The sequence below is a fragment of the Cricetulus griseus genome (assembly GCF_003668045.3).
Source record: "Cricetulus griseus strain 17A/GY chromosome 1 unlocalized genomic scaffold, alternate assembly CriGri-PICRH-1.0 chr1_1, whole genome shotgun sequence".
Lineage (NCBI taxonomy): Eukaryota > Metazoa > Chordata > Mammalia > Rodentia > Cricetidae > Cricetulus > Cricetulus griseus.
The window spans coordinates 29,542,656-29,686,834 of NW_023276807.1; the positions used below are offsets into that span (position 1 = coordinate 29,542,656).

The 144,179-nt window shown below is 44.1% G+C and overlaps 2 protein-coding genes, 1 long non-coding RNA gene and 1 other non-coding gene across 15 annotated transcripts in view; 2 read left to right on the forward strand and 2 right to left on the reverse strand.

Annotated features, from left to right (window-relative positions):
* The first annotated feature begins 46,003 nt into the window (after nucleotides 1–46,003).
* Adgrf1 (adhesion G protein-coupled receptor F1) lies at nucleotides 46,004–99,931 on the forward strand. 12 transcript variants are annotated; one of them, XM_035452838.1, is made up of 17 exons: nucleotides 46,005–46,581; nucleotides 52,196–53,597; nucleotides 57,861–58,045; nucleotides 67,210–67,350; nucleotides 69,813–69,873; nucleotides 71,678–71,821; nucleotides 73,356–73,529; nucleotides 74,750–74,850; nucleotides 76,554–76,612; nucleotides 81,419–81,570; nucleotides 83,916–84,079; nucleotides 85,707–85,895; nucleotides 87,996–89,369; nucleotides 91,542–91,583; nucleotides 92,965–93,024; nucleotides 97,718–97,784; nucleotides 99,795–99,931. In XM_035452838.1, the coding sequence occupies exons 4-17, from the start codon at nucleotides 67,282–67,284 to the stop codon at nucleotides 99,866–99,868; spliced, it is 2,730 nt and encodes a 909-aa protein (XP_035308729.1). In that variant the 5' UTR covers nucleotides 46,005–46,581; nucleotides 52,196–53,597; nucleotides 57,861–58,045; nucleotides 67,210–67,281; the 3' UTR covers nucleotides 99,869–99,931. The 12 variants fall into 12 exon arrangements, with proteins under 12 accessions (XP_035308727.1, XP_035308728.1, XP_035308733.1 ...); XM_035452839.1 differs by lacking the exon at nucleotides 57,861–58,045; XM_027387464.2 differs by lacking the exon at nucleotides 52,196–53,597.
* LOC107979030 lies at nucleotides 92,576–99,909 on the reverse strand. Its single transcript, XR_003479545.2, has 3 exons — nucleotides 99,772–99,909; nucleotides 99,039–99,151; nucleotides 92,576–93,005 (listed from the first exon to the last, which is right to left on the reverse strand). It is a non-coding gene; the product is annotated as an uncharacterized LOC107979030 (long non-coding RNA).
* Nucleotides 99,932–140,801: 40,870 nt separating the features above from the next.
* LOC113832334 lies at nucleotides 140,802–140,928 on the reverse strand. The gene has a single exon (XR_003479555.1). It is a non-coding gene; the product is annotated as a small nucleolar RNA SNORD22 (small nucleolar RNA).
* A 2,198-nt stretch (nucleotides 140,929–143,126) lies between these two features.
* Nucleotides 143,127–144,179, forward strand: part of Adgrf5 (adhesion G protein-coupled receptor F5) — a 95,009-nt gene continuing 93,956 nt past the window's right edge. The window contains exon 1 of the mRNA XM_027387457.2: nucleotides 143,127–143,330. The gene's annotated coding sequence lies outside the window, so the exon portion shown is untranslated. The remainder of the gene's footprint in view (nucleotides 143,331–144,179) is intronic.

Here is a 144,179-nt window from a genome sequence, read left to right on the forward strand (position 1 = left end):
GAAATAGAAGAGAAAGCAAACAAAAAATTAAATGAATTGGAGGAAAAGACAAACCAAAAAATTCAAGAAATAAATAAATCTCTTAAAGAATCTAAAGAAAGCCAAGAAAAAACATCCAAGCAAGTGAAGGAAGCTCTTGAAATAGTTCAAAACATGAAAGCTGAAATACACACAATAAAGAAAACACAGAATGAGACCATGTTGGAAATGGAAAGGTTGGATAAACGATCAGGAACTAAAGATGTAAGTGTATCCAACAGGATTCAAGAGATGGAAGAGAGAATCTCAGCCACTGAAGACTCGCTAGAGGATATACATTCATCCACCAAAGAGAACCTCAAGTCCAACAAAACCCTAACACAAAATATCCAGGAAATATGGGACACCGTAAAAAGGCCAAACCTAAGAATAATAGGTGTAGAAGAAGGTGAAGAAATACTGCTCAAAGGTACAGAAAACATATTCAACAAAATCATAGAAGAAAACTTCCCCAACCTACAGAAGGATATGCCTATGAAAGTACAAGAAGCTTACAGGACACCAAACAGACTGGACCACAAAAAGAAGTCGCCCCGACACATAATAATCAAAACACCAAATCTACAGAATAAAGAGAAAATATTAAGAGCAGCAAAGGAAAAAGGCCAAGTAACATATAAAGGCAAACCAATCAGAATCACACCCGACTTCTCAATGGAAACTCTGAAAGCCAGAAGGTCTTGGATAGATACCCTACAAGCACTAAGGGAGCATGGATGTCAACCCAGACTACTGTACCCAGCAAAACTTTCAATCACTATAGATGGAGAAAACAAGATATTCCATGACAAAAACAGATTTAAACAATACATATCAACAAATCCAGCACTACAGAAGGCTCTGGAAGGAAAACTCCAACCCAACGAACATAACTACACTCACAAAAACACTGGCAGTAGTTAATCGAATTTCACCAAACACAAAAAGAAACAGAAGGGCAAAATCCACACGCAATGATACCACCAACAATAAATCCAAAACTAAGAAGAACCAATGAACAATGGACGTTAATATCCCTGAATGTCAATGGTCTTAACTTACCCATAAAAAGATATAGGCTAACAGAATGGATACGAAGACAGAATCCATCCTTCTGCTGTTTACAAGAAACACACCTCAAATTCAAAGACAGGCGATACCTCAGAGTAAAAGGATGGGAAAAGATTTTCCAATCAAATGGGCTCAAGAAACAAGCTGGGGTAGCAATACTAATATCTAACAAATTAGACTTTAAACTGAAAGCAATCAAAAGAGATAAAGAAGGGCATTTCATACTCATCACAGGAAAAGTCCATCAAGATGAAGTCTCAATCCTGAACATCTATGCCCCTAATACAAAAGCATCCACTTTTGTAAAAGAAACATTACTAAAGCTCAAACCACACATAAAACCACACACACTTATAGTAGGAGACTTTAACACCCCCCTTATACCACTGGACAGAACTACTAGACAGAAACTTAACAAAGAAACAAAGGATCTGAAAGAAGTTATGACACAACTGGGTTTAACAGATATCTATAGAACATTCCATCCAAACACAAAAGAATATACCTTCTTCTCAGCGCCACATGGAACCTTCTCAAAAATTGACCACATAGTTGGCAGCAAAGCAAACCTCCACAGGTACAAAAGTATTGAAATAACCCCCTGTATCTTATCAGACCACCATGCATTAAAGCTAGAATTCAACAGCAATACGAATTGCAGAAAACCTACATTTACGTGGAAAATGAATAACTCCCAATTGCACCATTCCTGGGTTGAGGAAGAAATAAAAAAAGAAATCAAAGACTTTCTAGAATTTAATGAGAATGTAGACACAACATACCCGAACTTATGGGACACCCTGAAAGCAGTGCTAAGAGGGAAGTTCATAGCACTAAGTGCTCACATGAAGAAACTGGAGGAAAGTCACATTAGAGAATTGACAGAACAACTGAAAGCTTTAGAGCAAGAGGAAGCAAACACACCAAGGAGGAGTAGACGCCAGGAAATAATCAACCTGAGAGCCGAAATCAACAAAGTAGAAACTAGGAAAACAGTACAAAGAATCAATGAAACAAAGAGTTGGTTCTTTGAGAAGATCAACAAGATAGACAAGCCTCTAGCCAAACTAACCAAAAGGCAGAGAGAGAGCATGCTAATTAACAAAATCAGAAATGAAAAGGGAGACATAACAACGGACACTGAGGAAATCCAGAGAATCTTTAGGTCATACTTTGAAAACCTGTATTCCACAAAATTGGAAAACCTAAAGGAAATGGACAACTTTCTGGATAAATATCACTTACCAAAATTAAATCAAGATCAGATAGACAGTTTAAATCGAACTATAACCCCTAATGAGATAGAAGCAGTAATCAAAAGCCTCCCAACCAAAAAAAGCCCAGGGCCAGATGGCTTCACTGCAGAATTCTACCAGAAATTCAAACAAGAGCTAATTCCAGTACTCCTCAAACTGTTCCACACAATAGAAGCAGATGGGATATTGCCAAACTCTTTCTATGAGGCTACAATCACTTTGATACCCAAGCCTCACAAAGATATGACTAAGAAAGAGAACTACAGACCGATATCCCTCATGAACATCGATGCTAAAATACTCAATAAAATATTGGCCAACCGAATACAAGAACATATCAGAAAAATCATCCACCATGATCAAGTAGGCTTTATCCCAGGGATGCAAGGATGGTTCAACATACGAAAATCCATCAATGTAATCCACTATATAAACAAACTGAAAAAGAAAAACCACATGATCATCTCACTAGATGCTGAAAAAGCCTTTGACAAAATCCAACATCCCTTCATGATAAAGATCTTGGAGAGAACAGGAATAACAGGAACATATCTAAACATGATCAAGGCAATATATACCAAACCAATAGCCAACATCAAAGTAAATGGAGAGAAACTCAAAGCGTTTCCTCTAAAATCAGGAACAAGACAAGGCTGTCCACTCTCTCCATATCTCTTCAATATTGTACTTGAAGTTCTGGCTATAGCAATAAGACAAGAAAAGGGGATCAAAGGGATACAAATTGGAAAGGATGAAGTAAAACTTTCACTATTTGCAGATGACATGATAGTCTACATTAGTGACCCGAAAAACTCTACCAGGGAACTCCTACGGCTGATAAACACCTTCAGCAAGGTAGCAGGATACAAAATTAACTCAAAAAAATCAGTAGCCCTACTATATACAGATGATAAATCCAATGAGAAAGAAATCAGGGAAACATCACCTTTCACAATATCCACAAGCAACATAAAATATCTTGGGGTAACACTAACCAAAAAAGTAAAAGATCTGTACAATAAGAACTTTGAGACTTTAAAAAAAGAAATTAAAGAAGATACCAGAAAATGGAAAGATCTCCCATGCTCATGGATAGGTAGAATTAACATAGTAAAAATGGCAATCCTGCCAAAAGCAATCTACAGATTCAATGCAATCCCCATCAAAATCCCAACACAGTTTTTCACAGACATTGAAAGAACAATACTCAACTTTATATGGAAAAATAAAAAGCCCAGGATAGCCAAAACAACTCTTTACAATAAAGGATCTTCTGGAGGCATCACCATCCCTGACTTCAAGCTCTACTATAGAGCCATAGTTCTGAAAACAGCTTGGTATTGGCACAAAAATAGACTGATAGACCAATGGAATCGAATTGAAAACCCTGATATCGACCCACACACCTATGGATACCTTATTTTTGACAAAGGTGCTAAATCTATACAATGGAAAAAAGACAGCATCTTCAACAAATGGTGCTGGTACAATTGGATTCGGACATGCAGAAAATTACAGATAGATCCATACCTGTCACCATGCACAAAACTTAAGTGCAAATGGATCAAAGATCTCAGCATAAATCCAGTCACACTGAATCTTCTAGAAGAGAAAGTGGGAACTACCCTTGAACAAATTGGCACAGGAGACCACTTCCTGAACATTACGCCAGAAGCACAGACATTGAGGTCTGCAATTAATAAATGGGACCTCCTGAAACTGAGAAGCTTCTGCAAGGCAAAGGAAACAGTCAGTAGGATAAAACGACCACCCACAGAATGGGAAAAGATCTTCACCGATCCCACATCTGACAGAGGACTGATTTCCAAAATATATAAGGAGCTCAAGAAGCTAGCCACCAAAACACCAAACAACGAAATTAAAAAGTGGGGTGCAGAACTAAATAGGGAATTCTCAACAGAGGAATCTGAAATGGCTGAAAGACACTTTAAAAAGTGCTCAAAATCATTGGCCATCAGAGAAATGCAACTCAAAACAACTCTGAGATACCATCTCACGCCTGTCAGAATGGCTAAAATAAAAAACACCAATGACAATCTATGCTGGAGAGGATGTGGAGAAAAAGGAACACTCCTCCATTGCTGGTGGGAGTGCGATCTTGTAAGACCACTCTGGAAATCAGTATGGCGGTTGCTCAGAAAAATGGGAATCAGTGTACCTCAAGATCCAGCCATTCCTCTCTTGGGTATATACCCAAATAGGGCATGTACTTACAACAAGGACATATGTTCAACCATGTTCATAGCAGCATTGTTTGTAATAGCCAGAACCTGGAAACAACCTAGATGCCCCTCTATTGAAGAATGGATTGAGAAAATGTGGTACATTTATACAATGGAGTACTACTCAGCAGAAAAAAGCAATGGAATCTTGAAATTCGCAGGCAAATGGATGGAACTAGAGGAAACCATCCTGAGTGAGGTAACCCAGTCACAAAAAGACAAGCAAGGTATGTACTCACTGATATATGAATTTTAGACATAGAACAAAAGACTACCAGTATATAATGCTCTTCACCAAAGAAACTAGGAAACATGAAGGACTCTAAGGGTTAAATGGTCCCCAGGAATGGAAGTGGCATGAACTCCTGAACTAATTGGGGGCATGAGGGTGGGGGGGGAAGGAGCTGCTACAATAAGAGCAAGAGAAGAGGAGAAGAGGAGAGGAAATGGAGGGGCAGAAACATTGAGTTGGGGGAAGAATAGAGGAAAGAGAGCAAGATGAGAGATACGATATCAGAGGGAGCCACTGTAGGCCCGAGAAGGGATCAGGAACCAGGGAGATCTCCAGAGACCTACAAGGATGACACGATCTGACAATCCAGGCAATGGTGGAGAGGATAACCTAAAAACCCTCCCCCTAAAATGAGATTGATGACTTCTCTTTATGCCATCCTAGAGCCCTCACCCAGTGGCTGATGGAAACAGAGACAGACATCCACAGATATACAATGAGCCGAAATCGGGAATTTAGTTGAAGAGAGGGAGGAATGAAGAACGAAGGGGTCTGTACTAGGATGGAGAAACCCACAGGAACTGTTGGCCTGAACAAGGGAGAGCACATCGACCCCAGATGCTGTCCAGGAGGCCTGTACAAGACTGATCCAGACCCCAGAACATGGATGTCAATAAGGAGGCCTCTGCACTCCAGGGAGCCTCTGGTAGTGGATTAGTATTTTTCCCTGGTGCAAGAAGGGACTTTGAGAGCCCATCCCATATGAAGGGTTACACTCTGGCCCTGGACACATGGGGAAGGGCCCAGGATCAGCATAGGAAGACTTGGTGGACTTTGCTGAGCTCCCGTTGAGGGCCCTACCCTGCCTGGGGAGTAGTGGGTGGATGGGGTTGGGGGGGTGGGCTGGGGGTGGGGGAGAAAGTTTGGGGGTGAGGGGAGGGAGAGGGAGAAGGGACTTGAAATAAGCTTGTTCCCTAACTAGAACTAATAAAATAAAATAAAATTAAAAAAAAGAAAGCCTTTAATAAGAAAGAGTTAAAATAGTTCAATATTTCAAAAACTCACAAGAACTAGCTAATGGATGTTAAACAATAACTGACCATAAAAACTTATTAATTTAAGAAATATGTGGTTAGCTAAGGACAATTTTGTGTTTTGATTAACCCTGGATGATTCTATGTTTTGGATTTCTGCATTTCTGTGCCAAGTCACAATAATGTCATATGTTTGGGTTTGCTTAACAAAAACATCCCCTGAGAAAATATCTCTATAAAAAAGCCTTGCTTGAGAACTGCAAAATACATTTAGATTCAAACTGCCTCTGTGTTCGTTTCTGTTTGTCCCTGCCGAATCCTTACCCATCAAGTCTTCAAGGGTCCTCATCCCAGGGACTCCCATACCTGACTGGGGTAGTCCGTGTCACAGATGCTCTCATTGGTCAGTGGCTTGCTGATTTTACTAGCCTGGCTCTCAATAAAGCCCCAGAGAATCTCCTGTTTCTCCCTCTCTTGCTTGTGAGCACACGTGTGCACCACCACATGCCTGGCTTTGTTATCTATTCTTTAAAGATGGGTTTGGGGGATTAAACTTGCAGGAGCAACTGCTTAAGTACTATGCAGTCTCCCTCACTCCCTACACCTGTTTCTTCATGTTCAGAATAAGTTAGACCAATATGACTTTCCCCAAAGCACCCAATTCTCTTGTGTTTTGAGTCCTAACTAAACTTCGCACTAGGAACATTTAATGTTCATGCCACCAAAGCTAGCATGCACTAGTCTTAAGCTGGTGTATTGGCTGCAATAGAAGACTGAGTTGGCCCCTTTTATTCTCTCTCCCCTCCATAGCCCTGCAGCCAGGGTTCCTTCCTGCTGTCTTTTGCCACCTGATGTTTGCACAGGGAACAATAATCCATAGAAATTGCTAAATGCAAGCAGTTTCCACAAGCTTGGCTTCACAGCAATGAAAGTGAACAGCTTCTCTAAGGATGTTTGCCCATTCTCAGCCACTGTGGCATCAAAGGCAAACTTCCCCCACGTCAGTGGGTCCTGTTTGCCAATCTGTGCAGGTAGCCAGCTGTCTTTTTCCTTGGCAGTTTTATTGTTATTGCTGTTTTGAGAAAGAGGCTCATGTTACAGAGGCTGGCCTTGAACTCCTAATCTTCCTGCCTCCACAGGTATGCACCACCACACCCAGCTTATGCTCTTTGAACAAGAGCATTTTGAGTCATTTGTTTGATGACCCCTCCTGTGGAAGCAAGTGGGACGATGACTAAATTCAGAAAGGACCTCACAGGGCCAACCAGCTCTCCTGTTAGTCCTGAGAAAATAAAAACAGTTGTTTCTTCAGTAGCAATTACCTTGTTTGACCAATGCTAATGTAACCAAGGAGTATGCACTCCATGTTTCACTGCTAGAAACATAGACTCAGAGCAAAATAGTTCCACCTTTTATAGAGAGAAGCACAGCAGTGAGAGATCAAACAATGTACTCAGAATGTCTTAAGGTGGGCCAGGGAGCAAGCTCAACTTGCCTGGGAGGACACTTGAGGTTGCCCTTTGCTTTAGAGGCACACATGTGTATGTACACACACACACACACACACACACACACACACACACACACACACACACACCAGATCTTTCTTTGGACAGCTAGCTCCCGAATAAAGACATGGAGACTTTTTATTAATTATGAAAGCTTAGCCTTAGCTTAGGTTTGTTCCCAACTAGCTCTTAAAACTGAAATTAATCTACATTCTGCTACATAGCTCATTACCTCTCCTCAGCATTGTATGTCCAACGTCCTCTGTATCTGGCTAACAAATCTCCTGAACCTCAAATTCTTTCTCAGAGTTCCTATCTCTTCCTGGAAGTCGGGCCTATTCTCTTCTGTCTATTTGTCTATTGGTCATTCAGCTCTTTATTAAACCAATCAGAAGGTGCCTTAGGCAGGTGAGGTTAAACAGATACATCTTCATACAGTATACAAAAAGATTACACACACACACACACACACACACACACACACACGAAAGAATATTAGCCTAGCCCCTACCACCTTAGGTCTGCAGAGTCCTGGGTATCCCAGACAGAGAGTAATAACTATCTCTGCTGCAACCTCAGCCCCTACCACCTGAGAACAACCTTCAGGGCTGAAGATCCCCTTGGGCTGACACTGGGGCTCTGCAGTGGGAGCCTACTGTCTCTGTGTAGCATACATTCCTGCTTCACCTGGCTACTGAGCTTCTGATACCTCATTCCCACATCCACACCCTGTGGTCCCAAGACTGGACTTCAAGCACACTCAGATAATGCAAAGCTGACATATTGGGGTAACAGCAGGGATCCAAAAATCCATTCAACAAAGGTGGGACAGACCTCCATAGCAAAAGACACTATGAAAAAGATTGTCTTAGAGTTCTCCTTTGAGTGTAAATTGGAACCTCGGGGCTCCAAGCTCCACCTGGGATGCTTCCGTGCAGATCCATGCACTTGCGATCTTGCAGAAGAGTCTGGGTATTCTAAACCTTACTTTTCAGCTTGTTGTCCTCCTTGTGTCTCATACTTCTTTGCTGAATATGGCAAAGGAGAGTCTCAGGTGCCGCTAAGAGACCGGATCAGCTGGGCAGTGGTGTCACATGCCTTTAATTCCAGAACTCTGGAGGCAGAGGCAGGCAGATGTCTATGAGTTCAAGACCAGCCTGGTCTATAGAGTAAGTTCCAGGACAGGCTCCAAAAGTTACACCGAGAAACCCTGTCTTGAAAAACCTAGAGACAGACAGAGAGAGAGAGAGAGAGAGAGAGAGAGAGAGAGAGAGAGAGAGAGAGAGGAGGGGCCCATACCCCAGGAAACCAGCCAGAGTGTTTTGGGGTACACTTGCTCCCAGAGGCCCCGACTCACAAAGCTTTTCAAAAACACTGAAGTCTCTTCTCATATCTCTGCTTTTCTTTTAGAGGGTAGGCAATTTCATTGCTCCACAACACTCCAAAATGAACAAAGCTTTGCAAGAGACCACACCTAACGGTGAGCCAGTGGGCACTACATACTTGGCTGCTTAAGAAGATAAGAGGAGGGGTGAGGAGAACATGATGGGGCAGGGAGGTTGATTTAGGGGAAGAACAGAAAAGAGAAAGGTAAGAGATATTATAATAGAAGGAGGCATTACAGGTTTAAAGAGAAATCAGGCACTAGGGAAATGTCTGGAGAGCTACGAAGATGACACCAATGAACAATCTAAGCAACAGAGGAGAGGCTACCTTAAATAACCTCCCCTGATAATGAGATTCATGACTAACTTATTCGCCATCCTATAGCCTTCATCCAGCAGCTGGTGGAAGTAGAAGCAGACTTGCATAGCTAAATCTTGAACCGAACTGAAATCCAGTTGCAGAGAAGGAGGACTGGTGAGCAAAGGGTTCCAGACCAGGCTGGTGAAACCCACAGAAACAGATGACCTGAACAAGGGAGAGCTCTTGGTTCCCAGACTGATAGCTGGGAAACCAGCATGGGACTGATCCAGAGCCCCTGAATGTGAGTGTCAGTGAAGAGGCCTCGGAAATCTATGGGGCCCTTTATAGTGGATCAGTACTTATCCCTGGCATAGGAATGGACTCTGGGAGCCTATCCCACATGGAGGGATACTCCCTGAGCCTAGACACAAGGGGGCTGGACTAGGCCCTATCCCAAAGAATATGACAGACTTTAAAGACCCCCCTACAGAAGGCCTCACCCTCCCTGGGGAGCAGATATGGTATGGGATAGGTAAGGTATTAGCTGGGGGCGGGGAGCAGGGGAGGAGGGGAGGGAGTGGGATTTGGGATTAACATGTAAAATAATCTTCTTTCTAATTAAAATAAAAAATTTAAAAAAGAAGCAGAGTTAGGCATTAGGAGAGACAGGAGAGACAGTGTCTCTGGACCCTGAAACGAGTAGGAAACTCGAGAAGCATCATGGTCATCTCCCTTTCCTGGAGCAGGAGTGCAAATACATTTAGTCAGTCAGGCTAATTTTAGAGATTGCAAGATCGGGCGATTTTGTGATTCCCTCGGAAGGGCACTGCAAGCCACCTTTGCAAATCTTTCTTCACTTCTACTCCAGGTGCCCTTTGTTGGGAGCTGTAGAGTTCCAATCAGTCCTCAGATTTATTTTCTGAGTTGACTAGCACATACTTCTTAATGTTTTCTTCAAATCTTTGAAAACATTTTCCAGACATCTGACAGACTATTAGTTTATTGCTGACTCCTAGAATTTTCTTATTCCGTGCCATTTCTACAGTTGAGAAGAGCCCTTTCACACAAGCTCCTCCACCTCAATATTTTATACCTGGAGCTCACAGGCACATGCTTGTGACCCCAGTACTTGAGGGGCAAATGTGGGAGGTTGGGAATTTGAGGCCATTTTGAGTTACATAGAAAGAGTCTTGTTTCAAAACAAGCAGCCCCCACCCCAACTAAGAGCTATGCAGGGGGGTCAGCAGTTAAGAATGCTTGCTACACAATTAGGACCAGAGTTACTTTCCCAGCACCCACAAAGCAAGCTAGGTGTCTCACATACTCCTGTAACCCCAGTCCCCTGTGGAACAGAGAAAGGAGGGTCACTGGGGCTTGCTAGCTCTGAACCTTAACAAGATGACACAAGCCCTAGGGTCAGTGAGAGAACCTGCCACAAAATAGATGGAAGGTGACAGACAGGAAACTCTGACATTCTCTCTGGCCTCTGTGTACCTACTTACCTACACACACACACACACACACACACACACACACACACACACACACACACACTGATCTCTGTCTCTCTCTCTCACATACATACCCCATAAACATATGTTTTCAAAACAAAAGGTATGTATATACATTTTTCCTAGACAAAATGACTCTTCACCTATCCAGAGAACTCTTCATTTTCCATCTTCATAGGGAGTAATCTTGCTGTGCAGACCGAAGAACCAGGCTGGGGCAGTCCCAGGAGGAGAAAGCCATACTAACTACCTCATTGGCCTTTAGGCAATCAATAGGTTTAAAACACCACAAGTCAATCATTGATTTTTATAATGACAGCCATAAGTCATACAGAAAATTCATCATTGACAAAGGTTTGCCTGAACAATTTGTTGAAACAGCTGGACAACTGTGTTTCTGTCTCTAGAATGCTTTCCAGATAGATGAATCCAAGTCAATTTAGTCTTGGCTTGAGAAGAGGTCAGTCAGACATTTTACTGATTATATTGTCAAGAAAAGGTGAGCCAAGGGCTTCTTTCGTTAACAGGGTCCTTTTACAGACAAGGGAAATACAGAGAAGAAAAAGCCTCCTCAGGCAATTAGGGATACCTGAGGACTAGGGAGGGGTGGCCTGACCATGGACTTTTATTTTAATTTCCACAGAAATTCCACTTAACTTGAAAATGTGCAAGAAGCCTTGAGCTAAAAATAGTGTAATATGTACTCAAGCTGTGTACCTGCTAGTTACCAGAGACAAGTGAAAACTCAAACTTCTGTTTTATTTTGTTTTGTTCTGTTTTAAGTTGCCTTCTAGGGGCTGGAGAGTTGGCTCAGTGGTCAAGAGCATGTACTGCTCTTGCAGACAACCTGAGTTTGCTTCCTAGCAGCTACATTAGGTGGCTCACAATCTCCTGTAACTCTAGCTCTAGGGGAGCACGCACACACACACACACACACACACACACACACACACACACACACACACACACACACACACACACACACGTGTGCTCGCTCACACATGCATGCGCACACATGCTTAAAGAAATAAAAATAAAAATTAAAAGAACCAAAAATTTCCTGACAATTGTCAGACTGACATTTACAACAGCATCCTGACTTTTAGCACAGACTGTCCCTTTTGTGCCCTTTGCAGCAGGCTTTGAAGGACCCAGAGCAGATACATTCAGAATCTCTAGGCCAAATTGTGCAAGAGCTCACCTTTGGTGAGTTCACAGTCCTCATTAATCAGTGTCTTCTGCTTGCATCTGATCAAATATTGAGCTTAGCCATTCCTCCTGGAGGTCACACACCTGATCCCATCTAAGCCCTGCACACTACCATAACCACTCTTAAGATCCATTCAGTATTCTCTTCAGAAATGCCTACGGAGTGCCAACAGCACACCAGGCAATATTTTAGAGCTGAAGAAATAACCTGTGGAGGTTGCCTTTCTGAGAACATACACAGTGTTTGTGTAGGCTGAATTGATTTCTTTCTTTTTTTTTTTTTTTGTTTTAGTTTCAAAATGAAACCAAGGCCAGTGAAAATGGAAGCAAGAACCAAAAACCAAGCTGAGGGAGGAGGGCCTCAGCAGGGAGCACTTCCCAGAATGCACTGCTGAGTATCAGCAGGAGGCGCTGTTAGCTACAGGTGTCTAAGCCTCCTGAGTCCCATTCCAGCCAGCTGCCTCTGTATTTCTCAACTGTTCCCTTCGTGGTTCTGATGTGGCCTGCCCAGAGCCGGTTCCTAGACGCTTGTCCTGGGACAACTGAGCCAGAAGTTGGCAAGCAACTCTGCCCTCTGATCCATATTGTCAGCCCTTCAGTTTGTTTTTTCAGACGGGGTCATTCATTGAACTTGAAGCTCACTGATTTCAGCCAGATTAGCTGCTAAGCAGGCATTGGGGATCCTCTTGCCTCTGTCTCCCCAACACTGAGACTATAGGTGCAAGTCACTGTACCTGGTTTTTACATGGGTGCTAAGGATCTGACCTTGGCTCTGCATGCCTGCCTGGCAAACCCTTTTCCAACTCTCAGCACTCTGAAATATAGAGCACCTCAAAGTAGGTATTATTGTTTTACAGCAAAGGAAATTAATTTACAGACTATGCAACTCACTTGAGTCACACAGCAATATAAAATAAGCAACAGGTCATGGCTGGAAGCCAGGTATCTTCTAGGATAGCCCATGTTATCAGCCGTGAACATTTTCCCAGACAAACATCCATTCCAGTCACTTTGGGTTAGTCAATGTGTGTGGAAGGTAGGTTTATTTCCTTGTGCGACATTTTTGCTTTCATTCATCAAGGATGTTGGTGTTTATTAAATTTAAACGTTTTCTATTCATATCCAGGAAGCAGCTTGGGCTTAGGATCTGGTTAGGGTTACTCTCATGGTATCATAAAGCATAATTCCTTGTTCTTCCTGATGACATTCTGAAGTCCATGATAAGATGGGGCCCAGGAGCTCAAAGATGGTTTGGCCCAGAGAAGTCAGCTTGGCAGCTAAAGATGATGAGTGACGAAGGATGCAGGCTGTTGCAACAAAGCCCAGATCCCCGTCTCCTTTGACTTGAGTCCTAAGCATGTGACACTTGTCTCAACACACATGGTGTTGATTTCACTGTGTTGCAACTGCTTGTTTATTGTTTGTTTCCCTTGCTAGACAGAAAGCTCACTGAGGACGAGCATGCAGTGCTCTTGGGGTTAGAGCTGTCCCCTTTCCATGCTCCTAGCTCAGTGACTGTTGGAAGCATCGCAGGCTATATAAAAGAACTTTTTCTCTAAGTTTGTGTTTGAGCTTTCTCCATTTAAAACAAATTATGGCATTTGAAGCCAACAGGTACTCAAGTGGGCATGGGCATGGGGGAAGGATGGCTCCTCACACTACAGTAGGGCTTCCTGCTAAGCAATTTCCAACCTTACCTGTCCCTGGGGCTCTCCTGACACCCCACCCCTCCACTCCTAGATCTGCCTTCTTGATTATCTTGCTTCTGGATCTCATATAACCTTAATTCCTCCTTTTTGTTTGGCAGGATGCCAGACAAATAAAAAACAAAAGGTTAGGTTTTTAGTGAAGAAGTTATTTTATTCAAATAAATGATGACACTGGTGCAGGAGAGCACCCAACAGTTGGTGTCAACACGTATGTCATGAGAAGGTGATGAGAAGGACTGTGGACCATAGCTAACTTTATAAAGCATTCCTGTTATGCAAAGGGAAGTGTAGAATGTTGTGTGTCCGAATGCATTTGTTCCATGGCTAGATAAGGTTAACAATCATTTCCAGGCATAGGTAAGACTGAGGCATGGTTGTGACATGTACCCAAGGTCTGGATAGGAGGCAAGATCTCCGGAACTCTAAGACTGGTGTCCTTTGCTATCGTGTAGTCCCAAAGCCTCACAGCCTGCAAAAGTCTGGCTCGCAGTGCCTGGAGACAGTGGCTGGGAGGAAAGAAGAAATGACAAGCAGCATAAACTATGGCTAGGGGCTTCTTTCTACCACCGGGGGAGAAGATACCACATTTATGAGTGCTATTAAAGCCTGTGGTTAGATTTCACCAGTATAAATTATTCACGGAGAATGCCAAGGGTTCTCCCTCCCTGCAGGGTGAACAGCTGGCATGCTTACTGCTGGATAGTCTGGTGGGGTTTTTTGCAGACCAGCGCCCTCTGGGGGTTGAAGTCAGAAAGAAAAAAGGAGGAAGAATTTTCTGCCTTTGCTTTCTTATGACAAAATCTGAGGGGGCTAGAGGGAAATACTTTCCTAGTGTTACCTGAACATGAAGTGTCACAGGACCACTATCCCTTGGAAAGAGGTTTCTATCTGGAGAAGCAGACTACTTTCTGGACTTTATGTACAAAGGTATGAGGTACATAAAGGAGACTCAGGACTAAACTGGGTGTGGTGGTGTGGCTGAAACAGCTACCACTTGGAAGGCTGAGGTTGAAAGATCGCTGGGAATTAGAGGCAGGCCTGAGCTGCACAGTGGATCCTAGGACGGTCTAGGCTTCAAACTGAGATCCTGCCTCAAAATGAAGGATTTAAAACTTGTCATGAAGACAGAGTGGGCCATGATGGTATATGCCTTTAATCCCAAACACTTGGGAGGTATAGGCAGGAGGATCTCTCTGAGTTGATGCTAGCTGGATCTACATATCAAGTCCCAGACCAGCCAGGGCTACATAGTGAAACCCTGTCTCAAAGGAGGAGGAGGAGGAAGAGGGGGAGGAGGAGAGAGGAAGACAAAGAGGAAGAAGCCGTATGCCATGCTGGCTAAATGGCTGTGAGCTAAAGGCTGATGAGCTTGGTAAGCAAGTGGCCTAGCAATTGTTAACCCACCACTCCATACAAGAGTCAAATTTGCCTCACTGATTTCCTTCAGAAGAGGAGTTCTGTTCCCTTGGGAGAACTTACCAGTGAATTATCAGTGTGTCACTTGGTCTGTCATGGAAAAGGCCTCTTTGGGAAGAGCCGGCAGGGAGGAGATGAGGTGACTGGTTGCACAGCAGTGACAGTGGAAGCCTGAGAAAGCTCTTGCCTGTGGCTACTGCTGAAGCTCCACAGGGATGCCAAGGTCCACATCCCCTTTTAATTTCCCCTAAAAAAGAATTGGGAAGTTCAGATGCACCATGCGTCTAAGAGGTCTTTGCTGAGTCTTGGCATCTCTCTACCACCTGTTTGGAGAGCTGGAACTGGATGTTGTTCCTGCATCCCAGGGACCATGTTGTATTCACAATTTCAAGGACTAGCCCTTTGCCCTCTTCCTGCAGCTTAGATCTTGACCTGGATACCAAGGCAGACAGCAGCGGGCAGACAACTGGATTCTCTCAAGCCATACTATTGCCAGCCAAGCCTGTTGGTTCAGCTTCTAGCTGGCAGCATGGGTGTATGTTTGCTGGCTTCCTTTGGAGGCACAAATCCTCTAGGGTCCTGGGCACTGTGCAGATGGCAGCACTCTTAGGCAGCCATCCACCAATGGCTTGTATTTAAATCCATGACACCAGCTACATACAGACTGTAAGGACAACATCAGGTTGGGGCATTATGAGGCCGCGCTAAAGGCAAGGTTTTAAGACTTTTTCCTTAGAATGCTCTTGAATTTCATAAAGGCAAAACTGGACCTCAACAAGCCAATGCTAATTATATGAAATATTCTCCAAAAATTCTTGCCATGGCCTTGGGCAATGTGATCTAACATTCATTGTATAAACTTGGTCTCAAGAGATTCAAAATTCTTGGGTTCAGGAGACTCCTACTAGATCCTGGCACCTCAGAAGAGGTTTTGTAATTACCTCTCTCTTGTGGGATCACAATCTAGTGTACCAGATTTAGTACACTGAGTCACCATCATCTCTCACAATGACTCTGGGCCAGAAATTTGGGGACTTCTCTGAGTGGGAGCTCAGAGTCCCATCAGGTTGTCATGTGCTGGTCATTGGACAGCTTGGCTGAGGAATGGCCTCCTGGCTTGCTCCATTACTTGCCTGTGCTAGGACAGATGTCACAGTGACACTCTTCGTGTCCCTGTGGCCTGGCAGCCTGCTCCCTTGAGGGCAAGCAACCTAAGGAACCCAGTCAGAAGCTACAATACTTTTCTGACCTGAGCTCAGATACCAGACTCTGTACTGGGTCCCATGGCCACACACATGTCAGTCCTGATTCATCACGAGGATACCATGTGAGGTGTGGACACCACAACTCGAATGAGGATCATCAGAGATCATCTTTCAGACTGGGTGTGATGGGAGTCAATGAACATTCCATAAGAGGTTTGGGGTGGGAGGCTCCCAGATGGTTTGCTGAGTAGAAGTGCTTGTCATGTGAGCTTGATGACTTCAATTCAGTCTCCAGAACAAGAGACCCCCACCTCAAAGAGAACTGACACTTTAAAGCTGTCCTCAGGTAATATACACAGGTAAAATACACAGGTAAACATCCATGTGTGTGTGCAAATCCACACAAGAGCAAATATAAAATAGGGGGCAAAGAGGTTTTAGGAACAAACTATAAAGAACAACAGAACGTTAAAATTTTACTGGAAAGAGCTCTTGACTCTCATGCCAGAAATATTCAATATTAATTTCTTATTGTCTAATTCCCCATGGTGCCATTTACCCCAGCAGGCAGTGACCTATACCTGTTAGGTCACATATTTTACAGCCTGCAGTAAAGCTGTACTCCGATAGAAATCCCTCAGAAACAAGTCCAGCGATTTGCAATTGCAAAAAACACTTTTGTCCTTCAGGAGAGATGCTGAACTTTCAGACGCTGGCTTTCTTTTAAAAGAGTTGGGCCAGAGCTTGGTCAGAGCGTTGCTGCAGGCAGGTGTTTGCTAGGGCAGGATGTGGCTGCACAGTGGCGCTCTTTGTCATGCCCTGGGCAGAGGGATTGCGCCTGCCTGACGGCTTCACGGCTTGCTTCCTGGACAGGAAGGTCCTACCACTTGGTGGACCAGTCTGTCCAAAACAAATACACTTCTTGTACCCTGAGCCCCTATCCCTGTGCTGCACCCCAAAAGCTGTGGAACAAAGGTGACCCAGATATTACTGCTCCCCTGGAGTGTTTACGTTCATTACAATTTGGCCAGCAAAGCCAAAAATCCCCTTGCAGAAATGAATCATAAGCAGAAAAACGGGGGGGGTGCAGCACTGAACAAAAGCAGAAAGAAAAAAAAAAAGCCGGAATGGCAGAGCTTTAGCAAGCAGCTGTGGGCATGGCCCAGGGTCTCCAATATTATCTTGCAGGAAGAAAGTGTTTCTTTACCTTTACTCTTTCCTTTTCATTTCCTCCCTCCCTCTCCTCCTCTTCCTTTTCCAGCCTTTCTTTCTTGTTATTTGGAAACAAGCATCTGAACAACAATACGACGTTCTATTTCTTCAGTGGGTAATAGGTTAAAATGTTGTCTATTACCTCTGAACTGTCTTGAAATAGCTCTCTGGAGTTGACACTCCGTGTCTCTGCCTCTCTGCTAAAGCATCAAGGCACACTCGCCCTCTTCTCCCCTTTTACATAACAGCTCTTCAAGGATCATCTACTCCTTGGTGTTGTGTCTATTTCCATGTGCTGCCCTGTTTGATTATTGATGGTTTGCCCACCTGAACAGGAAGTTCCCTTTGGCTTGTGGGTTCATACCCATAATCCTGGACCTGGGAGGCTGAGGGAACGGAGTTTTGTCAAGTTTGAGGCCAACACTGGCTACACGGTGAGTTCCAGGCCAACCTAGGTTACAACATGAAATTCTGTCTCAAAGAAACAAATCAAAAATAACCAAATGAATAAATAGTAAAGTCTATTAGAACATGCATTTTGGGTACTTTGCTGTTTTTTTACAACCCTCTAAGCCTAGAAAATAAATGACATTGTGTTTACTCGATAATGATTGTAAAAGGTACTTGTGCAGCAAGAAAGCTGTAGTAGGATGTTAAATCACTTCCCAAGTCTTTTGAGTCCAGATTTAATACACGCTTCATTGTGCCGTCCTGACTCCCTGTATTCTACACCAAAAAATTATGTTATTCAGGAGGTTGAGGCAGGAGAGTCATGAGTTCAATTCCAGCCTGTGCTGTAGTGTTAGTTCAAACCCAGCCCATGGCACTTAGCAAGACACTGTCTCAAAAATCAAAAGTAAGCACAGAACTAGGGCTAAGTCTCAGTGGTGGAGCACTTGGCTAGCATGCATAAGACTCTAGGTTCAATTCTCAGTAGAGCAAAGGAGACAAGGAGCCAGAAGCTCAGAACGCAGGAAAATGAGGCTACCAGCTGCACAGTAGGATGATGAAAGAGCTCAGATGAGAGCTCGAGACCTCTGATACTTCCTTATTCGGCTTGGGTTTTGCTGTCACTGCCAAGCTAAATGTTTTGCTCCAGCATAAGTTAATGCTGAGGTTAGCAACTGCTCTTTCATCCTCATGTGTGGCTGTTTGGCCTCTCAGTTAATGGGTGTGGGAGTGTACTGTGTGTGTGTCTCAGTATGGTGCAACCCTCCCACCCATGTCTGTTCTACCTCTGTTAGCAACATGGTCACAGAAGCAATATCTCAGAAACAGTTACACATGACTACCAAGACTGCTTAGGATTCATCTGGGTTTCTGCCAGCAAAGATCTAATGTCTAAAGCTCTAAGCAGGACACCTGAATCAGCAAAGGGAGAGAGTCCTGGGATGGCAGCAAAGATCTCTGCTGCTGCCTGTATTTGTTGCTCCTGAGAATTGAAAGTAGTTGCCCAGGAGCCAGTAAACCCAGCATGTGTCCAGGGCCTTCAGTTTGGGAAGCAGTAGCAACCACACCCTTAGAATCATTTGCTTCTCTAGCCCAGAACAATCCAAATATATCCTCAGGAAGTCGATCCTTACAAGCCAACAGATTGGTCCAGATAATGGTCTTGAGGCAGCTTGGGAGAAGGGTCCTGGTGTGACTAAGGAACACAGGTTAATCTGCAAATAACTTGTGATTGTGTTCCTCCTGAGGACCGTGGGGAGCCCATGTATGCTTGGTGCCCATAGGTGGGTTTACTATCCAGCTTAAGAACTGGCCTTCCAGGTCTGTCTCTGCTTTGGTACCAGAGAGTAGACCAAATGGAGCCACCTACTAAGCTGCTTGCAAACTCCATCAATCAATTTGATTCCAATGGTCAACCTGTCTATTTTTGTGCCAATACCAAGCTGTTTTCAGGACTATGGCTCTATAATAGAGCTTGAAGTCAGGGATGGTGATGCCTCTTTAAGTTCCTTTATTGTACAGGGTTGTTTTGGCTATCCTAGGTTTTTTGTTTTTCCATATGAAGTTGAATACTGTTCTTTCAAGGTCTGTGAAGAATTGTGTTGGGATTTTGATGGGAATTGCATTGAATCTGTAGATTGTTTTTGGCAAGATTGTCATTTTTACTATGTTGATCCTATCTATCCAAGAGCATGGGAGATCTTTCCATTTTCCGGTATATTCTTTAATTTCTTTAAAGACTCAAAGTTCTCACTATACAGGTCTTTCTCGTTTTTTTTTTGGTTAGTGTTACCCCAAGATATTTTATGTTGTTAGTTGCTATTCTAAAGGGTGGTGTTTCTCTGACTTCTTTCTCAGTGCATTTATCATCTGTATTTAGCAAGGCTACTGATTTTTTTGAATTAATCTTGTATCTTGCCACTTTGCTGAAGGTATTTATTGGCTGTAGTAGTTCCCTGGTAGAGTTTTTCTGGTCACTTATGTAAACTATCATATCATCTGCAAATAGTGAAAGTTTGAATTCTTCCTTTCCAAATTGTATCCTCTTGATCTCCTTTCGTTGTCTTATTGCTCTAGCTAGAACTTTGCTTTTATCATGTTTAGGTATGTTCCTGTTAGTCCTGATCGCTCCAAGACCTTTATCATGAAGGGATGTTGGATTACAACCACTTTGGAAATCAGTATGGCGGTTTCTCAGGAAAATGGGAATCAGTCTACCTCAAGATCCAACAATTCCTGTCTTGGGCATATACCCAAAGAATTCACATTCATACAACAAGGACATACGTTCAACTATGTTCATAGCAGCATTATTTGTAATAGCCAGAACCTAGATGCCCCTCAACTGAAGAATGGATAGAGAAAATGTGGTACATTTACACAATCCACACTGCCAGAGGAGCTAGGAAACAAAGAGGACCCCAAGAAAAGATTACGTAGTCCCTTGAAGAAGGGGAGGGGGACAAGAACCCTTGAACAAAGTGGGAGCATGGGGCAGGGGTGGGGAGGAAGGAAGTGGGAGGGGAAGAAGGGGAGAGGGAGAAGAAAAAGAGGCCTGAGACAGGGGAGGAATAGAGGAGGGCAGGAAAGGAGATGCCTTGATAGAGGGAGACAGTACAGGTTTGGAGAGAGGTCTGGCGCAGGGGAAATGTTAGGGGATTCACAGGGATGACCCCAACTAAGAATCCAAGCAGTGGTGGCAAAAATGCCATTGATGCCCTTCCCCTATAATGAGATTGGTGTCTACCTTGGTTACCATTCTTAGAGCCTTCATCCAGTAGCTGTTCCAAACAGAGACAGGCACCCACAGCTAAGCACTGAACCACACTACTGGAATCCAGTTGTGGAGAGGGAGGAGGGATGAGCAAAGGAGCCAAGACAGTGCTGCAGAAACCCGCAGAAACAGTTGACCTGACTTAGTGAGAGCATGGAGACCCTAGTCATAAAGCTGGGGAAACAGCATTGGACCCAACCAAGCCCTCTGAATGAGGGTGACAGGTAGGAGGCCAAGACAGTCTATGGGACCTCTAACAGTGGAGCCAGTCTTTATCCCTAGAGCACAAATGGACTTTGGGAGCCCATTCCCTATGGAGGGATACTATTGCAAACCAGATACAGCAAGGAGGGCCTAGGCCCTCCCCCAAATGATATGATAGACTTTGAAGGTCCCTGGTGGAGGACCTCACTATCCCTGGGGAGGAGTTGGGGGATGGGTTGGAGGGGGTTGGTGGGGAACATGGGAGGATTGGAGGATCAGTGAATGGGGGGATGGATATGTAAATATGAGTAGTAATTAAAGAATTTAAATAAAAATAAAATAAAAAACAAAATAAACCAAACCCCATCAATTAGGTAGAACAGAAACCCAAGCCTTTTGCTTCCTGACTAAGTTGAATCAAATGACTACACAGAGGAAGTGTCGCAGTCATTTTTGTGCTCACACCTTATTTTGTCCTTTGGGGACAGAGCATAAAGATTTCTATGGAATCAATGGAAAGAACACAGATCCTAAAATGCAAGTTCAAATCCCACATCTGATGTTTATGGACCGTCAGGCCTTGAATAAATTTGTGAACTGGTCCAAACAGCCTTTGCAGTTTTCATCTGTAAATCAAGCACCATGGCAGCCATCTTTCAGAAGGGGCCAGACACAACTAGGGACTTCTGATTTGACAGCGAATGATACTGCCACTCATGGCATTAAGTGACTGCCCCGTGGGTCAGCTTCCCGGCAGCCACAGCTCACTGGAATGTGATGGAGAGGAAGCTAGGAAGCATCTCTGTCCCAGTGAGTGGCAGGGTCATAACTTCGCTGAACATGATACTTTTGTTCACACAGTGTTGGCTAAGTGGGATGTCACATTGAAACTTAATAAATCCTGACTTTATGAATAACTTTATAAAGTGTTGAGTATGTTTTTTATTTTCATTTTTAAATTATGTTTATGGATGTGTCTATGTGGATATGTACATTGGAGTGCAGAGGCCTGCAAAGACCAGTAAATGGTTTGCAATTCCCTGAAACTAGAGTCACAGGTGATGTGGGAGCTGGGACCAAACTCAGGTCTTCTGGAAGAACAAACAGCTAGAGCTCCGAGCCTCTGAACCATCTCCTTAGCCCCATTGTTATGTTTTAAACATATTAGAATCCAAGGAAAATAGGAATTACTCTGGGACACTGTGGGGCTGAAAAATCTATTAGGGACCTTGTGATTCTTTTGTACTTCTCTTCCTAAAATAGACACAATGTTCTGGTTAACATAAAAACAACATAACAAATTTAATGAGTATTTCATTTGGAGTAGCAGGAAAGAGAACAGAGGGAGACCCTAGAGTGTTGGGCAGATCAAATGAAATAATGACTATCAAAGGAAACTGCAAAACACAAGCCACAGTTTGGATGCGAGGCTTAGATGCAAGGCTCTCTTGGTGTTATTTTGGGATTTTGTCGTTAGCAGATACCACTGCTGCACTGAAGGCAAGAGGGCTTTGGGAGACAAGACTAATAGGCATTCCTAACAGGAGACAGGCTTGAAAAGTGCAAAGTAGGGTCTGGGAAAATGGCTCAAGTAGTAAAGAGCTTGCTGAGCAGGCATGGGGACATGAGTTCAGACCCCAGCTCCCTCGTGAAATTCCAGGCATGTGACTTACATCTGTAACCTCAATGCTCACTATGGCTCTACCCATTCTCATTGATGGTGCAGATGAGTTTCCTGCTTTCTCTTCCAGGCTAAAGGTGACAGGGGGAAGGTTGGAAGAAAGGGAAGATTTCATTGTCCCTTTGGGCCCAGTGAAAGGCATGTCTGGACTGACAGGCTTAATCTTTGTGTTCGTGGTAGGTGTCGCAGTGCCTAGAACTTAGAAAGAATGCTAAAATATTGACTATGCTAGAAACGTGGCTAAGTTGTCAATATGCCTTCAACTTTGCCCACCTATTTTTCTGTTAGGGGAGACGCTTGACCAATAGTATTTTTGAGAATTTTAATCCTCATCTATCAAGTAGCTCCTAGATTCCTACTCTCATAGAGATGGGTACTTTTAAAAAAATGCTGTGGACAAAAATGATTTTGTTTTGTTCGTTTGTGTTTTAGAGATGGGGTGCCATTCTGATGCCCAGCTGGCCTGGAATTCACTATGTAGTCATCATTCTGGCCTTGAACTTGTGACAATTCCCCCCTTTTAGTCTCCTGAGGGCTGGGATAAATTTAAAAACAAACAAACAATTACTGGGTCCGGAGAGCTGGCTTCACAGCTACAGACACTTGCTGCTCTTGCAGAGTGCCGTCTTCATTCAGTTCTCAGTACCCATCCGGGCACCTCCCAGCTACCTCTGGTTCCAGCTCCAGCTAATTCCGTGTCTTTTCCTGACTTCTCAGAGTACTTTTACACCTGTGGCAGTCCCCTAAGTGTGGCAGACACACACACACAAACACTCACACAAGCATGCACACAAGCGCGCATGGTTGCACGCGGACAGGCACACTGAATTCTTAAAAAAGGAAAAGAACAGTCAAGAGCAAATGAGAACATCCCAAAAGTCTCCCTAAAGGCGTAACCCTGCCACTCTTCATGAGAACAAGAAGGGGAAACAAAGTAGAATTCATGAGGGACAGCCCAGATTTAGAGACATGGACAAGACTAGGGATATGTAAACAAACCAACAAAGGCAGGGTTGCTGGGACAGAAGCATCAGCAATGAGTTAGGGACTAGTGTGTTGGGCTGCCTCCTGCGGGCAGTGCCCTGAATCTCAGAGAAGATCCCATAAGGCTGAGGGAGGGAAGTGCCAGACACAGCAGTGCCCAGCAGTGTCCAAGCAGTGGTCAGCAGTGCCATGAGATAATTCAGGTAACGCACTGGCTAACAGTGTTGCTAAGCACACTGCTGAGAAGGAAGGAATACACAGAAGGAATATTCCTACACAGAAGGAATAGGGCAGAGAATTTCTGCACTCCCCCTTCCAGCCCGGTTTTTCTGAGCCTGAATGCTGTGGTAGGAGGAAGCCCAAGTTGTTTGATGGGGCAACTGTCAGTCTATCTGTCCCATTTCCCAGTTGGTGCTATGTATTTCAAAATCAATCATTCCGAAGGCACAGGTGCCTGAGAAATCAGCTCTAGGCAAACCACAAAATTTTGTTTAGACAAGGAATTACAAAAACTGAGGAGGTTTTAAGGGCACAAATGTTACTGGAACACCAAATCATTTGTAGGCATATTGGAAACCCCTTCACAGAGCTTTCTGGAATTTCCATAGCTGACTCAGTTCTCAAGGTAACAGAGTCTTGCCCTGTTCTGATTCCATACCCATAAAAGCTTAACTCTTACTAAAAGAGATTATAATTTGAAAAAGAAATTCTTATTTGGAGCTCCTTCGGGATATAAGAATGAAATGTAGAAAAAAAAAAACCTAACAATTAGGCTTTCTCATGTTTACTTTTGGTTTTTGTTTGAGAATGGGTTTTAGGTATCTCAGTCTGGCCTTGAATTCCTTAGGTAGTTGAGCATGACCTTGAATATTTTCCAACCTGCCTCCACCTCCAGAGTGCTGAGGTTACAGCTATGTACTGCCATGCCCAGTTTGTTTGGTGCTGGGGGTGGAACCCAGGACTTGTACATGGTAGGCGAGTACTCTCCCCGCTGAGGCAGGCTCCAGCCCTTGCTAACTGTAGAGGGTGAAGAGGTGTGGATCCTGAGGGTTCAGGAAAGAACCTAGAGCTTCCTCACCCTTTGCTGATGTACCATCCACAAGGTACCTCCAAGTATTCAACTATCTGGATGATTCTTGAGCTGTCTGGGTGTGTTTATAGATACTCTATTGCATATACACCTTGATTACATGCTTGGACATTAAGGATCAATTAACCTTCAGCTAGGGGACACATAAGAGATAAAAGACTGGATGGTTATATAGATTCTCATGTTTCAGAGGAAGACAGGTCTATAAATCAGGTATAAAATTTAAAGGTATACCAAGAATAGCAGGGAATCAAAATAGTTCCATGTAGTATTTTGATTTTAAAAGTCATAAAATGTACTATGAACAAAATACCAAAAATTTACATAAATATGGGCCATTGCCACTTGTTTATGACCATATGACAAGGACAGTTGCTTCCGGTTACCTTGTTTCTGTGCTGACCCTGTGTCTCCCTGTGTGTGAGGGTGCCCTGTGAGAACGGATGATGGCAAGCTGAGGAGCAACAAACTGGCTCACATGGGGCTTTGGATAGAGGCAAATTTTGTTGTCATTTTGTATTGGTTTTGGCTTTTTGTTTTAATTGTAGATGTTTCCCTAGTATTTTCACTTGCTCAATACTATGGGAGGTTAAGCCAGGCGTGGTGGCACATGCTAGTAAATCCACATCTGGGAAGTTGAGTCAGGAGATTCAGAGTTTGAGATCAGCCTGGTCTATACAGCAAGAACTGGACTCAAAAACAGTCAAGGGACTTCCCACCAAGTGCATCTGGGACACACACTTTCTCCCTCTGTCTCAGCTTCCAAAAGGGCTCAAGTAATTTGCACCAAGCAGGTTAATGAGGTCATGGCAGACCAAAGATTGTCCAGAACAACCCGTACTGAAAGCTTGGCTTCCCAGAATGGCTTTGGAGAAACAGGATGAGTTGATTTCCCAGCTGAGGGTTTGAGAAGGGTGAGGACTAGGGACAAGGAAGATAAGAAAGACCTTGGTGATGGAGTTTAAGGAGTAGAGGGAGCTTCCACAGAAGCGTCAGCTTACTGGTTCTGCTCCTATGCCTAGCTGTCCCTAAGACCTGTTCCTGCTCCCACACCTGACTGTCCCTAGGATCTGTTTCTGCTCCAGTGCCTGGCTGTCCCTGGAACCTGGCCACAGCACCTTTCTGAGCCTCGGGGAAATGACATGCTCATCAGATTTCTTTGAGCTGGAATCATGGAATCACTTCCAGAGTACATCTGTAGAAGTCACAGCAGCCAGGCTAAGCTATTTGAACTGAAGGTGTTCTGTGTTCTGAGGTTTGGAGTTCTCAGAAATTCATGTATTGAAATCCTACCAGCCCCAGATGGGATTTTGATGATGGGTTTTTTGAGAGATTATGGGGCCCTCATGGAGGCGATTAGTGTTCTTCTAAAAGTGGCCCTTTCTCCTTCTATCATGTGAGGATACAGAAGGAAAGGGCCATGAGCTATCTTCATTAGATGCTGCTTTGATCCTGGACTCCTCAGATTCTGGAGCTATGGGAAATTGGTTGCTGTTTATAAATTACCTCACTCATGAAACTTCATCATGGCAGCCCAAATGGTCCAGGGGTGTGAAAGCAAGACCTTCACCTGTCCACCTTCTGCAGACCCACCAACAGAAGCTCTGGGAGAAATCCCTCTACCATCTCAGGGCTCCTTAGTGCACAAAGGGGAAAACACTGAATTAGCAAGGACTGATGGCCACCCCAATCCTGACAGCCTGTGCAGGGGACCATGCTGCCTGTGCTGTATGTTGAAAACTTGACAATGAAACGTTTACCCTTGTCAAGGAAAACCAGAGAGGTCTCCAGCCTTTAGACTGAAGACTTTTGGGTGTGCCTGGTCCTGTTTCTGAGCCCTTTCGGCCTGCAGAGCCCCTGGAATCAGTAGACACATCAACAGGATTTAGTTAGCCTTGCTGCGGCCAGGGCAATTATACAGTGGAGTGAGGCACTCTGCCAGGATCTTAACATGAAGCAGGCACCCTGAGGAACATTGACAAATAACTGGGGGCTGTCTGTACATGGCTGGCAGCCAATGGCAGCCAGCTGGGCTCTTCTTCCTGATTCGTGTGACAGTTCCAGACTTATGAAACACTTTAGGACTGGGGCAAATGAACTCTAGTGGTATTCCAAACAACAGAGTCTCCAGCCTCATCCAAATTATGGCTCCTATTACTCAACTATCATGGGTCTTCAAGGACAGAACAGCCCATTCTTTAAAAATGTAGATGGTGGGGGCACAACTGGAGTTGTAAGGTCAGCAGGGGCCTTGGGTCTGACAGCTCTAGCTGGAACCCCAAGTCTGTCTCTCACTAGCCACGTGATCACGGTCCAGGTTTCCAACCCATCAGAACTTCAAGCTCCTCAGCTATGCAATGGAACTGGGGTGCAGGATGAAGGAGGGCTGGGGTGCGGGATGGAGGAGGACTGGGGTGTGGGGTGGAGGAGGACTGGGGTGTGGGGTGGAGGAGGACTGGGGTGTGGGGTGGAGGAGGACTGGGGTGTGGGGTGGAGGAGGACTGGGGTGTGGGGTGAAGGAGTTAGGATTATAAATGCGAATGTGTGGGTCAAATACATGTAGTAGGTGCTTGGAAAAGAGTCCCTTCCTCTCTTTCTTGTTTCTGAAACTCCCATCTCCCTAAAGACGGTCAAGGGAAGTTTTCTGTTTTAACCAACTTTGAGGTTGTGTGTGTGTGTGTGTGTGTGTGTGTGTGTGTGTGTGTGTGTGTGTGTGTGAAGTTCTTATTTTTCTCTCTCTATTTCACAAGTTTCACAAGCGAGCATTGTATCAGGGTGTGTAGGTTTGCTCTTTTTTATGCTTTTAAAAATGCTATTGCATACAGCATGTTTAAGTATATTTACTTCTCCCCAGCTCTTCCCGGATCCACTCGCTTCCTTACTCATCCAGCTTTGTGCCCTCTTTTCTCTCTTAAACTCAGCAAGTCCAGTCATGCTGTTCATCCACTCTCGGATGTGTGGCCTTCCACTGGAGAGTGGTCAGCCTCCCAGGAGCCACGCCCTAATGAAATGACCCTCCTCCAGCAACTATTAGTTGTGTGTGCTGTGCTTACATGTAAGTGTATTTACATGTATGTGGGCACATGTCTGTGCAGGTGCAGATACTTGTGTGCATGTGTGCATGTAGAAGCCAGAGACTGACGCCACATGTCTTCCTTAATTGCTGTCTGCACTGTTTATTGAGGCAGGCTATCTTACAAGCCCAGAGCTTACCAGTTCAGGACTGTGAAGCTAGCCAGATTGCCCCAGGGATCCTCTGTTTCTGCTTCTTAAGTGTTGGGTTACAGGTGGCTGCCATATGTGCCTAGTTTCTTCGTGGGTTCTGGGGATCTGAATTGTGGTCCTCAGTCTTGCAGAGCAAGTGCTTCATCCATGGAGTCAGCTCCCTATCCCAATATCAGGATATTTTAAATATGTTGATTCTTAAATAGCATTGAGGTTCACAAAACCAGTGAGATAACATATCCCCAACCAAAAGCTAATTTCTCTAAAGCAGAAAAGGATGCTGTGTGTGTGTGTGTGTGTGTGTGTGTGTGTGTGTGTGTGTGTGTGTGTGTACTTTATAGATAGAACTATAACATATCTACACATGTATATAAACTCCAGTTCTGGGGTTGGACCTAGATAGAACCTTGCCTTTAAAGAAATCAGGTATGGGGGTACAGCTCACAGACAGCACTTGCCTAGTGCCCTATAGTTTGCAAAGCTGTAGATTTCTAGTGCTCCATAACCACCAAAAGAGATTTCTTTTTAGTTTTTGGTTTGTTTGTTTTTGCAGAGACCAACAATAAACAGAAAAAGAAGATAAAGGAAAAGAGTAGACAGTTCTTGAAATAGAAAAGACAAATTATTTTTTTTTTGTTTTTGTGTTTGTTTTGTTTTGTGTTAGGACAGGATCTCTTTATGTAGCTCTGGCTAGCTTAGAACTTGCTGTGTAGACCATGCTGGCCCTACACTCACAGAGATCCTCCTGTTTCTGCTTCCCAAGTGCTGGGATTGCAGGTGTGATGTGCCTGTAACATATCCAGAATAATGGATTGCTTTATATAATACATATGTCTATAAAATGGTCATATTATTATTTAAAATAATAGAGCAGTCAGAACTCTATGGTCTAAGGGAGGCCTCTATTCTCTCTACTAACCCAGAGCTTTTTATGACTCAAAGTAGCACTTACCTCTTCAAAAAGATAGATACATTTCTGCTGTGTGGGGGTGGTGTACACCGTTAATTCCAGCACTCAGGAGGCAGAGGCAGGCGGATCTCTGTGAGTTTGAGGCCAGACTGGTCTACAAAGTGAGTGCTAGGACAGGCTTCAAAGCTACACAGAGAAAGTCTATCTAAAAAAAAAAAGAAGAAAAGATAGATAGATATATTCCCAAATCAAGTACCAAGATGTAATAACTGCCTGGATGTCCATCAGTAGACAAATGGGTGTCAAAATGTGCACTTGTGTACCATGGACTATTATTCTACTTAAGAAAAGAGACCACACAATGTATGAACACATGGATGAACTGGGAAGTAAACATGCCCTAAGTGGGAAAAGCTATGCCCACATGATTTCATTTATCCAAGTATCCAGTGGTCAAGTTCAAGAAAACTGTAAGATAGTTATGGTTGGCAAGGGGTTTCATGACATAGCTGTGGCTATGTTTCAGTTATACAGGTGAGTAAATTCTATAAACCTGCAGTTTGACGTGCCGCCTATCAATAATAATACTTCATTGTACAATTAAAAACGTTGTGAGGAGCAGACAAGATGGATTGATGGGTATAAGCAGCTGAGATCCAGATCTAGTTGCTTTCACTGTTGTTTGTTTGTTTTCTTTTGCCTCTGACTTTGTCTAGCAAGTGCTGGATTCATGGTAGAAATAGCCATAGCACTGGGGGCTGGGAAGACAGCTCAATGGGTAAGAATGTTTGTTGTGCAAGCTTAGAGGGTCTGAGTTAGAATCCCAAGCATCCATATAAGAAATGGGGTGGGGTCTCATGCATGTCTATAACCTCAGTGCTTTGAGGGGAACGGGATAGATTTGGGGCTTGCTGGCTAGCAGCTGTGCTCCAGGCTCAGTGAGAGATGTCCTCCTATGGCCTCTGCACAGGCATGCATCCACCTATGTATGAATATGTCACATACATAGGACACACACACAAATGCAGAACTGAATCTGAAGCTGTCTACCTTGGGGGATTGGAGAGGCTTTGTTCTTTTTCTGGGAAAAAGACAGCTCTGTTAAAAGGAAAAAATCCTGTGTGAAAACCTACATGGAGTTAGCCCATCTTGTACATTTTTTGAGCTTGCTGCAGGGTCAGCCCTGTGTGTATTGTTGCGTGTGACCAAATGTCCTTGACTTGACCTTGTGGGAATATGTAAACCACGGGGCTCCAGGAGGGATGTCTGTGGGAGGATCATGTGGTGTGGAGCAAACTCTAATGCAATTCCCTGACTTGGAGTGATTTCTGGGAAGAGGCGGGAGGTGACTCCACAAAGAGCCCCAGGCCCTGCAGTCAGGACTCTTTTAGGTGGCAGGAAGTGGGGAGCAAGGGCTCTGACTTCAGGTTCTGATCAGCATGGGCGTTTCCTGTGCTGCATTTTCCAGCATGAAACTGCTTCAGGAGAGGAAGACAAGCTAAGGGCATACCAATCTGCCCCCTTGTGCTGGAACACCAAACCTGCATGAGGCTGTGAATAAAAGCTGATTTTAAAAAATGTATCAAGAAGCTGACTGTGGTGCCTCAGGCCTATTATACCAGCACCTGGGAGACTTGGGGAGGAAGAGTGGAGAGAGTTTGAAGTTAACCTGGATTTCATAGTGAGTTCTAGGCTACCATAGACTTCAGAGTGAGGACCATGTCTCAGCAAACAAACAAATTATAATACATTAAATCAAATACATCTAGAAATGCTGAGTGGGTAAAAATGATGTAAATACAGCATGAAACTCACAAATAAAACAGAGCCCAGCCTATGTAAATAAAAGGAAGAAAAAAAAGAAGGAAGAGAGATTTAGAGATAGAGATGGATGGATGGATGGATGGATGGATGGATGGGTAGATAGATAGATAGATGATAGATGATAGCTAGCTAGATAGGTAGGTAGGTAGATAAATAACACAGACAGAAGCTGAGACTGACTGCTCATGCCTGTAATCCTAGCAACAGGAAGCTGAGGCAGGATGATTGCTTTTAGTTTGAGAGCAGCCTAGGCTGAAAGGTTTGTGCTTATAGCAAAAATCTGTGTATAAAATCAAACCAAACTGAAACTAAATAATAATAGCAATGATAACAATAATAATAAACCACATTGGGGAACTAGCTCTGCAGAATGTCACAGCTACCACTCTCATAACAAGGAAGATCTGATCCCCCTCAACTTCATATTTGCAAATATACATATTACATATTGGTGCTTATCCAAAGACATGTATGTTTTTATTTTTAAAAATCAAAAAAGAAAGAGAAATTGAAAGGGGTTGGGTATAAGGTCCAATTCTACTGGGACAGTCCTTAGGTTTGGGGAAAAATCTATCCTTGCTGACAGTGGAGGTTGCCCCTCCTCTTTAGGTTGGACCTCAAGGGTGCTGTGTGTGTGTGTGTGTGTGTGTGTGTGTGTGTGTGTGTGTGTGTGTGTGTGTGATTTTAGCTCAAAAGAGAAGAGGGCGCCTCCGGGCTGGGGTCAGGGTTGGAACGGGAGATATTTGGGGCACCCACAGCTGTAGGAAGTGCATGCTCTCTCTTAATTTTGTTTACTTAAGAAGAGAAAAAGAAACCCACATGTCTCTTTGAAGCCCCGTGGGACTGTTTGCTCTGAGATTCCACAGAGAAAGCCCAAGCCTGTTGCCGGAATGCCGGAATGTCGGTCTCACCATTTACTGTCCTTGGATTTAATGCTTGCTTCACACTTGGAATAAAGATTCATTCATTCCTGTGCCAAGAAATACAGAATCCTATTGTTTTCCTGCCCAAATTGTTCCAAGACCATCCTTTTCTTTCTCCTTTTCCTTTGCCCAGAGGCTGTCAGGCCAGATAAGCATCTCTATTGGCCCCAGGATCTGGTCTCCTCAGGGACAGTATCTCTTCCTTGCCAGAGTGCCTCGGACAGAACACCCTGTTGCTCAGAGCAGATCTGCTGCCCTCGGTTTAGAAACCTCACCCCTTTCACAGAGAACCTTATTAAACGTTCTGGGTTGCCAAGCCAGATTTACTGTAATTCCCCATCCTGGGGACAGTTGTGTCACTTTAATAGGCATGGTGACAGTGAGCCTTCGCTCAGTGGCAGCCAGCGGGTCCACAGAGGGGGATGGATGAGTGAAGTTGTTCCACATGCTAAGACATGTTTCACCCCAGAACATTCCCCGTTTAAGCCTCAGAATAAAGGTTGACTTAATTAAGTTGAACTCAGAAGTGTGAAAAAATAATAGGCAGAAGGGATTCCAAGAAACCTGGTTAATTCTTCCAAGTAAAACCACATCCCGAGCTACAGCCTAAAAAATTCCTCACAGAATCTTCTCTTTCACTTAGAGGATTGGTTTCCAACAGTGAAAATGGCCATGTTGGCTCTTTCACACCCTCCCTCCCCCACCTCCCTGGGTGGGTGGAGGAAGACCTCCCCAGGGGTCTTCCATAGATCCACAGCCCTCCAGCTTCACAAGGTGCCACACCCCATACCTCTTTCCCCCAGTTTCTGACAGACATCCTGGAACTCCTCTGGAATGCCTCAGCCAAAGGTCTCCTCCAGGAATAGCTTCCAAGTTATTTAGGCTCTGTCCTTTCCTTTGTCAAAGCTAAACAAAACAAACAACAAAAATCCCGCCCTTTCTGAACCCAAGTCTTTCTCTACCTACCAATACCCCTTCCCTTCCCTCCCCTTCCCACCTTCTCCCCTCTCCACCCTCTTCCCTCCCCACCCTCCCCTCCCCAGGCCCTGTCTTTACCACACTGCTTTGGTCTTTAATGACAACATCATATTTATTTAGCATGTGCATGTGCATGCTAGCGTGTGTGTGTGTGTGTGTGTGTGTGTGTGTGTGTGTGTGTGTGTGTGTGCATGTGCACATGAGTGCATGCCTAGCATGTGAGTGAAGGTCAGAGGACACTTTGTGGGAATCAGTTCTCTCTTCCCACTGTGAGAGTCCTAGGAATCGAGCACTGGTCATCCGGCTTTCTGGCAAGCATATTTCCTCCCTGAGGCAACTTGCTGGGGGGGGGGGCACTGCTTATTTTTGGTTCAGCATTCATTAGTGTGAGGACTGAATACAAATTTTTCCAAATGAAAGAACAGACTCACCATTCTCAGTCTTGCAGGTGTAACTTATAAAGCTGCATGGCTTTACAAGTTACATCTGGGTTCCCTGCCTTCGCTCTCTGCTGGAGACTGAACCTAAGGCCATGCTAGGCAGATGGTCTACCAAGGATCCCTTAGATTGTTAATAACTGAGGACTCAGATTTCCTCATGCTTACAGTTACAGAGTGCCTACTGTGTGTTGGGTAGGGTGAGAACATTTTGTCATGTCATCAGATATTTAAGACTCAGTTAAGTGCTGTTGAGATGACCCAGGGGGCAAAGACATTTGCCACCAAGCCTAATGACCTGAGTTTGAGGCCCTGAACCCCCATGGTAAGAGAGAACCATCCCCTGAGAGTTGGTCTCTGACTTCTACATATGTGATGCCGCCTGTGTGCCCAATAGAATAAATAAATGAAACAAACAAACAAACAAACCAACCCTCTCCTTAATGCTCTTATTGCTCTTTGCTATTTTGAGCTGAAGTAGTAGGTTTTAATTAGAAAACACCAGTGCTTTAAGTTTATAAAAATTCCAGAATGGTTTGTATCTGACTCTTCTATGTCAGTGATCTGATTACATTTATAGTTTATACTTTACTTACTTATTTTGCAAGCCTAGACTTCACTCTTGGGTAACATATCCTTAGACACAACCTTGTAGGATATTGGCCAAGTGGCGGAGGAAAGAAATCCTGCTGGTACTGCTCATGGAGTGTTGGCTCTTCCTTCACAGTTTTCCCTTTGATGCTTGCACTAGCTGTGGCTCAGAGGGCTTCTTCTTCCATGTGAATCCATTCAGTAACCTCTGCTCAGCCGCCTCTGGAGCTGCCCATACTTCTGTGATGTCTCTGTGTGGAAGGAGCGGGAGGCATTTGTGATGCCTCACTGATCACCTCCTTCTGCACTTGCTGCTTATTCTGGTCATGTTGCCCTGAGGTCCTCATTCTTCTAGCCAGCCAGCATAAAGACCAGGGTGTGGCATTCTCCCATGGTTCTTTCAAGACAGGATTTTATGGACTGGAGCTGGCTGAGTAGCTGGGCTGGCTTCAAACTGTCAATGCTGTGTTAACAGGCCATGCATTAATTACTACACCTGCCTCTGCCCTGGTTCCCAGCACCTCTCTTCCCCTTGCTTACATTTGAAATTCAACTGGAGGTTTTGTTTTAAGATGAAATCAGCTAATCCCCTAACCTTATCTATGTCAGCGGCAATGATGAGACAGATGGTGACAAAATATCTGTCTTCACCATTTACATGAAACATTCATCTTCCAGGACTTTCCGGATGCTCTGCCATTCAGTGCCAGGGTATGCCTTAGGGTGAAGTGTAAAGCACCAAACAGGAGTGGGTCACGTGGCAACTGGCAGGAAGACATGCTATTTTAAGGAAGGTGTGAGGTGTTGAAGTTGGGAAAGTCTCCAATTGGCTAGAACAGTGCTGTTCCATAGAAAGAAACCAAACCACATAGACACATTCCCCTTTTTAAGTTTTCCAGAAGCAAAAGCAAAAAAAAAAAAAAAAAAGAAAAGAAAAGAAAAAAGAAAAAGAAACAGGTGAATTTTATTTTACTAATATGCTTTATTTAGCCTAAGTGATTCAAAATAGCATCGTTCACTCCATACACAATCTAAAATATTTATGGTTTTTAAATTGTTCTAGCAATAGATTTTTGAAATACAATATGTATTTGGCACAGTGAATTTGTTATATTGTCAGTGTTTAGTAGCCACATGTAGGTAGTGGCTGCCAGGATGGTCAGTGTCATCTCTGAAACCTTGCTGTATGCAACACCTCAGAAGTGATTAGATCTCACAGGACTCAGAGATCTTGGAACCCCCGTAGAGTGTCTAACTAAGCTAGGTGCTCCTTCTGCCAATGGGTGCTCATAGCTGTTAACCCAAAAGCTGAGGCAGGAAAATTATGGTGAATTCCAGGCAAGTGTGGGCAACAGAGAAGGACCTGTGCCAAGAAACAAAATAAGGAAAAGAGAGGAAAGAGAAGGAAGACTTGAAGCCTCCCCTAGATGCAAGCACAGGCATTAGAGGATAGAAAGAGATAGATAGAGGGGAGGGATTAAGAAAGAGACAAAATCATAAGCCCTTGAGTGTGTCAGGCTTCTGGAGAGCTGCATGGAAGTGTCTCAGTAATTGATGTCTTTTGGAGTTTCATTGTTCAAAGGATTTAAAAGATTAAGCTACTCTGATAAAGTCACCTGAAGAAGTTTTCTAGTAAGTGAGGTGATCATGTAGCTTGAGGTACACTTTAGAGGGCCACAAGAAAAATAAAGAAACAAAAAACAGGATTAAAAGGTCAAAGCCACCTGTAGATGGAAATTTCTGTCTGGACCAATCCCCCAGCCATTTAGTCCCAAATAAATACTCAGAGGCTTGTATTAATTATAAACTGTTTGGCTGATGGATCAGGCTCTCTCATTAACCCATTTGTATTAATCTGTGTATTTCCATGTGGTCTTGGCTTATCCATGATGTCCAGATCTCTTGCTTCCTCGGCAGCTATATGGCATCTTTCCCGAGACTCACTCTGAGTTCCTCTTTCCAGAGTTCTCCTAGTCTGGTAGCCGTGCCTATACTTCCTGCCTTGCTATACCTGCCTGTCTATTGGTCAAAACAGCTTTATTCATCAACCAATAAGAAAAACGTATATTCACAGCATATAACACGCCCTGGGTGGCAAGGAAGGTGGGAGAAATTTTGACTGTGATTCTGGCTCTTGGTCTCATGACACTGTCTGAATTCTCATCCAGCAGGTACCAGGGAGACCTTTTCATCTCATGGCCCCCATAATGGGTTTGTCTTAAATTTTTTTTTATCTTATGTGGGTGAGTACTTTGCCTGCATATATATATAATATATATATATATATATATATATATATATATATATGTGTGTGTGTGTGTGTGTGTGTGTGTGTGTGTGTGTGTGTGCATTGTCTGAGAAGAGGAATTGCAGATGCTTGTGAGCTGCAGTGTGGGCACTGGGGACAAAGCTGGGGTCCTCTGTAAATGCTGCAAGTCTTCTTAACAGTGAGCCATCTTGTCAACCTCCTTTGTAACATGAAAAATAAAAGACCCAGAGACCAACATTAGGGTTTAAGCTTCGAGCTGAAGATCAGAGAAGCAAAACAGCCAGCCACTAGCCCTTACTCTACCTCAGCTAAAAGGGCTGATTCTGGCTCCAGGAGCTCTCACCAAGCCTCAGACTGCTGCCTTTTCTCAGTGTGGCTGGAGAATCTAGGCCTCCCTATCTTCAATGTGACTGGAGAACAAAAACCAGCTCTGAGACCTGTTCCTGTCTTAAATACCTCTCAAAAGTCCTGGGATTAAAGGTATGTGCCAACACTGTCTAGTTTCTGTAGCTAACTAGTATGGCTGGCTTTGCAAACTGATCTCTAGTGGCTTTATTAGATCATAAACAATATAGCACCATATCCCTTGACTTCTTATCTTCCTCAATTTCCTCTGATACTTTGATCCAGAAATCTTCAGGATTAATGACAGCCAGTTTCATTTTCCAAACTTCTTCACACTGAATAGAGGTATAGATCCTATCTACCCAGAGACTGAGAGTCTCCACTTGCCTGATCTAAGGGGACAATGAGATCTCACAGCTCAGTGATCACACAGGATCACCCTCTGATAGGGATCTGGAAGATCTCATTGCCCCACACATTATGGCACAGAAACAATAAAGCACACAGAAGATTTCTGTCCCGAACTCCAAGATGAGCACCCACAACAGAAGGGGGTTTCCTACCACTCACTATGGATACACAAACCACAATACTAGTGAATCATCAAAACCCAAGGCAGGGCTGGCTATGGCAGCTCAGTCTTCTAAGCCCAGTGCTCTAGAGGCTTCAGCAAAAGATTGCCTTATGCCCAGCCTGGACTACAGAGTGAGTGTGAGGCTAGCCAGGGATACTGTTCAAAAATCAGTTTCAAAACCAGTCAACCAAATAAGCAAATTTAAAAATCCAAACGAGCAAAAGCAAACTTAAAGACAAATCTGACACAGGTGTGTGTACACAGCATCCCACACCACTTTGGCAATGGCACGGATGGCTTCTGCTGGCTTCTGACAGAATGTCAAGGGCCATCTGCTTCTGCAGAATGACTGAAATCACCCTCTTCCCTTTTGTGTTGAAGAGTGAGACCCTTTAGCTGTAAAAACAAAACAGGTGCTGATGGATAAATACTATGAATATGACAGAACACCAAGAAAGAATCCAGTGGTTGAAGAGACTAAAAGGAAAATGGGTTACAACCACAGTCACTGAGTACACGTGACTACACTAACAGCTCTTAAAACACAGCAGAACAGCAATTCAAACCATAAAGGAAGGCTGCATCTGCTGACGTATTTACACATTTATCTTTGCATTTGAGAAGTTAAGACCTCTTTTTTTCTTATATAAAGAGACCTGCTTTGTTTGTTTTTTTTTTTTTTTGAGACACAAGGTCTTGTTTCATAGTCCTGGCTGTTCTAAAACCATATATAAAGCAGGTGTTCTCGAATTTTCAGCACCCCTCCTATCGCCGTCTCTTGAGAGCTGGAATCACAGGTAGGAGCCACCACAAGCAGCTGAGGAGAAGTCTGAAGTCTTCCAACAGATCATGGATTGAGTGGCCATGTTCCCGAGGCAGCAAGTTCAGTGTTCCTCCCCACACAGGTGACAAGGAAGGGCAGGATTGCCGGGGACTGCAGTTCAGTGCCTGAGCAGTTGGTCTCAGCCAGGATTCCCGTCTTATGTTACAGAAATGAAATTCAGGATGAGCTAGTCTGAAGCTGAGTTTGTTGCCGGAAGGTTCTGACACAGAGAGTAGGAAGGATGGGTGTTAAGAGGCAGGGACAGTGGGATAGCTAATCTCAACCCCCAACTGCCTGAGATCTAGAAGCACTTGGGAGATGGGTCTCTGGGCATGTCTGTGAAGGTTTATGTTGGTTAGTGAGTGAAATTGGAAGACTGCCTGCTGTGGATGGCACAATTCCCTAGGATTGGGACTTAATACTGCATAGAAAGGAGAAAGCAAGCTCAACACAAGCTTCATTCTTCTCAGCTTCATGACTGTGGAAGTAAGGTGGCCAGCTGCCTCAGGCTCCTGTGGCTGTGTTTCCCCAAACATCACAGACTATAACCTTGAGCTATGAACCGAAATAAACCATTTCTTCCTCAAGTGGCTTCTGCCAGAGTATCTTGTCACAGTCACAGGAATGGTAACTAAGATAGACAGGACAACCTGCCCTAGAGTGAGAGGGGTGGCTCATCAGGACAGAGTTGCTTGAACTCAGAGTGATGCTCACATCTCACCACTGGCGTGTTAGTTCAGGATGATGCTTTGCTAGTTCGCTTCTCCCATAGATACTTCATGATTTTGTGTCTGGCATTAAAGTTGAGATTCCTAGTGTCATCCTCCCAAGTATCTGGGATGACAGGCCTGAGTCACCAACCAGGTCCAGCTCAGTTTCTTTGTTTTGAGACACTAGGGATTGAAACTATGGTCGCGAACATGCCAGGCAAGTATCCTCTACCATTGAGCTATATTCCCAGCACTCTCTCTCTCTCTCTCTCTCTCTCTCTCTCTCTCTCTCTCTCTCTCTCTCTCTCTCTCTCTCTCTGTGTGTGTGTGTGTGTGTGTGTGTGTGTGTGTGTGTGTGAAAGACTCTAAGTTGTCCTTTGGTCTTAAACTCATCCTGTTGCTCAAGCAGGGCTTGCATTTTCAATTTCTTTCCCTCAGCCTTCTGAGTTGCTGGGATTACAGACATGTGCTCCCAGCTCAGTTGCATCATTAGGTTCTAAGGTAAGGGGAATCTTTGGGGTTGGGTGTGACAGCACTATGACTACTTCAGGGAGCATCTAAAAAGAGAATCAGAGCATAGGTCTACCAGTTTTCAGAACTATGCCTGTGAATTTCTGTAAACTGGAGGTAAGTCACCTCTTCAAACTTCTCAGACAGAGATGCCCTCCACGTCTTTTTGCTGACATGTCCTGGGATAACTAGCTGTGAATTCTCAAGTTACATTTTAGAAAGAAGGATAACTTCAGAAGGACCAAGACATTCACCTTCGAAGCTTCCTCCAGTTGGTGCCCATCCCACAGGAGTGGTAAGGGACCAATTAGCCTTCTGGTATTTGGATAGAAATGTCCTCGCTAGGCTCATGGGTTTGAACACTGGGCTTCAACTAGTGGTGCCTTTTGGGAACCTTTAGGAGGTGGGGCTTTCCTGGAGGAAGTGATTCACTGAGGGTGGGCCCTGAGGTTTGAATGCGTAGCCCTACTTCCTGTGCCTCCTTCGCTCCATACCCCTCACACCAAGGTTTCCTTACTGTATCCCCTTGAATACTGTAAGCCAAAACAACCCCTCCTAACTTGAAAAGGCTTCTTATCAGTCATCTGTCACAGTAACAACAAAAGTAATGTGGTAATGGGTCACAGGGCAGGAGAAGGAAGGGAAAGAGTGAAAGGAGCAAGAAGGTTGAGGAGGGAAGGAAAAGAAGAAGGAAGTGGGAATGAGGGAAGAGAAGGAAAGGGAAGGGGAATAAATAAGTCACGGTACCAGGGAGTGAGAACACTGGAAAGCAGTTGGCTGGAGTGATGCTACTGATCTACCCAGCATGCCCTTCTGCAGCATAGTAGAGAGCAGACACGGGAAGTTTTGTGAGAAGTGGGAAACGTGCCTTCTTGGGGAAGATGCTGCACCTGGTGTTATAGGCTTGGTTTCAGATGGAACCTGTGTTCTATACGCAATGGTCCTACAGATGCTTCCGTGGACAGCTATCTTCCTGCTGGTGTTGGATGCAGTGGCAGATGCATTACTCGTCTTTCATTCTAGGACCTTCTACAGTGTCTAGAGGAGGACCTGGCTATTGATAGGGTTTTGCCTGGTTACAGATTAGATTTGGGGCTTTTTGATCAAAATCTATTTTGATTCAGCCAAGAGAAGTCTCTAGTCCCTTCTGTCTGTTTCCCAATCTTCCCTGGGATTAGTTAATGGACCAGTGTTGAAGGATATAGGGAGACTGGCTATGTCTGCCATCACCCTCCCCTGTGACAGGAAGTGGAAACAGCAGGGCAGTCCAGGCCTCACTAGCTCTTTCCTTTGAGACAGTGGCCAGAAGGAGGGGTGGGAGACAAAGCAGGAAGGGCGATCAGCTAATGTTGTTTAAGACTGCTTGGCGCAGTGGGTAAAAGCCTCCAGGCCTCTGGCCGAAGATAGCACAGAAAGGGACAGACAGAGCCAAGCTTCAATCACTTCTCATCAGTGTTTACATCAGCAAGGCCTGGGCAGTGCCTGCTTGGCAGCCTGGGTGCTGGTAGCATTTGGCCTATGGCCCATTTGGAGAGAGGTTCCAGATTTTGGAGGGGTAGAGGAAAGCAAGAACAATACGTCCTTTTCATTCAGAGGGTATGGAGGCCTCTGCTGTGACCAAGTGTGCAGGTCACCTGGTTTCGGGGTGATACGCCTGCCCACACCAGGCCACAGGTGCCAGTGGGGTTCTAAGGCTGCAGCTGGAAGAGCTCTTCCACGGGGATCTGGTGTAGCTTTTCATCCCAACTAGGGAAACAGCAACCACCCACGCTACAGAAAACTGTCCTCCAAGCCTAGCAGACATTGCTACGGGCACCAGAAAGCTATGATTAATCGCAAAAGCTCCTCAAGACAGGGCCTGGCCACACTCCCTCATAGAAGCAGGTGTGGATTCTCATTTGCCCGCACCTGAGATTCCGGCCCCAGCTCCCTCCTGGTCTTGTGGTCCTGGGAGGTAATGGAGTCTATGGAATGTGAGGTTATTTGAAAGGGATGACTCCATTTATACAGCTGTGGGTAAGTCATCACTCCCGCTTGAGCAAGACTTTACAGGGATGTGACTGCACCGGTGTCACCCACATGCCTATAAGTAACCCCCTCATGCACCCTCTGTAATTAAGCCCAGGAATTCATTGGCTTGCCAAGCTGGACTTCGGGGGGGATATTTTGTTGTTGTTGGTACCCTTATCTGGGGTGAGTAGATGTTTATCGGAAGTCCCCAGGAAACACATCACTTTATAGATAAAACAACCAAGGCCTGACCTCACCTCAGGTTGTGTAGTTAGAAACTAAGACACTGGGGAGAGAAGAGGAGGAGATGGATGTACAGTATGGGTTCCTCTGTGGGGGCACTTTGGCAACCATGTCAGTCTAGGCCAGCCTGAACAGTCATGCTGTTTCTCTCCTCAAACCCTGAGCCCACACCCACCGACACCGTCAGGTGTTGCTGGAGTCTGTCCAGTAGGAGTGTATAGCCAAAGTCAAAGTGTTCGGTGTTCCCAGGAGCTGGAGTCATTAGGCAAAGTTCACTGAGGAAGAAAGCTCACTCAGGCTTTAAGTCTTTGCTTTAATATCTGAGAACTGGAAGAAATGGACAGAGAGTGTTTGACATTCTAGGAGATGGCTGTTTTATGTTGTAAATGTTTATTTTATTTATGTGTGCTTATGCGTTTGTGCATGGTGTGTACACCTGTGCATGTGCGGATGGAGGTCAGAAGAGGCTGTCATATCCCTCAGAGTAAGGGGTGACTGAAAGTCTTGAGATATGGGTGCTAGGAAGTGAACTCTGGTTCTTCATGATTCAGTAGCAAGCCATCTTCACCACTGAGCCATCACTCCAGCCCCAGAAACAAGGATTTATTATATGCTAGTTGGTGACAAAGTACCGTCCATATGGTGTCATCTAATCGTGTGTGTGTGTGTGTGTGTGTGTGTGTGTGTGTGTGTGTGTGACAACTGCATGCTGGGTGGCTTCCTCAACCACTCTCCACCCTATCCTTTTGGGCTCTGAGCCTGGAGCTCTGCATTTTCACTAGACTGCCTACACAGCAGGCCCATGGGACCCTCCATCTCACCTTCCCAGCACTGTGTGACAGACTTTTTCCATGGGACCTGAGGGTCCTAACTTAGGTCTCCATGCTGTGCCATCTCCTCATCACCCACCCATTCCTCTTGACAGTGACTCAGCTTCATGGGGATGGAACGCCATGCTTAGCAGCACCAGCTGGTGGGTGGGATGGAATTCAAACCTAGCAGCTGTCCCTGGTCTCAGTTCTGTGTGACAGGTCCCCAAACCTTAGCATGACTGGTATCACATTAGAGTCACTAAAGCACCATCCTGACCTAAGAGCCCAGAATGTAGACCTGAGCACCTGCTGAAACAAGAATAAAGGCCTAACCCATCCATAGTTCTGGGAAAGTCCCTAAATGTACTAATATTGCTTTTTGGCTTCCATGGTTCTGCATTCTGGCTAACTGTTCTTGCTAACTTAGGTGTGTCAACCCAGGGTGTGGTTTTCGGGCTTAAAAGCTCATCGTAAGAAAATCTCAGGACGGCACTTGGACTCCAAACACCCAATTTTAGTTACTGGCCAGCTAATAATGACTTTTCTATTGGCTTGAACCCATGTCTGAGCGGTCTCTAGTGGATACCTCACAGTACCTGCCGGCCATTGCTTCTCATGGTAGCACAGGAGAGAAAAGAAAGTGCACTGAGGAGAAATGGAGAGTGGAGTTGGATTGGCTGAATGGGTCTAATTTATAGGACTTTCCTGTGGAGAGGTGTCCAGTATTCCTTGGGCATCTGCTGGTCTGTCACCTAGCCACTCCATGCTATAGAAAATGAAGCTGAAATACTATAATGGGATCTCTCCCTGTGGTTTCATAGGATCCACTGTTAGAGCACTGGTGGGCTAATGAAAAGGCCTGCACAGGTGTGCTTTTCAAGACAAATCCCTGTGACAGTAGGAAAGGCTGCTACACCAGTACTGTTTACTTGCCTGCGCCTTTCATTAACCTGCATGCTCTTGATAATAAGAATCACCTTCATTAAGCTTAGTCTAGCTGAAATTTCTCCAGTTCCACCCCCTTTCTCCACCAGCTGTCAAGTGAAATGAATTCAATTAAATACCATCTATTTTCAGCTATATGATTTTTAAAAGTAAGGTTACAAAGAAATTAGACTTGAGAACTTCATTACCTCCTTCTCAAAAAGTTGAATTATCTTCCTTTAAAAGTATATATTTATTTTTTATGTGTTGGAATTCTTTGTCTGCATTTATGCATGTGCACCATGTATGTGCAGTACCTGTGGAGGCCAGAAGAAGGCATCAAATCCCAGGGAACTGGTTCGGCAGGAGGTTGTTTGTGCTGGGAATGGAACCCAGGTCCTCTGCAAGAGCAACAAGTACTCTTTTTTTTTTTTTGTTATGATCTACCACACCCAGATTAAGACCTTTTTTTAGTTTTTTTTTATTTTTTATATATTTGAATGACAAACAAGATTGCATTACATGACAATCCCAGTTCTCTTCTCCTTCCCTTCCTCCCCTACCACCCCCCCAATTAAAATCCTACCTATCATATGTCCTTTCTTCTAATCTACACCTGACTCAACCTTTCTGCTCCCTCATGACCTCTGCATCCTTCCTCTTCTTCCCTTCTCATTCTCCTAGCTCCCTCCCCCTCTTCCCATGTTCTCAATTTGCTCAAGGGATGGTGACCCTTTCCCCTTCTCTAGGGGACAAAGTTTGTCTCTTTTAGGGTCTTCCTTGTTTACTAGTTTCTCTGGCAGTGTGGATTGTAGGCTGATAATCCCTTACTCTATGTCTAAAATCCACATATGAGTGATTACATATCATGTTTGTCTTTTTGGGATTGGGTTACCTCGCTCAGAATGGTTTCTTCGAGTTCCATCCATTTTCCTGCAAATTTCAAGATTCCATTGTTTTTTCTGCTAAGCAGTACTCCATTGTGTAAATGTTACCACATTTTCTCTATCCATTCTTTGGTTGAGGGGCATCTAGGCTGATTCCAGTTTCTGGCTCTTACAGATAGTGCTGCTATGAATGTCATTGAACAGATGTCCTTGTTATATGAATGTGCTTCTTTTGGGTATATGCCTAGGAGTGGAATTGCTGGATCTTATGGTAGACTCATTCCCATTTTCTTGAGGAGTCGCCATACTGATTTCCAAAGTGGCTGTACAAGTTGGCACTCCCACCAGCAGTGGAGGAGTGTTCCTCTTTCTCCAATCCTCTCCAGCATAAACTGTCATTGGTGTTTTTTATTTTGGCCATTCTGACAGGAGTAAAATGGTATCTCAGAGTTGTTTTGATTTGCATTTCCCTGATGGCTAAGGATGTTGAACACGTTCTTATGTGTCTTTCAGCCATTTTAGATTCCTTTATTGAGAATTGTCTATTTAGTTCTGTACCCCATTTTTTAATTGGATTGTTTAGTGTTTTGGAGACTAGCTTCTTGAGTTCTTTGTATATTTTGGAGATCAGCCCTCTGTCAGATGTAGGGTTGGTGAATATCTTTTCCCAGTCTGTGGGCTGCCGTTTTGTTTTGCTGACAGTGTCCATTGCCTTACAGAAGCTTCTCAGTTTCAGGAGGTCCCATTTATTAATTGTTGATCTCAGTGTCTGTGCTACAGGTATAATGTTCAGGAAGCGGTCTCCTATACCAATTAATTCAAGGGTATTTCCCACTTTATCTTCTAAGAGGTTCAGTATGGCTTGGTTTATGTTGAGGTCTTTGATCCATTTGGACTTATGTTTTGTGCAGGGTGAAAGGCTTGGGTCTATCTGTAGTCTTCTACAGATAGATGTTTGCATCCAGTTTTGCCAGCACTATTTGTTGAAGATGTTCTCTTTGTTCCAGCATATATATTTGGATTGTTTGTCGAAAATCAGGTGTTTGTAGGTGCGTGGGTTAATATCAGGGTTTTCAACTCTATTTCATTGGTCTACCTGTCTATTTTTGTGCCAATACCAAGCTGTTTTCAGGACTATAGCTCTGTAACAGAGCTTGAAGTCAGGGATGGTGATGCCTCCAGAAGTTCCTCTATTGTACAGGGTTGTTTTGGCTATCCTGGGTCTTTTGTTTCTCCATATAAAGTTGAGAATTGTTCTTTCAAGGTCAGTGAAGAATTGTGTTGGGATTTTGATGGGGATTGCATTGAATCTGTAGATTGCTTTTGGCAAGATTGCCATTTTTACTATGTTGATCCTGCCTATCCATGAGCATGGGAGATCTTTCCATTTTCTGGTATCTTTTTTAATTTCTTTCTTTAGAAACTCAAAATTCTTACGGTACAGGTCTTTCACTTTTTTGGTTAGTGTTACTCCAAGGTATTTTATATTGTTTGTGGCAATTGTAAAGGGTAATGCGTCTCTGATTTCTTTCTCCACCAGTGTGTCATCCTTATAAAGTAGGGCTACAGATTTTTTTTGAGTTAATCTTGTATCCTGCCACTTTGCTGAAGGTGTTTATCAGCTGTTGGAGTTCCCTGGTACAGTTTTTCGGGTTACTTATGTAGACTATCATATCATTTGCAAATAGTGAGAGTTTGACTTCTTCCTTTCCGATTTGTATCCCTTGATCTCCTTTTGTTGTCTTATTGCTCTAGCTAGAACTTCAAGGACAATATTGAAGAGGTATGGAGAGAGTGGACAGCCTTGTCTTGTTCCTGATTTTAGAGGAATGCAACAAGTACTCTTAACTTCAGAGCCATCCAGCATCCTGAACTCATATGAAGAAGCTGAAATAAAAAAGTTTATTTCTTGAGACCCCAACCCCCAACAAAAACTATGTAGGGGTATTTCTTTGGTCAGTAGACCCAGAGATACTATTTTTATGGTGTTGTGTGGATGGTGAACTGCCATCTTTTGAAATGTCCTAAGAGTTACTGTAAATTTTGCTTTATGTACACCCATGACTTGCAGTTTCTAAATTTAAACATACACATCACACCGTGATTTGAGGATAAATGAGTTCAGGAGCCCAAGCGGACAGATTTTCCATTCACCATGGGTGAATGAGTCGGCCAACATTCCCAAGCTTTATTCTCATCATTTATAAAGTGGAAGTGAAAATAGAACCCACCACAGGTGTTTTCTTGTGAGATTTAATGAAGGCTATACATGCAAAGTTCCTGGCATTGGTGAATGTTCCCTGAATGTTAAGTTGGGAGGTGAAATAAATTAGTAGATTGGCCTTAGTTATTTCAAAGGCTATTTGTGTCTCCGCAGAAGGAGTGGTTAGCAAAGACGGATGGGAGGCGTTTGTTGTGGGAGAGCAGCTGAAAGCTGCTCAGAAGGTTCCATGAGTCAGACCCTGGGGTGGGGTGGGGTGGGGTGGGGTTGGGTGGGGCATGAGCAGGCATTTTTACACATGGAGAGAATTGAACCCCTTCATACCACAGAGAAAGGGGACCTCCAGAAATGTCACATTTTCTACAAAAGGCAGTTTTCCTTTTTTTTATTTAGAATAGAATTCTGTTTTTTAAATGATTATATTCTTTCTCAAAGACCATTTAAAATACATAAAAGTAAAATGTTTATACAAAAATAAGATGTTTATATAAACATAGATGATTAATTCCCTTGAATTTGTGTTTTTTTTGATAGTTTCTTTTTTCATTCCATTCCTCCCTTACTTCCATTTATTTATAATACACACACACACACACACACACACACACACACACACACACTCACATACACACGCACACACACACACACCATTTGTGCACAGAGAAGGACATTGAACGTCCTGCTCTTTCACACTGAAACATTCCCTTGAGACAGGATTTCTCACTGAAATTGAAGCTCACCATTTTGCCTAGGTTAGCTGACCAGTGAGCTCCTAGGATCTACTTGCTTCTGCTCTCCAAACCTGAAGCTACAGCATATGAAACTATGCCTTGCTTTTACATGGATTTGAACTCAGGTCTCCATAATTGCACAGTAAGTACTCTTACTCACTGAGTCCTCTCTCCAGCCTTTATCCTTTCTTTTAGAGACTGGCTTTTTCTATGTAGATTGGCCTGGACCAGAACTCTCTAAGTAGCCTCGGCTAGCTTCCAATTTCAATCCTCTTGCCTCTGTCACTCAACTTCTGGGATTATAGGCTTATGCCACCACACCCAATTACGCTTAATCATTGCAGTGTCTCAAGGACAAGAAGACATTAGTAACTCTCAGAGTACTCCTGTGGTGGTTTGAAAAAAAAAAAATGGCCCCTGAAGGGAGTGGCACTATTAGTAGGTGTGGCCTTGTTGGAGTAGGTGTGGTCTTGTTGGAGGAAGTGTGTCACTGTGGAGGCACGCTTTGAGGTCTCATATATGCTCAAGCCAAGTGTTCTCAGACCACTTCCTGTTGCCTGTGGGTTAAGATGTAACAATGCCCAGTTCCTTCTCCAGCACCATGTCTGTCTGCATGCTACCAGTTGGCACCATGGTCATAATTGACTAACCCTCTGAAATATGTACCCCAATTAAATGTTTTTCTTTATAAGATTTGCCATGGCCATTTGTCTCTTCACTGCAATTGAAACCCTAGCTTAGACAACTCACTATTTTAAGTGGTTAAACTAAAAGGAGGCTGTGGAGACCTCAGGACTCACAGTAAACAAGTGATGATGTGTGTTGATTGAGCCTGAAGGATCTGATGATGGTGACTGCTTTAGCTAGTCATAATTGTTGAAGACAAAAGGACTTAGATTTGGATCTTCATGTCTTGAGTAAATCACCTGGCACCTGACAAGGTCATGGGAGACATAAGGGCTATGAAGAGCTGAAGTGATTAAAGACCATTGACAAAGAGCAGTAGACTCATGGCCCATTGGTGATCTCTGTGAGGTGCCTAATTCTTATTTGATTTTCTTCTGTTTCTGGATGGCTAAATTAGTGAGTTTCCACAAACCAGTACAATATTACCATTTATTGACATGTAATTTCATAAGAGCTGAATGACAAATCTAGAACCTCAGACTGCATACCCTTGAGCTGGCTGATTGGTGGATACTTAGCTTGGTGTAATGGTTAATTCTATGTATGATGTAACTGTGTCATGAGCATCTAGATCTTCATCTGACCATTATTCATGATATCTCTGGGAAGAGCTTTTGAATGACATTTCAATGATGAGACTGGCATTTGAATTGGGAGACTGAGTAAACTATACTTTGATCTTGTAAACAGGTCTACATCTGGCTCATCTAATCAGTTGGCCTTGATAGGCTAGAAAGTCCAGCCTTGTCTCAAAGAAAATCTCAGCCATCTGATGCTCGAACAGAGACACTATTTTGTTTCAGTCTAAAGCATTGGCTTTCCTTGGCAACTCTTGGAGTCACAATGACTTTATTAGCTACCTTGAGCTCTCAGACCTTGTGACTTGGACTGGAATGACATATAACTAGTTATCTTGGGTCTCCAGTGTGCGGACTGTAGGCCATGAAACTTCTTAACTTCTTAAGTGCTCAAGCTGACTCTTTATAATAAATAAATATAAATAAATGTGCTTGCAAAATTAGACAAGCTTTTATCTGGCCAAGCTAGCATGCCTAAGCATTTGATGGGCCAATGTAGTCCTCTTTTCCCACAGTTAGTTACAAGCACCCTCTTCCCTGGCCTGGAGCCTAATGGTGAGCAGGTGTGCAAGGGCAACAAGAAAGAGAATGTTGATTCCTTAAAGATAAAATTATGCCTTGTGGTGTTTATTGCTTGTGATTTCTTGTCCTGCCAGGTCCCGCTGCCCTTCTCAGGCCCAAATAAACACACCAGAGACTTATATGAATTATAAACTGTTGGCTGATGGCTAGGGTTTCTTATTGGTTAGTTCTGTCTTAATTATTAACCCGTAGCTACTAATCTATGTAATTCTACATAGCTTGATCCTGCTAGAGAATGCCTGGAGTGTCCTGTCTTCCCGGGCTCTACATGGCATTCTAGCTGCACCTCTCTGCCTACCATTCCCAGAATTCTCCTCGTTTCGTAGCCCAGCCTATCTTCCTGCCTCTACTGGCTATTGGCCAAACAGTGTTTTATTCATCAATAAGAGAAACGTATATACAGAAGAGCATCCCCATCATCGACTCCACAAAATATTTCCAACTTTTTCGGGTTTTTAGTTTAAAGGTTTGTTAAAGATCTTGATCCATGACAAACTTCAGCTAGATCTTTAGTTCACCAGTACAGGTGTGAGAGTATGTGTGACCAAGCCTCAACAATGAGAGTTTTAAAAATATGTAAACAAAGCATGGAGATTGAGCAGAGTCTACACCAGAGTCTGCTCTGAAGGGTGAAACTTAATGTGAAGTCAAATTAAAAAAATGTGCTTAAAGAGAAATTAGATTAACTTACATGGGACACTACGGTAAGCTGAAGGCAATGCATGTCTATTTATACTCCAACAAGGACACACTCCTAAAGTCCACTCCCTATGGACCTATGGAGGCCGTTTCCATTCAAGCCACCCCAGCTTGAGTACTTGAACTCTTGCTTCCCCATTGGTGGTGCTGTTTGGGCAGGTCTGAGTGGTATCCTTGCTGGGAGAAGTAGACCACTGGGGTTGGGCTTTGGCAATGTATAGTCTGGCCCTGCTTGGATGGCTGTCTCTGCTTCAAGCTTGCCTTTGAAGATTTGATCTCTCAGCTTCCTGTTCCCCCACTATGTCTGTCTCTTGCTGCCACACCTCCCACCATGACAGACTCTTATCCCTGTGAAAGCAGAAGTCAAATAAACCTTCTTCTCTAAGTTGATTTTGGTCATGGTGTTTGATTACAGCAACAGAAAGGTAACTGATACAATTTGTTAGGTGATGTGGGATAAAACTGAGGAACTACAAGCTTAGTTGGCATCTTTAGTCAATAGGGACCAAAGTAAGTGGTGAGTGTTGGAGATTTTAGGGGAATCCAGGCTGGAATCAGGGGGCTATAACCCTGTGCATTTACACAGCATTGTTTTTCCACATGACATGATTCCCCATAGGCCCAAGCGTCTTGCTAAGGAATCAATGGCTTCCCGGGTAACATTCCATTGTGTCTCTCTGTCTAAATTTGTTTATTCCTTGGCCTGCTCTCTTAGTTTCATTTTCATTGTTGTGAGAAAACACTCTGACAAAAGCAACTGAAGAGAGAAGGATTATTCAGGTCCACAGGGCAAGGGTACAGTCCATCCTGGTTAGGAAGTCAAGGCCCAGCTCAAGTGGTCTCAGAAAGGAACAATATTAGCAGCTGGTCTAAAGGCTTTTCATGCTCTTTTTTGGCTAAGTATTGGCGGCCTTCTGCCCATGCCCTGAGAAACTGCATGCAGAAAAACTAAAATGTAATGGACGTCATGACTACATAATGTTGACTCCACAGAACAGTATGTGTGCACGGGTCTACAGTAAAAAGAAGCAAGTGGGCAGAAAGAAGTATAAAATGTGCCATTTGGGGAAGAAAAAAGGAGCACTAGGAAGCATCATGTGGCCAAGGTGGGCGCTGCTAGAGAGGCTGTAGTTGTTAGAGGGGTTGCCCCATTAAGGAAAAGCCACCAGCTCTCCACTGTGAGAAAGGGAAGGGTGTCCCAGGGGTAAGACCCCACCCAGCTAAGTTTCCAACTTGGGGAAGAACTTTAAGTGTTTTCTGCTCTTAGAAAGCATCTGGATAAGATCACTGTGCTGATGTACCTCAAGGAGGGAAGGTGTGTCTCCAGCTGGCAGCTGAACCTGGCAGTCTCATTCAGGTAGAGCTAGCTTTAAAGGCACGCAGGCTGGGAAGAATTCAAGCTTCCTGGGTTCTTCCCCGGTTTCAGAGAGCTGTTAAAGCCAGGCTCTGTGTGTCAGGGCGATCCCTGCATGAAAGCCCTTTGAAGGCAGAAGGCCTTGGTAGGCCATTGTATGAACTTGTGGAAGTGAAGCCTGGATTTCAGTAGAGACCCCAAGATGTTTGTGATGCCAGAGCAATGAGCTATCTTCCAAGGAGACCTGCACACAGAGAGTAGAACGAGCCAACCTAAGAGACAAATGTGTGCTGTCGGCAATAAACCTGGCGCAGCCATCTAAGCCTGAACACAGAGCTACAGAATTTGGAGTTTGCTCTTCTGAGTCCTGTGTTTCTTCTCTACGCCTCCAGTTTTCTCTTTGGGAGTGAGACTGTATATTCCATGTCATTATATCTGTTAGAAGTATGTCAATTACTTTTTGATTTTACTAGGGGTTGTCATTGAGATTGCCCTTCATCTCAGAAGACACTTTGGCTCTGAAACAGTGTTGAGACTGTGAGAGACTTTGGAGACTTTGGAAAATGGGCTAAATTCATTTGGCATTATGATAGGGATACGGGTGGGGGGTGGCAGGGAGTGGAATGTGGTGGTTTGAATGAGAATTGGCCCCCACAGGTCAGGCGTTTTAACACCAGGTTCCTGCTGGTGGTGCTGTTTGGAGATGGAGGGATTACGTCACTGGTTCAGGCTTTGGGAGTTTAAAGCCTCAGCCACATTTTGTTCTCGCTGCCCGTGTTTGTGTTTGGGTATTGTGACCTCTCAGTTTCCTGCTCCTGCCCTCCTGCCTGCCACTTGCTGCTATGCCTTCCTTCCATGACGGCTTTATCCCCCCTGGAAGCTCAAGCCCAAATAAATTCCCTTCTGACATTTTTGAGGGGGGGCCATGTCAGGGTGTTGTTTATCACAACAGCAGCAAAGTAACTAAAACATCCACACTCTATATTTTGTGTTTAAAATTTGAATCTAGAGGGAATCAATGTTGATGCACATTGTGACGGAGGAATGAACGTTTGTACCCTACTCTCCTGACAAAGAAGACGCTTTCATGGGTTGAGACATGGCAGGCTGTGAAATTGTGATTTTGAGTTTTGTGCCTCACTTAGACAAAGCACCCCACAATTCACTGGGCTAAGTGAAATCATTGGCCATTGTGAAACAGCCTCAGGAAGCTCACGTCTCACAGCTTAGCTGAGCATCGCCCTGTGGGAATATGGAACTAGAACGACTGGATCTTTCAGTTTTCTAAAAGAATGGGAAATCTGGGTTTTCATGTGAAATCCAGTGACGTGTAAGCATAGGCAACTAATTCTAAGTTATAAAAACACTTCATGGTCCAAACAAAACACATCTGGGGGCCAGATGATGCCCTTGGGGTGCCAGCTTGTGGTCTGTGGTTTGGACATTTCTTCCTCTTTCCCTCTAGGATTCATTTAGTTGCCTCTTCTATGGACTTCCCGGTGTAAGGAGGTCAGCCCTCATCACCGGCGACTTTAACTGACTGTTGCTAGACCAATTTTCCACCATGCTGTAAGTTCCTTGAAGATTAGGTGATTGAAGGTTTTTGTGTGATATTAGTCTAGAGCCTCATGTATTGTGTCTTGTACCTAGTAACGTTTAACATGAATGTGTGTTGGAGAAATAAAGAAATAAAAAGAAAATAAATAAAGAAATAAACTGTGCTGCAGACAGACTACCCTCCCTGAAGACTAGACGGGGGCAACTATGACTCTGGGTTCCCTGGTGGACTGCTGGCTGCCTCCATCCCTCCCCGCCCTCATTAGGCAGTCTGACTGCTGTTCTCTGACTTTTTACAGGTGGTGTCTTCTGCCGCAGTGTGAGTCCTCGCCACTAGATGGCTCTCCTAGCTTAACCTCAGACATTGGCAAGTTCTGCCGTCACACTGAGGCTTGCAGAAAGAAACCAGAGAGATGTGAAAACCCACGTTTTAATCTTGACCACATCTCCTCCAGATGTTTGTCCTCCTTGGGAGAAGCAAAGCCACGATGCCAGAGAAAGGCTCCCACAGGTGCATCAGGCTTGTTTTGTTCAAGGAGACTCTAGGGAATGGCTCCTTTATTCCCTGTGTTAATCTCTAATTCAGCAAATTTTCGAAGTCTTGTTTATTTGACTTTGCTGTGTCGTGTTGGAGGTGGGGGCGTCGGGTGGAGGATGTGTCTTCCTGAGAAGGGCCCAGTGCCTCTAGAGTGTTCATGCTTCAAGTGGGTTTCTCGTAAGCTGCAGCAGGATGAAGTTGACACAACAGCAGTTTAAACCTTATGCTCACAGTGAGGTCACGGGAACTCTGTGCCGACACGCGGAGTGTGCTATTGTGTGACCTCTGGAGGACATTCTGAGCTTGCAGAGCCTGTCTGTTGGGGGTTGTGTGATTCCCAATCTAAAGACAGACAGGAGGACGGGGAAGGTGGTCCAGTTGGTAAAGTGCTTGTTGGACAGCGTTGAGGACCTGTTCGGATCCCCAGCATCTGCATCAGAAGCCAATACCCCTCTGTAACTCCAGTGTTCAGGAGGCAGACACAGAAGGAGTCCCAGAGCCCAGTGGCCATCCAGTGAGCTCTAGGCTCAAGGAGAGACCTGATATAAACAAACAAGGTGGAGAGCAAATGATGAAGTCACCCAATATTTGACCTCTGACCTTCACATCCATGCACACATGAGATCATATGCATATCATATACACAAATGTACTCTCGCACATGCAGGCACACACACACACACACACACACAGAACGAGGGAGGAAATGATTCATTTACTCTAGTTCCCAACTCTCTTCCCAGAACTAACTGCAGCACACGAACCCTGACTAATTCTGAATGGAGCGGTAGATGGACAGCTTGCCTAGCTCTGCCAAATGTACCCAGGACTCTGGATTTGCTGAATGAGATGACAAATGGATTCCATCAACTGTGCATGGCTCTCCAGCTTGGTACAGAAGGCTCAGAAGCACCTGTGTTTACCCTTGCCTTTGCCTTTGTTGTTCAGCATGGGCCGGATGTTTCTGCTTGCCTTCCTTGTCTTTGGGAAACAGCCATGTGCGGGTTAACAGAGTGGACTTTAGGGTCAGGCTGTGATGGCTTCCTGGTTTCTCATTTACTCAACCACTCTATACCTCAACTTCCTCATCTGTAAAATGGGAGTAGCAGAGGGAACTGGCAGCATGGAAGCGGCTCAGAACAATATTTGGTGTACAGCATATAGTAAGTTCTCAGTAAGTCACGATGGGTGGTGAAGTGCATGACACTTGACTTCTCTCTACATTGCTCTTCCGGATCAACTCCCATGACTGTGACTGGTGTGCTTGTCTCTGGTATGGCAGAGGTTCCCGTAGTTTTATGACCTTGTCCTCTAGTTATATAATTTTTTTCATGATCCTCTTGCCCCTACCTCCCAAATGCTGGGATCATAAGTGTATACCACCACACTAGTCCTGAATATCCATGGTCTTACATTCAATAGCGATACTGTTGTGTGGTCCCACCCAACCCCTGGAAAAGTGTGTACTATAACTCACTCTGACCAAGGCTTATGGCAGTGGTTCTCAACCTTCCTAATGCTGTGACCCTTTGATACAGTTCCCCTTGCTGTGGTGACGCTCCAGCCATACAGCTCCAGCCATACAATTATTTAGTTGCTACTTAGTAACTGTAATTTTGGTACTGTTATGAATCACAATGCAAATATCTGATAAACAGAATATCTGATATGTGATCCCTATGGGGGTCATGACCCACAGATTGAGAACCACTGGCTTAAGGCTTGTCCTGAAGTCCTCCAGTTATCCCCACATAGCTAACCGTGAATTCAGCAGTGAGTGGTAAAATTCTTCCCATACTAGTCAGCAAAGCCTTCTCACGGAATTCCTGGGTTGTTTTGTTTTATGTTCTTAGGTACTGAAGTCCTGAGCTAGTCACTTTTCTCATTGTTTTGACAAAATACCCAAAGAAACGCAACTGCAGAGAGAAAGCAGGGCCTGGAGAGATGCCCGTCACTTAAGAGCACTGGCTACTCTTGCAAAGAGTCTGGGTTTAGTTCCTAGTATCCACAGAGGGGCCACAGCCTCCTGTATCTCCAGCTCCAAGGGATCTGACACTCTCTTCTGGCCTCCTCCAGCACTGCACACACAGCATACTTACATACATGCAGGCAAACAGTCATATACTGAAAATTAAGATAAATAGTTAAAAACTACACATGAGAATATAACACCTAAATATAACAATGTAAAAAAACTGTGTAATTTTATTTAGTTATTTACTTTTGTGACAGGATCTCATGGATTCCAGGCAGGTTATCAAATTCACTACTGTAGTATAGACGACGTTCTAAGAGCTGAAATCACCCCGGTGCATCACCACACCCTGCTTAGCCCCAGTCTTTTATGGGAGACCAAGCAAAAGCAATCAGACCCAGAATACCAATCAGCAGATGAAGTCAGTGGGGCTCGAAGCTTTTCCCTGTCTTGGGTCTTTCTTTTGATTCTCCTTTGGAATTTGTGGAATTGGAAACTCTGAGGTGTCAAACGTGAATGCATGTCTAGCTTACTTTTTGAATGCAGGTGAACAATTAGCTCCTGTTCAGGTCAGGTGTGTTATTTTGGAGGCAATGAAGCATTCTAATCAAATTAGAGGGCACAGCTCCTCAGCTCTGCCTCTGTAGGTTAGCCCAGCGCTGGACAAACAACCACAAGACCTAGGGCAGTCATGACCAAACCCTCACCACTTCCTTCTGGTCCATCCTTTGTGCCATCTATGTTATGCCCCATGGCCCAACCAGGAAGTATTGAAAAATCCAGCTTCACATGATCACTGGCTTTTATGAGGAAACCAGGAGGAATAAATAAATGGCTTATGAGTGAGTCATCAGTTTAAAAACATGCAACTTATTTCTGAAATTACCTAAACACTGGGCACAGCTTGACCCCCTTTTTTAGATCTGGGTTTTAAAAAAAAAAAAAAAAAAAGTCAAGTATGTTTAGTGGTTCAGACTCCTAACCTCCTGTTCCCAAACCAATGTAGTCACAAGATTTTCCCAGAAGTCACTGCTTGTCTCACTTTCTGGAACCCTATAAGCTGCTTTTGGTCTAATAAGGAGTGATAGAGCTCCCACTGGGGCTGAAAGCCTTGTCCCTAAGAAGTGGCTGAGATCAACAAAGCAAAGGTGAGTGAGGGACCTACCTCAGAGCGTCTAGCTTAGTCATATCCACCTCTTTGTCAACCAATCGCTCTGTTTGTCCTTCTATTGCTTCCTCATTCCCGCCACCACTAATGTCCTACTTCCCAGCCACTGTCCTGCCCAAATAACCCATAGGCTGTTAACCCCATTTTAGTGACTTCTGTATGGACATTCTTATTTTAGGGGGGTCTTCAAAGGTAATCCTGGCCAACTGACCTCAAAGGTATGCGACCCTCCTACCTCAGCCTCCTGAGTGCTGAGGCTACAGTGTGCTTCACCACAGCTGGCTAGCCCCATTTTGTGAGCATCTTGCCTTGAAGGCGTCAGTGAGTTAGGCGCTTCTACAAGTCATGCATTTTAATCTATACAATAGCAAAAGAGCGCCATCTATAATCCTAGACTACTGGGTGTTAGAGGAGTGGCATGGCAAGATATATTTCTAGACGTCCTCAGCCATTTTACTGAGTGGAAATTTGGTGCCAATCACAACAGGTTGGTTTGGAAACAGACAGAATTCTGCAGGAAGAGCACACTAAGAGGGCACAGTGCACGGTGCCCTCAAACAGCGGGGGTTCTCAGATAGGCTCCACTCTTCTGCTAAGTTTCCTGTTGGGACGGATCTAGACTGAGTGGCAACGGGTTCTGATATGGATGGAGCGGCCATCTGTGTAGAAAATGAGAGCCATGCTGAGAACATACCTCCTCATGATGGTCTCTAATATGAAATTAAGTAGATGCTAATGTTGGAAATATGGCCTACCCTCAGAGATATTTCCACTGAAATTCACTGTACGGCCTACCCTCAGCGATATTTCCATGGAAATTCATTGCTCCTAGACTAGTTTTCTACTTCTAAGGCGGAGGCTTCCTCTAATGCAAAGGAGAGTAGTGTACCTCAGTAGATGGCGCCTACAAACCATTCTCTTCTGTTCACAGATCTTAGAAGTTTTGTCCCTAAGGTAAAGTAATGAATTTATAAAACGTAAATAGTCACTCTTATTAACATTTGCATGATTTTGATATTGTCTCTTTAATTTTTATGTATTCAGCCATTTGTTTATTTATTTTTTGAGGTTGGATCTTACTCTGTAGCCAGGCTAGCCTAGAACTTAACCATATACCCAGTGTTGACATTGATCTTCTGATCCTCTTGCCTCGACCTCCCAAGTTCAAAGAATACAGATGTGTGCCATAATGGCTTATATGGTACTGGGAGCTCTGTGTGTGTGTGTATATATATATATATATATATATATATATATATATATATATATGTATTGAGAGTGGGGCTCTCACTCTGTAGCCCAGACTGGCTTGGAACTTAATACATAGCCTTGAACTCATAGTAATCCTCTTGCCTCAGCATCACACATACTGAGACCATAGGCATTACCTATTACATCTGGCTGAACTTTGCCTTTTATATAGTTCATATACTGATCTATAACTTTCCCACTTTGTGGTTCTTTATTTTTACCCAACACTACATTGTTATTCTGCTTGTACTGGAATCCACCTCAAGTGCTTTGTTGATTGTGCATACTTAAAAGAAGCAAAATAGCATGAGTAAGTTCACTGAATTCAGGGACATATTTTCCTCTTTTCTGTTGACATTTTTGAGAAGTACCATATTTTTGTCCCCAAACTGTTACCTGAGTAATTTTGATGTGGCTGTTTGCATCTGTAGTTACTTTAATCACAAAGCAATACTCTCATCGACGCATGAGAGCAGACCAATCCCAGTTTTTCAATTGGATGAATCATTAGATAGGAAACCAATCCTTTTTAAATGTCACCCACCTTCAGCATGTTCCTGCCATCCTGTCTTGCTGGTGCCCAGTCCATGCTTTTCCACAAGGAGGTCTAAGGTCCTTCATCTGGGAAACAGTATGCTGATTCTTCAGGCTTGGGTGAGAAGGTTGAAAGAGAAAACACCTTACCTCCCACAGAATTCACCTGCTTCCCCTCCGTGAACTTCCGTGGGAAGGGCTGCATTCCTTCAGCTCTATGGGGTGTGACCCTGAGTGTCCTGAGGCTGGATAGGAGCACCCGAGGGAGTGGTATTTTGTAGGGTCCTGATCTGCATGAGCACATTGGTTTCCTTTGTAGCTAATGATCTCAGCTTCCCGTCTCTGGTGGCAGAAGCAGTAAGTCTTGGGTCTCTGAACTGGCTTACCAGCTCTGAGAAGAGGAGCGAGAGTGAGAGAGAGAGAGAGAGAGAGAGAGAGAGAGAGAGAGAGAGAGAGAGAGAGAGAGAGAGGAAAAAGTATCTTTGCTTTCCTCTGCAGGGGGTGTGTCCTGGTGTTTGCAGGCAGAGGCAGTAACCTGGCCTGAGCTGCTGAGACATCAGAGGACCTGAGACTACCAGGACTGCCCCTGGTGCCATCAGTGCTCACTGCCACCCCTCAACAGTGCCAGTGGTTGGGGAGCACAGGGGAAAGGCTCAGCTGTGCTGGGAAGACAGGAGGCCCAGGTAAGCTAATGACCCTTTGATTCCTTAGGGTCTCAGCTCTGTCGGTTAAGCTGTGTTTCACTCTGTGGGGGAATATTGTGATTTCAACATCTCATTTCCTGAAAGGATAAACAAGGAAGAGCATCCTTGAAGCAACTATTAGAAACAATAGGGCTCTGTCTCTTCCTCACTGTGTAACTTGAGACAATTTTTCTCAGTCTCCAATGTGGTTTTCCAGCTGAAAGCCAAGACTTGTATCGAGGACAGGGCATGCCCAGGGCCATCTACCCGGAAAGTTCAGCTGACTAGCATATATGAGCATCATCAAAAAAAACCTGGTAAAAATACCTGTTGTTTGGCTATGTCTAACTAGCAGTGGCGTGGACTCTCTTAAAATCTAATCATGCTTGAGAAGGTTAAGTTGGATTTCATTTATTGGGTTTGTTTGTTAAGGCAGGATCTCATGTAGTTCAGGCTGGCCCCAAATTCACTATGTAGCCCAGGCTGGCTTTGAACTTCTTGTCCTCCTGCCTCCTTCCAAGTGCTCAGGTCAGAAGTGACTGCTGCTACCATAAGAGGCTGAAGCAATTAGTTTATTTCCACTGTACGATGACTCTGTTGAAACCTGGCCCAAACCAGGACAAACCTGAAAGTTATCTCCCAATTGAACTTGCTCAGTGACCAACAGAAAAACAACCAATTTTTTTTTTACAACTGTTTCCCCTTGTTTCTTCCTCAAGCAAATACTAAATAATATACCACACTTTACCCCAAAGCCCTTAAAAATTCATGACTTTTATTTTCTATAAAAATTTCCACTTAGAACTGAGCATGGTGGCACAAGTCTGTGATCCCAGCACTTGGGAGGTAGTGGTCATTCTTGGCTTCACATGAGAGTTTGAAGCCAGTCTGAGCTACCTATCTTAACCAACTGGAAGGGTTTCACTTATACGAACCTGATATTTCGTGCCATCACTCATGTCAGAGACATGTATGCACAGTAGGCCAAGAGCTGGCCATATGGCTCAGCAGATGAATGGGATGGCTCAGATACATGGTGAGAGTTGGATTCCTGGAGATCAAATAAAGGTGGCACACACCAGTAATTCCAGCACCGACAAGGGTTTGTGATTTAGAGACATTGTCTCAAAGTAAAGAAAGTGTCTCAGTCAGGAGGGATTTGCAGCAGCTTGAATCAACAGGCAAAGAGCCGGCAGGCACAACAGCTCTTCAGCTCCTTCCCAGAAGGCCCAGCTTTCTGTCCTTGTCCTTGTACATAGAGTCTCTTCCCACAATCAAGACACTCACATTTCCTGGGATGATTACTGAGAAACACATATGCTTCCTTTTCCTGAACAAGGGAAGTTGTTTGTAAGGTATGCAGATGGGGATCAAATTACAGTCCTGAGTATTAAAATCATGCTTCAATAAATGAAATCTGACTGACTCATAGTCTAAGGGAAAGAGGATTTAAGGAAATAGTGATACATTCTTTGAAGTAGGTTAGGTCTACCCTTTTCATTTTCCATAAATGCAAATTGAAACAGTTCTTTGTAATTTACAAGGTTACCAAAAATCAGTATATATGGAAAGCATTTTGTAAATTGGAGTTTTGCTCTGTGTATACATGTGTGGGTGTGTGTATGTGAGTGTGTGTGCGTGTGCATGTGTGTTTGTGTGTGAGTACAGGTCTGTACATGCCATAACATAGGTAAGGGCATTCAAAACAACCTTGGGTGTCAGTCTTTACTCTCTGTCCTGTTTGAGACAGGGCCCTTTGTTTTCTGTCATGTGCACCAGGGTAGCTGTGCTGTGAGAGGCCTGGAACTCCTTCTGTCTTTGGTCTATCTCCACATAGTGGTCCCAGGATCACAGATGCTGTGCTATGCATCCAGTTTTTGTCTGGGGATCTGAGGATTTGAACTCAGGTCCTCATACTTGTGCAGCAAGCACTTTTACCCACTGAGACATCTCCCCAGCCCAGCTGGGGTTACTCTTATTTCAGTTACTCTGATTTCTCCTCTCAGAGTGCCATTCAGCAGAGTTTTCTTTAAAGCAGACCTAGGGCTGGCGTGTGGGTTCCAGGAAGGCTGAAGACTTGGATGAAGAAGTAACTTGGCCACAAGATTATTAATCTCCCCATAAGCGCTCGGGGGAACTCACTTTGTACAAGTTACTAGAGAAAAATCTTCAGGCACAAGTGGTTGACAGAGTTCCAAGCTACCAGGCTTGCAGTCATAACTGAACTGGGTGTGTTTTCCTGGGAAATGAACCCTAGTAGGGGTCCAGTTGGAACTCGGGGTGATGAGATCTCGATCAGGGAGGCATCCTCAAAGATGCTCTTCTAAGACAAAGCACAGACAGGTGTTAGAAAAGCACTAGCCTTGCTGGGAAGGGACAGGTGGTCTGTTGGGTTGGAATCACCACTTTCCAGCTGAAAATCTTAGGAAGGGCAAAGGACATGCAGGCTGCTAGAAAACCAGCTTTGGACCAGCTCAGTTTGGGACTAGAAGGGACTCAGCCTTAGTAGGCCCTCACACTGGCCTCTGAAGGTGCAGCCATCCAGTGTAACACAGGAAAGCATAATCAACAAGGGTCCTGGAACAGAGATTTTCCAGTCCCATCCCCCAGGGATTTGAAAAAGTGGGTATCACCATAGCTGCTGGGGTTTTTACTTTTTCTCTGCCCTCCTGCTCTGTGTATGTTGAATACCTGTGCATATGAGTTTTGTGGGTGCGCTTGCCCTATGCGCAGGTATGGAGGCCAGAAGTTGACTTCTGATGTCTTCCTCTGTTAATTTGTTTAGTTTGAAAAACAATAGGTCTCTAACTATCTAGAGCTCACTGATTGACTAGATTGGCCAGCGAGCTCCAGGGATCCTCCTGTCTCTGCCCTCTGGTGCTGGGGGTTATAAGCACACGTGGCCTTGCCTGACTTTTTACATAGGTGCTAGAGATTCGAACTCAGGTCTCCACAGTAACATAGCAAGCACTTCCCCCCTCAGGCATCTTCTCAACCTCCCAGAGTCTCTCTTAATGCTTGGGGCTATAATCATGGTAGTCCATACAGTTATACTGTTAGTATCCAATGCATTTCACCATCCTTGGGAAATTGACAACCCTCTTTTCACAGTGGTTGAAAATAAATCAAAGTTTGGTAGTGCAATTGGTAGACTATCCATGGAGAAGAGGCAACTGAGCTAAATAATACTTCGGGCCTTTCAAGCCTAAGAATTAAGAAAAATTCCTTCTCTGTTCCCAACCAAGGCATTAGTTTTCAGTTACATTCTCAGTTCATCTCAGAGATGCTCAGGGATTAATGACCAATGGGAGGAGAAAACCAGCCCCATTGACCATCTTCAGTCCTGTCAGACTTGGTGACTATTGTGAATGAATGGGAGAGCAATTAGATAAGGAAACAGTGTGCACACAGACACTGAATCTGAGTGGATATGAATGGACCTGGTGTTATCCCTCGTGGTAAAGGTGGAGGCTGACTCAGAGAGCTCATGGCATTCATAAAACCTTATATTTAAGAAGGTTCTTCTTACTATAAGATACTTCTGACTCATCCTGGCCTCTCCTACCACAGCGCACACACAGGAATGTTAAAGCATAAAGTATGGGTTTAAAATTTTACTCTGCAGGGCTGGGGGGTTGGGGGCTGGGGACTGGGTGGCTTGGGGCTGGAGATGTAGCTCATTTGGGAGAGTGAGGTCCAGGGTTCAATCCTGACCCATGATTTAAATGGATTGGGTTCTGCATGTCTGTGATCACAGCATGTGGGTGGCACCGGCAGGGGATTTAGGATTTCAAGGCTTAGCTGCATAGTGAACAGGGGGCTAGCCTAGGCTACAGGAGATCCTGTCTCAAAGCAACTCTTTTTTGTTGTGTCTACACATAACTGGACAACCACTGAAATTTTAGATAATTTTAAGTTATTGGGTTTTTTTTTTTTTCAGAGAAAATTTAGCTCTTAAATTTGGTCAACTTTCCAAACACTTTGTGCCTTTTCTGTGCACTCCTCGCCCTCCCCCCACTATTCTCTATTCTCTCTATTACATCTACCCACTCCAGGATAAACAAGGAAACCTATCAGAAAGGCAAGCAGCCCTGGAGGTTCCTATACAAAGATATCTCCCACAAAAGTGCTACTCCAAACCCACAGAATGAGAATTGAAATAAAGCTGAGTTTGTGTACATCCTCTGCCTAGCCCTGGTTGAACTGTGATTCCGAATCCTCTGTGGAGCCCTGCTCCGTCATCCCCATGTGTGCACCCCTGCTCTGTCATCCCCATGTGTGCACCCCTGCTCTGTCAGCCCCATGTGTGTACCCTTGTTCTGTCATCCCCATGTGTGTACCCCTACTCTGTCATCCCCATGTGTGTGTACCTGTTCATCTGTGCACACCCATGGGTTTATCATTTTAAGGCAGAGAGGAGGGGGACCAATCTATGGGGACTGCTTCTGTTTATAGAGGAAAAGGCAAAAGTTCATAAATACTGAAGGTAGAAAAGCCCGAGTTCAGTGGTACCCAATATTAGATTGTTGCTTAAAATGCTGGAGCGTGTCTGTGTGAGCAGATTTAGGGCTACATGGGGTGGATAAGGAGACCGCTGTTGACACTGTTGACATAAATAAATGGTATTCAGAGTCCAGAAACAGATACTAAAAGAACGTGGAGACAATGTGCCTCTGTCCCCAGAGGCACAACAGCAAGTTTTAATGATTGTGGTTACGTAAAGGACAGGGATTATCAGAAATGAATTCACTTGAATGAATTCAAGGAAGTGGGGCGGGGGGGGGGGCCGCTATGGTTAAGCCTTTCCACAGATGGCAATGCCAACACAGCTGTCAGCCAGACATTAACTGCCCCCAGAGTGAAGTGTGATGTAAACACCCATGTTCTAGTGACAAGAACAACTCATTTGTGAAGTTATGCAAAGATTTGAGCTTTTTTTTTTTTTTTTATGAGTTGCTGGGATCCTTCTGGCTTGGAAGGAAATGGACGAAAATGCTGTGAGGTTTATGTCTAAGAATGCAGTTAAGCAGAATGTGTGTGGTTACCACACACACACACACACACACACACACACACACACACACTTTACTTTCTTTGTGTTGAGGGTCCTCCTTCAAGCAAGGTCATTCAGCTCCTGGAAAAAAACTCACTCTGGTTGTTCCCGGAAGGCTTAGAGGCCTCTATCTCCATGGTGGGGGCCAACAAATCGACAGCATCACTTGCATCAAGTTAATTTGACTCAGAATTGAAGTTAAATTCTGACACAATCCATCAAGGAGCTTCACAAGCTGGCAATAAGGTGGAAATAGTAAGGGCAATGATATTGCTGCTCTGTGTTTGTGACAGTGGCTACTATTTGGGTGACAGTGTTTGGGTGACAGTGGTTACCGTTTGGGCCATTCTATATATGGCAACACATTGGACTCTCCCAAGAACCTGTGAATTAGATGCTGATTCCCTTATGTTAAAGATGAATATGAAAAGGCACAGAAAGCCTAAGAGTATCTATTATACGTATTCATTTGTAACCGTCAACACTGGAAGGAAGCAGTCTAGCTGCCGAGCCTGCTTCAATCTGTTTTACCTTGAGATGCTATTTCTTTCCTTTTGACTTGTCCAATAGAGGATGCCCAGTTAACCTTGAATTCCAGATACATTCATATTGTCTGACAATGGAGAATGTCTCCAAGTACACAGAGAGCAAAATTATCCTGAAATGTTATTCATTACTTATTTGAAGTTCAGAAATACCTACCTTGGGGTCTCTTGTTTTCATTCAATGAATTACCCAGCCCTAGAACACAGGAAACTACACATTAAGAAACCAGAGAGTGGAAAGTGATTAGTTCAAGCCTTGGAGCTGTGATAATTTTGACATGAATCTGAAAAGAAACAAAACTCTGATGTCTATGAGGGGCTTCTAGATTAGGTTAAATGAGGGGAAGACCCTTGAATGTCGGTAACACTGTTCTATGGACTGGCATACGAGACTGGAAAAAACAGAGACAAGGAGCTGACTACCAGCATGAGACTGCCTAACTGTGGCTACAATGTGACCAGAAACCTTAGTCCCCACTACCATGCCCTCCTTGCTTGGTGAGCTATACCTTCAAGCCATGAGCCAAAATGAGTAGTGCCTTACTTAAGTTGCTTTTGTCTGATATTTTGCCACAACAAAACATTATGGCAATAGGACGTTGACTAATACAGGTACCAAAACCTGGACCAGAGTAAGTGTATAGATCTTTTACCTAGTCTAGAAATCATCTAGAAGTACATCAATCTGCACACAGACATTGCTGAATACATTTAATAATATCCACAGCTAGGATGGACCTGTTGAAGATTTAACAGGCTTTAAGGAAAATATGGATGTCTATGTTTTCTAAAGAGTACCAAAATGCTCCTCTTTTATTCCCGATCCTTCCCTTCTGTTTCTCCTTTGCTGCTTCTTCATTTTCTTTCTTTCTTTCTTTAAGCATTTAAAAACGATTTATTTGTTTATTTTTATTTTATATGCACTGGTGTTTTTCCCGCATGTATGCTTGTGCAAGGGTGTCAGATTCCATGGAGCTGGAGTTGCAGACAGTTGGGAGCTGCCATGTGGCTGCTGGAACTGAACCTGGGTTCTCTGGAGCAGTCAGTGTTTTTACTCACAGAACCATCTCTCCAGGCCTTCCCTTCTTTCTTTATGGTGCATCTATTCATGATCAGCTCGTGAACTGACACAAACCTCCACTGGGCATCACTGATAACCATTTCTGGAAAATTCCAAGAGGCAGTCCAGAGGAAGAAGCAGGGGAATGAGGAGGTGGGAGAGAAGACATCCTGACGATGCCCAGAGCTCTCACCCAGGCTTTCTGAGCTGGGTTTGCAACCTCATGCTGCACATGGAGAAAGAGTTCTTAGCAGGAGAGAGCAGCGAGTTGTGGGGAGTCATGTGAGGCCCAGCGTTTCGTTTAGTAACAGCCATCGGCACACAGACAGGGGACGGGGGACACACATGCACATGTCAGCTCCAGGTTACAAGTCACAAGCAAAAGAATACCTAGCAATTCAAATTAAAAGAGCCTTCCTGGGAGTGGAGAAAAAGAGGGGAGGAGGCAGCCCCTCCCCCACTTGCTGTGTGGCTGTACTGCCTGGAGTATTAACTTAGTCATGCTTGACAACTTCACAATGAGCCCGAAATAAAATAAAACTAAGGAAAATATCCAAGGTTTGGCTATATCCAAACCAACGGTGTGGTTATGCATACCCATAATCTCGGACGTTCAGATGCAGAGGCAGGAAGATTGGATGTTCATACTCCCCCATTGCTGCCCAGTCAGTTTGCTACAGGCTTGTGCTATGTGAGACCTTGACTAAAAAAAAATCATCATGCGGTTAGTTTAAACTGTCACCCTAATATAACTTAGAGTCACCTGGGTGGAGAGGCTCACTTGAGGAACTGTCTCAATTGCGTTGGCAAGTAGTGGAGTCTGCTGAAGATGGTCTTGACTGTTAAGTGAGGAGGCGGAACTCACCCTGAATATAGGCTTTCTCCCTCCGTTGCTTCTTGTCAGGGCACTTTATCATAGTAACACGCAGACATACGCATATACAGAGACACACAGACACACACATATGCAGAGATACACACATGCGTATACACACACACACACACACACACAGAGAGAGAGAGAGAGAGAGAGAGAGAGAGAGAGAGAGAGAGAGAATATCCAAAGTACAACATACTCAGGGAAAGAATTCAGTTATACTGTGTGTGTTATGTACGTACCCACACATGCGCGCACACACACACACGCATACATATATTAAAATGCCCATTAATTCAGTCAATGTGATAAGTAATGTGTGTCTTCCGTGAACGCATGCAGACATTTTTCTTGCCATAATTTCCTAAGCAATATGTCCAGGTGATGTAGAGATGACTTGGATTCTCTGGGAAGGTATGTCAGATACTGGTTCTCACCCTTCCCAATGCTGTGACCCTTTAGCACAGTTCCTTGTGTTATGATGACCACCAACCATAAAATTATTTTCATCGCTACTTCGTAACTGTAGTTTTGGTAGTACTGTGGATTGTGTTGTAAATATCTGATATGCAGGATATCTGATATCCAGCCCTTGTGAAATGGTTATTCAATCCCCAAAGGGGTCATGAAACACAGGTTGAGAACCACTGCTCTATCATTCTATATGAGGGATTTGTGCAGCCATTTGTATGTGCAGTGGCTCTGGACCAATCCTGAAATGCTGACACAGAAGGGTGTGTGTGTGTGTGTGTGTGTGTGTGTGTGTGTGTGTGTGTGATGTTGTGTGTGTGTGATGTTGTGTTACTATAGGCTGAACTCAAGCATGCTAGGCAAGTGCTTTATCAGATGAAGCTATAGCCTTCATCTGAGAAACCGAATTTTAAATACAGTTTTTATTATGATAAACAATGTAGAGGCCCCACATGCCTGGTAGCTAAGTATTAGACAGGATAGTTGTAAATTAGCATGATTTTTCTTTGACACCAAATAACCTGGATACAAAAGATTCATTTTGTGAGCATGTCTGTAGAAGTTATTTTTCTGTTCCTATGACACCATGACCAATGGCAACTAAAGGAAGAAAGAATGCATTTTAGCTGACTGTCCGGAGGGGCAGTTTGTATCGGTGAGGGAGGCCTGGCAGCAGGAAGCTGAGAGATCGTATTCAGCTGCAAACACAAATCAGAGATGTTGAGCTGGAAGTGGATGAGCCTGTAAACTCCCCAAGCCCGCCCCCACAATGTGCTTTCTCCAGCAAGCCTTTGCCTCCTAAAACTTCCCCAAACAGTGCCACCAACTGGGGACCAAATGTTCAAACACCAGAGCCTGTGAGGGACACTTTTCTTTTAAATCACCACGATGTTTATGTGTTGAATCTTGTCCAAATTATTTAATACAAATAGAAACTTAAGAACCATTTGTTGCTGGCCCCATCAGCTAAGAAGAAGGGAACTTTCTGGACTGGCTGGTTGTTATCTTGAAGTTTAAGCACTCCAAATCTATCTTTAATGTTTGTGCTTCTTAGAGCCCTTGGGTATTTTAATGAGACAAAGAAAGTCTCAATAAAACTCAAGGGGCCGGAAGCTGAACGCACCTGCTTACAGTCTTGGCTCGTAATATTTGTTTCAGTACACAGCTTCCTGGGTGGCTAGACACAGGGTGTCTATATTCAATCCAAAGGGCAAGAAGCATCTACTGGAGATGAGAGTTGGATTGCTGTGGTTCATCCCTCTTTTCGCTCTAACCGAGGGCACCAACGGCTTCCTGCAGGTGAGTTGGTGCATGTCTTGTTTCTCTTGGCAGCCATATCTCCTCTCCACCTTCCTGCTACCTTCAAAATCTATCTTTCTCCAGGCAACCAAGCTACAGAGGCTGGTGGAATTCAGAAGTTCCAAGTTCTTGTCTCAGTGTTTCTAGCATTCACTGTGAGCTCTTCAATGAGTTATTTCATCTCTTTGGAGTCAGGTGACTGGATTGCAAATGAAGTTCTCCATGAAAATGTAACCATCTTGGAGATCTTGTCTAATTCAACAGAGTCTCTGCTATGGCCTCTTGGGCACAGAAGGCCATAGGGGTGGACACTAACTACCTGTGGGCCTTCTCTGTCTTTTCCACTTCCCACTTTTCCTTTTGACATTGTTGCTTAGGGTCTCATGTAACTCAAGCTGGTCTCGGACTCACTATGTAGCTGAGCCTGGCTTTGAACTTCTGATCTTCCTGCCTCTGCATCCTATGTTTGGGGATTATAGATGTGTGCCACCATGCTTCCCTTGTTTTATGCTTTTGGAGATAGGTTGTTGTGGCTGGCATGGAATTCTTTGTGCAGACTGGGTTAGCCTCGAACTTGTAGTGACCTTCCTGCCTCTATCTCTGGAGTGCCAGTGTACTCATTTTTCTATTTGTGTGTAGTTGTTGCAAATTTGTGAGTGTGCATGTTTGCATGTGTGTGGGCACATGTGTGTGAGAGTGTGTATACACACAGAAGCCAGAGGCTGATATTAGAAATCCATCCCAATTGTTTTCCACTGTATTGAGCAGGATCTCTCAAGCTCAGAGGTCAGTGATGTGGTGATTCTCGCTAGCCAGCTTGTTCTGTGTGTCCATCTTCCAGGGCTGGAGCTAGAGGCAGGCCACCTTGCCTACTCAGCACATATATAGGTTCTGGGGACCCAAACTCTAGTTGGTCCTTACTCTTGTACATCCAGTGCTTTAACAACTGAGCCATCACCCAGCCATTACTCACTTTCTTGATGTTTTCATTCTAGAATCAGGGCTTGAATTTTTTCAATGCACTGATGATTCCCGAACATATATTTTCATCTGAATGCTTCATCCTGAACCCTTCACTGATGTAGCTACCATCCGTTTGGGCACTAGTGTTCCTCAAGTTCACATGTCCCAAGCTGAACCCCAAAGTTTTCTCACTAAACCTACTCTTCTTTTCCTATGACACCACTCTCTTTCTACCTGGGTAGAAATGGTGCCAGACTTGAATGTTGTAATGTTGCAAATGTGAACCAGTTATTTTTTGAGGGGAGGGGCGTTTCGAGACAGGGTTTCTCTGTGGCTTTGGAGGCTGTCCTGGAACTAGCTTTTGTAGACCAAGCTGGTCTTGAACTCACAGAGATCCACCTGCCTCTGCCTCCCGAGTGTTGGGATTAAAGGCATGCACCACCACCACCCAGCTGTGAACCAGTTTTAAAATTTAAATATCTCCAGAAGTCAGAAATCTCCAACTTCTGCTGTGGCCTCCACCTACAGCTTTATTATCTTGCTCCTGTAGCCCCAGAAATGCTTTCATTGCCTCTCTGCTTGGCCACTCTTAACATGACATCAGGATTAAGACTTCTATAAAGTAAATCAGAGTGAATCTTTTTGTATTCCCCTGTTCAAACTCTGCATGACTCATTGGGTAAAATCTAAAACCAGGACTGCAGAACCGACTCAGTGGAGAAGAGCTCTTGTTCTGCAAGCATGAAGACACAACTTCGAATCCCCAGGATTCACTTAAAAAATGGGGCATGGCTGTAACCCCAGTACAGGAGGGTGGAGACAGGCAGGCCCTGAGTCAGGCAGTCTAGCCAGAACATTGACCAGATTCCCGGCAGTGAGAAGCCCTATCTGCCAGGGATAGACTAAAGAGTGATAGAGAAAGACATTCAGTAGCTTCCTCTGGTCTTCTCATGTGCACATGGGTGCACTCACTAATATACTCATGTATGTACAATGCATGCGCACGCGCGCGCGCATTTGCACACACACACTCACTCTCACACACACACACACACACACACACACACACACACACACACACACACACCACTTCTCTTCCCACAAAAAAATTAAAAGCTTCTTCCTGAGATCTGATAGATAGACATGACTTGCCTTTGTCTGCATGACCTGCCTGTGTGAACCCTGGGTCCCACCTCTTACTCTTCTCTGTTCGCCCTTCTTCATTCTCTTCAACTCCTTACTTTATCATCACAGATTGGCACATTCATAGCACTGTCCTGCACACATGCTGTTCCCGCCTCCTGCAAAGCTCTTCTGGCAGACTCCTTCACTTCCTGCAGGTTTTTGCTCAAAACAGCCTCAGCAAGGCCCTTCTTGGCCACCTGCTACCACTCTCAACTTGGATGGGCGATTTCAATTCATCCAGGAAAATCAACAGGCCTTACAGTGTGCAGCTCTCAAAGCTTCATCATACTCATCTTCTTTCCTTTTTTTTAAAGCAGAAAAATGATGACAACAAAACCAAAGGAGCTATCAGTGTGGTTGAGAAAAGGCATCCAGGTAAGACCCTGCTAGGTGTCCTGGTACTTTGGACGCTGATGCCAAGGAAACAGGGTTCCGGCCTCAGCAATTGCCAGGTGGTCTTAGGCACAGAATGAAATTATTCCAATTTGGTGAGTGAGAACAATGGTGATTCTTAAGGATTTTTAAGGATTTTAAGCATTTTTAAGGATTAAGTAAAGACCCAGTGTAATAGTTGTTATACTTGCTGCTGTGTCTTACAGACATCTTACCAAAGCTCTGCAGTGAAGGACCGGATTATTTGGGCTCATGATGTATGATGTAAGAGGCCATTCAGTCAGCCCATCATGCCAGGAACAAATGGCAACTGGAGCCTGAGGCAGCTGGTCACACTGGGCCCACATCCAGGAAGCTTGGGGATGGACACTGATGCTCAACCTGCTTTCTCTCCCTTTCCTTTTATGCAGCCCATGGAATGGTGCCATCCACATCCAGGATGGGCTTTTCCTTCTCAGTTAAACCTCTCTGGAAACTACTTCTAATACCTATCCAGAGGTGTGTCCCCTAGGTGACTACAAATCCAGGCACACTGACAAGTAAGATGAGCATCATGTGCCCTGTCTGACAGGAGCCTGTCCTTTGTTCCTTTGTGTCCCCCTCCTATGAATGTAATTAATGGGCAGAGCTCTCACCTTGGGGATGGGTCCCGTGGAGGATCTTAACACACAGGCCTGATGTCTGAAGCCCTGAATGTATTTCCTTGTGAAAACATTGAATGCTAGGTTCTAGAGCAGTCCCCGGAAGGTTTTCTGGTGTGCAATGCATTTAAGTGCACATGCCATGTATTAGACACAGCATGAAACATGTTCCCAATGCAAAACTATAGTTCCTCAGGGAAATGAAACAGAAACTTTAACATGGAATGCCACAAACAAGATCTCCTCAACAGTAACAATGACAATAAAAACATAGGAAGCATTTATTTACTGGGCTATCACTATGCCAGACTGTGTGTGTTTAGTTCTACTAGATGAACTAGACCATCACACTCACACTTTGACTACTCATGGCATCTTTATTGGAAGATGGCGAAACTAGGGCCCTAAGCTAGAGGCTATAAGACAGGATTTAACCCAACCTATCTGACTTCAGTACCACTAACTCCCGGGAAAGTAATCAGGGTCACATTTACCCTGTTCCCCATCATTTAGGGTTACTCCTAAGGAACTGTAGACAAGATTCGAACCCAGTCAGTCTGGCTGTAGAGTTAGCACATGCAAAGGCCCAAGGTAAGATTGGACTTGGCATGTGGAAGCTAAAGACACCAGAGCCCCAAGTACATATAGAAGGCTCCTCTTTGGGGAAAGAAAGGAAAATGATTTATTTTCAGAAATAAATAGCTGGAGGCAAATGTGCACAGACACAAGCTCAAGTCTACTTGTGTTTTGCTTTTGTATTTCAAGCCAATCCCTAACTCCCACTAATTAGTGGGACCTTTTAAAAGGTTGAAGTTGGGTTTTTGTGTTGGAGATAGTTCAAGAAAACCAAAGCTAGGGTAGGACAGAAGGGTGGGTAGGATGTCCCTGTTTCCCCTTGAGTCTCTGGGGCAGGGTAGAGAGCATAGGAACTATTGGCCTCGCAGAAGTGGAGGAGAGATTCGTATGAGGCATGGGTAAGGCAGGTCTGCTTGCACACATGTGAGGTCAATATCTGGATGTGTAGAATGTAGTAACAAGGGCCAGCGACAGTCTAGGAGCCCTAAACAGGATGTGGTGACTGCTAAGTGATGCTCTCTCCCTTCCCCCGCCCCCGACAGCTTCTGATAGCCTCTCTCTCCCTCCAGTCCAGAAGTATGAGGTGCTGCTTCAGATGACATACAGGGATCCTGAGGAGAAGAAAGAACTGAAAAGATTTCTGAAGCATTTGAAATCTCCATCACCATGCTTACACGGGCCCAGCAAGATCATCAGAGTGAAGGCCACCACATGTAAATTAGCTTCCCAGGGACTGGGAGTGTAACTGGGGAGAGGGGCAGGCCAGTCAGGGTAGGTGGGCTGTGCTGTGAAAAATGACCATTCCACACAAGCTCTGTGGCATCAAGAACCAATGTTTCTTCTTAATGGGGCATGCCCATTGCATGTTGGCAAGGGGACTGTGTTTGTGGCTATCTTTGGAGGCTCTCAGGCAGGCAATGACATTCTTTGGCTTAGAATGGAAGACACTAATTTTGTTGCCATTTTATTGGCTAGAATCTATGCTATGACTCCATCCAGCCTCACGAGGCCAGGATATAAAATCCCAGTGTGTATCTAGAAGATAGCAAGAAATCCTTGGTAACTCAAACCACAAAAGTGGTTCCCAGAGAAGTTTAATGACTTGGCTAAAGCTGTGAGTCCCAAAGTGTTCAGATCACCACCACCATCAAGATTAGGCAACTGAATAGAAATAGAAATGCAAACTCTTTAGTCCATTTCAGACTGGTTGAATCGGAAACTCTGGGATAAAACACTCCAGAGGCCCCCGAAGTGTGGTAAAGTTTGACAAGCACTCACTACATGCTTCTCAAACATAGCCTGAGTTATCCCCACTCCTTCCCCCCTGCCCACCCCTTATCCTTTAACTTTCTGTTAAGATGAAAAACTTTTGATGGGCGTCTTGGGTCCAATAGAAAATAATGAATGCACAGCATTGACTGGTAGGCATTTTCATCATTACCCCACCTCCAAATCATTCTGCCTTTCTAAAGTTTTAAAACATTGAAAATTGTTATGTGTATGAGTGGGTTTTTTTCACCCCAAGAAAGGGTTTCTTTCTGTAGCCTTGGTTGTCCTGGAATTTGTTCTGTAGACCAGACTGGCCTTGAACTCATAGAGATCCATCTGCCTCTGTCTCCCAAGTGCTGGGATTAAAGGCATGGACCACCATGCTCAGCATGCATGAGTATTTTGCCTGCATGTATATAAGTGCACTACATGCATGCTTGGTGCCCGAGGAGACCAGAAGGCTTCAGACCCCTTGGAATTGGAGTTCTAGATGCCTGGGAATTACCATGTGGATGCTAGGAACCAATCTCAGGTCTCCTGCAGAATAGCAAGAGCTCTTAAACACTGAAGCATGTCTTCAGCCCTGCCATGTGGCTTTTAAGGACTCTCTTGAAGTGCTGATAGGTGGACTTAAATGAGATAGCAGTCAAATTCCCTTTATACATTTTCAATAACTCTATGTCATGATGACGCTCTTGTGCCTTTCTCTTCCATTATAGTGGGTACCAGTGGGATCTGTAGCCTTGTTTTCGGTGCTAAACCAATCCATTTGGGTTTTTATTTTTGGTAGGAGTTTTGCACCAGTCTTAGAATTTATGGAGTTGGACATTTCCCTGTCTTAAATACATTGTCATCCCTCCAGCTTCTTCTGAGAAATCCTTGCTTGAGATTGCAAGTCAGAGCCCAGAACTGAGCGGAAGTTGATTCACAAAGCAGTCACAGTGGGATTGTGTTCTATTTCCTTTTATATATGTGTAGACTGCGGAAACCTGAAGGGGCTCCTGGAGTGTGCCTGTGAAGACAGCTATATGTGGTTTCCTCCCTCCTGCCTGGATCCCCAGAATTGCTACTTTCACACAACTGGGCACCTCCCAAGCTGTAATTGCCCTCTCAAAGACCTCAGCCAGAGTGTTAATTTCTGTGAGAGAGCAAGTAAGTATCCCTTGGCTGCTTACTCTCATTCCAGGACACAACAGAGACAGTACTGTAGCTCTTTGCCTAGATGAGGGCAGTTGATGCAGAGGGCAGCGATGAGGTAGGGGCACCCTGTTAGACTTGTCTAGACCCAGTGAAAGCTCCACCATGCAGCAGGTTTGGAACCACGAGATGATATTTGCATGTCATTTCAATCTCTAGATGCGTGCAGCTCAACTCTATGATTGCAGGATTCTATTGAGATTTAGAAAGATTCTCTATAATCTAAGTAGACAACTGCCTGAGTCAGAACATATTCCTTCTCCCTTTTCTCTTTATCAGCATCAATTCTAGATGTGTGAATGCAGGAAGAACACTTGGTGATTACATTGAAAGGTCTGCTCTGGATTGCAGTAAATGTATTCCAAGTTACACACACACACACACACACACACACACACACACACACACACACACACCATAGCCCAAGACCAGGGAAGCCACTGTTAACAAGTTTCTGTTTCATGAAGAGTGAGATGAGTCTGACATGGCCTTCAGGCCTTAATGAACTTTAAGAAAATTCCCTGAGTGTGGGAGCTCATGCCTTTAATCCTGGCACCCAGGAGACAAAGGCAAGAGGGTTGCCCCCAGTTTGAGGCCAGCTTAGCCTACATACTGAGTTCTAGGACAGGAGGAAGAGGAAGGGCTTCCCAAAAGAGTGCTCCAGTCATCTTGAAGCTGTGGATTTTAGGTATGAGGAAATACTGAGCGAGGAACCAGAAACAGTGCAGCTTAACTAGGCATGCCTAGTTCCCCTTCTCAAGACCACGCCAATTCATGCTATGGCATCATGTGTCTATTAAGGACCATGTTTATATCCAGTTCCAGAGTAAACCCTTGGAGAGGCCACAAAGCATTTGGCTTGCTAGTCAGGCTAGTGGGGGAGACTGGGTTGAAATATAAGAAAAAAAAGAAGGCAAGTGTCTTCACCAAATGCCAATGAAAGCTCACATTTTGATCACTAGCATTTTCTCATGACTGTTAGAAACTAAACCACCAAGATTCTGGTTTTCTTTCTTTCCTTTATTATTTCAGATGAATATATTTTGTGAAAATAAGTAGAAATACCTCCCATGGGTTCTGAAAGTACCATTGTACTTTCATAATTTTATACTGCTGATACAATCAAGATATTAAATTATAGTATCTAAAGTCTTTTGTTTCATTATTTCTCATAGAGGTTTGGGGCACTTTTGAAATTAATGAAAAATTTACCAAAGACCTTTGGAATTCATCTTCTGTTGTATACACCAACTACACAACTGAAATTGAAAATCAAGTAAGCACTATTTATTACATAAGCATTTTCTTTCTAACTATAAGCTAAGATGCTTTTCAATTCAGAACATGCATTTAATCCATGTTTTTTAAAAGATTTATTTATTTATTTATTTTGTACACAGTGTTCTGCCTGCATGTATGCCTGAATGCCAGAAGAGGGCATCAGATCTCATTACAGAAGGTTGTGAGCCACCATATGGTTGCTGGGAATTGAACTCAGGACCTCTAGAAGAGCAGTCTGCTCTTAACCTCTGAGCCATCTCTCCAGCCACCTTAATCCATATTTTATATGTGTGCATATTTGTATATAGGGGTTACCCATGTGGGGGACAGAGGAAAAAACAGCCTCAAATATATTTTCTTCCATTTCTTTCTCCTCTTACCCTTTTATTCCTCTTTTAGACAGGGATTTCTTTGGCCTGGGGCTCACCAATTCAGCTAGGCTGGCTCATAAGTCTGTGTGATCTGCTTGTCTCTGCCTTCTCAGTGCTGGAATGATAAGCATGTACCATCACATCTGGACTTTTTTTTTTAAATGTGGGTCCTAGGGCTCAAAATTCAGGTATTCATACAAGACAAGTGCTTTACTGGCTGAACTATCACCCTAACCCTTTAATAACATATTTTTAAAATTGTGTGTGTGTGTGTGTGTGTGTGTGTGTGTGTGTGTGTGTGTTTGATTAGCGCATGTGCTTGCAGAGTCCAGAAGAGGGCGTAAGATCCCTGGAGTTAGACTTATGGGTGGATGTTGGGACCAGAGGATGTCAGGTCCTCTGCATGCTCCTAACTAACTGATGAGCCAGCTCTTTGGTTCCTTAGTACATATTTAGTTACTTGTATTTGATGAGTTCTTACAGGGCCACTGTTCACTCTACCCACAGTTGACATACCCTAAACATTTTCCTGAGACTTTATCAGTTGACTTGATTTTGGTTTTTCTTACTGATTTGAATACTATACTAAAGATTCTTGACTACTTTATAGTTTTTAATTACAATCTGTAAATTACAATTTAATTACAATTACCCAATTGTCAGCATTTTAATTTGTTCCATAAAAAAGCATCTCTCAGAAGCTGGAGGGAGTTGCTGAACAAAAGTCACGTAAGGAGTAGACCAGTCAGTGTGTGCTCCTGTCCGGAACATAGATCTGGGCACATTTACCATAATATTTACTACCCGATTCCCCTTATTCTATCACCACCAGTCTCTGTGTGCACGTGTGGAGGCCAGAGGTAGATGTCAATTGCCTTCTGGTTAAAGGTGTCTACCCATTATCATTGTTATTATTTTGAGACAAGCTCTCCCACTGGATTCACCAATTGGCTAGATTGGTTGACCAACCAGCTCCAGGATCTGCTTTTCTCTACTTCATAGGACTAAGTTTGCAGACGTATGTGGCTATCTACCCCACGTACATGAGTGCTAGGAGTCAGAACTCAGGTCCTCATGACTGTGGTAATCACTTTACAGCAGACCCATCTCACCAATCTCTGATCATTCACACTTTCTTAGCATCCTCAAAGATAAATTGTGTGTTCTCAATTGTTATTTTAACTGTATTTGTGACTACATATAACTTCTTCCAATGGCTCATCTGCTAATGGCTTATCCATTGTTTCCATCTGTATTTTGCTTCAATTTTGTTTCTTTGATGTATGAGGGCAAACACTGAAACATTGTCTTTTGTTTTCTTTCTAAGCTTAAAGAAGCATACAGAGGAATCCATGGTTTTGAGTCAGTTCAGGTCATCCAGTTTCGGTAAGTCTCATCTGGCCTCAGAGGACTGCTCTAGAATTCCGCACTGGTCATGAGACTGTCCAATGATATTTCTGCTGGTCTTGACAGAATTGTAAAGTCAATGCTAGGGAGAGAGCTTAGTCAGTAAGTGTATACCTTGCAAGCCTGAAGTCTGAAATCTGACCCAAACCCACATAACGATGCCTGGTATGTCAGTGCACACATGTAATCCCAGTGCTGGGGATGTAGAGACAGGGATCTCTGGGGTTCACTGGCCAGCTAGACTCACTTAATTAATGAGATCCAGTCCAGTGAGAGGTCCTGTCTCAAAAGAAGTAGATAGCATTCCTAATGACAACGTGTGGTTGTCCTCTGGTCCCTACTTGCAAGTACACACATGCTTGTTCATGTGAGGACACATATACACTCGTGCATAGAAGAACAAGCACACTTTTTAAAAAAGAATTGTAAGCATATGGGCATAAGATAGGAACTTGAGAGGAAGGGGGGAGTCATGGTATATGGGTTCGAGAACTATGAGGGGTGGCTTGAGGGATGTGCCTGCAGAGAGATGAGCATTTGCCTACCACAGACGACACGATGCTGTATAATTTGGAGTCATGATGGAAGTCTTGGATAAAATGTCCTTCCTGTGCAGGTATCAAGTATAGGCTGTGATTCAAAGTGCAGAAGTCGTTATCTACAGCAAATAAAGAGATATTTAGTAAATTAGCCATTTGTTTATGATTCAATTCTAAGTTATTTGGAGTTGAGCCTGTGTGCGTCGATTGCCAGCTACTTGTAGTCACTTGCTAGAGGAAGTAGCTTAGAGGTCAAATAACTTGACTCATTATTTTTTCCATGGTTAACTTCAAACCAGTCATGGGAAATTTTCAACAACACTTGCTATAAATATATTCTTATTCCATAAAGTCATTTAGAAAGTCCCACAGGAATAATTTTCTTTAAAATCCAACACAGAGAAGAACACAACTTCCCTTTTCTTATATTGAATCTGTATAATGGATCATCTTCTTTCTTTCTCTCTCTCTCTCTCTCTCTTTCTCTCTCTCTCTCTCTTCCTTCCTTCTTTCCTTTCTTTCTTTCTTTTTGCCTTTGCTGTCAGTGAACTCCTAGATGAAAACCAGCCAGGCCTGGAGGTACTTGGTTGTAATCTAGTGCTCGCGAGGTGGAGGCAGGAGGATTGCCTTTATTTCATAACTGAGCAGAGTACAGAGTGAATCCAAGGTTAGCCTGGCTTACACAGGGAGACCCTATTTCAAGATAAAACAAAACAAACAATGCGTAGGAAAACACTTGGCAAGCAGTACAGAGTGGGCCATAGGAAGGCAAAAGCATCAAGAGTTTGTATTTTGAGGCTTAAGAAGTTCTTGTCAATTTGCAGTTTTCTAACCTGGTTTCTCTTTGTGTCTTCATCCTTTTCTCTTCAAAGTTTGGGTAGCTGGGGGCCTGAAGAGATGACTCAGCAGTACAGAATACATAGTGGTCTTCTAGAGGACTTGAGTTTGTTTCCCAGAGCCTATGGCAGGTGGTACACAACCACTCAGCCTCCAGTGCTATCTCAGATCGTCTTCTACCTTCCCTGGAACCCGCATTCATGTGTACATAACCCGCTCCTCCACATACACATAATAAAAAATAAATACATATTTTAAAATTTGTATTTTTAAACTTAACTATAAAAGCATTTTAAAAATAAATATCTTCTTAAAGTTAGAAAATAGAACCTAGAAACAGAAGTAGCAGGGCATGGTGGCTCACACCTGTAATCTCAGCACTTAGGAAACTACAGCAGGAGGATTGCTGTGAGTTCCAAGTCAGCCTGGGTTCCATAGTGAATTCCAGGCCTGTTCTATGGAGTGAGACCTCGTCTCAAAGCACTAAACAAAAGAATGAAGGTAACACAGTGTTGATCTCATGGACTAACCATATGTGTGCTCTAGTGTGCCTTTGGAGTTTCAGACAACATCTGTGTACTTGCAGTTTCCAGCTTTGTCACCTGTCTCTCCTCTGAACTCTGAATATCAGTCACCAACTTGATGTTTCTGATTGTTCTTCCAGTGGGCATGTCAAACACATGTCTACCCCTGCTCCCTCAGGCCACCCCCTCCTGTCCAGCCACCTTCTCCACCGTCTTCTCACCTGTCCTTCCAGTTGCTAGACTCAAACCCTGAGCCGTACTCTGCTCTCGGTTCCTTTCTGAAGTGCAATGAACACATCGTGCTGTACACAGATCGTCACTACAGTTCACTGGGTCTCACCTACTGCACACAGCCTGTCCCACCGGGACAGACCTCCAGTTCCTTCCTAGCCAATCTCCATGGCTACTGACACTCTCCATCAAAAGCAGCCACTGGGTTGGATTTCTGCTTCCCTGGATTAGTTTAACTTGCTCTAGAATGTGATGTAAATGGAAGGTGAGTTTTTTTTTTTTCTTTTAAAAACCTGGCTTCTGTCATTCAGTATGAAGTCCTTGCAGTCTGTTCCTGTTTTACTCAGTAGCTGCGAGGCCTGCCTCCTTATTGCCTAGTAGTATTCCACCGTATAACTTTGGTCCCATTCCGTAAAATTACTCTCCTTTTTGTCTTTACTTATTTTTGTTTTAACATCCTGGCCACAGTTTTCCCTCCTTCCTCTCTTCCCAGCCCCACCCCTCCATTACCCCTCATCCTCCCCATTCACTCCTACTCCCTATTCATGGGCAGGCCTCGCATGGATAGCAATCTGCCATGGCCTATCAAGTTGCAGTGAGACTGGGCACCTCCTCTCCTATTAAGTCTGGATGAAGCAACCTGGTAGGAGGAAAGGGTCCCAAAGCAGACAATTGAGTCCAGACAGTCCCTGCTCCCACTGTGAGGAGTCCCCCAAGAAGAACAAGCTACACAACTGTACCATACATGCCGAGGGCCTACGTCAGTCCCATGTAGGCTCCCTGGTTGGTGGCTCAGTCTTTGTGAGCCCCTATGAGCCCTGGACGGTTGGTTCAGTGGGTGTTCGTGTGGTGTCCTTGACTCTCTCTGTCCTGTGAAGTTATTCTTAACTGCTTTCTTTCTTGTGCACCCCACATCTGCTTTCCTGCAATCTAAATGTGTCCACATAAATGGCTACCCAACTAGTTCAAGCCAAACCATCGCTTTCTCAGCTCATCCTCCGTTAGTGCCTTCCTTCAGCTAGTTTTCCTGTATTTCCTACCTTTCTCTCTCACTTACTGGACTAGTCACTCTAGTCTTGAAGTTTATCAAACTCTGCCCATCCCAGAACTTTTACAGATACCCCATGGTATCCAGTATGATTCTCATCACTTGTCTTCTTCTTTCATCTAGGCTGGCTAGTTCTCTGCCAAATTGACACCAGCTAGAGACAAATTTAGGAAGAGGGACTTTTAATTTTTGTGGTTTATTTTTTGTTAATTTTTTATTTGAATTAGAAACAAGATTGTTTTACATGACAATCCCAGTTCCCTTGTCCCTCCCGTCTTCCCCTATCTCCCCTCACACACAACTAAAACCTATCACATATCCTTTCTGCTCCCCCTGGATGGTGAGGCCTTCCATAGGGTGTCATCAGAGTCCATTGCATGCTTTGGGATAGGGTCTAGGCCCACCCCTGTGTGTCTTGGCTCAAAGAGTATTCCTCTATGTGGAATGGGCTCCCAAAGTCCACACCTATGCTAGGGATAAGTATTGAACTACTACAGCAGGTCCTGTAGATTTCCAAGGTTTCCTCACTGAAACCCATGTTCCTGGGGTCTGGATCAGTCCCATGCTGGTATTCCGGCTATCACTCTGGGGAGCAAGAGTTCCCTGATGTTCAGGTCAGCTGTTTCTGTGGGTTTCACCAGCCTGGTCTGGACTCCTTTGCTCTTCACTCCTCCTTCTCTGCATCTGGATTTCAGTTCAGTTCAGTGATTAGTTGTGGGTGTCTGCTTCTACTTCCACCAGCTGTTGTATGAGGGCTATCGGGTGGCATATAAGTCAGTCATCAATCTCATTATCAGGGGAGGGCATTTAAGGTAGCCTCTCCTAAGAAGAGGGACTTTTAATTGAGAAAATGTCTCCATACTATTTGCCTGTACATAGCCTAAGGTGTGTTTTCTTAATTGCTGACTGATACAGAATCCAGTCCATTGTGGGTGGTGCCATCCCTGGGGTGGGGTTCCTAGGTGTTATAAGGAAGGAGTCTGAGCAAGCCATGGGGAACAAGCTAGAAAGCGCCATTCTTCAATGGCTTCTGTTTCAGTTCCTGTCTCCAGATTCCTGCTCTGATTTCCCTCAGTGATGACTGTCATCTGGAAGAGTAAGCAAAGGAAACTCTTGCCTCCCCAAGTTGCTTTTGGTCACGGTGTTCCATCATAGCAATAGTCACCCTAAGACATCATCTTAAAGGCCTGTTTCAAAAGCCAGGGATGTTTTCCACAGAGAAACCTTCTCCACCCAGCCTGTACATAGTGTGAGCATTTACTTCTACCTTCTATGCTTGTCCCTGTCTACCTGTCTCTCATAACATTTACCATTTAGAAATGCTTTGGGCATATGTATGCACACTTGTGCCAGGACGCAGATGGAGATGCATGAGCATGCAAATGAAATGTACATATTCATGCATGGATAGAAATGTATGTGTGCATATATTTGTGTATGCATACAAGTGTGTGTGTGGAAGCCATTGTTTATTTCTCAGCTCCGTGAAGGCGCATAGCAAATCTGCTTGCTGCATTCCTGTGGACTCCATGCCATGCATTTACAGATTTAGAGACTAAATGCAGAGACAGTGAATCTCCGCTTTCTTCCCATCTCCTCACTGTAGACAAGGAAGCATCATTGTTGGCTATGAAGTGATCGGCTCCAGTGACACAGCTGAGCTCCTGTTTCACATTGAACAGGTGACTGAAAAGGCACTGGTGCTCCTGAAAAGGCGGTTCTCAGTTAAAGAAGGCTCTCTTCGAGTGTTCGGGAAAGGTAATGCTAGGCTTCCATCTTTGATTCAGTCTTCCATTAGTCATGAATGGTGTCCTCACATTGCAGATGCCTATTTCCAAGAGGACTGTTCTAAAACCCACTTTCAGTAGACACTGGCAGCCTTGGCCACCCCCATGCAACTCAATGCCAGCTGACTCTGATAATTACTAATTGGATATCTGAGCATCTCAGATAAACATCCTGGAACACTGACCCCACTACAAGCTTATGCTTTGCTGGTACACACATTGGAAAAGCCTTGGAGCTGAGAGTAGTTTTAAATCATCATCCAAAGACCCAAGGGGAAAATGTACACACCCAACTCTCTCTATATTTTAAAAAGTACCGGCTTAGTTCATTTCCTGTTGGTGAGGTAAAATAGCTTGATAAAAACAACTTGGGGGAAGACAGGGTTTATTTGCCCCAAATTCCCAGGTTTTAGTACATTTTTTTTGTGGGTAAGTCGAGGTAGCAGGACCTGAAACAGCGAGTCACAGGCAGTTACATCAAAGTCCAAGATCCAGCCTGTGAAATGGTGACTCTCACATTTAGAGTGGGCCCTCCTACCTCAGCTAACCCAGCTAAGAAAATCCATCGCAGACCTACCCACACGCCATCCCAATCTAGACAAGCTTGCATTGAGAGTCCTTCCCAGGTAATTCTACATTGTGTTAAGTTGATGCTGGTGATTAAAACAAAGCATCACACATTTTTCTCTTTTCCTTCCCTTTCCTTTCTTTTCTATTTCTTGAGAGAGAGTCTCTCTCTGTAGCCCAGACTGGCTTCCAATTCCCAAGTCCCCACCCCCAGCTTTCTGAGTCCTGGGATTATGGGTGTGCACCAGTATGCCTAATATTTAAAAATTGTAACTAGACACACAATAATCATTCACGTTTATGGGATGCTAATGTGCTATTTTGAGAGCTGCTGACATTATACAGTGATGTTATTAGCCCATCTATCACCTCAAATATTTATGATTTCCTTGCAATTCAACCAGTTAACAAATGCTTTCCAGCTATTTTGACATGCAGTACTCATCAGCCCCTGAAAAGGATGATTCTTGTTACTGTGGCACAGTGGGTGAGTCTAGAGGACACTGTGTTAAGTGAAATAAGCCTGACACAGAAAGACCAATCCTGTATGACCTCACTCATGCATGGAGGCTAAAGAATCTGTTGATCTCCCAGAAGCTAAGAAATGGCATGTGATACCTGATGGTTGTAGAGAGTAGGCAGAGGGGTGAGTAATGAAAGGGCGGGTCTACAAGAAACATCAGATGCAGACCAGGAGGTCTGCAGTTAGCAAATAAATGGTGTGTATTCACTTTACTTTTTACACTGAGCCTTAGGCATCCCCAGTCATTCTGTCAGTGTCTGCCAACAACAATCCCTCAGCAAATACTTACTATCTGATATGTCCATACACAGAACAGAACGAGGAAGAAATTAAAATTCCAGGCCTTGAGGACCTAGCTTCCAATAATGCCATCTCCTAGTTCCAGTCATAGAAGAATATATTATTAAGGGTCACTGGTGACAGCAGTAAAGGCAGCTTTGAAACAAGTACATGGCAGGAAGGATCACGTCCCAGGGACAATCACCCATCTTCCAGGCACATTATCATTCTTTGTTCTATAGCGTCTTCAAGATTATCAAGTATTTTCTCCCTCCCATACATATGTTTGTGTGGATGGCATGTGTATGTATATTTGCATGTTTGCATGTGTATGGACACGGGAATGCATGGGTGCATGTGTGTGCATGTGAAGGCCCAAGGTTGATGCTGGGTGTCTTTCTCAGTTGCTTTTTACCTTATATATCCCGGCAGGCCATCTCATTGAATGTGGAGCTCATGGTTTCCTGCTAGTTTGGCTAGTCAGACTATCTGGGAATTCCCTGCTAGTGTCTCTTGAATGTTGGTAGGATGATCACATGTGGCTGCTGTGACTTTCATGTGAGCTCTGAGGCTCCGAACTCTGATGCATGCTTGCAGGGCAGGCACTCAACTCATGGAGCCATTCCCCTGCTTTCTAGGATTTTCTTAAGGGATTGCATCTTGCCTTGTTTTCACCTAATACTAACCAGTTGATAGCCCATTGAGGACAATGTTTCTGGCATTGCTCAGATACCTGGAAGGAGGAACATCCTTGAGCAAGAGGCATGACAAAAGGGGAATTAGGATGGACATCAGCAATGCCTCTGTACTTCCAAATTTTGCCTGGCTTTTAAATCTGTACATATAACTCCCAAATCTCGGAAGCACTGCAGTTTTGTTGTTGTTGTTGATGTAGAGTGCTAGACTGTTGTGAAGTGTTTTTTTCCCCTGTATCTGTTATTCTCCAGCCCAGTGTAACAGCATCTCCTTTGGATTCGGGTCTGAGAATGATGAATATACACTACCCTGTAGCAGTGGCTTCACTGGAAACATCACCGTCAGGTGCCAGCACTCTGGATGGCAGATCACCAAGGAGTCCTGTGTGCTCTCTCAGCTGGCAGAACTGAATAAGGTAACACATTTTTAGGAACTTGGCAGCTTGAATTTCACAGTGGGCATCACCCAGAGAGTGTGGCTTGGTAGCGGGTCAAATGTGACTGTATCTTTAGACAGTGCAAAAATATGAGGGCTCTTTTGGGCCTTGGTTAACCAGGGCTTGTGAGGATGCCAGGCAGAGTCAGAAAGTGTCTGAGTTGATGATTCTGTCTTAGCAGGGTGAAGTTGCCCAATGCTTACAGATATGATAGATGCTAAAACAGCATCTAGCTAGACTTGGAAATTCAAGAGGCCTTGGAATTGAAGAAGATTAAGGGGAAGTATCCGTAGGGCAATATACTTAATATAAGTGAGAACATACAAAGATCTTCTATTGGAATAGTGAGTAGGCTAGATGGAAGCGTGACCCATGCAATAGACCTTGTATATAAATAAATATATAAATATAAATGTTCAGGAAACAAAAGACCAAGCAGCCAGCCAGCCATCTGGTAACAATAATAGTGATCTGGAAACAGGGTCACATGGTTGCTATCCCAGTGCTGTGACTTCTATTATAGCTTTATATTAAAAAAAGAAAGAAAAAGAAAGGAAAAGGAAAGGTAAATGGCCAGGAACAGGAAAATTGAAACCACAGGGGGAAAAGTCCTCCAGACTGGCTCTGACATTGCTCTTGTAGCAGACCTCTAATTGAGTAGAGCTTCCATCCCAACCAGAGGCCTTCCTCTTCTGATAGAGAGTATCAGAGGGCTACCTGTCAAAGCATCATGGGACAGTTACCAGTCCCTTTCTGCCCTCTGTGTCCTCATTTATCTCAAAAACAAAATGAATACATAAATAAATAAATAAATAAATAAATAAATAGGAGCAGGTGGCCACTGGATTCTGGTCTTTCTCTCTCCTTCCTTGACCCAGTTCTGAATGGCAATCGTTGGAACTTGTTGATCCCGGATGTAGGGGCCAGCAGAGAGCAGTACAGGCCGTTGAGAGAGCAAGGAGGTTGGGTGGGATCTGGGGTTGTTGATGAAATAAACCCCTCCCCCTCGATGAAGGAAGCCAATGCTCTTGCCCACTACTGTCTGTTATCCTAGCACAGCAGAAGGAGATGGGGCCCAGCAGTCATATTGGCACATGTGCCCATCTACCTTCTCACTCTGTACAGGAAGTCCAGGATTAGTACTGGCAGAGCTCAGTACTGGCAGTACCACTTTTGGCTGATTACTCCTTGTGAAGTCACCAAATCGCAGGCCTTCTCCATTTTCCTATAACTGAGATTGGAATGTATTTGAAAATGTCTTTCAGAGAATTCTTTCGTGATCCAGTTCCCTTAGCACTAAAATATCAATCATAACACTGCTTCCTTCAAAGAGTGTTTAAGACGCTCAATTAACAAATTCCTAGTAAGCATTATTAAGTATTTAGCACAGGGCCTAGAATTCAAGAATCACTGAACCACAGCTATTGTTGTTGCCACTACTGTATAGTTAGTTACCTGCCGACACACTGCACTGTTTGCTTTTGTAGCCAAGACATCTGATTTAAGTCTGATGATGTGCAAGCATTTCTAGATTTCCCCCCTGGACCTTAATCCTTTTTTTTTTTTTTTTTTTTTTTTTTTTTTTTTTTTTTTTTTTTTTTTTAAGAATCTCAGTATGATTGCAGGCAACATCACAGAGGATGATGTGTCATCTTTGGTTCACAATCTTTCGACCATCATTCAGCAAAGCTCGTCCACCACGGTTGGGACACTGGCTTCAGTGGTGTCACTTCTGAGCAACATTGCATCCCTGTCACTGGCAAATGCTTTGACGGTGTCTAATTTGACACTGGAGGTATGACCTTTCTATGTTAGAAGGGATCACTTGATTTATTTATAGTCTAGCAGGTTTTGAGACGGAATCTCATAGTGTAGCTCTGGCTGGCCTGGCATGCAATACATAGGTCAGGCTAGCCCTGAATTCCCAGAAACCATTCTGGCTTAACCTTCTGAGTGCTGGGATTACAGGCCTGTACCACTACACCCAGGTTGAAGGTCTCACTTCAAATGCTACATCTAGTAGCAGATGTGGTAAGAGCCTGGGTGATGGGGAGACTGGAGAAACACAGAGAAGCCGTGTAACAGTCCCTGTGCGAGCTTCTTTGGCATTTCGACAGTATACAATGAACTCTTAGGGTCAACATACTAGATTCCGATCTACCCATGAACAGGCTGCTTTGAAGCATCAGGTTCAGAGGACTGGGTAAGCTTTTGCACTAGTGAGCATGGACATTTCTTCTCTCCCTAGATCCCATAGTGAGAATTGAACCTGGGACCCGATGCTCGTTCCCCCCACACCCCCAGTCCTTGATGTTTGCAATCTATAATTTTCCCCTGTGCTTGCAAATTCTGACCTCAGCAATGTACAAATTAAGAACTTCTTTCTCTTGGCTGGTTTAGTTTACCTATTTAACATCTGACTTACATTGACATGATAATATTTGGTCACCATAAGAACAGCAGTGAAACTAATTTGTTTTGTCAATAGAGTCTCATTGGGGATACAAGCCGCACTTAAGGGCAAGCCCCATGTCCTTACAGGTCCTTTGAGTATGTATTGCATTTCCCTGTTTTGTGTGTTTATGGGATTTCTGTGTGTGCACCTGCGTTTTTCTGTGTTTCTTGTGTTTTTTTCTTCAGGTCTTTTTTTTTTTTCTGTTTGTTCATTTTGTCCTATTCTGGTTTGTTTGTGTTTATTTCACCTTACTTTAGTTTCTTCTCATTATTTAGATGCCTGTTTGTTTTCTCATGATAGAGAGAAAGGAAGGGTATGAATTTGGGTGGGAGTGGACATGGAGGGACCTGGGAGGGGAAACTAATCAGAATACATTTTATGAAAAAAATGATTTTCAACAAAAAAGATAGAAAAGTTAAAAAGAGTGGCAGTGCAAGGCCTTGTGGCCCAGGCTGGTGACCCTGGCCTTTGAGAGGCTGAAGCAGGAAGACTGTAGAGCAGTAAGTGCTCTTGGGGTCTGAGTGTCTCCCCAGCCAACAATTCAAACTACACTGTTTTTTTAAGAATCGCTCGCTGATGGGTATTTGTATGCAGTAAACGACAACAAAAACCCAAAAATTAAAATTTGAGCATCCATGACATGAACCTACAAGCCTCCCCCCGTTGTTTTGAAAATTGAAAACAGATGTTTTTCATACCCTGTATCTTAATTACAGCCCTGCCTACCTCCTCTTCTTCCACCAGTTCTTCCCACCTCTTCTCCCATCCGGATCCATCCCTGTTTGGTCTCTCATTAGAAAAAAAACAGGCTTTTAAGAGGTTATAATAAAATAAAACATAATGTAATAAAAACAAATTCTAATGTTAGCTAGAGAAATGGGGAAGCTGTGGAATGTCATGCTCAGTCTTCACGCTGTAGCGCGTTCACTAGCGTGGTCATCTCCCCTCATCCCAGGGATAAAGGAATGCACACCTGTGTGTTGTAGGATGCTTATTCCTCCATGCTGAAGACAAGCCTTACTCTAATGGCAGATTACTTGGGGTGACCACTCTGGATCCAACTTTAAAAAAAAAATTGGTGTGTGTGTGTGTGTGTGTGTGTGTGTGTGTGCATACACCATAGTATGTGTATAGAGACCAGAGGACAACCTGTGGAAGTTGGTGCTCTCCTTCAGTCATGTGGGTCTGGGAATTGAACTCATGCCACCAGGATTGACAACAGGCACTTTACTCATTGGGGTATCTTGCTATCTTGACCCAAGTTTCTTTACATAAAACATCTTTTTACTTTATTAAGTAACAGAACTGATATAATTCCTGAGTTTTACTGAGATCTTCAACTCGCCAATTCTATGGCCATTGTCCCTTGATAAGAGCGACCTTCCACTGTCAGCTTTCCAGTCTCAGAAGACCTAAATGACTCTGATTCTTGTGTTTCAGAATGTCATCAACATAGCTGATCATATTCTGAACTCATCCTCCATAACTAACTGGACAATTTTATTACAAGAAGAAAATAATACCAGCTCTCAGCTGCTAGAGACTTTGGAAAATATCAGCACTCTAATACCTTCCACTGTTCTGCCTCTTAATTTTTCTCGAAAATTCATTGACTGGAGAGGGATTCCAGTGACCCAAATCCAAAGCACACAGGGTTACAACTATCAGATTGAAATGACACAAGAAAATGCCTCTCAGCCCATCCGAGGCCATGTGCTTATTGAACCAGATCAATTCCAGAAATCCCATCCAAAGACTGTTATCAGCATGGCCTCACTGACCTTTGGGAACATTCTACCCATCACCCACAGAGGAAAGGCACGCATCAATGGGCCTGTGATATCCACACTTATCCAAAACCATTCCATCGATGAAATTTTCCTGAACTTTTCCAAGATAAAGGGAAACTTGAGCCAGCCTCATTGTGTGTTCTGGGATTTCAATCACCTGCAATGGAGCAATGCAGGCTGCCAACTAGTTAATGAAACTCCAGACACAGTACTGTGCCGGTGTACTCACCTGACCTCTTTCTCCATGCTCATGTCCCCCTTTGTTCCCTCTTCAATTGTCCCTGTGGTGAAATGGATTACATACATAGGACTGGGCATCTCCATTGCAAGTCTAATCTTATGCCTGATCATTGAGTTTCTGTTTTGGAAGCAAACCAAGAAAAACCAAACCTCATACACACGCCATGTTTGCCTGGTGAACATCGCCCTGTCTCTCTTAATTGCTGATGTGTGGTTTATCATTGCTGCCACTGTGGACACCACTGTCAGCCCTTCCGGAGTCTGTGTAGCTGCAGTGTTCTTCACCCACTTCTTCTACCTTGCTTTGTTCTTCTGGATGCTTGTGCTTGGCATCCTCCTGGCTTATCGAATCGTCCTCGTGTTCCATCACATGGCTGTGCCTACCATGATGGCTACTGGGTTCTGCCTGGGCTACGGCTGCCCTCTCCTTATATCCGTCATCACCATTGCAGTCACCCAACCTAACAACAGCTACAAAAGGAACAACGTGTGTTGGCTTAACTGGTCTGATGAGAGCAAACCTCTCTTGGCATTTGTTGTTCCTGCATTGACTATTGTGGCTGTGAACTTGGCTGTGGTGCTGCTGGTCCTTAGGAAGCTCTGGAGGCCAGCAGTTGGCGACAGGCTGAGTCGGGATGACAAGGCCACTGCCATCCGTATGGGAAAGAGCCTCCTCATTCTGACCCCACTGCTGGGGCTCACCTGGGGCTTCGGCATAGGAACAATGGTGGACAGCCAGAATCTGGCTTGGCACGTTCTTTTTGCTTTACTCAATGCTTTCCAGGTAAGAACAGTAAGAGTGATATGGCATGTCCTCCTGTCTAATAGGTTTTATGTAGCCAGGCAATAGGTTTCTCTGCTGATGCAGTAAGCCAGATCAAGCTGATTCGAGAAAGGAAAAGAACAGGTTTATTTGAGCAAAGCAACTCCCAGGTGAGTTCTCCGATTCCAGAGAATGAAGCCAGAGAAGTCATACTCCTTAACTTAAAGCAGGGGCGTTATATATCCTATAGGCGAGGGGTGATGATGTGTCCACCACAAGCTGGGTTTGTGCCCCATGGTCAAAACCTGAACACTTTAGGCAGGGACTTGGGCCGTTGGCAGCTTTAGGAGGGGAGGCACCACAGCCACCAAGAACGGGGAACTGGGCTTTTGGGCACCTTTTCTTTTTGGAGATTCTCTAAGAGGGCAGGATTTGAGAGGCTTCTCAGGCAGTACAGGAGCTGGAGGATCCAACCCAACGCTGTCATTGGAATATGTATAGAGAACTAGGGTTGGTGGGTAAAGATGATCTCATCACTTTGGCTCCAATAAGTCTATAACAAAAAGTGCATCGAAACATCGAGAAGACAAACCCATCCACTTTCCCGAGCAGTTCATGTCATAACCAAAGCAGAATTCTGGACTTTTCCAGTAACCTACCACAGAGCTTAAATCTATTAGAGTTCACATAACTAACATTTATCTCTTTTGTGGTTGATTCAATCCTCATTCTCTGGTATAAATAAATCTCTGACAAAGCAGAGAAAGAGAAATAACTCAAAAACACTTGTTGACCTTGACTTATACAAAGCAAGTCCCTGGAAATAAATAAACAGAGGCCAGCAACCCAACAGCCAGATTTTGTAAATAACATTTTCTTGGAACACAACAGTGTCCATTAGTGTGCCTAGGGCCTATGGCTCTTTTCTGACCACCAGCAGCGGAACTGAAACAGATGTTACGTATATGGTTCAAAGCCCTAAAGACTTACAATATAGTCTTTACCCCAAAAGCTTCCTGATCCTTTTATATTCCACAGTCAGGGAGTGTTCCGAATAAATGGAAAAAAATAATCCCCAGGTTTTGATGTATCTGGGATAAAGTCTTCAACCATGGTTTATTGCAGCTAAGGCCGGACTGCCTGGGGCAATGACTCAGGGACATGGGAGGAACTTTTGGGTTCTGTAGTCAAGTGTGTTTTTTCTCAAATACCAACTGTGTGCTTAATCTCTCCATCATTAGTTCTCTGAGCTGATGAGCAGGGACCACAATAATACAGAACAGTTTGGAGGATTAAGAGTGAGAATTCAGCACCTGACCAGTGCCCATATTCAGTAAATATTTAGAGAGCGTCCTAGAGGCAGTGCACCAGTCAACACAGCTGTTAATACACAGGTGGTAATATAGACTCAGTCACAGAGACCATGCATACAATGGAGACAAGTCTTGAGAGCTCTAGGATGGGCAGGCTTGTGAGCAGTGTGCTATTTGACAAGCACAAAGGAAAGGTTTTCTGACTGGGAGGAAGAAAGCCTTTGCCAAGATTTTCTAAGAGCCATACTTGAAGAGAAGGTTAGTCACAGACACCACCTTCCCCTCCTGGCTATAGGGATGGTGAAGCTCACCTGCTGCCATCACACGGACATGATAAACACTTATTAAATGATTGGTCTAAAGAAAGACTAAGATCCCTCAGTCATTAGGAGGTAGCTGGGGCTTTGAGTAACGCCATAGTCAGGGATAGAGTTCCACGTGAATTTACAACTTCATTAATTCGGTCATTTGCTCACTAACACATTCATGAAAAACCATCTGTGAGCACTATGTGATATGCCCAGGCACTGTAGAACTCACACTAGTCTTGCTTTCTAGAAGCTCATACTCCAGCAGGGGGGCAGACAAGAAAACAAATTCAAGTTAACCATATAGTACATGGCTGTCACCCCAGCACTCAAGGGGTAGAAGCAGAAGCATCACAACTTTGAGGCCAGCCTGGCCTAAATAGCGAGTAGGAGGCTAGCTTGCGTTACAGAATGTGGCCTCACCTCTTCAAGGAGGAAAAAATTCAACATTAGAATATAAGGTGTCATTGCAGGATGATAGAATTGTGTCATATAATATATAGATTATTTATTGTCTGGAAAAGAAAACATAATATAATACATATGATTTACTCTTTTTTTGGTTGTTAAAGGGATTTTTCATCTTCTGTTTTGGAATTCTCTTGGATAATAAGGTATGTGTATATTCATTTTTCCCTCCATTCCTTAATGCAGGCATATTTAAAAATTCCCCCCTCAGTTCCAAGGCCTTTAATGGGTACTTAGATAATAAATTCTATAATTTTACAAAAGGCAGAGTCATCCAGGAGACGAAGGACCTAAGCCATCCTTGCTGGTGATTCAATAGCAACTAAAGCGAACATTGCAGCAGAGAGAGAGAGAGAGAGAGAGAGAGAGAGAGAGAGAGAGAGAGAGAGAGAGAGAGAGAGGAGAGAGAGACAGAGACTGAGAGAGAGTAGCTTTTTACATTTAATCTTTCTAAGCCTGGTATGGTGGTATATATCTATAATCCTAGAACTCAGAAAGCTGAGGCAGAAGGATTACAAATTCCAGGCCAGCTTGTGGTACCCAGAGGGTCCCAGACAGCTAGAGCAGTGAGATTCTGCCTCAAAAGCAAGCAGGAAAATCTCTTTCTAACTTAAATTATGCTCTGGCAATGGCTCCAGAGTCAAATTGCTTTTTTGGGGGGGGGGGCAGATTAACTGTATTTTGTTCCTTGAATTCCTTTGCCCATTTATTTAAAATATTCATAAAGGATACAACTTCCACATTTCCAGGCTATCGAATGCCAAGTAGTTTCTCATAGTAAACAAAATTCCCAACAAAGAACTATTAGTTTTAGTGAAAAATAAATAGAAAAAAATTGTAAAGAACCATGTCCCTCCATTTCTCCTCCCAAGCAGCAAGCAATTATGTTGAGAAGCAAAGGCAGTAATTGATCTTTTGGTAAGAGGACAAGAAGATTTTATTATTGGGGCTGGAGTCACTCTTGCAGTGGACCCAGGTTTGGTTCCCAACACCCGAATGATGTCTCACAACTGCCCATGACTCCCATTTCAGGGAACCCAATACCTCTTCTGGCCTCCACTGGGCACTGGGCACACACATGGTGTACAGACATACATGCAGGCCAAAATACTCATACACATCAATAAATAAGTAATACTAACGATAGAAAGGATTTTATTGTAAACTCATTTGCCATATATTACCACCCATTTACAGACAGGCAGTTTTCTAATGATTGCTACATTCCTACCAGACACATGGTTAGGACACCCTTCCCTCCCAGATAAACTTCACCCCAGCCATTATTGCCAGACACTCATGCCCTCCTCCATTAGATATTATTGTTCCATGTTTGATTCTAGTTTTGCTTCTAGGCAGTGAGGTTGTTGAGAGCCGTCTACTCTATATTTGTGCTAATGGTCTAAAAGTGTTGCTTAGAAGGGATGCTGCTAGTTAGCAGTTTCAAAGCCTGCTCTTTTTCTTAGCATGCTGAGGCCTGATCATTTGTCTCTTTCCACCATTTTTCTCTTCATGATGTCCTGACAGCTGCGGCAACTTCTTTGCAACAAGTTGACTCCGTTGAGCTCCTGGAAGCAAACAGCAAAGGTAATGGCCTTCAGTTTCAAGGCATGATGTACCAGCTTTGTGATTTTTCCCTCTGTGTCATCTGTGGCTAGCCCTTGTTTTTCCTGCATGGTGATTTGGCATGGTGCCCAGTCAGGGCTGATGGGTAGATAAAGAGCTACAGAGTAAGGAGGACCTGGGCAAATGCATAGGAAGGCTTGAAACCCACAAGACCTATGGTGCGGGGGCGGGGCTGCTGGCGATGTAGGTGTGTGCTGCCACTGGCCACTGGTGGCGGCCAGAGTGTTCAGAGACTGTGTGAGTCCCACATTAGTGTGGTATTCTCTACAGAGAGTGCTGAAAAGAATCTCAAGGTGGGTCAATGTGGAGCACAGTTAGGGTTTATTAAGAATACATATTAATGGAGATTTAAGCATGGGAGAGCTGGAACAGGAGAGTGGCACACAGTACAACAGCTCCTCAACACAGTCGCATTGTAGTCTTAGCTATAGCCATCTAGACAATCTTGGTGACTTTGGAGTTACATAGTTCAAAAGCTTTTAAATATTAGGCAAAAATAACATTCTTGTATACTTATTTTTAGCTAAGCATTTTTTTTAACAAACAAGATGGTAAGATGTTTTTTGAGGTGTGCTATAAAGGTGAGTTAAAAACAGGTTAAGAGCTTGGCGGTGGTGGTGGCCCCTGCCTTTAATCCCAGCACTCTGGAGGCAGAGACAGGAGGATCTCTGTGAGTTCAAGGCCAGCCTGGTCTACAGAGTGAGTGCAAGGACAGGCTCCAAAGCTACACAGAGAAACCCTGTCTCAAAAAACCAAAACCAAACAAACAAAATCCTCAAAAACTAGAGGTTTAAAAAAATTTAAAGGAGCTCAGTGGTAGTGGCACACACCTTTAATCTCAGCACTCAGGAGGCAGAGGCAGGCAGATCTCTGAGTCAAGGACAACCTGGCCTACAAAGTAAGTTCCAGGACAGTCAGGTCTACACAGTGAAACCCTGTCTTGAAAAAACAAAACACAAAATGAAACAAACAAATAAAAATATTAAAGGAATCCTTAGTATGCATTGGGCACTGTAAAGTGACACTTTGCCTATAAATGTCATTTATAACATTATTCGTAAGATGCTTTGATTCCCAGCCAGTAGGGGTGATTTCCATTTCATAGTGGAGAGAACAGCTATGGATGTAAGCAGCAGTAGCCCACCTTGGTCACTGTGCTTTGACTTGTACCTCATTGGCTGTAAGTCTGAGGAAAGTTCTATAGAGGCTATTATGTCTTGAACTCAAGTCGCTGGGACCAGAAGGTGTGGAACCTATGTTCTTATATGCAAAGCAGGAAGTTACAGAAAAGAAGACACATCGGTGAATAAAATGAGGTGGGCATTCCCTACCCTGCAGAGCAGGAAGCCAGTGTTTTCCTCATTGAGAACCAAAGACAGAAAATAAAACAGAAAGGAAAGCTCAGATGCCTGGCATCGTTCCTCCCTGTTTCTGACATGTCATGTTAGGTGGTCACTAGACAGGGATGGTCAATGAGGGAGGGCCTGTTACTCCTGGGTGCATGGCCCCTCCCTATTTTGATTCAAGCTAGGTGGTTAAAAATTGGATTTGTTTGTTTGTTTTGGTTGTCTGGTTAAATGATTGTCCTTGCTTCACTTCCTGTTTCCTGTGATAAAATATCAGGAAAAAAAGCAACTTAGAGAAGAAAGGACTTGTTTAGCTCACACTTCCAAGTTATTTGTTACAGTGAAATCAAGGTGACAGGAGTCCACAGTCAGGAAAAGAGAGGGGTGAGGAGGATGACAGAGTGGAGAGAGAGAAAAAGGGGGGGGGAAGATCCAAAGTACAACACTCAGGAAAGAATTCAGTTTTACCCAGGTTAATCTGGGTGTGTCAAGCCAATCAAAACTAACCTGTACAATGGTTGTCTCTGTCTCTGTCTGAGGGAATTTGAATGAAAAAAAAAAAAAACCCAAGTACCCAGATTATGGATTATTACAAAGTAAATAAGAGATAGGAGCTGGAAAAAATGGCTCAGTGGTTAAGATCTCATAAAGTTCTGGCAGAGAACTCAAGTTCTGTTCAAGTCTCCCATGCTGGTGGTTCACAAAAGTCCCCAACTCCAAGGAGCTCGGTGACATCTGCTGGCCTCTGTGAGCATTGCACTCTTGTTCACATACACAGAGCCATAAACATGTCTACCTAATCACAAACAATAAGAAATAAGACCAATGTTACTATCCAGGAACTTGTGAGTGAGAAGAACATGGGGAAGGAAGGGGACTCAGCATAAACACAGGATTAAAAGCAGTGGGCTTGTTAAAATGGTGGGATTTAGAAAGCAAGTGAGTGAAGATAATGGAAGCAAAAGGATTCCCCGGGAGACAGAGTCAGAAGCAAAATAAAGATGGCGAGAGTGTCCTCTTTTCTCGACACAAGGCCTGTCTGACTGAGGGAACTTGAGCAGATACAGGTTGGAGTCATGATGCTGAGAGTTCACTGGAGGAGGGCAAAGAGGTGATGAGGTGGGAATCTACAGAAGGACATTGAAGATATAAACTACGGCAGAAGGGATGGAAGAGGAAGCCAGCAATGTTCTCAGCGAGGACCATCCACTCTGTTGCAGAGGTTGCTTGGGATATGGTCATTGCTGCATCTGTGTCTTCCTTCTTGGTTTAGCTGCCATGTCATATGGAATGAAAACGGGAATGGAAATTATTTCTTCCAGGATTCCTAATGCCCGAAACAGTGTGTAGCCAACAAAAGCTCTCAAAAAGAGAGAGTGCATAAATAAATATTAACAAATGGAAAAGGGTGTTGAGTATCTGGACACTATCATACTTCCTAATGTGTGCTGGCTCTTTGCTTAAAACATTTTATTTCAGCCTAATGGCTCAGTTTTAATTTTTAGAAAGTATTTATTTTACTGTATGCATATGACTGTTTTGTCTACATATATGTAAGAATGTATTCTGTGTGCATGCTTGGTGCTCTCAAAGGCCATGCATACCCTGGAACTTAGAGATCCTTGTAAGTCACATTGTGGGTGCCGGCAACTGAATGCAGTTCTCTCAGCTGCTGCACCTCTCTCCAGTCTCATGATTCAGTTTCTAAATCATTGCAGCCTCCAGAGTCTTTCTACCAACACGCAGTGCACTACTCACACAACTGAATGCTAAGTTATACAAGAGTAAGGCGAAGCTGTACCAGGGGCTATGTTTACAATGGACATTTGTCTTTTCAGTTCTTCTAGTGGCAAATAAATGCACAGATCAATGAAGTATAAGCATGGATATGAAAAGGGGTAATGTTTCCTTCAATGCCACTTTCTGGCTGGTTCCCGGAGATGTAAAGATGCAGAAACACAGTATTCATTTGGCAATGAAGTCAGGCATTTCTAATACTTTAAAAGACTGATGAAGGAATAAATGAGTGACTATTCTATATTCTTAAAAATAGAATCATAGCCTATGTACATGGAATAAAAGGCTGTTAGTGACACCAAGAGTCACGAGATGAAATGTTGAAGACAGGCAGAGTTCATTAAGGAATAATACAAGGCACTCTCAAGCATGGGCATGGAGAATGCCAAGACAGATCATGGTGGAGGGCCACACTCTTATGGGGTGAGAGTGGGCAACAGTCAGAGAGACCATTGTTGAAAACAATGCTCACAGGGTAAGAATGGACAATGGCCAGAGAGACCATTAGGAAGGGCTTAACAAGTTGAGATCTAAGTGTGTACAGCAGCCAAAAGGACCACTGTGCCAGGCTTAATACTCTTACATAAAGTTGCTGAGACTGATAGCTTTCTGGCTGGGCATTTTGCTATGCAAGGATTGAAAAGGGAAAGAAGAAAAACTCTGAAGTAACTGGCAAACCTGATTTAATTAACCCTTTGGGAGCAATGAATGGTATGTCCATGGTATTTTTTGCAACCAGGCTTCCTGCTTGATAGTAACTATAAGATATTCTGGTTTTCCATGAAGCCATGCTTTCACCCATAGTCCAGACAAAATTCAAATTCCACTCTTTGATCAGGTAGCAACTGGATGTGGCAGTACATGTCTTTAGTCTAATGCCACCATACAAGAGGCAGAGGCAGGCTGATCTCCATTAGTTAGAGTTACACAGAGAAACCCTGTCCTCCAAACCAAAACCAATCAACCAACCAACCAGCCAACCAAACAAACAAACAAAAACAACTCAAAAACAAAAACAAGAGGCATTAAGGTTGAGATAAGTCTATAAAAACTTATATTTTCCCAAGGGGAAGTATCTTCCCTTGCTGAGCCATAATAAAGCCACCTCCACCTTTTCCTTGTTTAGTCTGTAGCAATCTTTAAAAAAAAATTTTTTTTGAGACAAGGTTTCTCTGTGTAACAATCTCTGGCTGTCCTGGAACTCACTCTGTAGACCAGGCTGGCTTTGAACTCACAGAGATCCACCTGCCTCTGCCTCCCAAGTGCTGGGATTAAAGGTGTGCACCATCACACCTGGTTATATTTAAAATTGTAATGCTCCTTTTCTTCTTAAATGTGATCCCCGAATTTACTGTGTTAACAGAAACATAGGACATGGGTTCCCAAACTGTATTATAAAGGATTATAATTAACCAGGGCTATGCAGGAGGAACCAAACCTCAATGACCTTCAAGTCTGCTGATTTCCAACTAGCTACCTGACGTAAATTATTTTGTTGTTCTTTTGTGCAGCAAAACTCCTCAAATATAGTTACCAAGCCTAAAGGCTTAAAGCCTTTCAACGTACTACAACACAAAGGTGAGTTACAATACAGCCAGAGGATATAAATGGTAAGAAGACAGGTTTTGTCTATGAAGAGAATCTGATAGTAACTATTAAAAGATGGCAGTATCAGCTGGCCATGCACCTGAGTTCCTCCAGCTTGTGGTCAGGGATGATAAAGCAATACTGGGGATTTGTATTCATAGGCATGTACACACACACACACACACACACACACACACACACACACACACACACACGTAAACACACACACACACAGACACACACACCTGCAGCACTGATCACCAAGGCTCTAGGAATGAGGAGTATGGTTAGACCAGACTACTTACTGGAGAGTCATCCCTCTTACGCCAGCCACTGAGCAGAAGACATGATGTGTGCTCACGTTCAGGGATGGACACATATTATTTTCTAAACTGACCCGGGGGAGGGAGGCAAAACACCTCAGGAGGCTAAGAAAGTATTGTTCCTGCCTGAATTCATATACTGATGACTTCTGGAAATTTAAGTGCTGTGAAGTCACAGTACTGTTGGAGAAAGGGCAGAACATGGAGGAAAAGTAGAAGAGATATATGGTATTTAAAGTTAGGTGTAGCCATACTTAAAAGCTTCAGTCCCATTTTACATCCAATTATGACAACATCATTAATTAAATACATTTTAGAGCCTCATCAAAACTACATTCTAGCCGTGGAGTGCTTAGTTCTAACTGGGACATCTATATTATACCTTCTCCTCTAAAAGCTCAGGGATCTTCACGGGATAGGGAAGAGAAAGACTGTAAGAATCAGATATAGTAGGTATTGATCCCAATCAGTATTTGTTGAACATAGTGGGGTCATTGCGCATATAAATTCATAGCGACTGTGACTGCATACACAAGACTTTCTTGAAATCAATAAATCCAAACTTTCAGCATAGCTGGAGAAAGGGTATATGGGAATCCCTAGCTGAAGAGTCAGTTTTTTCCTAAAGGTGTGGTCCTTGAAAGGTTGCCTCTATTAGCTACTTTTCTATTTCTGTGACAAAATATCATGACCAAGGAAAATTAAAGAAGAAAGAGTTTGTTTGGGCATATGGGTCTGGAGTGTTAGAGACTACGATGGTAGAAAGGAGTGGCAGATGGCAGGATCTGATGCTGAAAGCAGAAGCTCACATCTTGAACCACAACCAGGAAGCAGAGAGTGAACTAGAAATGTCATGAATCTTTAAATTCTCAAAGCCTACCTCCAGTGACACACTTCTTCCAATAAGGCCACACCTCCTTACCCTTCCCAAACAGCACCACCAACTGGGAACCAAGTGTTCAAACGCCAGAGTTGATGGGAGACATTCTCATTCAAATCACCAACCACGCATGTCCAGTAGATGGTCCTACACCCCTGCACATATAGAGAGTACCTAATGAGTTCAGTAGATTTTAAAACAGAGCACATGAAATTGGTAGGGAAAATTGGAGGACAAGGTACAAATTGGAGGATGGGAATAGAGAGGATTTGCTCACAATATATTATTTGTAGGAATGAATTTCTCAAAATAGTAAAATGGTTTAACAAAGAAAAAAAAAAACCTCAAAATCCAGATACAGTTCAAGTGTTGAAAAAAAGTGTCTACCTAGCCCATTACTTCCTGTTTTCACTGCCTCCAGACAGACAGAGTGCTTTGAACTCTCCCTTTCCAGACATGTGTTCCTCATGGGGCAGGGGGAAAGACAGACAACTTCCAGGGCTCTTCCTGCAAACTATGCATTGAGTTGAAGTCTACGTTGTTATCTCAATTCCAGCAGTAACTGAAAAACATAGTATTTTTCATGTGTAGGGGATGATAGCTGACAAACACAAGCTTCTATGGTGTCAGTAAAGGGCTGTCCCTCTCAACCAACCGAGCATGTCCTGCATTTTTCCTTAGCTCCATCCTAGATTTAGCCTCAGTTTAAAGACAGTCAACAGGCTTATTTTCATTTTGTCTTATACTGGAATCAAGAATAACAGCAATGACTTACCTCATCCTCTTTTCTTTCTTCAGGCATGTATGCACTCTCTCATACTGGAGATTCGTCCAATGAGATCACATTAACCCAGTTTTTGTCAACGGAATAGAGCCATGAATCATAATCAAGGACACATTTTCTTTGAGCATGTCCTCAGGGCCACATGGCAGAGAAGACGTGCACAGCATCAGATGAGACTTTGTGACTTAGGAGTCTGGTCACTGTGAAGCTGGAATGGTTCAGTGGTTAAGAGTACTTGTTGCTCCTGCAGAGGACCTGGGCTCAGTTCCAGCACCCTCCTCCCCAAGTCTTGGAAGTAGATTATGTGGATATGTTAGAAAAGATGGGCCACCAGGACCAAGAGATAGCAGAAGTAACTAAGGGAAATCTTATCATCCTGCAAAGAAAGGGCCTCGAAGAGAAGCAAGTCTCACATTTTCCAGGCAAGAGTCCAGAAAAACATCTCTAAATATCTAATTCTATCTGGAGAAAACAAAAAGACCAAAGACCAAAGACACTGACTTTGACCGGGTGCTGAAGACCATTTATCCAGATCACTCCAGAAGCAGGAGTTATCCAACTCCACCCCAGGCACAGGATGCCCAGTCAGGGTTCTGTATTCTGTCCCTGGTATAAACGGTCAAAGATCTGAAACACCAGATGTTTCAGAAAAGCCACGTTCCTAAACCAGGACCATTTTATAGCTTCCTTCTAGATAAGTGTAGCTCTCACCCCTCATCAAAGAACCTTCCTTTTGTAGAAGACAGAAAGCATCATAGAAACCCACAACCGGTCAAAATCTAGGAAACAACAAGACTCCCAGGTGCTTGTCGCCAACCAATTTACAACACAGCTCCTACACCCAAGGCCAAGGAACATTGCAGAAGAGGGATGGAAAGAGTGTAGGAGCCAGAGGACCAGGGCGCTATCTGCTGTGAGACTGTATCTTAGGAAGAGGAGGAGGAGGAGGAGGAGAAAAGAAAAGAGGAAATGCAGTGTGAAGTGTGGGGGGGTAGGGAGGGGGGGTGACCCGGGAGGAGCTGTGTGGAGGAGTGGGGAGTGACTATGATCAAAATATATTGTATGGAACTCTCAAAGAATTAATACAAATTCTATGGTATTTTTTTAAAAAATGTAAAGTCCAGACACAAATTCCTTCAACTCCACTACACAAGCACAGATAAAGTGGGTACCCAGGCACTTCGGACCCTAGCAGAGATGGGTTTTAGCAGGGCCCAGACCTTCTGTGTGTATCTGGGCTCTGAAGCAGCTTGATTCTGGTGACACTTTTCCAACACGTCCCTTTGTGACTCATCACTCATGTATGCTCTGTGGGCCACATATTAACTAATCCTGCTTCCTTACAATACAGCTCCCTCCAGCTCACACTTGGCCTTAGAAACCTTTAAAAGTAGGGGCATCCTCTGTCTTGTGGGTCCCAAACTTAGCCTTTGGACTCCTGCGATGGCCTGTTGCCTACAATGAATGACACTCCCACCCCATGAGACAAGATCAAGCCCCAGACAGACAGCATGCAAGTGTGTGTGCCCTCCTCTTTCCCTTCCTAAAATCTAATAACACATACTAACACATCTGTGACTAAAGCAGAAAGGGGGCTACTTGGAGGAGTGGGAGCATAGTGTTTAGGGAGCCCATTTTTGTGTATGCTAAGTAACACGTTATTATTTGTAATGTTTTTAAATGTTTATTTTAACTAATTATATGGATTTTCTTCTGCATACCACATGTGCTTGCCAGAAGAGGGTGCCAAGGAGTTACAGATGGTTGTGAGCTATCATGTAGGTTCTGGGAATTGAACTTGTGTCCTCTGAAAGAACAGCAAGTGCTGTTAATCCTTGAGTCATCTCTTCATCCCCGGTAAAACATTAATTATTTTTAATTAATGAAAATTTTAAAAATTAGAGGTTGTTTGGATTTTGCTTAGCCTCTATGTAAACTCTGGATTTTTGAAGAACTATGAGGAAGAATCGGTTTTATTCCTCTGCTATTTCCAGGGCAAACAAAGAGGCTGAGAGACGGCCACTCTACCCGCTAGAACGCGGCTCAGCCCAAAGCAGGCTTTTGTAGAAACTCCCAGACCGGCTTCCGGAAAGACCATGGGGCTTTTGCAAAGCTGCTGAGCTGAATGAATTGCAGTTACTCACATTGAACTTCAGGGGGCAGGCTGTGACCAGGAAACTCAAGCAGACACCTTGACAGCCTAACGGCACCTGAGAGCCTCTCTATCACACAGGAGTATGGGGGGCAGGGGTGTGTGTGGGGGGGTGTGGAGGGGCGGGGACGCGGACTAGAGCTATTCTGATTAGGAATGTGACTGCATCTTTGCTCTGTTTACTAGGAGAGATTAGGAAACTCAGAGCACAACAGCCCAGCGAGTGGCCTTTTCCCAGGTTTGTGCCCCAGGGTGCTGGTAAACAGTGTGGCCCAGGTCTTCTAAGCAAAGGAGGAACTGACCACTTTCTGCAAGCAGTTTTCACCGGCTGGAAACCAGCCTGTGTGGCAGGGCTGCACCTTGGACATCTTGTGCAGACACAGGGTTAAAAGACCTTAGGCCACACCGATAGAGCCTATCTTGTGTTTTACAGATTGAACCTACAGTGGTCATATTGCTCTTTTTGTAGGTTCAGTTTTGTTCCTAAGGCCAAACGAGCATAAACAGGTGATTTGAAGCCAGAATAGAGATTTATAGCTCAAGCGCTGCTCGGGAGAGATCAGGGCTGCTGCGCCATTAATGCCTGTCCTACTGTGCCATGAGCAAACGTGACCTGGGCAGGAGAGGGCTTTTTTCCCCTTCCTGGTACCTATTACAGTCCTGATACTAAGAAAAGCCAAGGCCTGAATTCAAGTGTGTCGGGAATACAGGGAGTAAATTTAGTTGTGGCTTGCATTCGTGGCTTGCTAGTTTGCTTTTTTGTATATAACCCAGGACCACCTGCACTGGAAGTAGCACTAGCCACTGTGGATGGGCCCTCCTTCATCCATCATTCACCAAGAAAATGCACCAGAAACTTGCCAATCCGATGGGGACATTTTCTCAGTTGAGGTTCCCTCTTCCCAGGTGACCTTAGTTTGTATCCGGTTGACAGGAGAACTAAGCAGTATACAGTGCCTCAACCCTCTGTCCCAGGTGTAAGGATTCAGGCATTATGCTGGCTTGCCCTGTCACCTGGCAGAATGCACTCAGGCAGTACCCTAGTCAGCCCAGGGTTCCATGGTTTATGTAGTCTGCACACAGGTGCAAAGGAAAAAAGACCCCGCCCACTTAGGATCTCTTTCCAGCGGTTCCCCCGGGGCAAACAGGACTTTTCCTGTCTCCTTCTCTTCTGTCCTCGGTCTGTTGTCTCTTTACCTTCTTTCTCTTTCCTCCCCCGGTCCCTCCCCTTTCTAATAAAACTTCTCACTTGAGCTCTGTCTGCCTGGCTTGTTTGTCCCTCTGCGTTGGTCAGCCTCACCCGCCATGGAATCCATGCAAGGTTCCCTTCACACTAGGGCTTAACACTAGGGCTCAGGCTCACCCCAGAGACATGAGATGGTAAACAGACTCGCCACCTCCATCTCTGCAATCACTCTCCCAATGCCTTCCAGCCCTGTCCTCCAGAGCTAGATAATATACCCTACAAGAGCACACATATACACACTCATGGAAACGTTAAAAATTAGGTCTTTAACTTTGCTCCTGAGGAGACTTCATTGCATGCTCCTTCTGGCTGGCTCACACTCTCCTGTGTAAGTACACTAGTGAATAAAGACGATTTCACCTGAATCCCACCTCACTTTTCCTCACCCTCCATCCCACAGCTAAGGCTGTTGTACTCGAAGCCCTAGCAGGGTCTCTCTTCTTCTTCCTGCTTTGCCTCAGAGAGCAGCAAAGACTGCGCAGCATGCCCGTACAGCTTTAGCTCTTTTGGGTTATAAGTGAACGCGCGGCTCTCTTTAGAAAGATCTCATTCCTTCAATGGGTATGGTGACACATGCCTGTCATCCCTCAGCTCTTTTGAGGCTGGAGCAGGAGGCTCATGCATTTGAGGCAAATCTAAGCCACACAGGTAGACCTTAGCTCAGACAACAACAGTACATTATTTCTAACACCAAACCATGGGGTAACTCACCACCACCACCCACACGCACACCAGTCCCAGATTCTGTGTGAGTTCGCATGTGTTTGTGGTTTGGATTGAGCCAGTGCTCTCACCCATGCCAGGCAAGCATGCTACCACACTACCCTCAAGCTATACCCCAGCTACACACACACTTTAGACAGAATCGCATTCATCCCAGACTGGCCATGACCTCTCCATGTAACTGAAGGTTATTCTTGGTCCTTTTCACCTCTACCTCCTAAATGTCTGGGTTACTGGGACCACAGCATGCTAACAACAGTATGGAGAACTCAGGACTTCATGCATGCTAGGCAAGTACTCTACCAACACAGTTGCATCCATAGCTCATTCTAGATTCTTCTGGAAACTGGGATGAGGTGGAAAGAGCTGAATCAGGAGAAAACTATAGGAAGGGTCTCATAACTCAGTTATTACTGCTAACTATATAGTAGGCCCACGTTTTCACCTGGTTTGAACCTAGCTAAATGAACCAGGAGTCCATTCCACAGACTGACTCCTGAGAAATGACTTGGAAGGTTCTCTCTGGGTCAGAGAGACCCTGGGAGACCCACACCAAACTTCCTCTATTGTTTCTACTGTTCAGTTTTTTATCTGTGAAACTGCAAACCTGCATTCAACAGATAACCTCAAAGGTCCCTTTGAGCCCCGCCATTCTATGGTTCTGTATCTCTTCACCATTAACACCCTGGGAGAAGAGAAATTTATCACCAAAGATTACCAGCCCAAGTGGGGTTGGCAAGACCTTATCTTGCTGGGTAGGAACCGTGGATACAAACACTGCCAACAGCTATGTTATGCCAACTGCATGGGAGGTGACACCCTATTGGAATTCTGACCTGGAGCCCTGATCCATAGCAGAGGAGCTCCTTGTTGTGATGTGCTGCCAAGGGACACATTGGTTTGTGGATAAGGCTTCCTGGTTCTTAGATCTCAGCCATGTCCCTCACCAGGACCCAGGGAAGGCAGCCTGTGAATTCCAAAACAGCACACTGCCAGGCTCTGCCAAGGATAACTGTGCGGTCTGAAAGCTTCACCTGGTACTGGAGATAATGCGACTGTTTTTCTGCAGTCGGGTGGGCCAGAGAACTATCCCCATACATCTATCATCTGTTTCACCCAAGAGAGGGAATGTTATAAAACACCCACCCTGGCCACCAATTTTGAGAGTAATAAATAGGAAATCATACTCACAGAGGCGGAGTCAGAATGCGTTTTGACCATTGTTTATATATTAAAGTCTACAAAAAAATTTATTAGAGGAGTTATCAGTGCCATGGGCAGATAGACGGATGGACAGCAGCATGGCAGGACCTTTGAGGCAAGTTCAAGCTCCAGACAGACGGCATGGCTGGGGCTCTGAAGAGAAAGAAATCGGGGCTCACGGGGTCGAAATGGAGTCTTTTCTTAGACTTTTCTGAGGACTGGGAGTTTTCACAGTGTGACCACCAATACCTGCTTGGATAGAACCTTAGTATCTGGGAATCTGCTGAGTGGAAATTCATAGGTGATGCCTCAGTGTGGTGCCTGCCAGCATCTGTGAGAGCAGGAGGGCTGCTGCGGGTCTGCATTCCCCAGCCTGAGCTGTCCCTGGGTTCCTACATGCTTAACATTCTTGATAGACTTCCTATTGTTTGATGACCTGTCAAATGGCAGCGCTCAGTAATGTTGTAATGAGCAGGAAGGGAAGAACTGGACATGGCGTAACTGTGTGTTTAAAGGAAAGACACCATTTGAGAGGACAATGCGTGCTCAAACCTCATTTCTGTCACTGGTCAGACCATTGTACGATAGCTAGAAAATGGGGAAGGTGTCAATTATCTTGGTGGGTCCTTGGGAGGCTTAGATGGAGAAGTAGACAGAGCAGCTGTTTGGTGCTTGAAGCACTGAGGATTTTTCAATAGCACCTTTCACCCTCTTCTTCACTGGGGGAAGCAAACTCAGGTGTTCAAGAGTGCTAGGACAATGCACTACTGTCTGTCAAAGCAGGCAAGACTCGCCTCCTGTATCACACCAGGAGGCAGGACTTCGAGATTACGAATAACCTTTCCCTTCCTAACCTTCCTCTATTTAAACTTGGAGCTCCTGTCAGTACCCCAAAGATGGATTTGGGGCCTTTGGGCCCTGTTAAGTACTTCTCTTTCCACTGTGGTTACATCAAATAAATCTCCCTCCTCTACTTTACACACACACACACACACACACACACACACACACACACACACACAGACATTCTATTCATGTAGACTGCAAAGTGCCAGCCTAAAGCTAGAGGGTGTGGTTGGAGTTAGTGGTTTAGAGCACTGACCGCTCTGGCAGAGCACCTGGGTTCAATCCACTGCACCCACGTGGATGCTCACAGTGGCAGTTCCAGTCACAGGATCTGACATCTTCTTCTGGCCTCCATGGGCTTCTATACACATGTAGTACACACGCACACATACACACACAAACACACACACACACACACACACACACACACACATGCACACACGCAGACACAGATACGTAGGCACATATACATAAAATAACAAAATCAATCCTAATAAAAGCTAGAAGGGACGTCTATGGGAGGGGCTGAGAATAAGAAAGGAACAGATTTCTATTTAGTGTTTATTATTCTATGGAAAATGTTGAGGGCCCCTCACTAGGTAGAAATAAAAGTAGCAAAAGAAGTCTTTAAAAAGAAATAAAACTGAAGAGCATTTTCTAGTCCCCCTTTCCCTAGTTAACACCAAACAGACATTTTAAGCCTGGTGAGGCGGCTCGGTGAGTAAAGGTGCCCACTGTCAAGCCTCACGGAGTTCAATCCCTAGGACCCACACGGTGGAAGGAGTGACCGAGCCCTGAAGTTGTCCTCTGATCTCCACATGTGCCTGTGGCACATATGTAATGCATGGGGGCACACTCTGGTTCATAGGTAACCACACACTGAAAATAAATGAATAAGGAGGGAAGGAGAAGAAAAAGAAAGACTTCTGTTTAGCTCATAGGTTCTTTCCCTTCCCAGTGCTGCATCGCCTTAATACAGTTCTTCGTGTTGTGCTGACCCCCAACCATACAATTATTTTGTTGCTCTTTCATAAGTGTAATTTTGCTACTGCTGTGAATTATAATGGAAATATCTGTGTTTTCTGGTGGTCTTAGATGACCCCTCAAAGAGGCTGAGCCCCACGTGTTAAGAACCACTGGCCTAGGACATCTGCCAGTGTGTGCTGGTTCTCAGGTTTCTATTGCAATTTCTTCCTAACCCACCTCCTCCTTGCCTTTGTTTTCTGGGCTACAGAGGCCCAGATGCCGGCACCCAGCCCTTTTCCGGCCTCCCCCTCCTCCAGACCATATGGGAATGTATTTTTCTTATCCTGGCCTCTCAGGTGCAGGGAGTATCCATGAAGAGCAATAATATACGTCTGACTCAGTGTTGAAGTGAAGCATAGTTTACATCCGGAGTATATTCAAAGACTGCATAGGAGGTGTGACTATGAGGCAGGGAGATGGAACTCTTTCTCCCCAAAGGAATCCTGCTTCTGTTTATTTGCTCATCTGAGGAAGTTGAGGACAGTCTCCAGCTTACAGACGTATCTGCTGTATCTGCTGCCCCTCTTACACTTAGCCAAATGTCCTCTGGTAATTAACCTCATCACAACTTTGGGTCCTCAGCTGTGAAAGAAGGAGAGCCAAGGTCCTGCCTATGGGTTGCTGTGAGAATTAAATAAATAGTGCATTTAGCAAAATTCCTGGAACACATTCAGTGCTCCATATACTTTAGCTGTTAACATCTGTTTGATTGTTAGTGTAAAGCTGCATAGCAGATAGCAAAAATTTCTTTCCTTGTTAGACTTGCCTTCCTAGGTTCCCTGTCCTATTCATCCCACCAAGACATAACCTTGAACATTCAGATCACATCTTTTAAGTCTGGGCTGAGAGAGGACTCTTGCAGAGGACCTGAGCTCCCAGCATGTCTGGCAGCTTATAACTGCCTGGAATTCAACTCCAGGGAATTTGACACCTGTCCCGAGCGCTCTGTATTTTCTCGGCCGGCAAGAAATCATACGCAGGACACTCGGATCCTTCTGCAGACAAGCTTTAATGCATCTTACCAGAGTGGAGACCAGAGCAGAGACACTAAACTAAGAAAACCATCCCTTATAAAGGCTGACCAGCCGCCTGGGACGTGTTACCCTATGAATGGCTTTAGCTCCTCAGGCCAAAATGAGCCACGGGATAGGCAGAGATCAAAGGAATGGAGATTACCCAGCGCCTGTGAAGTAATTTACAACTTGGTGTCTTCAGGCACCATTATTGTAATGGAGGATGCAGGAACCGGCTTCCTACATATCCCCCTTTTTTTATTAATTAATGAAAAGGCTTTATATTTTTACAAGCAAATAGGTCACCCATATGTTGAGGGATAGAGGCAGAGGTTGTACCTTCCCAAAATCAAACATTAAGACTGTGTACGGGAGTCACCATCAGGCTGTTAGCTTGACCCGAAGTACTCTCGACCTGTCCTCTGCCGTTTTTCTGGGAAAGGGATTCTCAGGGCAGGTAACCCTTATGCAGGTCAACGTACCTCCCAGAGAAGCCTGCATAATAGGCAACTCTGTGCGATGCCTTTGCTCAGCATCCCTCTTTGGGGCTGCACAAACCAGACACTCTACCCTGTGCAATGAGCCTAGGCTCCGGGTGTGCAAGAGCTGTCTGGCCGGCGGCCTATTGCTTAGCCAAAATATAAGCGCTTGGGCGGTCTCTTGGTTTGAGCCCTGGAGCTTACATGCCAGTCAAAAGTAACAGCAATCCGCAAGCGGCTGCATCAAACAATTACACCCCCACCCCTTTTCTCACAGACCAGCCAAAAATAACAGCAATCCGCAAACGGCTGCATCAAACAATCCCACCCCCACCCCTTAAGCAGTGACAATCTCTCCGCCAAGGGCAGGAGTTAATCTGGATAACAATAGCGGCTCTCAATTCCGGAGGAGAGGGTGGAGTTTCGACTTTTGAAGGTCTGAAGGGGCTCTTCAGGTTGAGTCTTTCTGGGATCCACAGGGGATTTTCTTCATCCTGTGAAAAAACACAATATCGCTCCCCTGGATCTTATGAGAATAGGATCCGGGCCTCTCCAAAGATCAGTTAAGATATCTTTCCATTTTATCATTTCCTTTTGGCCTTTTAGGTTTTGAGGTGAGACGCTTGGCCTCGGTATGGCCCCCAGCATTAATGTTTATGAGGCTTTAAAGCCCCAGGCATTCCAGGCCTTTAAGAAGTGTTGAATAGCAGGCATGCCTTTTCCCCTATCAAAGACTGGGAAAGCCATCTGTCTCCGCTCCTCTGATGGTAAAAAGGAGTCGGTACCAAATAGTGGGTGTGCTGATAGAAGTACACCCGCTGAATTAACAGGCGATGGCCTCATATTTGTTTTTATTTTTGGCAGCTCCTTTTCTAGCTCTGCTTCCTTGCTAGAGTCTAAAATCTCAGAGTCTGAGCTGCTCAGCTCCAAGGCTTCCAGTTTCATTGTAGGGCAGAGGCTAGGTTTCGAGTCCTCATCTCTCCTAAATTTACCGGGGTGTGACCGGCCATTCCCCATTCTCTCTCCCTCCTTCTCTGTCTCTCCCTCATCCAGCTGAGCTGTTCCTTTCACTCCCTTGTCAGTAGACATTCCAGGAGGTCCTTTTTTCTTATTTATTGTTGTTTTTCTTAACAAATTATTTACTCCCTTGTCACTAGACATCCTGGGAGGTCCTTTTTTCTTATATTTTATTGTTAGGCGCGCCCCATTTCTCACCACATTCGGTTTCTGATATGTAATTCTGGACTTCTTTAAGATTGTTACAACAGTGAGAAAAGTCAAAATAGCTCCTAGTAAAAGCATAGAAGCCTCTATATTAACCTCCCACAATAGCAACATTCCCAAGCCAAAGTCCAGAAAAAACATACCTCTCCGAATTTCTCTCATTACATTCGGTTTCTGATATGTAATTCTGGACTTCTTTAAGATTGTTACAACAGTGAGAAAAGTCAAAATAGCTCCTAGTAAAAGCATAGAAGCCTCTATATTAACCTCCCACAATAGCAACATTCCCAAGCCAAAGTCCAGAAAAATCATACCTCTCCGAATTTACCACCCTGCAGTTCTGAATCCGCCTCGTTAGAGGGGTCTCCGCGGTGCTGGAGATGTTCACATGTTCCCGGGTTTCGGCACCATATGTCCCGCGCGCTCTGTATTTTCTCGGCCGGCAAGAAATCATACGCAGGACACTCGGATCCTTCTGCAGACAAGCTTTAATGCATCTTACCAGAGTGGAGACCAGAGCAGAGACACTAAACTAAGAAAACCATCCCTTATAAAGGCTGACCAGCCGCCTGGGACGTGTTACCCTATGAATGGCTTTAGCTCCTCAGGCCAAAATGAGCCACGGGATAGGCAGAGATCAAAGGAATGGAGATTACCCAGCGCCTGTGAAGTAATTTACAACTTGGTGTCTTCAGGCACCATTATTGTAATGGAGGATGCAGGAACCGGCTTCCTACAGACACCTACTTCTGGACTCCATGAACATATGTATGTACACTCTTGTGCATTCTTACACAAGCACTCCTGCCCACACACACATGTGAATACCCCCTCCATGTAAATAAAAGTAAAGTCTTTGTAAAATAAATAAAATCCCACTTGCAATATTTTTTTAAAATTCACACCCCAGGACCACTCATGATGGGACATGCCTTTAATCCTAGCAATTGGGAGGCAAAGGCAGGTGTATTTTTACGAGTTCAAAGGTAGCAAGAACTACAAAGTGAGACCCTGTCTCAAAAAGAAAAACAAAACAAAACAAAAAACCCCAAACAAACAAAAATTTCAAACCCCTGCCAAAGCTGCTGATTTGTAATGATCAGTAATGTCAGCATTAATTGGTGGTAAAAAGAGTGCAACCTTGACCCTGAGGGTAATTCAAGGGAAGCCTTTGTTTGCTTGGCTTTCCTCACACATTTCCCTGGCTTTGAGCTCTGTTCCCCAGGCCCCCATAGCCTCCTTGCCAAGCCACATCCCAAATCAAAGAGGACTCCAGCCTCTCTTGGCACTGCAGTCAATCAACTGCTACCCTGTATTCAGCAATACACAGAGGACACAACCTGGACAAGGGACAGCTAGTTTTGACGCAGTTGGTACCTAGGCACTATAGCCAAGAAGCAAGGGGGCAGTCTGTTACAATCCCCACCTTTCCTTTTGGAATGCTTCTGCTGGATGAGCCTAAGTGCACTACAGTGTGTGTGCAAGTCTGTATATTTGCATGAATGTGTGGGTGCTCATTTGAGCGCATGTGCTTGCGTGTTTCTGTGGGTACACATGTGTGTGCATGGAGGCTAAAAGCTGATCCTGGGAGTTGTTCCTTAGGAGCCACCCACCTTGTTTTTAAGACAGGTTTCTTATTGTCTGGAACTTTCTAAGTAGGCAAGGCTGCATTGCCAGTAAGCCCCAAAGATCTGTCTGTTTCTGCTTTCTCATCCTTGGGATTATAATTCCCCCACAACACCCAGCTTGTCCACATGACTTCTGGGGATCCGACTCAGAACTGCAGGCTTGTGTGGCAAGCACTGTGACAAGGAAGCACTCAGCCCAGCCTTCGGAGCTCTAATTACATCTCAGCAGTGGGTTCTTACGTATGAATGTATGCATCTAGCATGGCAAACTTAGTTTTATTGATAAGGAAACAGACTAAGTTCATCTAGAAAGTGACAGAAATAGGATCCAAACTCAATATGCTCTCATTCCAGTTTTATTCTCCTTCCCAATCAGAAATGCCAGAGATCTGAGGAGGGTTGCTGAGGGAAGGACTACCAGGGTGATTTCTGGTGCTCATCAGAGTCTCCTCGGCTAGTGCTCTTCTTTTAATCTCTTAACTTGCCTCTGTTAAAACAAACAAACAAATAACAAACAATAAAATAAAAACCTAAACAAGAAACTCCATGCTTAGTGATAAGTAAACTCTGAAAAGTTTCTGTACCCCGATAAGCCTCTCTGCCAATGCAGCAATCCAAATCAGACCAAATCAAACTGAATTAGTAAAAGCCCATGTTTAATGGTTACAACACTCTCAGATGGCCTTCCAGCCACCAGAGAGGAGATGGAAGAGACTGGAAAGCCAACCACACATCTATTTTCTGGGGGACAGTTTAAATATCCTGTGGGAGTGGTCTTGAGCATCTCTGGGGTAAGAGGGTCATCATTTGGCCAGGTTTTCTGAGATGCAGCAGGGTTTGGAGGGAGAAAAGGGAGGAGGTCACCATTACAAACTCTGTGCTAGCTGTGGGTTTATGGTTGAGAATTAAATCTCCACACCAGATTCTATTCTTTGCAGCTCAGAAGTCTTCGGACTGTCAAAAATTCCAGTTTTCACCTCCTCACTTTTAACTGCCAAGACCTGCAAACAGACAATATTATCAAGAAGAATGGGCAAGGTCCTTGGTTTACAGACACCCCCACACACAGGAAGCCTGGTTTCCAGACTGGACTTCCTAGTGGGAAGGAAGGTGTACTCTTTCTCCTGCCTGTGGGGAAGGTCACAGGTCACAGGAGAAGCAGTTACCTCATTTATTTTCAGCCTGTCTCCCACGGAGATGGGAGCAGGGATACCCGCCTAACAGCCACTTGGGTTGGTTGTTGGAAGCATGTGAGGAGAAGAAATTAACCAAAGAGAAATATTGTGGGAATTACCAATACGGAGTCAGGTAAAAATATAAAGGAATTTATTAGGGAAAAGCCTTACTTACAGAGCAACCTAGCCAGCCGGCAGGGCAGCAGCAAGTATTGCAAGCCAAAGATGAAACGGAAGAAAGGGCCCACGTGCGCACCTCTTACTCTTAAACCTTCCCTACGTCACCCTGACCATGCCCTCGTAGGCATGGTCAGGCATACGTGTAGCCAGCCCCTAGCAGGCATGGTTAAGGTGTCCCCTACAATTCCCCTTTTAACCTAAAAGAGGTTTAAAACTTAGAGGTTTAAAACTTAACAGTGTAAAGTATCCAAAATTAACAATAATAAAGGTGAAATAAAAGAAGATACAACAATCTGTTTATGTCACATCCTATCTATTTTAACTAAACCCTAAAGCCATCTGAAAGAGGTGTCCAAGAGAAGCTTGAACACCTCCTTGCAATCCCAACCATAAACAATAAGAAGCTATCCCTAACCAGGTAGGTATACACTATCCTTAGTGACAGCAATGGGGGAAAGGGCGCATAGCATCCTCCAAGTTACTTCCTGCTGAAATGGGATGGTGATAGCCTTGTGGGGTCCTATAGGAAAAAAAAAATGTTAGTATAGTGAAAGTCTGGAATGGATTGTATCCAGTCCATGTTAGATGGGATTCACTTGATTGAAGATCTTGCTTGAAATCCTCAACTTGATTAAAGTCAGTACCCGAAGCACTGGCCGGAGTGTCAGTTGAAATGGAGCAAGTTGGATCCAGTGCAATCGAGGAGGTGTGGCCCATTTTCTTTTCCGAAGTGTCCAGGGGTTGCTGTCAGGTGAGTCTTCATTGGTTGTGTGGGACTCAAACAAATGTTAGCAGAGAAATGTTTGCTTGGAAAGGCAACTATGGGAATAACAATTATGAGAGGGTGTACACCTTGAAAGAAAGAGCCAATAAAAGACAAAGACAGTCCCCAACTTTACTCTTATTCTGTATTACACCAATTGGCTTCTTGATACAATACAGAAACTCTGAAGTTTAAACAATGTGCTTGGATTTTAGAGGAGGAAAGCCAAATCCACCTCTAAAGCCAGCATTGGTTTAATTGAATAGGGACTAGGAAATAAAGAGAAAGAATTCTCTGAGAGACAGCTGCAAAGTTTACCATATGGCACGTTCCTTTTGTTTGACAGTTATAGCTACCTTCTCTTCTTAAGTATCTACCCATTCAGTGTCCTTTGACTTCTGGAGATGAGTTTTCCTGTGAAAATAAAAGCAAAACACTTCCCTTTCCTTTGGGAGGTTTCTATTTAGTTTATGAGATATACCTTAGTAGAATACCTGCCATTTCTCCTCGTCAAGAGGTTTTTTTCTTTTCAACTCAAATCTTGATCAACTTTGATGTTATCCAAAGTTTTTCATCTCCTGTGGAAACCAATGCAAAACCCCTACCCCATTGTAACACATGTCCTCCTTTCCATACAGAGGTCAGTACATCTTTGAAGTATACTGGCTGATTCAGTTCAGCAGTTTTCTCCGTAGTCCAGTGTCTTTCTGTGGCTGTTTGTCCTTTCTCATTGGCATTAAGAAAGTTTAGTGTTAATAAAGCATTATGCAACCTATGTTTGGGGAGTTTTGTTTTCCCAGTCAGTCTATGAAGCATCTCCTTTAGTATCCTGTTAGATCTCTCAACCACTGCTTGTCCCGTAGGATTGTGTCATATAGTGGTGACATGCTTTATGTTATAATATTTGAAAAACTGTTCCAATTTTGTGGAGACATATGCTGGAGCATTGTCAGTTTTTATATGTGCAGGTATACCCATAACTGCCATCACCTCTAGCAGGTATGTAATAACAGAATCAGCTTTTTCAGAGTTGAGAGCAGTAGCCCATTGAAACCCTGAGAATGTGTCTATAGTATGATGCACATATTTCAAATTTCCAAACTCTGCAAAGTGAAAGACATCCATCTGCCAAACTTCATTTCTCCGAATGCCCTTAGGATTACAACCTGCTGGCAATGGAGTTTGGTTATAAAAGGAACAGGAAGTACAGTTTCTCACTATCTCCTTGGCTTGTTGCCAAGTGATGGAGAAGTCTTTTTTCAAACCTTTGCTATTTAAATGATGTTTCTTATGAAATTCTGAGGCTTCTAGCACACTTCCTATTAATAAACGATCAATCTCATCATTGCCTTGTGCTAGTGGGCCTGGCAGACCTGTATGGGATCTGATACGTGTAATGTATATAGGATTACTTCTGTTTCTGATAGATTCCTGTAATTGTAAAAACAGAGAAGTTAATTCTGTATTATCAGGAACAAATTCTACAGTCTCAATGTGTAACACGACTCTCTCTGCATATTGAGAATCCATAACTATATTAAGAGGTTCTGTAAAATCCTTAAGTACCACGAGATTTGCATATAATTCTGCCTTCTGTACAGAAGTATATGGACTTTGAACTACTTTACTTCCCTCACCTGCTTTATAAGCTGCCTTACCTGATTTGTTGGCATCAGTGTAGAAGGTAAAAACTCCAGAAATGGGAGTTTGTCTTACAATATGTGGAAGAATGTCTTTTTTATGAATTTAATTCTGTCAGTTTTGGGATAATTGTTGCTAATCATTCCCAAAAAGTCAGTAAGAGCTATTTGCCAATATTCATTATCCTTCCACAAGGAGGAAATTTCCTCATTAGTTAAAGGTACTATAGTTTCTGCTGGATCTTTTCCAGTCAGTTGACGAGTCTTAATTTGTCCTTTAGAATCAAATCAGAAATCTTTTCTATATATGTCTTTAACTTTTTATTCTGTTTATGTGGCAGAAATATCCACTCCAATATGGTGTCTTTCCTCTGCATTAAAATCCCAGAAGGGTATTCTCTGGATAGCAAGATAACCAGAATACAGTCTTAAATCAAGGTTTATCCAATCTACATATGCATCCAATATTCTGTTTTCTATCCATTGTAATTCTTTTTCCGCCTCAGCAGATACTATTCGCAGACTGTTTAGGTACTTATCACCTTTAAGGGCCATTTTTAAATGCTTTAAGTCATGTCCTTATATACCAATAATCATCTGTAATTGAGAAATTTCCCCTAATAATTTCTGAAGAGAATTAAGAGTATTGATAACAATACCTTCTAATTTGTACCTTTTGTGGCCTGATTCTTTGTAAGTCTATCTAGTAACCTAAATAGTTAATAGAATCTCCTCTTTTTATCTTTTCTGGGGCAATCTGTAACCCCAAACGAGGCAGAACTTCCATCACCATTTCAAACATACGTTCCAAAGTCTCCTTATTAGAATCTGATAAAAGAATATCATCCATGTAATGAGTTTCTAGCTGGCCACAGATATTCTTTAGTTCATCACGGTCCTCTGACAGCCTAGCCTCTAACGCCTCAGACATGGATCATCTCTCTGTGTTTATCTTATCATAAATACGCTGCATCTCATCTTGGGTAACAGACAGCTCTGTCTTTAGCGTATTTGGACATAGAGCCAAGCTTATCATCCAACTTCTGTTCCACATGCTGCACAAATGTGGCCTGAGCTAACCTGTTCTCCAACCTCATTGTGTAAAGCTGTTACTTCCTGCAAGTAGGTGGTGAGATTATCTTTGTCCCTGTTCCTGAGACCTCTGGTTAGTAATGTTATTTGTACCAGTATGCTAATTCCTGCTGTGGCATACGGGCAGGTGATTGACAAATCAACAACCTCCTCGAACAATGAATTCATGTAAGAAGCAAAAATATTGCCAGTTGAAGCAAATGATAAATATTCTGCCATGATTTTACCTAGTGGTCCCTACTCCAGATGCAGTAGCTGTCTTTGACGAGCAGGTGGCGAAGGCGTTCAGCTAGTCCGTGCAGCTTTTGGCAGCGGCTGGTCAGTCAAGATGGCAGAGGCGGTGGCAGCAGCAGGGCTGAGGTCACATAGGCGGCTGTGCTTATCTGGGAGCACATAAGGCCTTTCAGCCGCAACCACTGAGAGAAGCACTGCTTTATAGCCGTTGAGGCCAGGGGAAGCCTTGGATCCTGCTTAAAACCAAGGCCTGCTGGGCATTGGTGGCACATGCCTTTAATCCCAGCACTCAGGAAGCAGAGGCAGAGGCAGGAGGATCTCTGTGAGTTTGAGGCCAGCTGGTCTCCAGAGCGAGTGCCAGGATAGGTTCCAAAGCTACACAGAGAAAACCTGTCACGAAAAACCAAAAAACAAAAACAAAAACAAAAACAAAAACAAAAAACAAAAAACAAAGACAAAACAAAAAACAAACAAACAAACAAAAAACAAGGCTTACTTGGCTCAAGGGCAGGAGGCTCTGGGTGTGGGTAGGCTGCAATCCAGGCCCGTCTGTGTGTGCAGCTAGAAACTGGGTGGTAAAATCGTGGGGAGGTCTGTAGAACTCTCCCAGCTGGGCAGACTGTTCTGAGGTTCTGAGTGGCTCAGTGGCAGTGGGAATGTGCTTGTGTGGCACAGCAGGTCTGCTGTGAGCCTTGGGCACCTGTGGAGAGAGAGAGCCCTTTCCCGGCCAGTTAGTCCACTGTCCCATTGTGACCGGTGGGGGACTCCCAAACAGGGCCTAGGTTTACAAGATTCCATTCCTGACAACCAGATATTGTGGGAATTACCAATTCGGAACCAGGTAAAAATACAAGGGAATTTATTAGGGAAGAGCCTGACTTACAGAGCGACCTAGCCAGCCGGCAGGGCAACAGTAAGTACAGCAAGCCAATGATGAAACGGAAGAAGGGGCTCACGTGCACGCCTCTCATTCTTAAACCTTCCCTACATCGCCCTGACCATGCTTGTAGCCAGCTCCTAGCAGGCGTGGTTAAGGTGTCCCCTACAGAGAAAAAAGATATTATTTTTATTGCGTCTGAAACTGTGAATCTGAAGTAATGGTCATTCTATTCCTAGAAAGAAAAGCCAAGGGCAGGCTTAGAGTCTGCAGGGCTTGTTCACACAGTGTAGGTGTGGAGACTGCAGTCTGTGGGTCCTTGTTTACTGAAGAGCTTTGAGAGAAAGACACATGTGCTAGAGAGATCTCTGTAATTTCTGTGTCTGTCAGAAGGAAGAAGCCAGGGAGGATAGGGAATGATCAAGCTTTAACCATTTGTGTGTGTGTGTGTGTGTGTGTGTGTGTGTGTGTGTGTGTGAGAGAGAGAGAGAGAGAGAGAGAGAGAGAGAGAGAGAGGAGAGAGAGAGAGACTGACTGACAGAGACAAAGAGATCTGAAGGTGATGGCAGAGACTAGAGGAGGGCATCAGATCCCTTGGAGATAGAATTATAGGCAGTGTGAGCCACTCAACATGGTGCTGGGACCTGAACTCAATACCTCTGTGAATGAAAATGAGGGCATGCCTGCCTCTAGGAATGTGAGAAGGGTTTTTGTTGTTGTTGTTGTAGATATGAGGTAGAGGACAGTCAGAGGCTGGGGAGCATGGGCTGGGGGGACGTGTTGAGGAGCATGACTGCATGCAGGCAGATGTGGTGATGGAGATGAAAGTGCTACATTTTATAGACAACGGAAATCAACTGACAGTCACATTGAGGGTAGCTTGAACAAAAGAGACCTCAAAGCCCACCCCCACTGAAAGACCTCAGAAGAGGTACTTTCATAGAAGGAGACCCGCACCCAGGAATCAGCGAGACCACGAACTTGGATGCAAAAAGCAAGAGGCTTTATTAGAGACGCGGGTACCCGGGGCGGCTTAGCTTCTGTTAGGCCAAGCGCCCCGAGCCAAGGGAGAGAGGTCCTTATATAGCAAAAAGCACGGTGCAGAAGCGAAAAGCATAGTTACAGGGATTCTATTGGACAATTTAATGAGGTACAGAGTTATTTTAAATCAGCATTTTCTCAAGGTCTAGTAGTCAGGCGAAACGGCCTTGGCTCTACTTCCTCCGCGTCCAGATGGCTGACCTTGGGACGGAGCGTTCCCCATCAGGCGGAGGCGCGGGGGTGGGGGCCCCGGGCCGGCCTGCCTCTGGCCGCCTCGCGGGCTCCTCGCTGGCCCCAGCCCCGGGGCGCGGTGCCAGGCAGGGCGGGCCGGGGGCGCGAGCCCCGCCGGGGTGAAGGCTTAGGAGGGAGCCGGTGGCTGAGCGTGCAGCGGCGGGGGAAGTGGAGGCCGGCGGGGGTCTTTCAAGGGGTGCCCCCCAACATCTGCAATCGCAGCTGCAGCAGGGACAGCGGGATGAGGGGAAGCAGGGCAGGGCGGCGGGAGCGCCCCGGCGGCTCCGAGGCCCCCGTGTCCTTGGCCTTGGAGGCGGCTCCCCGCTCGCAGCTCCTGGACAAGCAGCACCGCTGCTCTGCCTCTCCCAGCTCAAGTTCCCCTTCCAGGCGCCGCCCACGCTGCACTCTCCAGCCCCTGGCCGCACCCTGGCCCTGCCCTGCTCAGTCCCCACCGCGCTGCCCTCAGTCAACTGCTCCGGACTCCTACCCTACCCTGGGTGGCCCTTCTGGCTCAGCAGCCGCTGCGCACAGGGACGATCGGCCGGGTTACTTCGCCCCAGAAGCCCGGGGGCCCGGGCGGCCCAGGGCGCGAGCCCGGGTGATGTCCCCTGCCCAGCATGCGCGCAGCGCCCCGTTTCCTCCTCGGCCAACTCTCCTCCCGCCCCCACCCGATCCCCATCCCCTCCCCAGCCCATCCCGCCTGCTCCAGAGAGAACACCCAGCACCGGCACAGGCGGGGAAGACAGAGAGGCAGCGGGCAGGGGACATGCAGAAGCATTCCGAGCGGGTCTTTCACCACAGTGACACACTTCCACCAACAAGGCCATACCTCCTACCAGTGCCACTCCCTTTGGGGGCCATTTTCTTTCGAACCACCACAAGACGAGAAGAGAAGATAGGGGAGAGGGGAGGTCAAGAGAGGAAGAGAAGGGAGGGGGGCTTAGTGTAGGGACAGGGTATGCCAGCCAGGATGACTCTGTAACGGATACTGTTGTGCCCAAATTCTGAACCCCCAAATCACCAAGAGACCCATTCCAATGCAAAAGCAAAGAATCTTTTATTGTTTAACGAGTTAACTGCCTTAACTCAGTTCCCTCATCTGTCCAACACAGGAGAGCTGGGGCGGGGGGTGTCTAGGGGTATGCAATAGTCTCAGTATTGGTGGACTTCTGGACTTGGGCAACCTGTCCTGTGTTGATTGGTCAACTGGTTGCTATTGCCTATAGGCTCTCCCAGGGCAGTTGCTATGCTCTATGTGCCACTGTTACCATAAAGCACATCCAGAGCCCACGGGCTAACTTCTGATTGGTTCCTTGCCACTTGGAGGTATCTGGCTTCCTAGCGACAAGGTTGACTAGGTTGGGCAAGGTCAGGCAAGCACATGTTGCTGAGTCAGGGACCTTTGTCTTGCTGGGTCTCTTCTGCAGCCTGTCAAAGCAGAGGGCTGAGTGACAGTCTGGTCCCTTCAGTACTTGTGAGGAAGGACTGAAGGAACCTAGAGGCTAGCAAAGACCTTGATATGTTAATGAACACCACAGGTTAATGGAAGAGTCATATGTACATATGTCCCTTTTGTCAGAGAGGAGGAGAATGACTCCTTTTAGCAAGTAGAAATTACCTTCTTAAGTCCCTGAAGACATGCTGGCTTTTGTCTAAATGCTACACTTTGGGAAAAGAAATTTCTTGGGATCTAACACTCTGAAAATGTAGTGCAAACCCTCAACCACGAGTCCTCTCTCCAATCCCTCAAAGTTGATAGTTCATCCTGCTAGGGCTGGGTCACCAGGTCAGTGGGAAGACATAGCCATGGTAGAATGTGACAGATATGTTACACAGTACTAGGATAAGAAAATGAAACATGGTCCACACTTGTTGAGTTGCTGGGAACCAAACCCAGGTCCTCTCAAATGCTAAGCTACCATCTACCACTGAGTGACAACCACAGCCCTCTTGTTTTATCTTATGAAAGGATATCTCAACTCCCCATGTTTTTAGTGGGGACATTTCCTTTTTTTTTTTTTTTTTTTGGTTTTTTCGAGACAGGGTTTCTCTGTGTAGCTTTGGAGCCTATCCTGGCACTCGCTCTGTAGACCAGGCTGGCCTCGAACTCAAAGAGATCCTCCTGCCTCTGCCTCTGCCTCCTGAGTGCTGGGATTAAAGGCGTGTGCCACCAACACCCAGCCCCTTCTTATGAGTCTATCCTTAATAAAGGGCCAGGTCTTTTCTCTGCATTTAGCTGAAGCAGTGTTGGTAGATTTAGCTACATCTGAATTCATTCTGCACTTGATAAACTGTCCCGCATGGATTTAGTTCTTATGCTGAACACATGAAATAGTCAAGATAATTAACTGACTTGTTCATCAAGTGCTGAACATTTTTGTGGCCTTTATTAATACCACTCTCATAAATGTTGGGGTCAATGATCAACTTTTATACATGTAGGCTAGGGCAGGGAGGAGATAAGCTCAGAGGGGATGTTTACATTCAAGTGCTTCTGAAAGAAGGGCATTTCTTGAGTTCCTTCAGCTTTACTCTGATGGCAAAATGGATAAACAAACAATATTAACTCCTTTTTCTAGAATGGTTCCCCTTAGGTGTGTGAGGACTAGATACCAAACTGAGCCTTAAATATAAATAGCATCACATGACTGTGCTGTGTAGAGTTATCTGAAAAGAGGGAAGCACACTGAGAACATGCCCTCATCAGACTGGCCTTTAGGGAAGCCCTTGGAATATTTATCTAATTAGTGATTGACCGGAGAGGTCCCAGCCTACTTCGGGTGGTGCCAGTAGCACTGCTCCTTGGCCTCTACTCCAGATTCCTACCCTGCTTGAGTTCCTGCCCTGACTTCCTTCAATGATTAACAGTGATGTGAAAGTATGAGCGAAATCAACCCTTCCACAAGTTCCTTTTGGTCATGGTGTTTCATCACAGCTTAGAAACCGTAAGACAACACTCTCTTGCTCGTTTTCTTTACAAAGTTGGTTGGGCGTTTCCTCTGAGTTAGCCACTCCTCTGGCCTTAGGAACACAGTGGCAACAAGATGAATAAGGGATAGGAAATCACCGCCATTAGGAAAACTGTCTGTCACCAGTCACATTTCCATGGGATACCAAGCCATGTCACCCAGCACATGTCAACAACTGTTAACCCTGTCTGATGAGTGTTTTCTTGCTCTCTCTTGACCTCTGCCATCTTATGACATGTTATTTCTTTCATTGTTGTTGTTGATTGATTTGGAATACACAGGGCCTGCCAATGAACAACTCAATATATTCATCTTTTTATGGTTCCATTCCAAAAGAAAAACTTGCCATTCATTGTTATTGTATCTACTGGGAAGCCCACTTTCTCTCCCGCCAGAACAAATGACCTCTATAGGGACCATGTAGTCCATTTCTAGCTACAATTTGAAGTACAAATGTGCTCTTATAATACTCACCATGAATTGTACCTATTCCTTTGAACAATGTGAAATACAAATGAGGTCTGTTTAATTGTTATTTATTTGTTTGCATTTATTATGTATGTGAGTGTGCACACATGCATGTGCTTGTAAATTTGCACATGCCACAGCACACATGTGGAGGCCAAAGCATTAAGGCCCCTTAAGGAAAAAGCTCCTTCTGGTCAAAAGAATAGGATCTCTGACCTGAGTGGGAGCCTAACATTTTGGCTGAGCCAGGTTTATCATATGGGGACCTCCTACCCTGGGCTCACAGTAAGCCATGCTAAGGAGACAGACAGAATAATTATCCCTCTACTGAGATACTGTACTTTTCCTTCCAAGATTTCCCAGTCCTATTGCAGTTTCTGAAGCCCATCACCAAGACAGTCAGCTGGGTCTCCCAACCTTCTGGGGATCAAGACAGAAAATAACAACTTTTCCTTTTTATTTTTCTCTCTGTCCCTTTTGGAAGAGAAGCTAAGTATGTCTTTGACGATCCTTTAGACTTCCTCATTCTTTCTCTAAAACTACGCTTGCCAACAACCCATGGCTGCTTCTCTCCGACATGTCTGCCTCCATGCTGGCTTAAATGACCTGTTTTTTTTTTTCCTTTTCTCCTCCAGACATTTGTTAAGATTTATAGCTTGCCTGCTCTGGGGTTGTCTTTTAAACTATAATAAAATTGCCCTTGAGTTTCCATTTGAATCTATTCTTAGATACATATATTAATGAGCCTAAGAACCCCAAAATGGGAATCCTGATTTCCCCTGTATAAAAAAGACAACTTGCAGCACTCTTCCCCATGTGGGGCCTGGGCATGGCACTCACATACTGGACTTAGACAGGCAAGCTTGGTGGCAAGTGCTCTTAACCTCTGAGCTGTCCCATAGCCCAACAAATGTGTTCTTATGACACACAGGGTCTTCGCTGTCCTCACCCACAGGGTATTGAGGCAGAAAAATAATGGAGAAAATTCCAAAGACTGACATAGTCAAATAGCAGCAGGGGAAAGATTGGCAGCTCTTAGTCTCTACCATAGCTTCATTCAGTCAAGGGAGCATGCTCAGAAAAGCCTGCATTATAGGAACCTGGGAGAGGTTGCTACTAACCGGGAAGTCTTTTGGGATTAATGTCTCCTATTCTAGGAAATCTCATCCATGACACCTCTGCAATATGGAGGCCTAAATTAGACCAGAACAATAATACCACAGATATGCTATTGTGGAAGGGGAGACGTCTCATGGGGTTCCTAGGTAGAATGACAGGTAGCCAAAGGTAGAGGAGAGGGGGAGAATTAATCTTTCCCAGGGATGAGCCCTCTAATTGTTTATTCAATACCAAACATTCATCCCTGGAACCACACACACACCAACACTAAATGGATTCAACATGTTGTATTTCTATATGTATGCATACACATGTATAACAATAATAGTCAAAGAAAAAAGGGCCATGAATTTGAGAGGGATGGGGGCACATGGGAGGAAGTGGAAGAAGAAAATTTCAGAGGAATTGGAGGGAAGAAAGGGAAGGGCGAAGATGCAAATATATTGTAATTAAAACTTAACTTCTTAAATAAAAAGGTCCCTAGGGACCATACTTCAGTTCTTCTTGTCCTCCTGGGCAAGCCACGGGGGAGGAGGCATAACATATCATATCTCCAGGCCCCATTCTATCTACCCCACAACAAACTGTCCCCTCTCGTGTAACTACACACAAACCCATGTACCACTCATTGCAAAAGGGCACAAGAACCTGGAGACTTCAGCATCTGCACTACAGACTCACAGATCTGCTTCTGTGACAACATGATGGCTTTGTTTCCATATTGCTGCAGTCTGTGTCCTGATGCTATCATGGACTTTCTACCCTGTGAGCATGTGTGTGTACATGTAAATATTAAGTAATATGTATGATTCATTCTTTCAAGTAAACAGTTGTGCTTGGTGGAAGATGCATATGACTCACATGTTATAATTTTGCTCTATAACAACTGGTATTTCCAGAACTGGTGTTTGGAAAGTCACTGTAAAATCACTGAAGGTCAACTATAGACATCTGGGACGCACTGGGGTAGCTGTTCTAACATCCTACCATCTAGTGCTACAAATGGGGTACACCTTTGAACATGAAGGATGAAAAGTCAATAAATGGTCGAATTCCAAATGAAACAGAAAGAAAGAAGATATTGGGATTCAGCGGATATCTCCTGGAGAGTAACTCATAAAGTTGTACTCTGGCGTCCACATACATATGTGTTCACATGGGCATGAGTACTGCACCCCTGCACCCACTCACCTACATCCAGCTACCCACAAAATTCTCTGTCCCACCAGCCATCCTGATCCTGGGTGGTGTCATCAATTCCTTGCTTTCTCCAAATCTACCATATTCTCTCACAAATACATCCTTTCACCTTCTGAATATTTCTCCAGACTCCTGGGGTCCAGACTCCAACAGCCCCACCATGGGAGTGGAGATTTTATTTAATGACATACTACTGCTGCCTGATAACACCTTTCCCCAGACAAAGAGGATACCTTCCTTCAAACCCCTTTAAAAATGTTGTATTATGTATGTATGTATGTATGTATGTATGCATGCATGCGTGCATATGTGTTTAAAGATAGTATGCTTCTTTACGTCTTTTTCATAGTGCTTTTATATTGATCAGTTCTCATCCCCTGCCCCTCTACCTTCCCTATCCCTTTTCCTCCCTGCTGAAGCCTCTCCGTTCCTAATATTACCACCTCTCTACTTTCACATTGTCTACACTCTATTATCTCTATGTCTTCCCCATTTCTTAAGGCACCTCTCTCCCAATGGTCCTTTCCTAGTTTCCTGGCTTCTACAGTAGTTCAAGTTGAACTAAAATTCAGTGCTAAGGTTCACACATGAGAAAGGAGGTCATGTAGCGTCTGTTTTCTCTGCCTGTGTTACCTTACTCAGCATTTCTTCCAGTTTTATTTGTTTGCCTAAAAACTCCATAATTTCATTTTTCTTTACATCTGAGTAAAATTCCATTGTATACATGCTCCATGCTCTCATTGTCCTCTCAAAAGCTGGTGGCTGTCTGCCTGGTTCCATTCTCTAGCTATTATGAACAGAGCAACCATGAGCATTGGTGAGCAAGCATCTCCCTTGTCTCCTTTTCATCCCCACTTCAACTACCATTCAGAGAATGAGCCTGCGCAGAGTCTGGCACAGTTGGGGCCAGGGGTGCTCAGAAGAGGGAGGCCTGCTACCCACACCCCACACATCCACAATCCCACACCCCCCATATCCCACAGCCACACATCCCCACACACCCACATTCCACTACCTACAATCCCACGCCCCCACTCCCCACACCCCCACACCTCCACGCCCCCACACCCCACACATGCACACCCCACACATGCCATATCCCACACCCACACCCACCCCACACACACCCATATCCCACACCCCCACACCCCCCACACCCCACACCCCACACCCCACACATGCACACCCCACACCCTCACACCCCCACCACCCCCACACCCCCACACCCCACACCCCACACCCCACACCCCCATATCCCACACCCCCACACCCCCATATTCCACACCCCACACCCCCACACCCCACACCCACACCCCCACACCCCACACCCCCACACCCCACACCCGCACACCCACACCCCATACCCCCACACCCCACAACCCCACACCCCCCACACCCCACACCCCCATATCCCACACCCCCACACCCCCATATCCCACACCCCCACACCCCCACACCCCATACCCCCACACCCCACACCCACACCCCACACCCCCACCCATACACACCCCCCACACCCCACACCCCCATATCCCACACCCCACACCCCCCCACACCCACACCCCCACACCCCCCCCATACCCCACACCCCACCCCCACACCCACACCCCATATCCCACACCCCCACACCCCCACACCCCACACCCCCACACCCCACACCCCATTCCCACACCCCCACACCCCATACCACACCACACCCCACACCCCACACCCCCCACACCCCACACCCCACACCCCCATCCCACACCCACACCCCCACACCCCACACCCACATCCCCACACCCACACCCCATACCCCACACCCCACACCCCCATATCCCACACCCCCACACCCCCACACCCCACACATGCACCCCCCACACCCTCACACCCACATCCCACACCCCCACACTTCCACACCCCACACATGCATACCCCACACCCTCACACCCCCACACACCACACCCCCACACCCCACACATGCACACCCCACACCCCACACCCACACCCCACACCCCCCACACCCACACCCCCCATATCCCCACACCACCCCCACACCCCCATATCCCACACCCCCACATCCCCACACCCCCATATCCCCACACCCCCACACCCCCACACCCCACCCCACACCCCCACACCCCCACACCTCCACACCCCCACACCCTCACACCCCACCCCACACCCCACACCCACACCCCACACCCCACACCCCCATATCTCACACCCCCACCCCCCACCCCCACACCCCACACCCCCACACCCCCACACCCCCACACCCCACACTCAGGTAATAGCCGAAGCAGTCAAGGATGAAGTGCAGCTCAAGGGTGTGTGCTTTCTCAGCCCTTACAGGTGTACTTTGTGGTTGTTTCTGCAAATATTTGGTGTTGTGTCAGAACACTGTAGGATAGAGTCATGTGTATATCACACACAGTCATAACTCACTCTCCACAAGCAAACTCTTTCACTTACTGTTCAGATTATGTACGCCAATGTTCAAAAGGCTCCCTTCTTTCAAACTAAGAATGTAGTGCCTAATTTTAAAAAAAAAGTTACTTTGCATTTCCAATGTTTATTAAGTTCTCCATGTACTTGCTAATGACTTTTTTATACATATAACTTACACCCGAGGCTGATATGTAAGTGAAAAATCAATTTTATGTTGATCACAGTCATATTTCCTCATGTACTAAGTCAATATTTGCCTTACTGCTTCAAAAGACAGCAGCAGAGTGTTAGGATAAATGGATCATTTTCCTTTGTATAAATTTCCTGAGAAATTTCAAAACCTTTGCCTTCTCAAGGCAGGACCTTCTCAGTTTCCTTGTCAATTTACAGCCAGTCTGGATGTATATGGGCCTTCAGAGGTGGGGTATAAGACTATAAACACCTACCATGGTGGGTGGATAAGAATTATATCTGTGAAGAGAAAATTAATAGTAGTAGTAGTAGTAATTATTATTATTATTATTAACACTATGTCATATTATGTCTTTGCAAAAAAAAAAAAAATTAGCTTTAGGGAAAGAAGTTACTTCCACTTTTCCCAGGCTCAAGCTTTGTTCTTTTTCTCCTTCCTGAGGACACAATGTCTCTCAACCTAGAAATGGAGAGTGGGACAACCAACACCTCAGTATGTTCTCCTTTGAACAAACAGTAATAAACATGCTTAAAGATTCTCTTGTTCAGTACTGTGGGTCCCACTGAAAGTTTTCAAATAGAAGTTTTGAAAGCAAGTGTGTTTCACAATCTCCCAACTCTATATAGCAGTTGTTGCAATGGAAAGGACATTTCCAGAATTCAGTTAAGTGTAAATGTTCTCGGGGAGTCTGTCTTTCCAGAGTGGAGATGGAGTTGTGGCTGTGGGTATAACTATGTGTGTAAATATGAGCCTCGTGACGCAGACAAGTTCATCCAATGTCTGGATTCTTATCCCAACTGAGCTATGCATCTGAAAAACAGCCAAGGAAACTTTCTGAGGTCCAATTTCCCTACTCATTAAAGAAGAGAGGTGAGCATATTCTAGGACATAGGCTGTCCCTTCCATGCCTGCATGAGCAGCGAACATAGATGACCCATTGTGTTTCTACTCAACCTAAATAGGGAATAAAATTTTTCTTAATTAAATACTACCAAGCTGCAACCAGTTAAGCAGACCTAGGTATCTCCGATGTAACCCACATATGTCTCCACAAGGAAATAAAAATCTAAGGTATTACATCTGGGAGCCTCTCGTGTGTGCGTGTGTGTACATGTGCATGTGTGTGTGTTAGCAGACTAAACCTTGAGACAAAACTGAGTGCATTTTATAATTTAATTCAAGAAATAGTATTAAAATGAGACAATCAAAACATGCCTTTTCAATGAGTAGATAGAATTCTTAGTTTTCCATTGCTAATTCATTTTATCCTCTGAAAATTAAGTACCTGGCTGAAGTAACTCACCAATCTAGGAGTCTTGTACATTGTGTAAAGAAATGCTTTGACAGCCCTTAAATAACATGTAACTACCAGGCATGGCTACTTTATTGTCAATTCCCTCAGGCTGGGGGGACCAAGAAAGTGTTGACAGGGAACTGGTAGCATTGGCTTTCCTTTTCTTTCTCCAGTGTGGAAGGCTGCTGTCTAATGCTTTCTCACCCAGTTACCCACTTTCCTGATGCTGGGAAGAAAAGCCGCATGCCCAGAACATGAGTCATTCATTACTCATGAAGCAAGATCTCTGAAAGACTGGGAGCCTCAGAGCAAGTTGTTTTTTTTAATATATGCATGTGATTTTAATTCTACAAACTCAGTGACAATGCCTTGTGTGTGTTACATCATGCTAAGGTTGCAGGGAGATTATGAACAGAGCCTAAGAGGCTCTTGATCTTTGTGAGGGGAACGGAAACCACAACAGAATGCAGCCAGATGAGAAAGAAGAGTGTCTCCCCAGACTGACAGGAGGACTGGGCAAGCCTTCTTGGAAGCCCTAAACTTGACTTTGAAGAGTGTGCAAGCTACCCAAGAACTAAAGCAAAGCTGAGATGTCAGAGAATGAGTGTGGACCAGTGTTTAACCTTGAAGAAAGTGGCGCCCCAGTGGGAAGCCCATACTAAAGTCTACACATGGAGTATGGATGGCTCAGGCTAGGAACTATGTACAGATGCCAATGTGTAGAGGGAAGGCAGGAAAGTCTTCACTGAGATGCAAACATCTGGACGTGACAGCTGGTGTCATTCACAAAGAGGACAGGAAATAGTTGAAGCTTACACTAAATGACTGGCACATAAGAAATGGTTGTGTTAGCACAATGGTGGACTAGGGAACATGACTTGCTTAACACTAGGATAGGCATCTCAGGGAGTGTAATTCAGAAAGAACTTGCCATGTTATAAAAAATCGCCTTCCTTTGAAAAAGCCTAGAACTTTTGCCTTAGTTTTTCTTGATAATCTGAATGGTTTCATAACATGGTTTTTGTCTTTGAAAAAATTATCTACAAATATAAATTCTGGAGTGGATCTTAAGATACCTAATGAATGATATCCATGAAAACAATTATTGACTTTCAAGACACACTAAACAAATCAAAATAAATAAACAAAATTACATTCTTGTCTTTGAGAAAATTTGATTTGTAGCTAATGGGTTTATATATTCTACTTCAAAGACAAAGCATATGTTACTATACTTCACTAGGAATCTATTTTCCAAGGTTAGCTGTAGGGCATGAAGATGGCTGCTTCTGGAAAAACTTAGGCTTTCAATAAAGAGAACATGGAGGACAAATTTAAAACATCAAACAGTAACTAGCAGAACTGGAAAACAAAAGTTGGACAAACAGAAAACACTCAAGTAGAATTTTGGCAATTAGGGAGCATTTTAAAAAGAACAGTACTATATCCAATATTTACCCAATCATAATGGTGTTTTGTGATAATAAAAAGACAATATTTACAGAAAATAATGAAAATTTTTCAGGTTAACTAGGCATGCTTTTGAAATTTGATGTTAAACTGACCAAACACATGAGCTTGGTTTAAAAAATAATCATCTTACCTAGATTCAGAACTTTCACTAGGGCTGTTAAATAATAGCTACTAAAATAAAAATTACTGTATAAAAATTAATGACCAGCTAAATTATGCCATCATTAACTGTACACCTACAAAGTGGTTTTAAAAAACCTTCTAGTTGAAAAGATGAGAAGGTAAAAACTTACAAACGCTTCCTGAGATTTACATCTGCTGTTAAAAAGTTAAGAGTTTCAAATTTTATAAAAAGTTGAAAGCACAGCTTACCATTTTAGACACTGGTTTAAATGCCCATTGAGAATGCAGCCCAGGGATTTTCTGAAGAAAAAGAAATATGTTGGGATGGATATTCAGCACAACTTATGCTTCTGCAGTGCTGGGGATTGGACCCAATGTCCTATGCATACTAGGCAAGCATTCTTCCACTGACTATATCCTTGGCCTTTGGCATGATTTGAATTGGTTTTCAGAAGACAAACTCTGAACTCAAGCACACAGTACCATGGGACAATTCAAATGCTGCACAAGGTGTTGTTTGCATTCACCAAAAGTTAGAATAATAAGAAACTAAGCCAGATATAACATTGGTAACATGTATGCAATCCTGTATCGTGGGAGACTGAGGCAGGAGGATGGTGAGATTGCAGCCAGACTGAGCTACAAAATAAAGTCTAATTTGGCCATATCATCACTCATAGACATAGCATGAAAACAGTGTCTGAAAGCCATCAACGTGATTTTAATCTGTTTTAATTTATGCTGAGATAGAAGCTCACTATCTAGCCCAACTTCTGCTAAAGCTCATGGTAAACATGTCTCAGCTTCCCTTATGTTGGGATTATGGGTGTCCCACCATGCCCAGTCTAGATTAATGTAGACAAGCTATCAGACATACATGAGAGCACCATAAACAGCAAACACTTTCAGGCAAACAGCAGTTCACAGCCATCATCAGGCTATAGGAATTTAAGCATGAGTTGTCCACATTTTATCTAGAATGGACTGATGGGTTGTGTGTTGATTTCATATGGTCTGTTAAAAATATTAAAAGAATAATCTATGTTTTATTATTTTATATATAAAAGGATTCTAGATTTTTAAATGTTTTTAGACATGGTCTCACTTAGCCCAAGGTGAGCTCAATCCCCCTGTCTAGGTAAGGATGGCTCTAGGCTCCTCTTGCCTCCACTTCTGAAGACAGGCACCATCATGTCTAGCTTTTTTCTTTTCAATTTTCAATGAAAAATAATACATAAGGCACAAATGTGGCATTCCAATAAAATCAAAAGCTTTGTGTGATCAAATGATCTTGAAAGAAAGGTCTATCAGGCTTTTCTGGTCATGAAAGATTTAGAGTGTGGTATCCATTGATGAGAAGTTTGAAGAAATGCCAGATACAGTGTGATTTTCTGTCTTCTTCCATTCCAACTTTGAGAAACTCTGTGATAACGTCAGAAATTCTGAGTGAATTTCTAGATGTACAAATTCTCTTCCCTCAGGTTCCTGCCACCTGTAATCAGACATGCTTCTCTTTACTACAGATGACAACCAAAGGGCAGGAATGAAATCAGTAAGGAGTTACACCATCTGAAGGGAAGCAAATCCTGGTTTCCAGTGAAATTAGGGCAAGTTCAGTGACCCAACACAGAGTGTGGGATAGGACTGGTGGTGTCAGCAGAGTTATAACATCTTACAAGAGGAGTTGTTGGAATCTTGAGACAGTGCCCAGTTTCATTTCTGTTGCTGTGATAAAATATACCTCAACAAAAAGCAACATAGAAGAAGAGAGGCCTTATAATGCTTACAATTCCAGGTTAGTCAGGATTAAAGGGAAGTGAAGGCAGTACCTCAGATAGCAAGTCACATCACAGTCAAGATCAAGAGCTGATAGAAACCAATGTACTCATGCAGCCCACTTCTGCTTCTAGCTTCCATCTACCTTTCTCCTGTCTCATAGCACAGAAGCCCCTCCTAGGGAATGGTGCTACCCATAGTTGGCTGGGTCTTACTACATTAACAGTCTAGATGATCACCCATAGACCGACGCACAGGTAAACCTGATCTACAAAATCCCTCTGTTGAGTCTCTTCTCAGGTGAATATATGTTGTGGCAAGTTGACATATAAAAAGCAACCAGCACAAATATGAATAAAGAACATAAAATGTTTCTGTTGATCCTGAAAAGTGAAGAGCTGAGAATGAACTGATTCTGTGAGAAGAAATGATGGGTCATTGAGGCCAAGAGCACAGGAGTCATCCCCTGCGAAGGATGAGTGAATCTTCTGTGAAGTGTGAGGGTGAGTTTGACAATGGTAAATCACAGGAAGCGGTTTCCATCTGAGGGCAACCCACACCCTGGAGCAAGTGCTCACCCACAGAGACGCTGAAGGCAGCTCATTCCAGAACATGTCTCATTCCAGAATATAAAGGACAGGGGGGAAATGGTTTCCTCAGATGTGTAGTATTTATAGAAAATACCCAGTAACTAAGACCCAAACAAAGAAACAGAACATTCTAGAAAGTGCATTGAACTTTGAGATCTTGTCAATGTTACATGTGTGCACTTTTCTGTCTACTAGCTCTGAGTCACCAGTGACTCTGCAAACAAGGCCTTTCAGTCAGTAACAGAAACTAGTCTCCAGTCTCCTTGTCTATTCCATCTACCTGTTGGCCTCATGCAAGCTAGCATCCACAGTCATTGATAAATATATTCAACAGTGGGTGGGACAATGAGGGCTACGGGGCTGACTAAGATGCAGCAAATATGCTTAGAATATAGATTAGACACACACACACACACACACACACACACACACACACACACACACACACACACTGGGAAGTTAAGATGCACAAGCTCCTGATGGGTGCTTCTTTTAGATACCTTAATTGGGTTGGGTAGAGGTCAAAATTGGTACCCACTGAACACTTGTAAGCATGAATGAAAATAAAGAGGCTGAACTTCTGTGGGTTTTGAGAATTTAGCACTTCATAGAGTAGTGACAGATGGAACCAGACAGGGAGCAAGAAAAGATGCTGGGAGGCCCAGGAAAGGAAGAGGTACCCGGTCACAGCCATAGACCAGAGTCAGGAGAACGCCTCTGTAACCATCACCAGTCACAACACATGGACAGAGTCATGAGGAGAGCACCACCATACCCAACTCCAGTCATAGCACATGGACAGAATCATGAGGAGAGCACCACCATAGCCATCTCCTATGCAGCAAATTCAGGGGGGAACTTTAGGACCTGGATGATCAGTGAACACTTAAGAGGTTTCCTGAGGTATGACCTAGCTATCATTTTCTCTTTTCTCTGACATTTAATAGAAGTCTGTTTTACTCAACAGTATTATGCCAACTGGGCTTTGGGAAGTGGGAGGTTGTGGTTGCAGAAACCAAGAACCAAGCTGTGCTGTCAATTATTCATTGGGGTCCCAGGGAGGATGGCACTGAAGAATACAACTTCCCTTTTGGAGAATCCCAGAGGCTTGAGAGATACGGGATGAGACAGATTTTCCATAACAGAAGTAATAAGAACTGTAACCAATCATTTTCATTCTGGTTTTTTTGTTTGTTTGTTTTGTTTTTATTTTATGTTAAAGAAGAGTTATTCAGTCATACACAAGAACAAAATTCTATCACTTGCAGGAAAACAGATAGAATTGGAAATCATGTTAAGTGAAATAAACCAGACTCAGAAAAACAAATACGTATTTTTCATATGCGTGATCTGTGGGTGGGTTAGGGTTTTGTTCATGAACGTAGATCTACTAAGGAAAAGTGGATGGTGGAGTAAGGGAGGATTAGTAGGATGGCTGTGATCAAAACACATTATATACATGCAATGAAAGTGCCATAACAAACCCCATCTGTTGTTCTGTACAATTAACACAGGCTGTTAAGGAAACAAAGCACGGCAAGCATCCATGAGTTTTGCATTTAGAGAAAATTGGTCAAGTTCACCTCTGTCAAAAGCATGTAGTATCTTAACTAATTTTTGGTACTCTGATTTTTGTTATTTGAACAGACAGGTTGTAAAGCCAAAGATCTAGAATGTAAGACAAAAGGCCAGGGAGACAGCTCAGTCAATAAAGTGCTTACTGGGTAACAACCATGGTCTTCTTTGTTGATGGGTTTGCCATGACCATGAGGTAGTAAGACATCTCTAAATAGTTATCTACATGGCTAGAATGCCTATGAATTCTGTTTTAAAGATCCCTGTTTGGTGACACGAATGTCCTTTCCTTATCAAAGTCATTGGTCCAAACATAGACCTCTTTCCCTAGACCTGGTCAACTCCTGTCCTCTTGGCTTGTATAGTCCTGCCGTAGGCTTTGCCATCTGTCCTGACTGAAACTCCTAATATTCAGCTAACAGTCCCACCATATGCTTTTGTTCTTGACACATGCTGTATCTATATATGACTTCAATATGATATTTGACCCACATCTGTGGCACGCACTGATCAAAGCCACTTACTTCCTAACCACGTTTTTTATATTTATAATTTGTTTGTTAGTGGTGTGTGTGTGTGTGTGTGTGTGTGTGTGTGTGTGTGTGTGTGTGTGCCAGAGGCCACAGAACAATTTGTGGGAATCAGTTCTGTCCTTCTACTATGTGGGTCTAGGGATTGAAGTCAGGTAATCAGGCTTGGTTGCAAGTGCCTCTACTCACAGAGCCATCTTGTTGGTCCTCCATACACCTCTTTACACCTTCCCAATTCCTAGTGATCACCATTGCCCCCGTCTTAGTTACTTTTCATTGTTGTGAAGAGACAGCATGACCAAGGCAATTTATAAGAGAAAGCATTTAACTGGAGACTTACCTATAGGTTCAGAGGGTGAGGAACTTGGAAGCAGGTATGAAGGCACGGAGCTGGGAGCTTACATCTTATCCATAAGCTAGACTCAGAGAACCGGGATGACTGGGGATGATGTGGCTTCATCCCCAATGGCACACCTCCTCCAACAAGGCCCCACCTCCTAATCCTTCCCAAAACAGTTACAATAATTAGGAACCAAGCAGTCACATATGTGAGCCTATGGGGACCATTCTTCTTCAAACCATCACACCTTTCAAAAGGAACTCCTCTCCGCTTCTATACACTAAAAACAGAACAAAACAAAGCATTTATAGACTTGTCTTCCTATATTGGGTTCATGTTACTTAACATAAATATCATCTATTTTACTACAAATGTCCAGGTTTCAGTGTTACATGTGGTGGGATAAAACGCCAGTGTGTGGAGTAGCCTTGTTTTTCTTACCCATTCTCCTGTTGCTGGGCACCTAGGCTGATTCTGTATCCTAGCTGTTGTGATCTGTGTTGCAATAAATGTGGGCACACAGGTATCTCTGTTTTGCTGGTTTGCTTTTCTCTGTGTATATAACCAGAGGTGAGTTAGCTGGGTTACATACCAGGTCTATTTTTAGTTTTCCAAGGACTCACACCTGCTTTGCACAGTTGCTGTACCAATCTGCATTCTACCAACAGTGTGTAAGAGTTCTGTTTTCTCTACAACCTTACCAGTCTCTTTTTTCTACTTTTCTGTCTGTCCCCCTCTCTCCCTCTCTTCCTTCCCCCCTCCTTCCTTCCTTCCTTTCTTTCTTTCTTTCTTTCTTTCTTTCTTTCTTTCTTTCTTCATTCCATCCCTTCCTCCCTTCTTTCCTTCTTTCCTCCCTCCCTTCCACTCTCTCTCCCTTCCTTCGTTTCTTCCTTCCTTTTTGATTTTTGCCTTTTTTGATAATAGTCATCCTTACTGGGATGAGATGTTATCTCATCACAGTTTTGATTGGCATCTCCTTGACACTTAATGATATATATTATTTTTCACATAGTGTTGACTGTTTCTTCTTTTGAGCACTGTATATTTGCCCATTTTTCAGAAGTAGGTTTTTGCTTTGTGTTGTTGAGTTTTGAAACTTTACCATCTCTCAGTCAGCAGATACTTTCTCCCATTCTCCAGGTTGTTTCTTCAGGCATAGTTTCCTTTGCTAAAAGAAAGCTAGCTCTCTCTGTCTCTCTGTCTCTCTGTCTCTCTGTCTCTCTGTCTCTCTGTCTCTCTCTCTCCCAGTGTAGTACCCTTTCTTTCTTTCTTTCTTTCTTTCTTTCTTTCTTTCTTTCTTTCTATCTTCCTTCCTTTCTTTCTTTCTATCCTGAGCTTTTAAGACCCTACCCAGGAAAGCCAGTGTTTGCACCAATGCCTTTAAGTGTTCCCTGTGCTCCAAGTTTCAAGTCTTACATTTAGTTCTTCCATCCATCTTGAATGGATGCTTATATGGGGTGAGAGATGGGGGTTGAGTTTCATCTTCCCTGTACGAACACCAAGTCTTCCCAGCACTAGTGGTTAGATGCTGCCCCTTCTCTGGCTTAAGCCATTGGTAGCACTTCTAAGAGCCAGTTGACCAAGGATTGACAACTCATTCCTAAGTTTGTGATGGTTATATTGATCTGTGTGTCTGCCTCTGTGCCCAGTACCATGCTGTTCTGGTCACGGTGGCTTTGTAGTTTGTCCTGAATCCAGATACCAGGGTGCTTACAGCTTTGTTCTTTTTGTTCAAGATTGCTGTGGTTATTCAGAGTCTTTTGTGCTTCTACATCAATTTTAGGATTTATAAACTAAAGCCCTGCAATAGAATTGTAGATGACCTTGACTGTGGACATTCTAACAATGTTAATTTTTCTCATCCTGAAACATGAGGTTTTGGTTTGCAATTTCTTTTTTCAGTATTTCAAGAAGTCTTTCCTTGGTTACATTTATTCTTAGTGTTTTATTTTTTTTTTTTTTTGGTATTTGTTGCAAATGGAATTGATTCAATGATTTCTCTCTCAGTAAATTCATTATCAATATTTAGAAAAGTTATTGGCTTCTGTGTATTGATTTTAATCATTTTACTTTACCGAATTAGTAATCTTTTGGTGGAAGTTTTGATGAAAGTGGTTATATACATACCATGACTTCTGTCGATAGGGATAATTTGATGTCTTCTGTAACTGTATAGTTTTGATTTCAGCCCCTTGTCTAATTGCTCTGGCTAAATAGTCTAGTACTATGTTGAATAAAAGTGTCATCACTAATCCCAGAAAAAATGATCTTTTCCTCTTTCTTACCATGTTGGCTATGGATTCATCATCTATATCGTCTTTGCTCTATTGAAGAACTTCTATAGCTCTTTCAGGACTTTCATCATAACATGTATGGGGACATGTATGAGCATATGTATACAAGTATGAATTCCATGTGTTTTCACCTAGAGGCCTCAGGTCCATGTCAGGTGCCATCCTCTCTCACTTTCCCCATATTTTTTTCAGATAATCACTGTCAACTAAGAATTAGCTAAATAACACACAGAGATTAATATTAGGTGCAAATGCTGCTGGCCAATGACTAGGATTTGTTATCTGCTAGCTCAGTTTTAATTATCAACCATAACTGTTAAACTATATATTTTATAAATGTATATTATTGAGGATGTCAGCAGCAAGCATCCTGTATTCCTGGGCTCACATGGTGACTCTCCCTCTACTACATTTCCCAGAATCCTCCTCGACTCCTAGTCCTACATATCTTGTTTTCCTATTGGCCAACAGTGCTTTATTCATCAACCAATAAGATAAACAATAAGACCCTCCCCCCATCAATCAACCTTTCACTGTTTCCCACTTCTGCCATAGCAAGCATGTACCAGTTACCATGGCCAACTTTTTTACTTGGCTACTGGGAAAACAAACTCAAGTCCTTATGCTTACACAGAACGCAGTGAGCCACCTCCACAGCCTTTTGGTGCTGGATTTATTGAGTGCTATTTGACATCTATTGAGAACACCGTAATCTTTATCTGTTGTTTTGATACATTGTTACACTTATTGATTTGCATGTGTTTAACCCTCCTTGCATGCCTGAAAAGACACCAACTTGACCATGACAAAAGACATTTTTATACACTGTTCAATTTGATTTGCAAACATTTTGCATACATATTGGTATGTAGTTTGTTGTTGTTGTATCCTTGTCTAGTAGTAGGGTGGTGCTGGCTTCAGAATGAATTTGGAAGAGTTTCTTTTATCTCAATTGTAGAGAATGGCCTGAGAAGAACTGGGATCAACTTCTTTAAAAGTTTGGTAAAATCCAGTAGCGAAAGCTGGTGCTGTGGCTCAGTTGACAGTGTTTACCTGAATGTTCATGACTTTGGGGGTCATTCCTAAGCACTGAAAAAACTCATAGGAATTCAGTTTTGAATCCATCCAGTCTCTCTTGCCTCTCTTTTCAAGATAGTTCATTAAGGGATTAGAGAGATGGCTGAGCCAGGTGGTGGTGATGCATGCCTTTAATCCCAGGACTTGGGAGGCAGAGGTAGGTGGATCTCTGTAAGGTTGAGACAAGCCTGGTCTACAGAGTGGGTTCTAGGACAGCCAGAGGCTATATAGTGAAACCCTGTCTTGAGAGAGAGAGAGAGAGAGAGAGAGAGAGAGAGAGAGAGAGCACTGCTTACTCTTGCAAGAGGACCCAGGTTCAATTCCTAGCACCCACATGGAAGCTCACAACCATCTGTGACCTGTCCCAGGGAATCCAAATAGCCTTTTCTGGTCTCTATGGACACTGCATCCACTTAGTGCAAAACCATACATTCAGGCATAACACCCATGCACATAAAATTAAATGGGGTTGTGGAGGGGAGATCAGTCCTTGTCACAACACCCTGAGGGTTCACTGGGAGATGATGATTTGAGACCCTGTACAGGTAGGTTACTTATCTAGTGGGTTATAAGCCTGAGGAGATTATGATACTTCCTAGTAGAACTTGCTGGAATTCTCTACATGCCTTCACAAGACAGACTCTAAGAGTTGTAGAGCCACAGTGGTGGGTGCTGGGTATTTCTGTTGCTATCTCAGCTGTCTGCACCTTACAAGGTTCCAGTCTCTCTCTTGCTGATCTCCAGGCCTTGCCCACAGTCAATGACCTCAAAATGTCCCCATACACCTGTTGCTTTGATTCTCTGTGCCCGAGCAGGTGAGAGCTAGGTGTTCCATTTGGCTACTTGTCCTCTTGTCATTTTACTTCAACAATCAACATGCTTTGTTTGTCCTCTGCTTTTATTTTAGATAGTCAGGCACCATCAGAAACAAGTCCTAACATTTAAGGAAAGAGCCTGCCATTGGAAATTGTCGAAACAACACACTGTCAGCTATGTTAACATCGCCCTTCTTTCCAAGGATCATTTTCAAAATGGCAAAATCATAATACTTACCTTAATATGACATATATACACAACAGAGGTTGCCTCTAGCTCATGTGTTAATAAAGGGGGGTATAAGGCATTTACATTTGTCCCAAAGAACAGGTATATTTATACATAGATGGTCATAAAGGCAGAACTGCACTTGCTATTACGTGCACAGCTGGATAATAGTTATAATGAATGAAAATATAGTGAAATATAGTGAAAATTTATCAGAATAAGTGTTTGTACAGAGGGGACATTGATTAAACTGTACCCCACCAAACAAAATGAATTTCCATTTCTAAAATGAGAATCATTTACTGTACCACTAGTTTCTGTAAAAATAATTACAAAATGGCCAAAGATAATAAGAAAGACAGGCCCCTATAGAGTCATACCCCTTCACTGAAAGATATCCAAGGTGCTACTCAGCATTCTGCTGACAGGATGATCCTGGGTTTGTTCCATTTTAACATCTTCCACTGTCTTTCCCAATGCTACCATTTTTAATAGAAACAATATCCACTAACTAGAAGCCAAACTATGAGTTGCTAAGAAAAATGCAAATAACTCAGTTAATTAATACCTTTGCTTTATTTTAGATATATGTGCATGGGGCTGGAGAGATGGCTCAGCAGATCAAAGGGCTTGCTGTTCTTCCAGAGGATCCAAATGTAGGTCCTAGCATCCACATCGGAGGGCTCACAACAGCCTGAAATTCCATCTCCAGGGGATCTGACCCCTCTTCTAACCTCTCCAGCAAGGCCCTCAATAGGTGCATGTGCGCCCCCTCCCAACACAAATTAAAAAAAATCTTAAAAATCTTCCAGTTCTGAGCACAAAACTGGCTACTCCGAGTGCACGTGACTGGATTGTCTTCGCACATGCTGGCATTGCTTGTACTGAACCAGGCAGCCCCGAGTGGAGCTTCTCAGCTAAGAACGGCCTTTGTAAACAGACAATGTGACCACTTGATTCTGGAGTGCCACGGGAAGGAACCCAAATGCTTGCTTAGAAATTCCAGTGGTGACTGTCGTGGACATGTTCTAAACCATAAAATGACAAATGATTGTGTGGCTTTAATACTGCTTCGGAGTCCAAGAAAAATGCAATGGCAGCCACTGAGCTGTGCTCTAGAATCTCCCTCAGCCTGGTGGAGAGAGAAAAGATGAAGAAATCAAGCTGGAAGCACAGTCTGCCTTGACGCTGCCCTTCCAGGAAATGCTGCTGTGCGATGGTGAAGGCCCCTACCTTCCTGTCTCCTTTCCTTTGTCTACTCATCCCTTCTCTCCAAGTCTCCCACCTGCCATTGTCTGCTTCCCCCTTCTCTCCTTGTGTCTCCGGGACCCATGCTTCCCCTCACCCTTACTAACTTTAATCACTGTTCTTCTGAGCACATCTAAACGTTTTAAAGACTTATATTGACTTTCATTTATGTACATGTGAGCCCCATGCGTGCCAGTACAGAAGGAGACCAAAAGAGCGTGGAACTAGTTACAAGTGGTTGGGAGCCACCCCATGTGGCTGCTATGAACCAAACTTGGGCATTCGGGGAGAGCAGTGAGTGTTCTTAATCTCTCTGGCTCTATAACCTTTGCTTTTAAAAAGCTAAGTTGAGAGAAAAGATATGCAAAGCCCCCTTGGCAGTCCTTAAAGCTTGAATCCCATTTTTAAGCATCTTTCCCTTTCCTCAGACATGGAAAAAAAATGGCTAAGCTTGTGTTTCGAGAAATGCTGACACTTCCTTTTTCTTTGCATGAAAATTGGGATGAACCCAAGACAATTCCTTTTGGAATAAAATTTCCGCTTCTCCCCAAGCCAGATCAAATGTGTTCACCTTGCCAGTTGTATTGGATTGAGGGTAGAAAGTGAGACACATGAATGTCCCTTCACTGAGAGGCAGGGCTAAATCAAACATTTTATTTAATTATTTATTTCTCGCCTACATGTATGCTTGTGCATCTTGTGCATGCCTGGTCTGCACAGAGGCCAGAGGAGGGTGTCAAATTCCTTGGCACTTGTTGTTACAAGCCATTGTGAGCCAACATGTGGGTGGTGGGAATTGAACCCGTGTCCTCTGGAAGAGCAGCCAGTACTCTTAATGACTTAGCCATCTCTCCAGCCCCAGCATGTCTAACTCTTAAAGATTCATTTTTTGAATAGTGGCCATCATCTACTCACAGCCTGCAAGGACATAACAAACTATGGCATTTTAGTAAACATGAAATGCTGATAGTGTTTCCCGGGAAGACACTGCACTCCATCTGCCAGAGTTTAAACTGTAAAACCTTAACCTCGATATGTGCTTTCTTTCTCTTCCTCCTTAAGATCCTATGTGATGGTAATTCATACACATTCTTCCCAGGCACTCTCGACTTACAGATATCAAATATTTCTGAGTCATGTATCCTGGAGATATGGTTTATACCTCAGAGAGTGACAGAGATGGGGGGTCGGAAGACGGGTTTCCTGGCTTTGAGTGTTGTGAGGGAAGTAAACATAGTTGCTGGGTTATTAGAGAATGTGTTTGGGGGGCTGTGAGAGTCAAAGGACACTGAAGCAAAGACTCTGCCTTCTGTGTAGACTAATTCCCAGAAGTGAAGAGAGGTAGGAAAGGAGGCGATGAGAAGAAGAATTACACAGGGCACACAGAAGGGAAACGAGGTAAATCAGGATATGTTGTTCTATGTCATGGTGAAGTGTTTGGCTTTTCTTCTTAAGGCGGTACAAGATTCTAATCATGGGAAACAGATGATGGAGACTGTTTTTAGGGCAGTTTCCCAGGTAACTGGTGTTGGCAAGGAGTCAACTGGTGTGATTTTAATTGACACTTTGTAGTCTGTTACCTGTTGTGCGACATTTATACACTGTATGAAGATGTGTCACTGTGATTGGTTTAATAAAGAGCCATTTTAAATGGCCAATAACTAGGCAGGAAGAGGTTAGGCAGGACTTCCAGGAACAGAAAGGACTCTGGGAAAAAAGAAAGGTACGTTGCCAGCCAGAGAAAACAGGAGGTGCAAGATAGGAGAGGTGGTAGAATGTAGACTAATATAAATAGGCTTTAATATTTAAGTTGTAAGAGCTAGTTAGGAACAAGCCTAAGCTACAGACAGAGCGTTCATAATTAATAAAGATTATCTATGTCATTATTTATGAGCCCAAAGGAAAAAAAAAAACCTGACTACATGTATCTCTTCACACGCCCAGCATTTCCTTCCATGGACAGGCTTCTAATATACTTCACCCCACAAAGCAAAATAGTAGAGTCTAAGCCTCCTGAAGTCAACTCATTTAGAAGTCCGAGCATCTTCCTATACCTGGGACCAGCTTGGTGGATTACTCTGCAGTTATACTGAGCCCTGTGCTCACAGAGGCCTCCCTCCTGTCCTTGGCTGAATGCTCTATTGCCACCATGTTGGATTTTTACACTTTGGAATGAGTGCCTTTCTTTTTCAGCTTACAAAGAACTTCACACTTGATTAAGAGAGGGCCCTGCTTGCCGCAATCTATGGAGCGTAGAACGCCCTTCAAGCCCTGGCACAAGAATGGCTTGAGAATTATTAGGATTTTTTTTTCTCCCCAGATTAATAAAGACTGTCACGAGCCTTTCCATAAACAGAGCAGTGCTAGCTTCTCCTGAGGGCAGGGAGACCCTCTTCCTGAGCCTGTGTTGACATGCTTCTCACTGGCTGCTCTGCCACACGACATCTGGACCATGGCCAGGAGCTGCATGGAAGAGGAGGAAGGCATCCTTGACTTTTGCAAAGTTAAACACTTGGAGAAACTTCAGCTAGAAAGGACTTGGTTAAAGATAAAGGAAGCTGGCCTATGAGCTCCCTGCCTGCTGCCCGCTTCTCCTGATTTTCATGGTTCTTAGCATGTTTATTCTCTCCTCTCTCAGTGGCCAAAAGGACAAGTTTAAATTTCTGATTTCCTCTGGGGAGCCTGAGAGAGGCAAGAGGCACCAAATACAGGAAATCATGTGGAGAGAATTTCTCATTTATTACAGTCCCCAGATTACTTCCCTTCCCCAGCCTCCGCCCCCACCTCCAGCCACACGGTGCCTCCCAGTTTCTTCCTGCCCTGAGGAACAGCCAGCCACAGTTCACCTCTGCCCTGAGGTCTGGAAGCCTATGTGAGCCTGGGAGCATCCAAGTCTGATCTGGAGAAACTCTACCCTCCTCTGGTTGCCTGAAGGAATGGGACGCTCTTAAGTTTCCCCACTCCTCAGAGGTCTTGGGGCAGATCTTCCATCTAGGAGTAAATGTGAAGAGGCTGCCCACTGCTGAAGAGAAAGGTAGGAGCCTGTGTGGCTGTTTCTTTTTGTCTCCTTGGATGTGAGAAGCTAGCTAGCTTCTCTAAAGCAAAGGCTCCCAGCACTCTGCCATGTCTGCCTGTGCTCGACCTGTGTGCCTCCTGGAGATCTGCTGGGTTACAAGATTGTGTGGGCAAATAGTGGCAGGCAGAGGGTATTCTGGTTGGTTGTTTTGAGTTCATGTGTCTTTGGCTAGAGCATAGTGACCAGCGTAGTACATGAAACACAAAGCCTGACTCTTGTTTTCTTTGGAGGAACATCTCATTAGGGGTTGTATGTTTTGGCTTCTGTGTGATGAAGGGGGAAATGTTGTACTCTGATTTGCCTTTTCCCTGCTGTGCAGACCTTTACCACCATTGTTTTGATTAGTTTTCAATTTAGAAATATATCAAGGTGGATGGTGAAGATGCTAGCAACAGCACGGTTGTTTCTTGTTTACAAAACCATGCTTTTTATTTTTTAAATAGACATACTGTTCAGGGATTTGGTGGACATCTGTGTTTTCTTTACAGAACTTTCTTGCTCTTCCTGAGAGTTCCTAAAATAGGTATCCAGTGATAGCTACAAAGCCTGGCTTTACCTGTTTGGCGTGGAAATTCTTTTGCTGGTTCTTTACCTGGCCACCTTGGCTAGATGTTAGTGGGGTTCAAGATGATGCAGCTGAGACCCGGAGAAAGGCGAGGCAGATTCAGTTCCTGGAGTTCTGAATCGCGTGTTGAGAGCTTATGCTGTATAGCTCCATGCCCCCCTCATAACCAGCCTTTCCTGGAGGAGAGGTACTTGCTCTGACTTCAAAGACTATCAGCCAAGGAGCTGAACTCTTCCCTCTAG

What these genes read in the sequence shown, in the direction of transcription:
- Adgrf1 (XM_027387460.2), top strand. Translation starts at nt 46,534, where the DNA reads ATGCCTTGCTTTTACATGGATTTGAACTCAGGTCTCCATAATTGCACA. An exon ending in CAGAGTGAAGGCCACCACAT is followed by an intron (nt 71,822 to 73,355) that starts GTAAATTAGCTT and finishes ATATATGTGTAG; the next exon opens with ACTGCGGAAACCTGAAGGGG. An exon ending in TCTTCGAGTGTTCGGGAAAG is followed by an intron (nt 81,571 to 83,915) that starts GTAATGCTAGGC and finishes GTTATTCTCCAG; the next exon opens with CCCAGTGTAACAGCATCTCC.